This window comes from Hypomesus transpacificus, chromosome 9, assembly GCF_021917145.1.
Source record: "Hypomesus transpacificus isolate Combined female chromosome 9, fHypTra1, whole genome shotgun sequence".
NCBI classification, from domain to species: domain Eukaryota; kingdom Metazoa; phylum Chordata; class Actinopteri; order Osmeriformes; family Osmeridae; genus Hypomesus; species Hypomesus transpacificus.
Window position 1 is genome coordinate 13,040,124 of NC_061068.1, and position 144,179 is coordinate 13,184,302.

Genomic DNA, 144,179 nt, shown 5'->3' on the forward strand with positions numbered 1-144,179 from the left:
CATGCACCCTCCTGTAACTGGTGTTCCAGCAAATCTTTTTCAAGATTAGCCTTTATTCTTCTACCTTAAGTAGGCCTACACCATCTCTTGGTCAATTGTGTCACTTTCTTCATGAGATGCAGTTTGTACAACCCATTTACTTGTAACTGGGAATACATGAGATTTAATTAAATTCCACAGTTCCACATGCATAATTCACCTGCCTTTAAATGAATCACTGTATAAGGCATCCATGCTCTGTTAAAAAAAATATGCCTGACCTGTTAGTAGTATATTTCTGTAGACAATATAACATTGAACATGCAAATTTATTAACTCCACTACTTTTTCACCTCTAATATTAATGGACAGTGGGGTTAAATGTTCAATGTATGGGCTGGCATTGAAATGTATGCATTGACTCGGCCAGCATTTGTCTCCCACGCCAATTTTCTCTACACTGCTACAGCCGTGTTGCTTTTATCCGCAATACGTGCTCAGATTGAACATAAACACGTTATAAAATTATATCTGAAGGGTGGTGAAGTAGGATGTTTTTTGTCTCCGGGTGCCATGGTGGCTCACTCTGGGAATTCAGGAAACCATCCTGGAGAGCCTTGTTGTTCGATCCGCTTTCCACAGTCAGCGTCCAAAACTCAATGGCAGAGGGACAGGAGCCGTTAATCTGCCGGGTTTTATTCCCTCATAGCTACACACACTGTCAACAACAGGAGTGGAGAGCTCAACAGAGGAGAGGAAATATGAAGTCATAGAGAAAAGGAGCACTAAACTGACAGATATCATTAATCATCACTTATCTTTGATTTTGTTCATAATCAGTTTGCGAATGGGTTTTTATTGCCATGTAAGTTAACACAAACACAGAATTTACTGTGGCAGGAAGGTGCATACAATAAATATTTACGGATCATTTTTTTTTTTTTTGCTGAATATATAAATACAATTTAAAGGTCTAATACTAAAGAGCTACCATGTCCTAGAGAGCTAAACAATATACTAAAGAGCTAAACAATATAGATATTACATAGATATAAATATAAAATATACAATTTGAAATGTTACATGGTGAAATCAGGCAGCATAATGCAAAATTAATTGTGCAAAATGAATTGTGCAAAAAAGTGGTGAATTATAAATATAGATCAAGTGTTCTCAGTGCGAGTCCTTGGCCTTGTAGAAGAGGCCAGCAGCGGATGGGAAGAAACTGTTCTTATGGTGTGAAGGTTTATGATAATATTAATAATACATTTTATTTCTCACGCACCTTTCATCCGAAAACAGATCTCAAAGTGCTGCAGTTAAAACAAGCTAAAACATCAATATAAAATACAATTAGATGATTCAAACTCATAAGATCTGCTAAAAATACATATTTTTAGTCCTTTTTGTTAAAGTCTGAGGGCCTCATGTACTAATGTTTTTGCACCCACTTCAGGCGTATTTGTTTAGCAATTTGCGCGTAAAAAAGCATGGCGAGGTATGTACAAACATGCCACACTGAGGTAAAAGTACAGACTGCATGTCGCGGGAACTGAAAATGGCAAATTGCGCTTTTCCGTTTCATGTATATGCATTCACGGGAGGATCAAGTGGAAAGTGGGAGTTCCCATAAAGAGATGGCAGGAGATGCATAAAGTGTGACTAATTATGCATTCCGCGGTATGTACAGAAACCGCCCGTGAAAGCGTGCTTCCGTTTTGCAGTGAAAATTATCCACTTTTTAAAAGCAGGCGTAAACCAGGATGCGCTTATGCATCCTGGTGAAATGGCAGCCGTAACCCGAGCAAATAATAACCTCTCAAATAATTTTGGCCACAAGGATCACACTTTTTGAGTTGAGTGAACACAAAATCACTACACATTACAGATTAAGCAGCCATGCAATATTACAGTTACTGGAAGAAATCAAAGATAACAACGAACCTCCGACTCAGCGTTCACATTCCATTCCAGCAGTTGTTAAACTCCTTGCTACATTACAAATATTGGCATCAGGATAATTTCATTGCTGATCCATGATAGAAAGAGAGAAGGAGGCCCATTCATTTGCGGGTTTAAATGGTCGCAATGTACGGTATAGTGGGCGGAGAAAGGCGCTGTTTACCCGATGACCTGCAGGTTTCGTAAATACGACGTAAAATGAAGTATCACAGTGTGCGCAATCTGCGCGTTGGCCATGCTGCTAATAACGCTACATTTGCGAATGTACGTACATGAGGCCCTCAGTGGTTTGAGATGCCCTCAGAAGGTCAGGGAGGGTGTTCCAGATCCGGAGAGCGGCCTAACTGAAAGCCCCGTCACCCATGGTTCTGAGTTTAGTTTTGGGGAGATGGAGGCGGTTTGAATTATTTAAGTGGAGGGATCGTGCTGTAGTTGTAGGGGTTAGTAGTTATTTCAGGTAGGGGGGAACATTGCCATGGATGCACTGATGGGTGAGAAGGGAGACCTTGAATTCTATCCTGGCAGAAACGGGAAGCCAATGGAGTGAATGGAGAATGGGTGTGATGTGGTTGTATTTCTGCACTCTCATCTGGATCCTTACTGCACTGTTTTGAACATACTGCAATCTCTGCAGGCTTTTGTTAGGTATCCCAATGAGAATAGCATTACAGTAATCCAGTCTGGAGGAGACAAAGGCGTGGACCCAATTTTCGGCATCAGCTTAGGTGAGAGTGGAACAGAGTTTGGCAATATTTCTGAGATGGTAGGAAAGGAAGAAATCTTGCCAAGGTTTTTGATATGGGCTTCAAAGGTGAGTTGTGGGTCAAATTCTACACCAAGATTGGTGAGAGTTGTGGAGAGGGGAATGTCATGGCCAGAAATGGTTATAACGGTTATGGAGGATGACTGGATTTGATGTGAGGTGAGGTGCCAACAAGAATTGCCTTAGTCTTGGAGCTGTTAAGCTGGAGGAAGTTGTGTTTCATCCACACCTTTATCTCCTCAAGAAAGGTGGTGAGTGAAGACAGAGATTATTTTTTTGAAAAGCAAAGATGTGTGTTTGTGATTTCATGTACAGTTGTGTGTCATCGGCATAGCAGTGAAATGAGACTCCATGGCGGCTAATGACATGGCCGAGAGGGAGGATGTAGATGATGAAGAGGATGGGGCCCAGGACTGACCCCAGGGGGACCCCGTAGGTGACTGTGTGTTGCCGGGACCTTGCACTTCCAAGTGAAATGTACTCTGTTCTGTCAGTGAGGTGTAATTTAAACCAGTTAAGAGCAGTGTCGAGTCCAGTGGTTTGGTGTAGCCGGTTGAGGAGTATACCATGATCCACAGTCTCGAACGCAGCAGGCAGATCAAGGAGTATGAGGAGAGAAGGTGTGCCAGCATCAGATGTTTCTGTGCTGTGGGAAGAGCGGAAACCAGACTGAATTTTTCGAACAGGTTGTTATGTTTAAGATGGTCCTGGAGGTGTACAGCAACAATAATTTCCAGTACTTTGGAGAGGAATGGAAGATTTGTAATAGGCCTGTAATTTACAAATACATCCGGATCAAGGGTGGGTTTTTTGAAAAGTTACTTGATTATGGCAGTTTTTAGAGCAGATGGAACATTTCCAGACTGGAGGGAGTGGTTTATTATAGTGGTAATCAGAGGACTTATAGGTGTTTGCTTTCACAAGAGCTGTAGGAAAGGGGTCGAGGGCACAGGTGGTGGGCACATCCTTTTAATTATCATCTCAGCCTCTTGTTGTGATATTTCTGGAAAGCAGTGTAGGGGCTGGGAGATTGCAAGCTGTAAGTGAACAGTCAGGGCGGGTAGTGTTGAGGAACCAGGAAAGGTAGAATGAATCAAATCTATTTTTGTTTAGAAAAGGGTCAGGAAATTATTACAGTGCTCTTCTGTAGTTTCTTTAAGTGAGGGGGTTTGTGGTAAGATGATTTACGGTGGAAAACAGCTGTTTAGAGTTTCCGGGACTGTTTTCTGATGACGTTGGAGTAGAACTGTGACCGTGCCTCTGAAAGTGTCTTTGAGTAGTCCTGTGGCTTTGTATCTGCTCTCCATGGCACGCCTAGCTGCCTTTATTTTTTATAGCTCACCGATGTACCAGGGGCTGATCGGGAGAAAGTGACCATTCTAGATTTGACCAGGGTGTGAAGATCCAGAATGCTCCTGAGAGTGTTATTGTAATAATCCACTGAGTCCATGGCTGATAAACACTTCACAGAAAAGAGATGCTGGAGGTCAGATGCCATAGTCTCTGGGTTGATGTTTTTCAGATTTCTGAAGCAGATTGAGCGTTTGGGCTTGATGAGGGTGGACGGTGAAGACATTATAATGGAGATGGCCTTGTGGTCGGAGACAACCAGATCATACACCAGAAGATTGCTGAGATGAGCAGAGTTTGTAATGGCAGGTGGAGGAATTTAAATGAATATTCATATCTCCAAGTAAGATGATATTGGCAGACATAGTACAGAAGGTTGAGAGAAGGTTGGACATCTCTTGGGTGAAAGAAGAGTTTGCTTTGGGTGGATGGTAGATAAGAAGTATCGTTGTGGAGAGAGGGGGCTTACATTTAAATGCAAGGCATTCAAATGAAGACAACTCAGGCAGGGTTATAGGGGACAAGATCAGATCACTCCGGTAAATGACAGCCAGACCACTAGGTTTCTGTAAGGCACATCAAATCCAAACACTTATCCAGAATAGGGTCATGTATGAGGCAAGATTTGTTTGTGATGGATTGTGCATTAAAAAGTTCAATCTTGATGCCTGGTGCAGCAGTAAGTCTCTGTATTGGTTGGAGTAGTCTGAAATCCACTCCACGTTTACCAACCCGGTCAGTGCATAGGGTTGTCATGGAGACTCCAGCATTACTAGTTCTAGGAGTGGCAGCGCCCTGATGACGTGTTCGAGATGCGACGGTGCGTACGCCAGACCAGAGGGATGGGATTTTGTGATCAGACTGGGAGAGAACAGACTTTCGACTGCAACTTCTGTGAATGTAACGGGGCCGGCGAACAAATCCAAGTTGTTCAATGACTGTTATACACTATGGAGGGTTGCAGTTGTTGAAAGTCTTCAGTTGGGTGGCGGAATAGTTAAGCATCATTCCAGTTGTGGAGAGCGGTCTGCTAGCCATTTGCCATGCTCGTGATGCACAGAGGAGGGCCGTCGGCTACAGTAGGCAGACAGCAGTGACTTTGGGTGAAAAAGCCTCACGGTAGTAGGCAGCGATGGAAAACTGCTAATTAGACAGCCGCCTGGGTTGGCGGAATCCATGCAGAGCACATATAAATCCGCAATGATTTCTAATGAACAACAACACTAGTATAAGTTATTCAATGTAGTACTGGTCGATAAAGGTTGTATTGTAGGCTATACTATAACAACAGCGGTTGAGCTGCAAAGAAATTCGGATTTTGGTTTTCGATTAGAGAAGTGGCGAACAAGCCACGCCAGCGTCCTCTCTCAAGTTTTGGTCTTGATGGACCGCAGCCTTCTGCCGGAGAGGAGTAGCTGGAACAGAGAGTGTCCAGGGTGGGAGGAGTCGTCCACAATCTTCCTCACTCGCCTCAGGGTCCTCGAGGTGTGCAGGTCCTCGAGGGTAGGCAGATTGCAGCCAATCACCTTCTCAGCTGTGCGGATGATACGCTGCAGTCTGCTCTTGTCCTTGGCAGTGGCAGCAGTGTACCATATGGTGATGGAGGAGGTGAGGATGGACTCAATGATGGCTGTGTAGAAGTGCACCATCATTGTTTTTTGGAAGTTTGAATTTCTTCTGCTGCCATAGGAAGTACATCCTCTGTTGTGCTTTCTTTGTTAAGGAGCTGATGTTCAGTTTCCCACTTGAAGTCCAAGGAGAGGATAGTGCCCAGGAAGCGGAAGGACTCCACAGTGTTGACTGGGGAGTCACACAGGGTGAGGGGGGTGAGTTGGGCTGTATTCTTCCTGATGAATCCCCACCAGAGATGAGCCCAATGAGGGTGGTGTTGTCGGCAAACTTCAGGAGTTTGACGGATGACTGGAGATGTTTGTGTACAGGGAGAAGAGCAGGGGGGAAAGGACGCAGCCCTGAGGGGATACGGTGCTGATGGACCGGGAGTCAGAGGCTTGTGCTACCAGCTTAACGCACAGCTTCCTGTCAGACAGGAAGTCTGTCTTCCACCTGCAGGTGGAGTCAGGGACATTCAGCTGGGAGAGCTTGTCCTGAAGTAGAGTGGGGATGATGGTGTTGAAGGCAGAGCTGAAGTCCACAAACAGGATCCTGGCGCTCAAAAGACTTCATTACCACAGAGGTCGGGCGATGGGTCTTTAGTCATTAAGTCCTGTTGGCCTTGGCTTTTTGGGCACAGGAGTGATGGTGGATGACTTGAGACAGGCTGGCACATGCCATGTCTCCAGAGAGGTGTTAAAGATGTTGGTGAACACCGGAGACAGCTGGTCAGCACAATGCTTGAGAGTGGCTGGAGAGACAGAGTCTGACCCAGCTGCTTTGCATGGGTTCTGCCTCTTGAACAGTCTGTTAACTTCTCCTGCCTGAATGGATAGGGTTGTCTCTGTGGTGGTGGGAGGGGGGGGGGGGGGTGATCTGGGGTGGGTTTCTGTCTGTATGCAGGAATCAGGTGGACCATGGCATGGTCAGTGTCCCAGTGCTGCTCGGCGGACAGCGTGGTAGGCTTTACTGACCGTAGTGTAGCAGTGGTCCAGAGTGTTCCCTTCTCTGGTAAGGCATTTGATGAATTGTCTGTATTTGGGGAGTTTGTGGCTGCGATTACCTTTGTTAAAGTCGCCGAGTACGATAACCAGGGAATCCGGATTTGCTTGCTCCACACTCAGAATCTGGTCAGCGTGTGTTGGGCCTTTTGACGTTGGCCTGTGGACCCGGCGGCAAGTAAACTCCGACCAGAATGAGCAACGCAAATTCGCGAGGCGAATAGAAAGGTTTACAGTTTATAAAAAATGATTCCAGATCCGGAGAACAATGTTGCAGAATCACTGTCATATTTACACACCAGCCACTGTTAGTGTAAAAACAAATACCACTGCCTGTGCTATGTCCCGATCAGCTCTCAGGAGTTGAAAGCCTGTCAGTTGTAACGCGGTGTCCGGGATCAAAACCAAGCCATGTCTCTGTGAAGCACAAAACTGAAAATTAAAGAAAGTCTCAGTATTTCACCATCAGTAGCTGAAGTTTGTCCATTTTGTTGCACAGTGAACGTACGTTGGAGAGGAAAAAACTTGGAAGCACAGTTCGGATCCCGCGTCTGCGTAGCCGCCCTAGCGCACCCACTTGCTTTCCCCTTTGACAGCGTTTCGCTGCATGAGCAAAGCCTAGTGCAGTTTGCACAAGAATGCCCACTAATTCTGCCGCTGGAAGCAGAAAAGTGAAAAGTGTTTATAAGTTCGTCTCTGGTTAGAGAATTTCAAAAATCCTGTCAGAACACTGAATTAACAGACAATACAAGACAGGACACACCGACCGTCTGAGGCTGCCATCATCGGCGCCATTTTGGTGATCTCCTCATACCTTTCCTTTAACTGGCAGATTGAGGTGGGAACTGTTGCCCCGGCAGCCGCTGCCACCCCTCCTCATGCCTCTGAGCCCCCTGAGTATGAAGAGGGGGGAGAGCTGCCCTCTTGGCCCACCACTCCCCCGCCACCCGTCACCCTGGACTTCAGAGGACCGGGTTTGTTTGGCCCTGAGACTGGCTTGGGTAAGTCACTGCACTGTCTGTTTGTGCGTGCATAACCCAGATCTAGTAGATATGAAAATGCATTTATCATGGTATTACTATTACATACTATTACAGATACATCCCACAAAACTCTAAACATTTTAGACAGTCCTATCAGGATAACATGCACACAAAATAACAAAATGCCTTCCCTTCATCCCAATCCTTAGCTTGACTCTTAATATCCTCCGCTGATTCTAAAAGCTTTTGTTATGATGTAGAGCTGACAATAAAAAGATCATATCTACCATATATATCTTAATTCCCAAAGCTTAATGTAGATCATCAGTACATTTGTAAAACATTGGTAAACTGTCAACAGAATATAATTTATATATCTGATGATCTGGTTGATGTTAAGATTAAGTTTAGGGTTTCTGAAAGTTAATGAAGGAATTTTGGTGGCTTATTAAGTTCACATACTCCCCCCTGTTTACCTCAAACAAAGTGTCCCTATGATAAACACAGATGCCAGTTTAGCTCATTAGCTTTGATTGGTCTGTAAACACCCAAGCAGCAAGGTTTCCAATCGGCTTCACATTCTCAGTCAATTGATCCAATAGGCGCATCTTCCAGTTCCAATAAGTTAAGTTTGCACATAACTTTGTGTTTGGAAAACAATATAAACCTTTCATGTTGTCTGTTTTTCTAAATAAGCTTTTAAACCCAGATGTGGAGAACATGCTGACAGTTAACTTTTCTATAGTCAGATATTTCTTTTGCTGAGGAAGTACAAATCCCCCCCCCCCCACTGCGTCTCTAACAGTGTACCGGACTGCCACGTGTTCTGCATGCCACATACGTTCAGTATTTTCCACTCTTATATTCATTTGCCATACATTTATTGGGACAAATGGAAATATGGCTAAATTAAGTTGAATATATATATATTTTTGCCATAATCTATTCTGAATCAGAATCAATGATGGCTGTGTAGACGTGCACCATCATTGTCTTTGGCACGTTGAATTTCTTCAGCTGCAGCAGGAAGTATACTTTGTTGTGTTTTTCTTTGTGAGGGAGCTGATGTTCAGTTCCCCCTTGAGGTCCTGGGAGAGGATAGTGCCCAGGAAGCGGAAGGACTCTATGGTGTTGACTGGGGAGTCGCACAGGGTGATGGAGCTGAGTGGGGCTTAGTTCTTCCTTAAGTCCATAACCATCTCCATTGTATGAAGAGCACTGAGCTCCAAGTTGTTTTTGGTACACCAGGTCACCAGGTTGTCAGCTTCCCAAACTAATAGATTAGGAACATTGGGAATAAGGTGTCGTGTTACTAAATAAATATCTTGAAATGCCCAAAGTTAGTTTTTTGTTTGTAGTTTTTTTGTGATTTGACAAACCTGTGAATAAGATGACTATCTTATTCTCAAATTAAATTTCTGACCAATGTTATTGACCCATATTTCTACTGCAGTACATTTTTCTTGCTTTTAGATAGTGTTGATGGAGACACACTAAGACTACACTGTTATTGCTAACATTACAGTGTTATCCCTCTTTCTGCAGGAATGCCCACGTGTCTGTTGTGTGTGTGTATCGGAGGGAGTGTGTACTGCGACGACATCGACATGGAACAAATCCCTCCTCTTCCTAAAGATACAACACATTTCTATGGCCGCTTCAACCGGATCAGACATGTCAAGAATACTGACTTTGTCAACCTTAGTAAGTATACACACACACAGCACACAATGAATGATGGGAGAGAAGTAGCCTTCAGATACCAGCCCCACACTACCTACCAACCTAACCATCAAGTTGCAATGCTTGTGTTGACACAACTGAAGTGATTTTAACAAGAGTAATATGATTCATTCCTATGTTCTAGACAATCTTAATGCAACTTTTGATTACTTTGATTCCTTCCTCTGTTCTATAAGACATGATGCAATTTTTGATTACTTGTATTCATTCCTTTTTTCCAGACAAACTGAAGCGCATTGATCTCAGAGGGAATCAGATTTCTGGGATGGATGAAGATGTGTTCCTACCCCTGCCCCAGCTCGAGGACCTGCTATTGGCTGACAACAACCTGCACATCCTCCCAGCGCTGCCAGCCACCATGAGACTCATTGATTTCCGCAGTAACCTCCTGACCTCCGCCGGCGTGCAGCAGGAAGCCTTCAAGGTATATGCAGGTGTCGCAGGCAGGTTTTGCCCAGCCCAGACCAAATCAACACACTCATGCTGAAATATGCATTTTCTTTTCAAGGCACGTTATTGTTTCTGTACTTGATGTATGCTGTTCAAACACACACACTTATTGAGGATGAGCTCCTATATCTTTGCATAACATTCCTAAAGTCCTTAGACTCTGACGTGAACTAGACGATGCTCTGCTCAGGCTGTAGGTCTGCTGACTGAGCCGTAACTGGGGAGAGAGCAGCTAGACGTTGTGGAGGCGGGGCTTCACCTAATGGCCGTAATATATGTTGTCCTTTCTACCTGGACAGGATATTAGTCAACTAGAGTTCCTGTATCTCTCCAATAACAAGCTAGACTACATCCCCACGCCTCTGCCAGAAAGTCTGCGAGTGTTACACCTGCAGGTGGGTAAACACGACACACACACACTGACACACACACTCTTCTCTTTCTCACTCCTTCCTGCTTCTCTTTTGTACCTGTAGAACAACAACATCCAGAGTTTGAGCGAGGACACGTTCTGTAATCGTCACAACCGCAGCTACGTCCGGCGCCTCCTGGAGGACATCCGGCTGGACGGGAACCCTCTGCACCTACGCTGGTGGAGCCGGGCCTACACCTGCCTGCCACGCCTCCCCATCGGGGGGTTCTGAGGGGGGAAGGGGGAAACTCTCTCTGTAGGGGAGGGGCACTCTCTCTGTAGGGGAGGGGGCACTCTCTGTAGGGGAGGGAGGAGGGAGGGGGTACTCTCTCTGTAGGGGAGGGGGGAGGGAGGGGGCACTCTCTCTGTAGGGGAGGGGGTGAAGCTCAGTAGGGATGAAACTTGTATGGATTCTTAATTAAAGGCGCTGGACAAAAAAAGTTGTAATGTACAGTGGGCTTTATAATTTACCAATTTAATTCTTACACGGTTCAAATAAGTTTCCCACCATTAGCAGAACAACCATTAGCATGTTGTAACCAAACACTGCCAAATAACTTAGTAAGTAGCTTGCATTCTTTTTCCAATGAATTAAACTGTTGTGTTTAAGGTGTTGTTTTTTAATAACATGATTTGTATTTGTTGACTGAATTGATGTTAAGATGTTTCGAAAATTAAAGCTGTTACTACTGGAAACTAAACTTGATTCAATGGTTGTAACCTGAGTGCAGTTCTGTCAACTTCCCACATGATGGCATCTTTTACATTCTATTGAGGCGGGAAACATTTTCATGACACATAAATACCTTAGTTTATGAATAATCAGAAATAATTCATGTTTTTTCCACACATACTTTTTACCCTCACATACTTGCTTTCCAGATCTATAAACTGTTTATATAAGTGATGAAGGCCTTAATCTCATGTTTGTGTATTAATGCAGTACATTAATTGTATTTGTGATTGTTAAGATGAGTAATGTTAATTTGAGCATAGTAATTTGAATATATAATCAATATAATCAATACATTGTGAAATAGTTTGAACAAAATAATAGTACAGAAGGAAACTACTCAAACCAATGTTTTTTTCTTCCTGTCTGTCTTCTGTGTTTATTTCCCTCTTGCTACAGTTATGTATTGTATACTTTCACTTTCTACCTACTCAGATCTACAAAGATCCACTTCTAATTTTAAATGAACGTTTGTGTGCTGCAGGTGGTTGCTTAGGTTACATGATGACGTCTGCAGTTACACACCTATCCTAATGTGTTATTAATTCACCTTCTTTTAGCTTTTCCATTTATCTAAACCACTGATTAATGACAACTATTTTACAATCTGGTTCATGAAATACGTAAAGCAATGCTAGTAGCTTCAGGAGAAAGAAAATATAAGAAAATGATTAACCATCCTTTTACATTTTGAAGAAATGATCAGCTTTTTCTGGCCAGGTCTAAAGTTTCAGATTGAGTATGTATGTGTGTTTGGTGTCAGGGGCGCAGATGGAATTTTTGAACTGGGGGGGACCAAGCTGTCAGCAAATGATTCCAACTCCATTTGTTATTTTGTGTAATATATACAGTGCCCTCCAAAAGTATTGGAACAGTGAGGCAAATTCCTTTATTTTTGCTGTAGACTGAAAACATTTGGGCTTGACATCAAATAATGAACGTGAGACCAGAGATCAACGTTTCAGCTTTTATTTCCAGGTATTTACATCAGGATCTGATGCACAACTAAGAAAATATCACATTTTGTTTGAATCCACCCATTTGTCATGTGAGCAAAAGTATTGGAACAGATATACTTAAAACATATTTAAGTGAATAAGACTTAATATTTAGTTGCAAATCCTTTGCTTTCAATAACTGCAGCAAGTCTGTGACCCATTGACGTCACCAAACTTTTACATTCTTCCTTTTTGATGCTTTCCCAGGCTTTCACTGCAGCCTCTTTCAGTTGTTGTTTGTTTTGTGGGGTTCCTCCCTTCAGTCTCCTCTTAAGCAGGTAAAATGCATGCTCTATAGGGTTTAAGTCTGGAGATTGACTTGGCCAGTCTAATACCTTCCATTTCTTGCCCCTGATGAACTCCTTTGTTGTTTTGGCAGTGTGTTTTGGGTCGTTATCTTGCTGCATGATGAAGGCTCTGCCAATCAGTTTGGTTGCATCTTTCCTTAAATTGGCAGACAAAATGTTTCTGTAGACTTCCGAGGTCATTTTGCTGCTGCCATCATGTGTTACATCCTCAATGAAGATTAATGAGCCCGTCCCAGAAGAAGCCATGCAAGTCCAAGCCATGACATTACCTCCACCGTGTTTCACAGATGAGCTTGTGTGTTTGGGATCATGAGCAGTTCCTTTCTTTCTCCAAACTTTAGCCTTTCCATCACTTTGGTAAAAGTTAATCTTTGTCTCATCAGTCCATAAAACTTTGTCCCAGAATTTTTGAGGTTCATCTCTGTACTTTTTGGCAATTTCCAGCCTGGCCTTCCTATTCTTCTTGCTAATGAGTGGTTTGCATCTTCTGGTGTAGCCCTTGTACTTTTGTTCATGAAGTCTTCTGCGAACAGTAGATAGTGATACCTTCACTCCTGCCATCTGGAGGTTGTTGCTGATCTCACTAACAGTTGTTTTAGGGTCTTTCTTTACAGCTCTCACAATGTTTCTGTCATCAACTGCTGATGTTTTCCTTGGTCTACCTGTTCGACGTCTGTTACTTAGTACACCAGTAGTTTTCTTCTTCTTCAGGACATTCCAAATGGTTGTACTGGCTATGGCCAATGTTTCTGCAATGGCTCTGATTGATTTTCCATCTTCTCTAAGACTCACAATTGCTTGTTTTTCACCCAAAGACAGCGCTCTGGTTTTCATGTTGTTTTCACCTCTGAATACAGTCTGCATAGACAAAACCTATCTTACCCAATCTGAACCTGAGTGTAGACATTCAGTGGTATTTATTGATTGAATAATGTATGTAATAGGACACACCTGGGCAACAAAACACACCTGTCAGTCACATGTTCCAATACTTTTGCTCACGTGACAAATGGGTGGGTTCGAACAAAAAGGTGATATTTTCTAATTTGTGCATCAGATCCTGATGTAAATACCTGGAAATAAAAGCTGAAACGTTGATCTCTAGTTTCACATTCATCGTTTGATGTCAAGCCCAAATGTTTTCAGTCTACAGCAAAAATAAAGGAATTGGCCTCACTGTTCCAATACTTTTGGAGGGCACTGTATGTTCATATATGCAATGTTTATTGCAGCTTCAGTATATATAGGCCTACTGAAGTGATGTAGAATCTGTGCTCTTCTAAACAATATCATGTTATTTTAACCAGCCCCTGATTGGCTGTGAGGTTTAGGCATTAGGTGAGGAGTTTGCATGCATGAAACATATTATTGATATATAGTAGCTTATAGCAATAGTCCATATTTCATTTCAATTTCGCAAAACAAAGAAGACATTCAATTTAAAAATGAAATATAATGTAACTCATTTGCACCAGACCAGCAATATTTACCTTCATAAAGTCTTCTTCACGTCCTCTGCCTCGGTAGAGCTAGTCGCTTGGCTAGAGCTAGTCGCTTGGCTAGAACTAGCTGTTGCTAGTGCCATATTTTCTGATTCTAAATCTGCATATAGTACGTCTCGTAGTAGCCTATAATTTAATTTAACGTCTTTAATGGTAAGAGACCGCGGCGCACAGGGATGGGTAATGAGCGTTGTTTAAGATCAAAATTATAATGCAACATACGGCAGACACCTTAGATATGAGAGGCCTACTAACGTCATCTCCATGACAACCAGGAAGACGCCAAGCCTTAAAGCACAAACGCTGGCTCCAAAAATACTTTAAAATAAGCATAACACACTTTTTCTTTTCAAGTGTTGCAGTACTTTTGTGTGGCCAACGTAACACACACTAACATCGCCGAATCAGCTGTGCAGTTATAACTGATGCTTGTCGCCTTACGTAAGGAGAGTGGTGGGGACGGATCAGGGTTGCTAAGAATCTGGGGGGGGGACATGTCCCCCCCGTCCCCAGTGCCATCTGCGCGCATGTTTGGTGTACTGTATGCAAAAGTGGGATACTATTTGTGTCAAATTCCCTGTGTTGTTGGGCACCAGGGAGGACCACTGTCCTGTAGGGTTGAGACACTACATACTGTAGTAACATTGTGCAAGACAGCAGCTAGTGTCTCTCAGGGTGATACACATCTGTTTCACTGAGATCATGTGTGTGTCTGACTGTAAGTGTATATTGAGGTGAGATTTATGATGTCATGTACTGTAAATCAGAAAAACTCTGTGACTGTTTATAATTGTTGCTGTCTTGATTGCCGTGGATAAGACAGCTAAGCAGGGATTTGTGGCTTATGTGCCTATGATGCTAAACCTGATCTCAGACCTGACATGACCACTGGCTATGCCAATGTTAATGTTGCTCAGTCAGTACAAGCTGATCTCAGACCTGCAATGTTTGGATCAAGAAAATGCGAGTAATGATCTGACTGTGACGGCCCACGGGGTTGTTTGTTTTCTGGTTGGTTCTTTCTTCTGTGTTACGTTAATTCTCCACACAGGAGCAGTCGAAGGCTATCCCAGTGCTTTATAACTGACTGGCTACAACGATGCGCTGGCGTGGTCCGGAAATCTACAAGTGCAGCTCCCATTCCATTTGCCAAAAGAAGTTCAGACCTCATGACATGCTTTTCCAGACGCATGCAACACAACACATTTGACACACCACTTTTCATCTTTCAACACAAAAGAGTACCCTTGACACCTGAGTATTTGAAATTCCAATGGCTTTATTTTGTGTATATAGATTTGTATATATTTATATATTTAAATAATAACTTTCACCTCAATTGTTGGATGAGAATGTTTTGTTCTGTTAAATTCAAACGACGGGACATAAAAGACCTAGGCATTCCACATGATCATATATTACAAAAGAGTAAAGAAAACAGTTGTGAGTGTGTGCAGCTCGCGCACACACAACTACATACACACACATACACGCATACATACATACATACATACATACATACATACATACATACATAGTACATGTTGTTGGTGTTAGTAGACAGATCAGTAAATGTCAAACAATTGCATTCACCAAGACAGAGACTACACAAACAGAGGGGGTGTGTTGTGAAGAATTTTGAAGAACGTAAATAAAACGATATAATCTAGTTGGAGAATTCTGTTGCATAGTTTGAAGCAAACAGTAGTGACATGTTGGCATGATAATGTTTCATATTTACATAAAAAAGGGCGGCCAGGGCAAGGACGGTGAGTGAATGAGTGATGTGAGTGTGTGAATGTGTGTGTGTGCGCAAAGTGAGACACACACTGATAGGGAACACCTCTTGAAAAAATATCAACACAGCATTCAAGGAACAAAACAAGTCATAAAACACATACACGGAAGCACATAAATGTTTATTCAGCTACCCAGCAATTACAGCAAACTATTTAACTTTTCGCTTTGATGTGGCTCTTCTTGGCCCAATCAAATCAGCCAATCAAATCAGTCTCAATGGTGACTTCTGCACTGCTTCTGCAGTGCTGTGGGTGGGTTGGGGTGAATCATCAGTCACTTCTCATTTCCACACAATGCTGAGTACTTGCCTATCAATATTAGTCATTGCCAAGTCAACAGTTCTGCAAGCTGACAAAACGACCCCTCAAATCTCCAATTAGGACAAAACAATGTTGAAAAGCTCAGTCCCACAACATATCTTTAATAATAACATTATTTTAATGGTTTCTTCTTTAATAACTAACGGCTAACAAAACCTTTGTCTAAGAACTTTTTGGGAAACAAGTGACAGAAATGCTAACTGCTTGGCAAGCTATGGTACAACATTGGATTAAGAGTTTTTATCTTTGAAGGGCTCTAGCTGAACAGATGTTGCTGTGGTTGAAATAATGATCAAAATAAAAACCCTCATTTCAACAGAGGTGGTACAATGAGGCACAGCTGATGCTGAAATCACAGTGTGTGACGTAAATAAGTCACAGAGAATAAGGCTAGAAGAAACCCCAGCCAGTGGGCCTCAGTTGAATTCTAAGATTCTAAGGGGAAATATGTCCTGTGTGACTAGTGGTGTTTGTTGAATGTTTGCTGAAGAACTTACATCCTCTACTCCATAGCCCTTGATGAGCACACATGCACACACACATATGTGCGTGCAAACACACACACACACACTCACACACTGAACCAAAGATCTGAACTCCCACAATCCTCCGGCACATGTTTACAACCTCTTTGTCCTACACACACACACACACAGTTCTTGGTAATCAAAGAGAAATCCAGGGCAGATGGTGCTGGACTGTAAACATGGACAAGTGGAGTGCCAAGGCAAAATGAAGCATACACACCAGTCATGACCCGGGCAGGAGTCTCCTCCCTTCAGAGGAGGAGAAACACAACATGTCTCGTTCCCTCCGTTGGACCAACACGGGGATACCTTCTCCCTAAGTCCACATTGCTGGAGAAGAGTCAGAGAGAAACAGCAGCAGCACATTCTAGATCAGGACCATTAAGTCTAAATCAGGACCCGTTTGTCTAGAACAGGATCGGTTAGTCCATATCAGGACCGGTTAGTCTTGGTCAGGAGTCGGCAACATGCGGTTCTTTTGACCATCGCATGTGAATATGGAAAATGATTATATGGAGATGAACAATGGTTATTTTATAACTTTCACTCTGTAATTTTTTAAAATATATATACCGTATTGTTTCCTGTTTTGTTATTTTCCCATAATATAGTAATTGAGAAACTCTGAAAGTCTCGACACAAGAAACCAAGTTCAGTCTATTAGTCTATTAAATGGGAAATACACTGTAGTAACCATAAAGGAGAAGAAAGCGGGAGTGGGTCTGATGAAAGTGCAATCGATGCTTATGATACTGGAGCTGTGAAATGACTATCATCAGGAGGATGGAGGCCAACCCTTTTCAATGCTCTAGTCTGGTTTGGCAGAACATTTTGGCTTAATCACTTCTCATCTGTGTGAAAATAAATCAGGTGGAGCCAATACTTTCAGGCCATATTTGAGACTTTGAATTAATGACAAGATGAAATGTGCCAGGCATTGTGAGATGGGAATGGGTGGGTGTTTTGGGACTGCACACAAACCAAAACCTGTGACTCACTTTGAGCTGTTTTAGTTTTTGATCAGAAGTGTATTACATAATGAGTTACATAAGAACTTATCAAGACCAATACCCTATTCTATCCTTGTCGATCCACTCATCCATCCATGATTGTAGCCTACCATCATTCATCCATCCAGACCCCATCTTCAAGCAGGAATCCTGTCAGTGTGTGTTTCACCTGAACATTATTATATGTTTGTGCATGTGTGTGTGGAGGGGTTGGTGGTGGTGGTGGTGGGGAGGTCATTGGAAGTAAGTTAACATTTGGGAAGTCTCATTCCATACCTAAACATGCATAACATTGAACACGTATATTGAACAGTTAGCTTTTTTAACCAATGCATTTTTTTTCCTCTCTTTTCGTACACGGTGGTTTAGGCTACACAAAACACGACAGAACCAATCGCACCAGGTTTGACATATTGCTTATAAACCACCATATTTGTTTATATTTCATGCATGCCACACAGATGATATTATGTTTATACAAAAATAACACTAGTGCTCATTACTGTGTATCATACGGTATCAATTACAGAAAATCTACTTTCTGCATTTTTTTGCGAATGAATACAGTTTTCCTATGTATTAAAACACAATATCTGGCTTGGGTAATATATCTGCAGATATAAAATAGGTGATTATGAATTCCATAATTGTAATTTTTAATTTTTCTCTGAACTTTTAAACTTATTTTTAAATGATTTACAACTGTGTTCATGTAAATGTTTTTTCCCAAACCTAATGTAGGACTTTAAGAAAGGCAATGCTTTTAGAGAAAGCAATGCAGTAAAATTCCAACAATTATTGCACAACAACTTTTCCATCTCATACATTAGTTGTAATTAAAACCTGTGCAATTCAAGGTCCCATAGATTACTATAGAGCCATGCTAGGCTTTTCTAATGTAGCATCTGCAATTTGAACGAATTCACACATTCCTTTGACAACTTCACTTGTTGCCTTTGCTTCTATGGTACAGTTGTGCCCAGGTTAAAAGTTTAACAAAGTACTGAAAGTGTGAAGTGCCGCAGGAGTTCTTTTACACCTGGTGATGAGGACGTGAGGAGGAGTACAATGGCACAACTGAAGCCATGGCAATAGAGAAGAGACAACAATAGCAAACCTTAACCCTAACCCAACAGTATCTAACCCTAACCCAACAATAGCTAACCCTAACCCAACAGTAGCTAACCGTAACCCAACAGTAGCTAACCTTAAACCCTGTAAGACCCCTTGTTGTAAAATTACAACATCACCTTTAGCTCTTTAATTGCTAATTTCTTTTTTTTTTGAAAGATCAAATTTATCCAATAGCATTGCAAGGCAAGACAATAGGACCCAATGGTTACGTAAATGTAGTCGTTCCAAGACATTTTTATTAGCAAATTTGTTTTTTGGAGAGCTAAACGTGATGTTGAAATTATAGGGTCGGGTCTTACAGGGTTCGTTTTTGCAGCTCGAGCATTTCCTGTTAACATTTAAATGCAACACAGGCTAATTAGGGGAGACATTGGGTTACACAGTGAAATTTGTTATGTAATTTAAACAAATGAGTGGGCACACGGGTATAGTCAAAGAAAGAAAAGAATACAAAAACCAAACTTTGGCAGAAACATTCTTAAAGCTTTGCTGGGTTATCATCGACTGATAGCCCCCCACTTGTTACGAATGGTAGTTAATAGTCATGTTCAAATGATTATTCACCAATATTTACAGTATACTAAAGCATGGGTGCAGTATTCCGAAAGAAAGTTGTCAGAAAAATTAAAAGGATTACCTTTGAAAGTGTTTCTCCCTTCAAAATGAGGCCACAATGAGACACCACAACCAAGGCATTTTGTTAGTGTTTACAGATACATAAACAGGAAGAGGAAGTGATGTCACTTCCTACTATATAACAGTTATGCTCTCTATAAACAGTTTCCTCAGCCATTTGTAAAATAAGGTGATGCTTAATTTGGACATCAAAAACCATTCAAGTTCAAACAACTTGACTTCCATACTATCGCTGTCATTAAAAAGCACCAATCCCATATAAAATGAAATACAAATTATCATAGTAGTCTGGGAGAACAAAAACAAACCTAGATATTGAATTTGAAAATGATTAATACCCCCAATTGGTTTATCATTACATTAATATGTTAATATAAATACTGTTATTTTTTCTTTGTTGAGCTCAATTAAAAGTAATTCAAGGACATATCTTTTGAGCGGCTATATATTTTGAAATATGTTGCCAAATAAGACTTCCAATGAGTCAGATTACTTAAAATTGTCTGTGAGACTACAGTAGATTGCTGAGAGAGTAGTGTCCAATCACAACGCCGACAGTAAGTAAACAGGTAATTTAATGTTTAGGAGCCCTAACATCAGACAACAAAATGTAGGTTTAGAAATGTGGCAAGAATATTTGTAGAACTGGAAAACGACATACTCCACTGAAGATTCCTCTCACTCATGTAATGTACTGTCACCATACTCTTTAGCCTATATATGTATATATATATACACACATATACATATATATTCATATATTTCAAAAATATTAAAAAGTACTAAATATAAAAATACAGAATAATTGTAAAAAAATTAACAGAATATTGAGTTTTATATGAAATCCATGCAAATAAGCTTCCCTATTAGTTTAAGACTCATGAAAGGGACTCATCAAGGAAGAACAGCAGGCAGGTCTGCTGGCTCAGCTCTGTAAACATCGTAGTGGTCCTTTAACTAGATTTCTCGGCAGTGGCAACTTTAGTTTTGTCTTCCTATTTGGTCATGGGGGAATTAGGGTTGGGGCCACAGTTGGAAAGGGGGAGGGTCAAAGGTAAAAAATAAACCTCATAAACAATGGGGTACAAACCAACAACCTATAAAATATGGCTCTGATTTAAGTAGAAGAGGTTTGTTAGAGGAGGCTTGTGTAGAGACACAACCTAGTTATGACAAAAGAGGGTTGAATTATGGCAGTTGTATTACTTTACTGGGTCTGACAGCATGATCTAAATGAGCTCCTCCAGCTGCACTACACACCACTGGTGGGCAGGACAGCGTTTTTCTACTAGATACCCCTAGCTTTAGGACTCCTCCAGAACAGCTCTTGTTTCTTTGTATGGCAGTTATCTGAGGCTGTGGTGCTAGAGGCCAGGTGTGCTGGAGATGTGCTATGTCCCTGCACTAGCAGAGAGGAGGGACAAATAGGAAAAGAGGGAGGGGTGATATTGGATTTAGACCTGGGATGCTGATTGTTATCCTTGAGGCACAGGAGAGATCAATAGTCTCCCGTGTCACTCGCCAAGGCTAACACAGTGAGGTTCGATAATGACACTCAGACGTAGAGGCGTCCGGCGGGTTAGATAGCCAGCACCGATGGCTACAAAGTATCTTTGTACCGGTGGCACGTACAGATTTTTCTCTCATCTAAACGAATGACAACCTAAAGCAAAATGACTACCTTTTTCCATAACTGTCCCCGCCTAAAGTGAGTTCCTTGATAACTGTTCCTAAAATCCCGATCAACAATCCCATGCCAATCAACTGGGATACAACATGCATTCTACAATGGGGGAGGGGTATCTGTGGAAAAAATTTCAATATCGCTCAATTCACTTAGATGGTAGTTTTCGTACTCAATATTGAGGCAGTATAGTGCACTGTCAGGCTTACTGGCAAGGAGCTATAGAGAACCAGAAGTCTGCCTGAATGAGATGAGGGCAGATGAATGTTCCTTTTATGCCCGTTGCCTGTAATGGCAGACAGGAGCCTAACTAGATGAGTTGATTCCTTGGCACTGTCCTTCCTAAACACAGTAAATCTCGAGGGGCCCTAAAGAAGAACACGTGTCTTCAGACATTCTGAAGGCGAAAATATGGCGAGACAATGACCTCAAGCCTGTAGTGTCTCTGACTCATAAGGAAGTACTCTTATTATTGAGCTAAATTCTCCATTAATACACATTACAAAAATATCATGAAATAAAATAAATTCACAATGTACTCTTACAATAACAATAAATGAAAGGAAAGGCATGGCTAAGTAACTGAGAACTCTTAAAATGACATTCGCCCAATAAACTTTAAAGCTGTATTGAAGAATCAAAGCATATTTACATACAGGAAGATAAACAACACCTTAAAAGTCATTAAGCGTATACACGATAGAGGCAAGTACAGAACGATAGATAACATGCTGCAGTTCAGTTCTCGGGAGAGTTTCAAATCAAAACAGAAAACATCAAGGATTACAGGAGAAACCTAGATTAGAAAGGAAACATGAAGAACAAGCTGTCAAACCAAGACAAATTGGTGGAGGGGTGGTGGACCCAGTCATTTGTGAGTTTAAAGTGATGTGATTGGATGCCCTGCATGTCAGTCTGCTGCACACATTTACAGGAACACTAGAACCAGTCAGTGCAAGCCACCCAGGTAGGCTGTGGCTGTTGGTGGCAGGGGGGGTGGACCGGGGGTAAAGGTGTTTGTGTGGAGGGGGAGGGGGAGGGGGGGTTCTAGGCGATACATGGGACCCACCGTTGAGTGTATGTGTAAAGGTGTGTGGGAGGGTCAGTATTTATGGAATGATTCTGTGATTGTGATGTGACACGCTGTGGCTGACCACCACAGCTGGAGGTGCAAGTGGGTGGGGTAGATGTCTGATGTCAGCCAGCAGGGCTGATGGGGGGAAGAGGTTAGACGGAGGTCTCGTGGTTGCGGAGGGAGGCGTCGGGGGCCTGGCCGCCCCCTGAAGAGGAGGAACTGGGGACGGCCTCCATTTCCGTGCTGACCTCCTCAATGGGGGGCGCGCGGGCCTCCTCCTCCGACAGGGGAACAAATTCGGGGTGGGCCATGAAGTTATGGATGGAACTGCGGGATTCTGGGTTCTCTATTCCCTCGTACAGGGAGCTGCGGAACGCGTTCACCACCTTAATCTGGAGGAGGGGAAAGGAGAGAGTCAGTACACAGACACAGGAGGCAGCTGTCAGCACATGGGAGTGTGATGAGGAGGAGGAGGCAGGCAGTGGCGTATGGGGAGGTAACTCTGTCAGGGGGACAAAAGGTGATCAGTGGTTTCATGTTGAGAAGTGAAGGATTCTGGGTGTTTCCGTAACTCACTCCGTACCTCAAACCATACACCAGGTAAAACACACACACACAAAATACCACACACATGGGGACCGACGGAGGAGAGTTGAGGATGCTGCTAGGAGAAGGCAAAAACAAAAACAAGTCAACATAAAACACTGGGCTCATTGCAGATGGGAGGTGGGGGTGCATGGATGATGCAGTAACTAAGACAGACAAAACTCCATAGTACATTAAATGCACACAAGATCTTGAGTTGAGTGAATGTGAAACAATGATTACTGTCAACAACAAAATAAGTAAGATAAGAGAAAACTCAATATGAATCAGTACCGTAAAAAAGCATAGTGAGAGGGTTCTAATATGAAGTGGGAACACAATCACAGATCACAACAAATTCCACAGCACATACACACACACAGGGAAACAGACACAAACAACACACAGAGACGCAAATGAACACACAAAAAAATCTAACACAAACACACCCGTCTAATGCTACTGGCAGTAGGCAACATTTCTTCACTAGAACGGTAGGAAGCACACCAACACTGTGAGCCCACACACAGGCACAGCAAGATAGCTGGCAGCATACAAACACACTGAATACAGAGAAGGACGGCAGCAGTTGTAGGTGTTTGGCAACTACAGGGATGCCAGGTTGGTGGACATTTGGTGGAAATAAGAGGGGACTGTCATGAACGAATGAGGGAGGCTGAGAGGAAGTAGGGAAGAAGGATGATATGCACTTTGGTAAATGCTTATGTAGAGACAAACACATGGCAAAACCCACAATGCACAGGCACACTAACAAAAACTCTTAAGACACACAATCATAACTACGCGCACACACACACTTACCCACACATAGCGGTACACACACACACTGTATCTCAAACTCCCCGTGCTCCCCAGCATTCTCTCAAAAAGACTTAGGCCAAAACCCAATACTTCCCCTTACCCCTAGCCTTCGAAACTGAGGGGTAAAGGCTACATATCCCTAAGAAATGGGACGCCACTTGGTTACGGGTACGTCATCTAGCACGTATCGATATCTCCAAAGCAAGTAGTGTTATGCACCAATATCAAACGAAATTCGCTACTAATTGAGTTTACTTAAAACTGAAGACATGCTAGTCAGAAATGCGGGACTGTTGTGCAAATCAGCACTGCAACATTAGCGTACCAAACTAGCGAAACTGTTTTAGAAAGGTTTCAATTAGGAAAACGGTTGCAAATATATATGTACAGGACTGTGTATACCACAAAACAAGACTGTCATAATATTTTTATAAATTCATTAAGCCGGAAATATTACATTTATCGGACTCTCTGGATGATTTGGCCGCCATCGTTGCCGGTCGCGCAGTATTCACATAGCCCTAGTTTTCAAGTAAGCTCCCGATCTTACTTGGTTTTAAGGGGTGTATACCCCTTCGTCTTAGCCCTACCCCTAGCTCCAAAAGAGTATTGGGACAAACCCAGATCCCTACGGTATGGCCTCTGCCTACGTGTTACAAGATCTTCACCAGGACTGAACAGGAGAAAGCTGGAACGTTTTAGCTGACATGATAGGTGTGAGGACGTGCCTGGGCACGTCAAGTCCTCATGTCCTGTCTTCTCAGACTTAGCTGTGTCGTGAAACCAAAACCCAAAACATCAATTTGCTCTCCAACACGAGGAACCTTCTAACAATCTCTATACAGCTGGGGCGTCATGCTCGGGATCTTCTGTCCGTCTGTCGCCCTCATTTCATTTGAGACCTAAGCCCCAGTCACGTTCACTAAGCCTTCACAGAAAGACTTGTCGAAGAAAAGAAAAAAGCTTGTGTTTTCTTTTATCTTTTCTCGTTATCATCCCTTTGGGTTAAAAACTGAGTACGATGCAAAAGCTGTCATGGAGATAGCGCTGCTAGCCTTGTCTGCCAAGATGTGAGCAATATAATCAAATAAATAAAAACACACTCTCCGGCACACTCACACACACAGTGAGTCATAGGTCCTTCTTGAATAATAAGAATGAGGGAGATAGAGGAGCAAAGCAGATGACACTGTTGATGAAAATGGAGAGAAAAGGCCAGAAGGAGGGAAAAAGGGGTAGTGGATGCATGTGGAGGGGTGAGAAAGTTTTTGAATTCTTTATGAAAAAGAAAGAGAGAAGGAGAAAAAGAGAGGTAGAGAGGGAGAGGAAGAGAAGGAAAGACAAAAAAAAAGAAAAGAGAGGGAAAGAGAGAAACAGAGGTATAGAGGGAAAGACAGAAACAGAGGGTGATACGTAGATAGGGTGTGAGAGAGGGGCTTGCAGCATCTGTCTTTGGTCTGTGTGTGTATCTATACATGCAGCTGTGTGTGTTTCTGAGAGACACTGTTGCTGGGCAGATGCTGCTTGTCTGTGTGACTGACTGTGTATGTGCGTGACTGTGTGTGTGTGACTCATACCCCCTTTTCCACCAAAGGGAAACGGGAGTTAGTTTGGAGCTTGTGCTAGAGCCGGTTCGGAACTGGTTCAATTTGCGAGCCTTCTAAGAACCGGTTTGCTTTTCCACGGGCTAAAGAGCCACCACAGAGCCACGTCATTACGTCACTGTATACGTCTCATCTTTCCCAGCCACGCTTGCGCGGCAGCGCCAAACACCAAGCAGAGCCTGTCTACAGGCTGTTTATCAATCCGAAGAACGCTCAAAATGCGAGGTTGGAATGAGTGTTTTCTTGGCTATTGCGCATACCCTGGACTCACAGCAATATGACAACACAGGCATTATCGGGGCAACATTTTATAAACTTTTGATGTATAGTGCTTTTGTATTACATTTGTGTTAAATATAGGCTCAATAGCTCATAACATTTGTGTTTGTCATTTCACTCATTTGATAGGATGTATGATAAAATGCAGCAACTAGTGTCTGCACTGTGATGCTAGCTAGGTTATCGAAAAGTCGGGGCAAATTTACAAATTAGCAGTTTCATCAATAAAATAAGCACATTTTCAGCAACTACACTGCCCACTTTTCGTTACATTTTTGTTCAGATGCTGATTTACAAGTACCGTTTAGCTGAAATATGAAAAACTTAAAGCAATGGCTGTCAAAGGATTCTGTTCGTCTTGTTGGTCATGTTAACCCTGCCCCAAGCGGCTCTTACTTGAAAGAGCCACACTACTGTGTGACTGTGTTGGATTGTTGAAGCCACTCCCCTCTCTCCTTCCCTTTAGCGCATAGCAAGGTCATTATCCTGCCCTCCTCTCAGGAAGCGCTACAGAACGAGAGGCTGAGGAACGGATGAATGTTTAGTCAGCACATCAGTTTCAGTTTTATGAGTACAGTTGATCCAGTTGATCTTCATAAACCATGACTAACAGATTCTCTCAGGACACTAGTTAAACAAATGACTCCATTACTACTGTGATAACCATGCTTCCCCAGGTCGTTCACACTCTCTCTGTCCCTCTGTTACTCTCTCGCACTCTCTCTTTTGCACTCTCTCTCACAAACACAGACACACAGAGTAACTCTCTAGTGACTTCTTTCATCATAGACACACACGCGACCCACACAAGTAAGCAAGCATACGCATGAAGAACCCAGACACACTTCACAGACTACATTAAGCCATAATGGATCCACTGTGTGGTAGGGAGGTGGAGATGATTGACTACGGCCCAGAGGACTGTGAAGGTAATGAGTACATTATGAAGTACTGCGTGTGTCCTTAGTGTGGGCTTGGCGGTGAGCGGGGTAATATCCTGCTTCCTGGTGGCCAGGTCAGAGGATGACAGCCATATAAGAGTTACAAAACACACACAGATAGGATCACAGATACACCCCCCTTCCACACACACACACACACACACACACAGATAGGATCACAGATACACTCCCCCTGCACACACACATACAGATAGGATCACAGATACACTCCCCCTCCACACACACACACACACACACGCACACACACACACCCCCTACCATCATCCACACGCACGTGCACACATGCAGGCACGCACACACTGATATAGTTCAGGCAGCTCAGGTAATGGGAAAGAATGACGTTGTGGTTATTTGAGACAGAGTTAACCCTTTGCCGTTAACCGTCGTGAGGAACCCCAGGTCCTGGAAGATAGATCCTGTCCCCTCACCCCGCTCAAACTACAGATTAGAATCCCAAAGAGATTAACCCAGTCCAATTACCGCCCTACCCAGTCTGTTGACTGTCAGGGTCAATGAGCATGGGGAAGAATTATTCCAGATTAATGGAGAGGAATAGGAATGATGTTTCTCATCCCTGTTACATCCGTACATTTGACATTTTTATCTGAGATCTCACGAGGGTTAGGTCATGCAGACAGCTGGAGAGAAGCACACTTCCAGAAGAACTCAAACCCCCACAATGCACTGGGAAACGGTGTTTAGGAGAGATGCAGAGTGGATCTGGGATGCATAAGGAATGTCTGTCTCTGAAGGCAGGGGTGAGAAAACAAGTGCAAAATAGAGAGAGAAAACGAATTCAGGACAGTTGAGTCGAGAGAAAAAATCACAGAGAGATGCATAGTGGGGAAGAAGGAGAAGCAAAAGAGAAACATAAGAGGTGAGAAAAAAGGAAACCAGAGAGAAATTATGGGAGAAAGAGAAGGCAGGAAGAGTTGAGACAAAGACACACAGAGAGAAGGATAAGAGTGGCTAACAGAGCGTCCGTCATCATCACACTAGGTCGGTAGTACCCAGTCATGCAGCATTCCCATCGCAAAAAAACAAACAAAAAACCTTCAAAGCGTTTGTTAATGGGGGTCGCTGTGGCGACCGCACTCACTGCCTGCCATGGTGGAGGAGGAAGCGACGGCGGAAGAGGCGGGGAGGGGCGGGGCCCCAGCAGAGTTGGTGGCGGACAGGGAGGAGGAGCTAAGCCCTACGTGGGTGGGGCTAGAGACAGTTTTGGCGGTGTCGTTGTGCTGGCTGACCACTGAGGGCTGGCGACGCAGAGCTCCAGGCACGGGAGCCTGGCCTGTCTGAAACGTGTAGACCACGTCCATCTGCATAGACACACACAGGGGCACAGTTAGAGAGACAAGAGAAACTGAACACAGGGGTGGGAGGGAGAGAGAGACAGGAGAGGATGAACATGGGGGGGAGAGGGAGAAAGGGAGGGATAAAGACAGGGAGAGAGGCAGGGAGAGAGAATGATGGAAGGGGAGAGAAAGAAAGAGAGAGGGGGAGGTGGAAAGAGACAGAAAGAGAGAAGAAAAGAGAAAGATAAAGGGCAAGATAGCGAAGATGAGTGAGAGCAGAGATGGGGAGAGAGGAGGAGGTGAGTGAGAGATAAAAAGGGAGGAGTGAGGGACAAAGAGAGAATATAAGAGAGACAGAAGCTGCTGTGGGCAGAACAGAAACAGCCAATATTAAATATAATTTTAAAAGGCAAGATCCCCATAAAGTCTGAAGAGGGGTGGGGGTGTAGTAGGGAGAGGGAGGAAGAGAGGTCAATCCACTGAAAGAGAGGAAACATTAGTACTAGTATAGAAGGGAGAGAGAATGAAAAGAGAGAGAATGAAAAGAGGCTTGTCCCTTAGCTGCTGATAATCTCGGAGGTGTGAAGAAGTTCTTGTGGCAATTATTTCCTCAATGTTTGACTAACCAGGCGTGTTTCGACACAAATACCAAAAGAATCACACAAAAAAACACTGGGATTAGAAAAGGGGGAGGGGAGAGGGCGAGGAGGAGGAGAGGGAAGGAAGGGATAAGGACCTAATTAGGTTGCCCCTTTCTACATCTCTTCCTCTCCCTTTATCCTCATTCCGTCATCCTTCCTTCCCTTCCCTGGAGAGTGTTAGAGAGAGAGCAAGAGAAAGACAGAGAGAGAGATAGAATGTGCTCCAGTGCCTCTCCTCAATGCACTTCCTTCCTCGGGGAGGGGGAAGGAGGGAGGGGTAGTGTGGGATAAGGAAGTGGAGCATCGAGGCAGGGAGGCAATTCAGGGAGCAAAGAAGCGACACAGAAACACATTTCAAAGAGAAGAAATCATCTGTGGGCCTTTGCGGTCCCTCATGACTGACTGAGAAAAACGTCATCGACAGTAGAAGAAAAGTTTGAAATTAGTTCAAGGGCTTTACAGGACAAACACAGGTCAGAAAGGAAATACACACACTACGGTCTAGACCTACCACCTCATCAAGACAATAAAAACTGGAAATATACAGTAGATAAAATTTGTTGAAATAGGAATATGTTGACCCTGAAGTGGTGAATTACACCCAATAAATCATGTGTTCATTCCATCATCAAGACCAGTGATATAAGACAGAGATTTGCATTAGAAGAATCCACACAGTCAACATTCAAATGAGAAACACAAAGTGACAAAGATTAGTTAAAGAAAACACAGCTAGACAACGTTTTTCTGGGACAGAGAGAAGGTTCTGACATTCATATCTCATGTGAAAACTTGCATTCAGTATGTCCCAATTTCAGTTAATTAACATACATGCAAGGGGTTTTATCAATAGTTGACACTATCCGATGTGCACACAAATGAATTAACAGATCTAGAGACACAGAAGACTTAAAGCACTGCAGTGGGCTTTGAAGAAAGCAGACTTATTATCTTGAGAAGAATGATCTTAAAAAATGTACAGTACACCCCCTATGGACAGGATGGAGAGAAAATACACAGAGGCATAGAGAGAGAGAGAGAGAGAGAGAGAGAATGAGAGAGAGGGGGAGAAAATGAGAGAGAGGAAGAGAAAGGGATTGCGCAGAGAAATAACCTGAACTCCTCCTGACCCGAGGGGGTTCCTGAAACGTTTACATGAAAATAACAACACACTTAAAAAACCCGTCGCTGCCGACGCTTTGGGGTTCCAGGGTAGACGATGCCTTGTTAGGACGTTGAATAAACAGGGAGATGGCTAATGAAGCCTACAGGGAGATAATGGATATAGCCTCAGGACTAATCCTCACGCTGAACACACTCAACCCTGTTAGGGTGATAGGCGAGGGCGGCATGCACACATAAACATAGCCACACACACAGACAACTCACACACTCACAACCAGGCAGTGCATACAGACAGAAACTAACATGTAGAGAAATGCTTGCTTCCGGAAAGATCTCTACAGGGCAGCGGAGTCACAAGCCACAATCCCACACACCCACCACTCCGAGAACTGTACAGCTGTCTCTTAACGGGCCAAAAACACAACCCTCCCACACACACATACACGCACACAGTGGGTCTAGCTCTCTTCACAAAAAAACACGGTGCAACGAGTCATACTTTTTTTGGGGAAAATGGGCCTTTCTGACAAACGTGAAGAGCGAAAGAGAAAGATAAAGGTATTCCATGGAAACTCCCACAACTACTAATTAGATAGGTAGGCTCACACTGAATAGAGACGTACATCATGTTTGTTTTATCATGTCAACCAGTGAATGCTAGTGTGAAATCTAGAGAGAGAGTGGATCTCAGCTCACGTGTGTGTGCGTGTGCTAGTGTGTGTAAGAATGACCATGTGTGACATTCTGGGCCTCATGTCATGTACTAACACTTTTGCGCCCACTTCAGGCGAATTTTTTTCGCAATTTGCAAGAAAGCATGGCGAGGTATGTACAAACATGCCGGACTGAGGTAAAAGCCCAGACTGCCTGTTGCAGGAACTGAAAATTGGCTTTTCCGTGTCATGCATATAAATCCACGGGTGGGTCAAGGGGGAAGTTTCCTATAAAGAGATGGGAGGGGATGCGTAAAGTGCGCCTAATTATGTATTCCGCGTTACGTACAAAAAACGCCTTTGAAAGTGCACCTCTATTTTGCTGTGAAAATTCACCGCCTGTTAAAAGCAGGCGTTAACCTGGATGCGCATATGCCTACTGGTGAAATGGCAGCCGTAACCCGAGCAAGACAAAGACAAGGATCACACTTTTTGAGTTGAGTGAACACAAAATCATTACGCGTTACAGATTATGCCATGCAATATTACAGTTACTGGAAGAAATCAAAGATTACATCGAATCTCCGACTTAGCGTTCAAATTCCATTCCAGCAGTTGTTAAACTCCTTGCTACATTACAAATATTGGCATCAGGATCATATCAAACAGTCATCGCTGTTTTGACTTTGGTGGCTGATCCATGATAGAAAGAGAGAAGGAGGCCCATTCAATTACGCGTTTAAATGCACGCAATGTACGGTATAGTGGGCGGAGAAAGGAGCTGATTACGAGTAGCATGTACCTGCAGAGCCGGAGAGCTGCAGTTTCAGGACCGCAGTTCTAGGAACCTCGTTTTATCTGACATAACCATGGACCGGAACAAGATTATCAATATTTTCCTGCAGTAGTGAATGTAGGTTACGGCTCGACATTAAATTATAACAAGAGGAAGAGGAGGAAGTGTAAGTAACTAATCTAAATCACGTGTGTTTATGTATAAAACAATTCTGGTGTCTTGAATTGGACAATAAAGTTAACGTTAGCTAGCTAACTTCAACTTTGCACGACACCGGAGTGGTTTTATACGTCATAGGCCTATTCACACGTGATTCACATTAGCTGCTTTTACCTATGAGTGATTGCCAAACATACAACTAACAACCAAGTTGAAGACAGAAAGTACTGTTTGTGGGGAATGCTGCTTTGGTCGCACTCTTTTTGGTCTTTTGGTGGTCTCGAAAATCTAGAAATCATTCAAAATGTTGCTCTCAAGAGTGGTTGATGGGGCGGAGGGAATGATTAGTTGGATGGAGCGATGTATTTGGTGGAGGGGTGGGTGGATGTGATACTGCGATTGTTATTGTTTATTATTGTGTATATATATTATATCCATGTCTGAAAGATCAAATTCCCCAGTTTTCCTTGTTTCTTGTCTCTCCCAAACCATTTAAATAGCCTATCTTGTTGCAATCTAGTGACACGTCATAACTAGGGTCCTACAACTGCGGTCCTGAAACTGCAGTTTTCTGGGTCTGCGGCTCTGCAGGTTCATACTATTGCTGATTACCCGATGACCTGCATGTTTCGTAAATACGACGTAAACTGAAGTATAACAGTGTGCGCAATCTGCGGGTTGGCCATGGCGCAAATAACGCTACGTTTGCAAATGTATGTACATGATACTCTGTGTGCTGGCGTCATTTGCACTTCTGGAGAATGGAATCAAGCCCTGCGTGTTCCCTTCAGGCTTTCCTTTAGGTGTGTGTGTTTGTTGTTTGCCAGGATATTAAAGGTAGTAAGTGTGCATGCTTAGTGTGTGGATATTTCCTTTATCACACTGTTAGTAGGTAAGAAAATACACAGTTTACAATTGGTTCTCTACCTGCGGCCGTCATGCATGGAAGAGAAGCCAGCAATGCGCCCACATTTAAATACCAAACTTTCAGTTTTCCTTTTAGTTTTTTAATGAATTAAAATGTATGAAACGCATATGTTTATACTGTAGCGTTTTTTAGTCTTATAAAAGTTACGGATCAAAATGGACACATTTGTTATTAGAGGAGAAAAACGAGAAAAACTTTTTTTGCATATTTAGCTACAATAAGTGCTACAGGTAAAAAAGAAAGCACGCAATTAGTGACCGTTTTCCACTCCGTCGACTTCTTTTGACGCTAATACCTGATGACAGGCCGCCAAACAGGACACATTTTCTCGCTTCCACCTCTGTTGTCAGAACCTCAATCCCACAGTCTGTGAATGTTTTCTTTTTGGCGTGTTTAGCCATTTTACCGTATTTCTTCGAATAAACGCTGCGGCGTTTATTAAATAACGTAAATTTTTTGGAGCTGCGTTTATTCAAGGGAAATACGGTAATTCAGACACATTAATGACCTCAGGAGCGCATTTATAGTCAATCTGCATATTCATTTATGGGAGGAGGCAATGCGGGGTCAGTGACATGGGTGAGTGGGGGAAAGGCTGAGAACCACTGCTGTATTCAGTAAGTATACTTAATTGTAAAATGTGTTTTATGTGTATGTGTGAAGCAGGCCTAGAATAACCTGCAGACGATCAGCACTCTTTCAAAGAATTAAACCTCTCCGGCACAATGTGTCTCTGAACTGGGACTCCCAATGTTATGGACCCAATGTTATGTTTAGGTTCTTCAATATCCTAAACATAATTAGATGAACTGTGAACATCTCAAACAGAGTTCAATAGAAGAGGAGGGACAATAGGACACGTTTTAAAAGTTAAAAACACAAACAATTCAGTAAGCTTGATTATGAGGTTGGTTCAAGTGAATTGCTAATAGTTTTTTAAATACAAATCTAATGTCCATACCAAAGCTACATCTATTGCTAATCAACTTGAATAATGTGTTATTACCTCGTATGGATTTAGAAACCCAAACCATGTAGTCATGTTTCAGTTGGGTAAAAGCAAGAACAAATGATGGTTTAACAGGTATTGTTGTCATGTCAATGTCATGTCAATGTGTTATTTTGTCACCGTTGCAAGCTCTGCTAACTAGCTAACAAGCTAGTCTTCAGGCTGTTGAACCCTTGGCAACAACAGCCTCATGTCCTTCCAGGTGGCACATGGTGATCCTGGCATGTCAGTCCTTTTAGCTGACAGTCTTCATACCTGGAAACATTCATCAAGTGCACTATATTCACACACGTGCACAGTCAGTTAGCAATGACAGTTAGCTTTGAGGGAGAGAGAGAGTGGGTGGATGAGGAGGAGGGGAGAGAGGAACTCGTCCAGCGGACTCTTCTGTTGACAAGAACTAAAGGGAGAACAGAGGGGAGGAAGATAACATTTTAATCTCTCCAAGCCTTGGACTGCGTCTCAGCCACTGTGCAGATCCGATATGTACCGACAGGGCCAAACTAGCCTGGAGAGGACACCCCAGCACCTCCACACGATCATCACAATCCCCCATACACACGCCCGGCCAAGGTTCAGGACCATACCTGAGTCTGAATGCGGTTGAGTCCTCGGAACCAGAGGATCTGGCCCCTGCGGAGCTCCATCTCAGCGTGGTCGATTTCGTCGGCTCCCTCCGTCATCTCCTCCTCTTTGATCTCCTCCTTGGTAGTGCCGTGACCTGCCTCCTTTAGGAACTTCAGGTGGTGGGTGGGGATGGCCGAGATAAGCTGGGGAGGAAAGGAAACGGGCGCAGGAACACATAAGGACACACCAACGCACAAACGGACACAAACATATACAAGAATGGACACAAAGACAGGACACACATCCATATGGACACACAGACAAGAACAAGTTTGACTATTAAATCAATATACCGGTACACACGTACATACTGCAGCTCTCTCTCCCCCTCTTTAACGCCCTCGCCCTCTAACTCTCTGCATTTTTCTCTAACTCTCTCTCCCCCTCTTTCTCTAACTCTCTCTCCCTCTTCTCTAACCCCTCTCCCCCTCTTTCTCTAACTCTCTCTCCCTCTTTCTCTAACTCTCTCCTCCTCTTTCTCTAACTCTCTCCCCCTCTTTCTCTAACTCTCTCCCCCCCTTTCTCTAACTCTCTCCCCCTCGTTCTCTAACTTTCTCCCCCTCTTTCTCTATCTCTCTCTCCCTCTTTCTCTAACCCTCTCTCCCCCTATTTCTCTAACTCTCTCTCCCTCTTTCTCTAACTCTCTCCTCCTCTTTCTCTAACTCTCTCCCCCTCTTTCTCTAACTCTCTCTCCCTCTTTCTCTAACCCTCTCTCCCCCTCTTTCTCTAACTCTCTCTCCCTCTTTCTCTAACCCTCTCTCCCCCTCTTTTTCTAACTTTCTCCCCCTCTTTCTCTAACTCTCTCCCCCTCTTTCTCTAACTCTCTCTCCCTCTTTCTCTAACCCTCTCTCCCCCTCTTTCTCTAACTCTCTCTCCCTCTTTCTCTAACCCTCTCTCCCCCTCTTTCTCTAACTCTCTCTCCTTCTTTCTTTTACTCTCTCTCCCTCACCCTCCACCGTTCCCTTCCCTGTGTCTTCTAGACGAGGAAACAGTGTGTGTGGGCACAGAGGTATGAGGGTGCTGGGTTCGTCAGCCCTCAGGGGTGAGGGTAGTGTGGGACACAGTGCTTTCATGTATGCTAATTGCCATGGATATGGTTGTGACAGAAACAACTGCATACAAATGATTTGATTGTATTTATTATTATAGGCCTCGTCCTCACCTGGACCTGCCATAGGTCTCCACACACACAATCTGTCCTCCCTAAACACTAACTGCATATGAGTTCTAGGGGTAATGTACAGATATTAAACATGTATTGTTTTGTATATGTATGTGTGTGTGTGTGTGTGCTTGTGCATGTAGGAGGTGTAATACGTGTCACCGTTTAATATGGGAGTCAGATGGCTGAGCGGTGAGGGATTCGGGCTAGTAATCAGAACGTTGCTGGATCGATTCCCCACCGACGTTGTGACGTTGTGTCCTTGGGCAAGACACTTCACCCTATTTGCTTCGGGGGAATGTCCCTGTACTTACTGTAAGTAGCTCTGGATAAGAGCGTGTGCTAAAATGACTAAATGTAAATATGCAAAGGGAAAATGTGTCCAAACTTTTGACTGGTACAGCCTAACTGTTTGATAGATATCTCTGTGTTTGCGCAGGCAGGTGACGTGTGCTTTGCACACTGACAGCAACATCTGCGCACACATACTTGAGCTTAGGCATGGGTTAGAATAGGTTAGGCTACATCAAGGGATTTTTGTTTCCAAATGTGTTCTTTGCCAAGATGAACATCCACAAAAAGCGCAGTCAGTTTTCCCTACTCGTTGTCCGAAAATGTACTTGCTTTGGGTCAATATGTCATCCATGTTCGTGTTGTTAGTAGGTGATTATTGCCTTTTACAATTGTAACATAGTGGATGGAAGTCCAGCCATGGATTGTTTGTTTAAGACTGTGAGCGACTGGAAACCAACTAACTAACAAACTTGCTACAAATCACCAGAGTAGCTTCCCCCGTATCAGGTATGTGGCGAATGCTCTGTGTGCAGTTACGCTGACACTGATTACACCCCATAAAGTGTGTGTATGTGTACGTTTGTGTGAACTTGCGTGTGTACGTGTGTGTGCGTGTGTGTGTATACGTGTCCTACCTGTCCCCAGAGCAGCTCTCCCACACCAATAAACACACACCAGAGCCACTGGTCAATTGTCAAGGACGTGCAGGAGAAGGGCTTCCCACCAAACTGGACAATGATGATCTGAAACACATGTTTATCCCCAACATCAAAGTCAGAACTTGGCCAAAACAGTGAAGGACAAAAGATGAGATGAGTGTTTGAGTGTGGCATGTGTGTGTTTGCAAGTGTGTGTGCAACATGCATGTTTTTTGGTATCTTTCCTATGTGTTCTAGGGGTGTAACAATACACGTATTTGTATTTATTTTATTGTATTTATGTTGTTACTAGGCTTTTGGTTTGGTACACTTGCAAATTGAATGATTTGTTGGACAAATCCTATTCTATTTAAGTATATTAGTGCTGTCAGTTTAACGCGTTATTAACGGCGTTAACGCAAACCCAAATTAACGGCGTAAATTTTTTTATCGCGCGATTAACGCTCTTTTTGACCTAGCAAACTTTGTAGTTTTTTTCACATTCTGTTGCAACAACCACTGACGTTAGAAAAACTACAATACCACACCAGATCTAGCTAGACCGGAAACAAAACAACAGGCACGCCACAACCACTTGTTTGGGCTTGCGAGCCGGCTAAACAGTCGTAGCAGAGCCCGTTTACGGATATTAGACATTCTCTGGTAGTAGGCTAACGTTATGTTTTGAGTTGATTGCCAGCGCCAGACGCCAAAATGGATGCCAATAAGATTCTGAATGGAAAGTTTACTTTTAAAAGGTTGCCAAATGGTTCCATTGACAAGACCAAAGTGATCAGTGTGTTCTGTCGTTGTGAACTGAGCCGGAGGGAATGAGCTATCATCGGAGCACGTCGTGGAGTCGAAAATATAATTTTGATGGCACACAGCCAAGCACACAGCTGATGCGAATTCTCCGCCTGCTCGTCAAAGCCAGGCGATTGCAATGTTGTTTTCAATTAAAAAAAAACATTTGCACGAAGCAATCCGAAACACTTTTCCATGTCGATAAGAGCATTACAATTTGAAAAAAGAATGGATGAAAAAGAAATCAAGGGACATTTAAAATAGATACAAATGTGCGATTAATTGAGATTAATCGCGAGTTAACTATGACATTAATGCGATTAATCGCGATTAAATATTTTAATTGTTTGACAGCTCTAAAGTATATATATTAAGTAAACAGCTTGAATTGTGTTAAATATAATGTTCTCACTGCGCTCACCCAGGGTTAGGGTTAGCCTAACCCAGGCAGCCCACTGTTCTGTCTTCCCCTCCCACTTCACAGAAGAACTCTGAGACCGTAGAGGTGTGTGGGACACCACATGACACGCTGGGAGACACGCTCCACTGCATGACACTGCATGACACGCTGGGAGACACTCTCCACTGCATGACACGCTGGGAGACACTCTCCACTGCATGACACGCTGGGAGACACTCTCCACTGTATGACACGCTGGGACACACTCTCCACTGCATGACACGCTGGGACACACTCTCCACTGCATGACACGCTGGGACACACTCTTTACTGCATGACACGCTGGGAGACACTCTCCACTGCATGACACGCTGGGAGACACGCTCCACTGCATGACACGCTGGGAGACACGCTCCACTGCATGACACTGCATGACACGCTGGGAGACACGCTCCACTGCATGACATGCTGGGAGACATGTTGCGCTAAGCTAGCTGGTTAGCAATATGGCTAGAATCCTCCGATAACCAACAGGTCTGCCGTTTGGAGACACTGTTGTGTGTGTGTGTTGACTGGTTCACCTGCAGAACGAAGGTTCCCAGGACCACGCTGCAGAAGATCGGGTTTCGATAGATTCCCTCGAAGACATTCCTCTCCCCGTGGATCTTCCTGGCGTTGATCTCGTTGAAGAGCTGCATCATGACGAACACGTTGAACACGATGGTGTAGTGCTCCGAGGGCGGCGCGTGGAGGGGTGTGTTACGACCACTGTCAATATCAAAAATCTTTTCTCCTGATGGGGTTGAAGAACCAACAGGCGTCTTTAACTTGGGTTGAAGTCAACACAACTAAATTATCTACTGGAAAGTCTGACATAGGGAAGGCACATATCCACCAGGGACATTGATTATTTGGATGTCAAAAGCTTTGATATGGATTGTTTTCCACGGCTTCAATCTACAAAATGTGTTTATAAAATGGATTACATCTACAGGAAACATGTTTTATATCAAGACCTCTCTACAGATTCTCAATGTCCAGTAAACTCCTGTAACTGGGACAGCTAGCTGTTCTATCAACCACATGTCTATGGCCCATCTGAACCATGGTATCCACTCACCAGCGAAGAGCAGAGTGAAGATGATGGTGAGCTGGTAGATGGCGTGGCCCAGGATGTTCTTCATCATAGTGCGGGATATGAGAGGCTTGTTGCGGCCGTAGGGCCTCCTCAGGAGCAGTGACTCTGTGGGGGGCTCGGTGGCCAGGGCTAGGGAAGCCAGCGTGTCCATGATCAGGTTCACCCACAGCATCTGTACCGCTTTGAGGGGGGAGTCCTGCAGGGGGGGAGACAAGGAGGGCGGTGGGGGAGAGATAGAGAAGAAGGGGTGGGATGGGGAAGAGGAGTCATAAGATGGATCGATCAGTGAGTTGGCTGTTGATTAAGTCAACATACCAATTTCACCAAGAAGTAATGAGTAGGTACAGTAGCAGACTGTTGACAACAGCAGTAGCTGTTGATTGGTGATCAGAGGTAGTGAGGGTTAGGGTGATGGTTAGGGTTAGCTGGTGAGGCTCTTACCTGTGTGATGCAGGCCCCTGTAAAGGCCACTATAACAGCCACCACATTGACAGTGAGCTGGAACTGCAGGAACTTGGAGATGCTGTCGTACACGTTCCTCCCCCACATCACAGCCTTCACGATGCTGGTGAAGTTGTCATCCGTCAAGATGATGTCTGAAGCCTCCTTGGCTACGTCGGTACCAGCTATACCCTGTAAGGGGAGACAGCAGACCAGGGGTCAAATGTATCAAACTAAATGAATCCGTAAAAGTATGCATATGGAGAAAACTGCAAAACTCTGTATGCAACTTTTTTCTCAGAATTATGAACATTGTGTACACGACCGATGTCACACGTCTGTATTCATAGATTCCACTTAAATTGTGATTGTGCACACGAGACAATCTCGCTGTCCACACCCCATCAACTCTAATATTTTACCTTACATGGTTATATGAGAAATAGCTAAGGCAACTAAAAAAAAGACTGAAAAATATAAACTTTATTGAATGTGAAATGGAGATCTAAATTAGTAAAATAGGAGGAGCCGCTTGTTTGGTGGCCTTAGGCTGCTAGTCATTTGAACACTGAAAGAATAAGACCTTTTTTGATTTACCAAAAATATATTAATGATTAATATATATTAATCAACCCATTGTGGCCTTTTCGGGAAATCGTTTGTTGCTGCAAATTATGTATTAATGTTGGCCTGAGGTAAGAGAATCTAATGTACCTAAGGGACAGGTGGATCGTGTCATCCCACACCTCGGGCATCACACGACTGAGGCTGGATTGGCTTATCCCTGACATGTCTGCCAGCTCCCACTGAAAAGTCCCAGTTGCAGAACACTTTTACAATCGATGTGCTTGACTTTAGCTTGACTATTGTTGGGCATTCCAACACAGGACCCAGCTCACTCAGTACAGAGATACAAAAGAATGGCTCTTAGATATTTATATTGATTTATCAACCAGTCATCATTGTGGGCCAAGAAGTCTACAAGATCCCTGAACTCCCACTCGCTTTTATCTCCCATTGGCAATGGCCGATAGTATTTGACAAATATATATATAACTTTTGGCATAACTCGTTTGTAGCCCAAATTCACAAGTTCTTTTTGGCTAAATAGGCTAAAGCAAGATAATTGGCATAATTTGTAGATAGCCTATACAATTTACTCCCATTGTAGATCTAGTAAAACTGTCATTTGTAATACATGCAGTTTCTCTCTGTCTTTCGGCAACTCACATCGCCGTATCACATCTCAAAACACAATGTAGCATGAGTTCTAAAGTGCCTGAAGGTACACAAATTTTCACGCCACATGTGTACTCATAAATCTGAAACTCTGTGTAAAAACACATTTACACATGTTTCTGAGCCCCTTGTCATGCATACGTGCCTTCGTACATTTGGCCCCAGGGGTCCGTTCTTCATACGTCGCTAACTCAGTTAGCTGGATTTGATTATTGACGTTTTGTCATGATCTTGGATTGTTAGGTTCTTTGACGCTCATCCTGGACTTGCTGTCATAGCAACAGGTTCATAAACTTAAAACTGCTCAGGAGCAGGCTTATTTTAAGTAAACACGATTTGATTGTGGCTTTATAAGCAGACGTGATACAGGAAGTCTGTCACAACCATGTTTTGTCCGTTTTTCGACAGCAACCTGTTGGATGGTGCAAGTCAAATTTGCTTTTTGACTTAAATCGCGTATTGCGTGATAGACAGGACCCTTTGGCGCAGCACAATAGGCTACTATACTTTTTGAGATAAATCAGTTCTCGTAAGGGTGTCAATTACATCATTAATTTGTTGGAAGCACAATTAAATTACATTAAAGATGATAAACAAAGTAATTATTAAATTATTAAAATAAAATAGTCAGTCAAATAAATGTATAAAGCGCATTTAAAAATACCAGCTGTTAGCCAAAGTGCTGTAATGAGTGATAAAACATCTAACATTGTCACTGCTTACACATTTGTCTGCAAATTTTTGTCTGGCGTTATGATAAAATCTTCAAATTTGGAGTATCCTTTGAGCAATAGTTTTTGCTCTGTTTTTCTCTGTTGCAGAAAAAACTGGGTGCTCTTTTTGGCCATAGTGAGCAGCAAATACAGAGTTGCTGATCAAGGTTTCCACTATTGATACATATCCCCTTTTAAAACAATGCAAGAACGCACAATTATCCTAGACACCTCAATCCAGCAATACTAATCATAAACAACAGGGGTGTTTGAAGAACCTAGTTAGCCAGATCATGATTAGAAACACTGATGTCATCTTGGATTTGTCATTTGATCTCGGATGTAATAAGCAACATATGAAGAACGGACCCCAGGTGTGCGAAGGTTGTTCAGGTGACGAACATTGTGTCTCCGAAAAGTCGACTGATTTCAGAAATAGATTTTCAGGTTAAATCTGTATCCTGTTGCTTTAGCTCATCCTCCACCATTAAATATACCCATTACCAATGTACAACAGCCATTTTGTGTCAGAAACTAACCTCATTTGCTGGGAATATTAAAATAAATCAATAACATTTTGGTGGGATTTGGTGGAGGATGCATCATTAGAGATATTTTGCCTCGGGGGAATGTCCCTGTATTTACCGTAAGTCGCTCTGGATAAGAGCGTCTGCTAAACGATTTAATGTAAATGTATGGTGAAAGGACCGACCGGTGTGTATTTGGTGAAATTACTTGTGTGTACATTGTGAAAGGACTAACTGCAGGTGGATTTACCATTGCAAATCCGACATCTGCTTTCTTGAGGGCGGGGCCATCGTTGGTCCCATCCCCCGTCACAGCGACCACCTGTCGTGTTTCCAAGACAGTGCTGTCAATGATCCCTGTGAGACAGGGAGAAGACTGTGTTTGAAGGACAGAACTCCAAAGAGGTTACGCAAAGACATAATTGACATAAATAAAGCAGCAACGTTCGGACATATAGTTAACTTCCCTTAATCCTGTTCATACTCGATAAAAAGGCCTTTCCTATAGATTTTCCCTCATCACAATAACTAGGTTGAACCAATTTTTGCTTGAGGTTAAGCTTGCTGGATCATAATAATAACTTAAACTTATTTGCACTTAGAAGGCAGAGAACCATGAACTAGGAGTCAGGACAAACCACAGATACAAAACCACTTCATATCCTTCATATGCTCCACCCATCAATGCTACCCCCAGAAGAGATCAAACAAACTACTCTTTGAAGAGTGCTGGAGCGGGTTTGTGTTGACGTAATAAAGCCTGGTATGTATGTGTGTGCTATTTGTGTTATTGTCACAAAATGATTGATTTATCATACATTATGGGACTTTTGACATTATTGATCATACAGGGGGCGTAATTAGATAACTAGATACAATCAGATAATTATTGTGCATCTGGCAATACTGGTTAATGCTAAGCTGAGTAAGGGAAGGAGACACAAACGCTACCTAGCAGTAACCCGCTTTATCGTTAAGGGGTTGCGTCCTTTCAACAGTCAAATCTCCATCTTTTAGGTAGGTTTGCAACACATTAGGAAAATAAATGTTCTGTGTATATGATAATCTGATATTTATGAAAATGCCTTCAAATTAAAGCTATTTGTTTCATTACTTATAGATAAGTAATAGACCAATAATCCTATAAGGTTACTATAATATAACGTATCGAAAAAAGAATTGTATTGAATTAAAGGTATCATCATTGAAACATTTCAAGCAATACCCAACCCCAGACAGACTGTAAGATGAATACACTTGTATTCTTGTTCTATTGACACCTTTACAGCGTCCCAACCTATGGTGTTGAACAAGTCACCTACCTTTGACCAGAGTGTGTTTGTCAGTGGGGGAAGAGCGAGCCAGCACACGCAGTTTGGGCCACACCTTGTCCAGGCGCTCTTGCTCCACCTACAGTCCAAGCGGACATGGTGTCATCCTGTTATAGGTAACCTTCCCAGCTGAAACTCACATTTTTAAGGTGATCCTTTCCACTTATTACCTCACTGAGCAGCAAAAATCCCCCCATAGTATGTTGTTTAATTTGGTCTTACAATATATCCTACCATCAAACTGTTCTCTTGAACTGAATCTCAATAATACTTTCTATTGAATTCTCCATGCAGACTTCTCCCTTTTTTTTAATCTCTCCCTCAAAAAAAAGGAAATTGTCTAAAGCCTTTCGCTTTTCAAAATAAACCTATTTGAGTCAGCGTCACCTCTCCCTGGTCGTTGCGGATCTGTTGGTTGAACTCTTTGCCCTCCAAACACAGGAAGTCCTCTCCAGGAAGCAAGATGCCACACTTGGTTGCAATGGCGCGAGCAGTGTTGATGTTGTCCCCGGTAACCATGCGGACGGTGATCCCGGCCCTCTGGCATTTGGTGATGGCTGCTGGTACCTGATTGGACGACAGACAGGAAATGTGTTATGACAGGAAGGGTGAAATATTACATCTAATGATGGCACTTCAACAAGTACACATTTGGGCTCCACTCATTCCTTCCAGAATGGTCGGATAATATATTGTAAAAGATGTTCTATATATGAATCCCCACCCCTCCCTCTGTGTCTTCTATGCCACTGACGATCTCAGCCGAGATAGTGTTATTCTTGTCTCTCTGCCAGTGTGTCAGCGGTAGGTCCTGAGAGCCTCTGCTCACTCGGGCACAACCTCTCAACCCGCTGAGCGAGTGTGTATGTGTGTGTGTCCTGTGATTGTGTGTGTGTGTGCATGCGTGCTTGTCCTGTGCAGTCCTCAGTAATTATCCACCCTCAGCTATGTGATGAATCACTGCTCATTAGACCAATCAAATCACTTATTTATAGATCATTAGGACGCCCCTATACAAGTATGCCTGTCAATCCACACACACACACACACACACATAGACACACGTGCACAATGGAATCCTCTCTCTTACCAGACAACATCACACACAGATCGACACCACACTCAGATTGACAAAGGCCACATCATCTTTCCTGACAAGTCTCTCAAACTCACCACACACATTCCCCACCACACACACTCCCCACCACACACACTCCCCACCACACAGACTCCCCACCACACACACTCCCCACCACACACACTCCCCACCACACAGACTCCCCACCACACACACTCCCCACCACACAGACTCCCCACCACACACACTCCCCACCACACAGACTCCCCACCACACACACTCCCCACCACACACACTCCCCATCACACACACTCCCCATCACACACACTCCCCATCACACACACTCCCCACCACACACACTCCCCATCACACACACTCCCCATCACACACACTCCCCACCACACACACTCCCCATCACACAAACTCCCCATCACACAAACTCCCCATCACACACACTCCCCACAAAATACACTCCCCAGTGGCCCGCGGACCAGATATCATGATAGCATCACAGCCACTTTGCATAATGATGCATTTGTTGCATCGAAGTAGTCTAACTACAAGAGGTCGATTTTTCAATTTCTTTCAAAAGATTACATAGTCAGATTGTCCTCTAATTATTGACAAAAAGGATCAGGGATAAAATATTTATATCTTAAGCGCCTGATAATTTGATGGCTGCTACCATACATAAAGACGACAGCTATCTGTCTTTCAGCTGCCCTTTCCATCCTACTGGGAGCTAACTGGTGGAGACGTCCCCTGGCCAGGGGGCTGTTTCCATCCACTGTTATCTACTGCCTGACATTCAAATCTCTAGTGATTTGTCAGTGTGTCATGGACAGGAACAGGTGATGGAGCTGGGGACTGGATGATTAATCAGTGTCTCATCATGGCTAAATTAACTGTTATAGCAACCGAAGGAATGGAAAATAAAATAAATATAGCTAGTATAGAGTTGAACTAAGTTTATGGGAGTGGGTGTTTTTGTGCCTTTGTGTGTGCCCACTCTATCCGTGTGTTTTAGTTTGTTTTGTTCTGTGGACGGAGACATGTCACAGGAGAGTGTACTAAGCTGCTCTTGAGATGAGCTGTTGTGACCCCCCCAACACTCCCTGTAGCTATCGGATGCTAGCAGTTGTTGTGGGCTATCAAGGCAGAGCTAGCCGTATCCATGGTGTTGCATACCATGGGGCTATTTGAAAGCTTGATTGGAAATGCAGCCATTTTACAGCCATCCATCAAATAGCAAAGGTTAGGGTTGGGGTTAAGTGACATTTTAACTGAACCTTGGTTTAATTTGCTGTACCTTCAATGAAACTGTATTCTTCATGAAATTGGATTTGTTTATTGTATATTCAACATAAAACAGTTAATTTTCTTGCCTCTTGCACAAATGTCTAGACAAGAGAGACCTCAATTGAAACTCTGACTGGCTTATAAAGCAGATGTGATATCATATGACACTGACTAACAAGGGCTGTCCTCAGTATTGGGCAAATTCAATTCATGCAATTTGAATCACACTGTTAATGGCATTTCATGTAATGGACTCTCCAATGTGCCATGAAGGATGACCTAAGAGTTGTTCATCCCAATGTGATTTCTTAAGCGGATTACAAGACATTGACTGAAAAAGCTAAGTGCTGAGGTCTCAAACAACTTGCTTTGGGTGCATCTCTGAGGAGCCAACAACCCACTAACTGCAACGTAGGTTAGTTTGAGTGACAGCTGCTTATAAGGTTTGTGGCACCAATAATTAACTAATTTACAGAAAATGTAGTTCACTTGATCGAACATTTCTGAACAATACTGTAATAATATTTTTACAGGTAATGTAATTTCTTATTACATTGTTAGGAATGTATTACATTTTCAGGTGGGATTCCCCAAAACAGATTATTATTTTGATGGGTAATGTAATAAAAAAGAGTATGCATTTTTTCTCTGATATTTTATGTGTGCAAGGATACAAAATACTGTTATTGTCATCTTAGCCTTTGGAAAACACTAACATTTGAACATTAACATCTGATTTCATGTTTGTAAATGTAAACTCTAGGATTTATTATATTTTTTTTTTACATATATTTAATAATATAGAGAGTAACTATAGAAATTAACAGAAAAACTGTATGGATATCAGGTAAAGATGCATTAAAATAATATCCTTTTCAATGGTAAATGAACCTGCCCATATCCATGCAAGGATCGTTCATTAGACCACAGTGGATCTTAGATTAGACACCATCAGAAAATGACTAGATGACAGTGGGTCTTAGATTAGACACCATCAGAAGATGACTAAAGCTGTAGAAGCTACATTACAAAAAGTCTATTCAATCTCCATGAAATGTTCTTTTACATCAAAGTCTACAGCGATTCTTATTGAATTAAGTGTCTCCTCGCCTGATCTTATGACATTTATGCATTCAAAAAGGGTTTTATATTTATCTTTATATTTATAGAGGATGTGTTGATGTAAAACGGTATTCTGTCACCAACAAGCTGTATAAAGAGGACATGTTGATGTAATAACTGTATTCTGTAGCCATCAAGCTGTATATATAGGATGTGTTAATGTAATAACTGTATTTGGTAGCAATGTTGATCTGGTCATTATTCTTGTCTGGTGTTCCTCCTCTTAACTGACTGAGACTAATATGTATCTCAGAACCATAAGATGTCACACCACTGGTGGAGCAGACTATTTCTTCTTCTTATTTTCTATTTTCTTAACACAACTCTGCCACAATTTTCTAACAAAGTGATTACAATGATCAGTGCTAGTGGTGCTAAGGGCCCCATGTTCAGAGATGTAGAAGCCCAGATGGTCCAGCCCAGGAGAACACCCAGCTCACCTCCGGCCTGACTGGGTCCTCGATGCCCACCACGCAGATGCAGGTGAGATTGTTGAGGATGTCGTTCTCCGCGTCCCAGTTAGGCTCGCCGCCCTCAGCCGGGAAGTCTCTGTACGCAACGCAGATGGTCCGCAGGCCGTCGCATGCCATGGGCTCGATCACCTTGCTCACCATCTCATCACGGTCCTTGGGCTTGAATATGCGTGCCTCACCCTGAGTATCCAGAACACGGGAGCACCTGAAGAGGAGAGGAGGAGGTGGGGGAGAGGGGAGGAGAGAGGGAGGAGGAGAAGAAAATAAAGGTGTTGGGCAGTGAGCTTGAGGATAGGAAGAAAAGAGGATCAAGCATTTGGAGGTACATACAATCCACTACATGCTCAAAACAATCCTGAAGTATCCATCCATCATCCATCCTCAATTCCCACATCCATGTTCTCCCTCACATCCATCAACCATCCTCTCCTCATCCATCCATCATCCATTCTCTTAATCCTTCACCCTCTCTTCATCCATCATCCATCCTCTCTTCATCCATCCATCATCCATCCTCTCTTCATCCATCCTCTTTGTCCATCACCCTCTCTTCATCCATCCTCTCTTCATCAATCAATCATCCATCCTCTCTTCATCCTTCACCCTCTCTTCATCGATCATCCATCCTTTCTTCCATCCATTCATCCTCAATCCCCCACATCCATCATCTCCATTACATCCGTCATCCATCCTTTCTTCATCCATCCATCATCCTTCACCCTCTCTTCATCCATCCCCCGTACTTGCGCAGGACGATCTCAGAGGCTCCTTTGCTGTACATGCGGAAGCTGCCATCTGCGTTCTTTAGCACGGTGCTCATGGACTTCCTGGAGGAGTTGAAGGTGTACACCTTGTAGAGTTTCTCCTCTGGGATCTCCTCTCTGATTGGCTGGTAGTCCCTCTTCAGCGCCAGCACCAGGCCCAATAGGGAGCACTCTGTCTTGTTGCCGACGTGGCGAGGCAGACCACCCTCCTTCTCTGGAGACTGGAGAGGTCAAAGGGTCAAAGGTCAGGGCCTTGTTAGGAAGGGGGGTGGCAAAGATGTTACAGGTACAGAACTTTAAAATTAACCTTTGATTTGCATATGATCCAGTAAGTATGTGAATTAAGTCTTATAACGACATGGCTTAAATACAATATATACTATAACCCTTCATATAGAAAACAGTTTTCTTAAAAACACACACACACTCACAGACATATACTGGTTCTCAGGGCTATTTAAGGTCTGGGGTCTTTAGCCTGATGTGATTGTGTGGAGTGGTATTGATGTGCTGATGAGGGGATCAAGTTGCACATCCAGCATCATGTTCCACGTCCACCTATTAGGGAGATGCCCTCTGCTGAAGAGAGTAAACCTGAGTGTGTGTCTCAGGGGCTTCGCTTAAGGGTGTGTGTGTGTGTGTGTGTGCGTGCGTGTGTGTGTGTGTGTGCATGAGTGTGTGTGAGTCAGAGAGAGATAGATAGAGATAGAGACCAGTTGTTGATACATTAAGAATATGTTTATGTTTCTGCTGTACTGTATTAGTCACTATTGTGACTAATACTTTATTATAAGACTGTAGTTGAGCAATATAATTGTTAGTTTTGCACTGTAGTATTTTAATTCTGTTAACTTTAAGTTACAGGTACCGGAATCAAGATGATATCCTTTTTTTTGTTCACCGTGCCTGCGATCTGAGATGCGATTACTTTGCAAAGTGGTTGGTAAATACAGACTGTTCCTGGACCACCAAAATACTGTTGATGTTCTGCTGCACTTTCTATATGCATTTGTGTATCGCTTTGGATAAAAATGTGTGCTAAACAAAAAAAATGTCAAATGTATTAAAAGAGCAAATGTTCATTTGAGAGCCCAATCAATATTCATCACTTCAACAATCATCACAATGGAATTAAATCAATATGAATCACTTTCCTGTAAAGAACCCCCCGCCAAAAATTGTTGGCTTCTGGTGAAAATGTGTGGATTTTTCATGAATATAATTTTTGACCCCGACCATGTGCCATGCTAGCCTGGCTGCCAGCCCAACTTCTCCCCGCCCAAAAAAAAATTTGGTCGGGAAGTTGGGTCTGGAGGGTCTCGTATTGGGGACCAACTACAGAAAACCAGAATCTGGGCGAACCAATGAAATTGCCAGGGCGGGCTTTATACGATGATGGACAGATGATCAACAGTAACGTAATCACCCACGACACAAAAGAGCGCTTAAGTTGAATTTGTTTTGAACAAACATGGCTACCGCTGGAGATCTGGGATGTTATAATTCTGCCATCGAGTCTGTTTTAGAAGACATCGACAGCGCATTAATTTTGAAAGAGGAACAGAGAGACGCATCAAGGCATTTGTCGATGGAAAATATGTTTTTGCCGTCCTTCCTACGGGAATCGGTAAAAGTTTAATTTCTGTTTAAACTCTGTTGCTCTGATTGGTTGTAGATCTATCCAATTGAGCGAAGAGGCATTTGTTTTCCAGGCTCGTTTGAAACACGCCTCGTAGTCAAAGCCCAACGGAGAGTTCTCAGACTCATATTCTGACTAGAATTATGAGTATGACAACGTCAGGCTAGTGCCATGCATGAGCCCTATTTATGATACGTCAGAGTATCTAAAAAAAGTAATCTTTTTTTATAAATTTTTATTAAAAGTTTTTAATCACAGGGGGCAAAATGTGCTGGTATTTACTACCAAATAATACAAAAAAACACTTCTGCAATTACTTGAGGTTTTGGTGTTTATTTACTCTTTATGTGTGTGTGTCGAGTCTCACCAGGATCTTGGTGGTGTAGGCTGAGTTGATGGAGATGCTGTTGACCATCAGCTCCAGAATACTTGGCGGGATGGCATCAGGCTCTGGAACGTTCTTGTAGTGCATGTCTCCTATGTAGGCCTGCACCACCGTCATGCGGTTCATGGTCAGTGTGCCCGTCTTGTCGGAGCAGATAGCCGTGGCATTGCCCATCGTCTCACACGCATCCAGATGGCGCACCAAGTTGTTGTCCTTCATCATTTTCTGGAGGGATGGAAGAGGTGGAGGAGAGAAGGAAGGGGGAGAGAGACTTTCTATTACATGATTTGGTTGCGTAACCACGTACATTTCAAAGACAACATTCCTCTCAAAGATAGCGCTAGCTGCCTTCAACACATCAGGCTAATCACACGCTTATGCCTGATCTCTTCTTCCACACAGCGAGGGGCCTTCAGGATGCTTTCCACAGACAAATAATAACAGCACAAACAGATAAGGAGGCAGTTCAGAAATAAAACACCCAGGGCCTTATTTACTAACATTGCAACCGCAGCTTAATCTGCGCCTTTGCCCAACCGCAAATAGCGCACGGTGTATTTCCGCATTTTGCGTGGTATTTATCAAACCAAAGCCTCGTCGGGAAATCAGCGCCTTACTCCGCCCTTTAGTGTTAATTAGCGCACCGTTAAAAGACGGGAGAAATTGCCTGCATGTTACTGCCACCATGGGTGACTCGAGGAAAAGAAAAAGAAGGTTCAGCGAACAGGAATATGTTACAAGTAAGAAATACACCTCTCCTCCCATCTATTTGCAGCACACACCCATTTTCCCTCATACCCTCCCATCAGCGGTAATCTGCGTTTTTACTCAGTAAAAAAAGTAAATACGGTTTTATGTCTTTAACTGCTATTTTACGCCTGAAATGGGCGCAATCCTGTTAGTAAATGAGGCCCCCGGTGTGACCACTGTAAAATATGAGCAATCATGCAAGAGTAGTTCATACCACACACAAAAAGCCTACACCAGCGTAGCTGTGTTTCTGTCTGTATGAGTGTGGTCGAATCTTTTTGTATCTGTACTGTATCTGTGTATCTGTTGTTTGCGGCGAGTGGTAGCTCACCTTCACAGAGTAAGCCAGAGATATGGTGACAGCCAGGGGCAGGCCTTCAGGTACAGCCACGACCAGCACCGTCACCCCAATGATGAAGAACTTGACAAAGTACTGGATGTAGATGGGTGTGCACTCCTTGAGCCAGGGGCGGCCCTGGACGCCGAAGGTGTCCACCACGAAGTAGAGGATGAGGATGATGACCGTCACAGCCGACATGATCAGACCTGGAGGGGCGGCCCGGACATAAACCAGCAAAGGTTGGTGGACTATTTTCCTTTTTTGAAAGACTATAGAATTTGTATGGTGTTTGTGTGAGTGTGTGTTTTTGTGTGCATTTGTCTTTGTGTGTGTGTGAGAGAGAGTGTGTGTGTGTGAGCCTCCATGTCTCGTACCAGCCTTCCCAATCTGCACGGCCAGCCTAGTCAGTTTGCCCTGCAGCACGGACTTCTCCTTCTTGGTGACCCGGACTTTCTTCACCTGCTTGACCTCCTCCTTCTCCTCCTTCTCCTCCGATTCGGCCGCCTCCTCGCTCTTCAGGGGCTGGATCTCCAGGGCGATGCCATCCTGGGTCTTAGCTGCGAGGAGGGGGGAAAAGGGGTACGGTGGGGGGGGGGGGGGGCAATGGGATGATTAGAGATGTGAGGGAGAGATGAGCAGGGAGGAGGTGGGGATGGACAAATGTCAATGAATGAGTAAATAAAGTTGTTGTTTTTCGGGAGAGGGAGGAGGAGGCATGAAGGAGTTTGGTGGGGGAAAGGTGGAGAAGGGGGTTATGTCCAGGTTTCAGGACGTTAAAGTTTCAGTGTGGGATCGAGTCATTCCAAGAAAAGGGGGAAGAGGTTCAAGTTTGGGATGAAGGGGTAGAAAAGTAGAACAGAGATGGCAAAGGTTCAGTTATGGTCAAAAAGACAGAAACCTCCAGACCAGAGCGGCTCCAGAAGCACCACAGGGTGAAACATCTAAACACATCCTGATCTGGTGATCCACAATCACAGCAGTAATCATCAACATGAAGCATATTTGGGTATTTGAACTTTCATAGCTAAAACCTAATCTGGTGACATGGAAAAAAAAAGGGTATAAATGAATGAGATTTGAGTTGAGTTTGTGGTTGTTGTTTTTTTTAGGACAAGCAGTTAGTTATGAAAAAAATACTATTGCAAAAAATAAGCACATACAAAGACTTCACCAGAAAAGGCATAGAAAATAACAGCTTTCAATTGTAAACTAACCCCTCAAGTAAAGAGACATTTTGTCATTCAAAATTGAATTCACCACAGCGCAATCCAAAATAAATATTTGAGATAGTAATATAGTGTATGTGTACTATTGGATGTAATCAGTGTCAGAGTAACTGCACACAGAACATTCACCACATACCTGATATGGGGGAAGCTACTCTGGCGAGTTGTAGCAAGCGCGGAATGAATACTGCACCTTATAGTTTGATAGATAATTAGGTGTGCGTATAAACAGGCAAAATGTGTGCATATTTCATTTGATAAGGCATGCACACATGCAGGTGTTATGTGTGCCCCACCTGCCTGTGCGCATGCCTATATATCTACCAAACAGTTAGACGTAGTGTTCATGTAGGCGTAGGTCTTATGTATTTGAGGCATATGTCAGGTGAAGTGTACACGACATGCACACGCTGTGGACACATAGTAAAAATATGTGTGCACATTGCCAGCGCAACGCCTTGTGATGTCTGTGTGTCCATTGTAAGTCTATGTAAAGTGCTTGTGTGCATTCAGAGGTTTGATATCATCGCGCAGGCGCTACTGAGCAATTTGCATATTAACCGGTGTCACGTATTACACCTCAGTGTACCTGTGTGTGTATGTGGCAGAGGGGGGCAGGGCTGTGTCGTTGTTTTTCGTACAGAAACATCCCATCAGCATCTCAGACTAGCTCTGTCTGTAGTTGCAGTGCTGTTGTGTTCCATCTGAGCATGCAGCATGATACCTGGCTAGCTAGCCATCACACCTGGTCATACGATGAGTAACACTTCAGACAGTGTCAACAGTGTTTTGTGACACTGTGATATCAATCAGTGATATAGATGAAAATGTGTAGGAATGCTTTTGTACCTTATGTTCTACGTCACAGCAACAACGTTTTGTGTGAGGACTAGAAAATGCTACCAAAAAACATTTACATGTGTCTTGTATAAATGGCTACATAGTACAGACATTATTTGTGTATACAAACAGTTCATGATCCTATGTAGAATTTCCAAAGTTTGAATAACATAAGCACACTTATGTACAGTATAGGCTATACACTGTAATGTCTGGCAATATAATGAAACTTAACAGTGTCCTGAGTCAGCTAGGAGGGTTAGTGTTACGATGTGGACAGTTTCATTCAGTATTTTGTTTATTTTGTTGTGAGCTCTGCTACTGTAACAGTGGAAATTCCCTCGGAGATCAGTGAAGGTTTACTCAACATCAGCTTAAAGAACTACATAAAGGACCTGCAACACTGGAACAATCCACCAATCAGGACACAGAAACCCAGCAGAACAAGAACCAAAGGCACATAGCAGCGGCACACTGACTGGGAGATTGGACTGACTGACGGACCACTGACGGACAGCATTCAACAGACCAGCACCAAGAAACCACGACAAAGAAGAGGGGTGGGGGGGCGAGTGTGTCACAAAAAAATCAACCATCCAACAGACAAATTAAAAACCAGCAACACAAAGCAAACAGAACAAAACAAATTGAAATACGACCACTACATAAAGAGGGGGCGGGTGAGAGCTAAAAGGAGGTAGAAAAACTCTGGAAAATCTCTCCAGAAATTTTTTTATAAAGTGAAAGAGAGAGAAGGAAAGAAGAAAGAGAGAGAAAGAGGGTCAAACAGTGATTGTGAGGTAAAGATTTACAAGACAGCATGAAGTCCTGAGCAACACCCTAGAAAGAGGCAACACCAGTCAGAGAAACAAGGGACAGAAAGAAAACGGTTTAAAGGAAGAGATAAAACAGTAGATGAAACAGAACAACAGTTAACAGCCCACTGATGCTACAAGGGTGCAACTTCCACTTAAAGCCACATCCCAGACACTTAAAATAACATACAACTCAACAATAACTGACATTACTGTTAATTAAATAAAATCTTTCTAAAAAAACACGAACAAATTTACATGGCTTATCCCTGGTACTTTCTAGTCTTACTTTGGAGACTTGATGAAGCGGTCTGACTGAACTCCTTTGTGTTTGGAACGCACTGCGAGCGTGTGATGGGGTAGTCTCACTTAATGGCAGCTTTGACATCCAACAATGTTACACAGAGTAACATTTGCTACATAACATGGATAACGTTTCCATTTTTGTTTCTGGTGCCAAAGTTTAGCATACAAATGAAAACCTAATTCCACTTTAGGACTATGAAGAACCCTGAAGTATAGAACTTCTACTCATACAATGAAGTTTTTGACACAACCAAACCCAGACCACCCATTTGTATGTTGTCTGTAGAGAATATGTTCTGGAGAACCTTTCTCCTGTGTCTGGAATAACATACTTATTCACAGCTACGGCTGTATCTGGAGAACAACAGAAGAAACCCCTGTTTAGCACTTGGCTAACACTGAGGGAGGAAAGGGGGGAGGACAAAGTGGATGAAGGGAGAGGGGAGGAGGGGACAAGAGAAGAGGAGAGACCAGGGGAGAGGAGAGGACAACAGGGGAGAGGAGGACAGCAGAAGACACCAGAGGAGGGGAGAGAGAGGAGGAGAGAGTTAGACGGAGCAAGAGAGCAGGGGAGTTTGGGAGAGAAGGAGAAACCAGGGTAGGAGAGCAGGGGAGAGCAGAGATCATGAGACGTTCTGTTTGTGGCAGATGCTCTGGCCCGCCAGGCTGGGGGGAGGTGTGTGTGTGTACATGTGTGTGTGCCTGTGGGGGGATAGACAGCTTGTGGAGGAGGTCAGGTAAGCCCCATAACACACACTGCATGGATGTTCACAAATCACACCGCCCTTCAAAGTCAGACTAGTGCGGGTCATCGTCTCTTGCTAAAGCTAACCCAGAGTGTCCCTGGGAACTCCCGGACTAGTGCTGCTGTCCCCCAACTGAACACTGAAGCTGCTCGGTGGGCTGGTCACAGGCTAGGTGAGAGTTGCACCCTTTTCACAGGTAAAGCGAGAGAGCCTCCCCTTTTCAGCAGGCGGAGGGAAGAAGCGAGAGAGAGTGAAACAGAGAGAGAGAGCGGGTGAGACTGACACGAGACTCCCAGACTGCTGCTGAATGGTGGGGAGGGAGGGAGGGAACGAGAGAGGGAGGGAGGGAGGGAAGGGTTACCTTTGTTGCGATTTTCGGGGGTTCCTTGTTTTTTACCTGTTCAGACAGAGAAAAAGTGCGGAATGCTGATAACATGGCTTAAATTAAATGTAAAAAAAAAAAAATCATAGATAAACCAAAAGAACACAAAAAACGAAAACAAAACAAACATACATGTGCGTGTGGGGGTAAGAACAGGCCATCTGAGGACAGAGCTGGCTAACACCGTTTCTTTTCGCAAAGCACCCATCATTAGTTTACTGTGGTACCGGTAGTAGAGTATGTGAGGGACTAGGTGAGGGTGGTAGGAGGAGTAGACACCCTTAGACAAGCTAGCTCAGACACACTCCTGAAGCCTGTCTCTCTGTGATTGCCAAACACCACCAGCAGGTGTTTCTCTCATGTCTGCCTGAGTGCAATGTGTTTGTGTGAAAGCAGGAGGTGTGTGCCTGGCAATGGATTTGTGTACAAGTGCAGGGCACATGCACGTGTATGTGTTACCAGCAGTTGTCAGATAAGTGGAAGATCGCCCTGCAGCCTTAGGCCTCAGACAGTTCATCTCTACTATGTGTGTGTGTGTGTGTGTGTTTTTCTGTAAGTGTAGGACATCCCCGTCAGTGTGCTGGGCTTCATAAGACAGCAGAATCTGTTTTGTGTCTGTGTGCTTTGAGCTGGCATATATCCTTGCTTCAGCCGACACCCAGTCTAAACACATCATGTTCATTGCTGCCATCAGTTCTGGGCAGGATAGGCTTGTTTAAAAATGTTCTTACAAGGTTACATTTTTACAGTAGTAAACTAATATAACTATTTGTGATATAAATGTAAGTGTGATGGTGCTCCATAATTTCACTGACATACAACCATGATATTTAGTTTCATAGTTGCAGATAGAGAGAAACCAATTACAATGGACAGTTCATTTAAATTTGCCTCTCCTACCTCTGAGTTGGCTCATTCAACCCCCTTAGAATGAATGCCTGGAGAACTGAAATTGTAGCTGAAAAACGCTTAACAAACAGAAAAAAAAATATATATATATACGGTTAAGGGTTAGTACGGCCCGAAAACAATAATAAAAGTAACATAGGTCTTTAGGCAACCAGAAACCCTCTAAGTTGGCCTGAGACATACAGCATGCTGTATCATGTCTACGGATGTCTACGGCTTGTATAAACCTTAATCCAACATGAACCACAGTGCCCCAAGAAGTTCAGAAATTTAAAAGATGCCATCTCCTGTTACTGTGCATCTTCACGCAATCTATGATTTCATGGATTTGATATCAAAGAGTTTTAATATGTGTGCTACAGATCTGATGAGGTAGAGAGACATAAAAAGTGAAAAATGAGAATAGTAGCGGTTTTTGACAATGGGGCATAGTTGAGACAAACTACTACTGCTTCCTCAATGACGATTAGAGAGAAATGCTCCTAAGAAGGAGAGCTTGTTTAAACCCTCTTGTTCAAGGTACAAAATAAAAATAGGATAAAGCAAAGAAAGATTAGATCTTTTTTAAGATGCATAGAGACGTCTCAGGAGCTGGAGGTATTGGAACCATGTTTAAACAGTTCTACATTGTAGGGAAAAATATAAATAAACTTTTTCTCCAATGATGATGACTTTTTCTCATGCTTCTTCATCTTCTCTTAGTCCAAACCTAGCTGGGGGGTACATCCCCCCCCCAACAGAACCTTAGAGAACCAAAACCATTCTCATGCTGCACACAAGACCTTGTCAGTGACAGACAGAAACCCATGAAAAGTTGACCAAGCTTTGCTCGACAATGTTACAACCTCAGTTTAACCAAGGTAAGACCATGGTACAACCATGGTACGACCACGGTTAACTGGTGTTTTGGGTTGGTGTTTCGTTTGCCTCTTACTTTTCTTGACCTTCTTCTCCTCGTCACTCTCGCCGGCGCCCAGCAGAGTGAAGATGATCCCCGTCTGGGAGTTGAGACCCACCGCCGACACCAACATCCTGCCCGAGCCCTCCATCACATGGGTGCCTGAGAAAGAGAGACCAGGGACAAGGGATGAATAAGAGGAGAAAACACAAGAAAGGTCATCCTACACTACACAATGCCCTCCGAAGTTCTACAGTTGTTGCAAACTGACATTGGGAGTAACCTAACTGTAACAGTGAGACAAAATAAAACTGAACAGGGAATCTCACCAGACAGCAGCATCGGGTCTTTCTCCAGGGACTTCCTGACTTGATCTGATTCGCCAGTCAGAGAGCTCTCATCAATCTTCAGGTCGTTGCCTTGTATCAGGATACCATCCGCCGGCAGCAAGTCACCTGACAATCAACAATATTGAGTATCAGTTACTTATGTTCTAAACACCTCCAACCTTTTCCTGTACTTCTAAAACCTATTGACTGGATTAAAAAACTTGATGTTGGGATCTTGATATATTGGGTTTCTAGCTAAATGATTAATCTGGTATCTCTCTCTGTGGACAATACCAGGTTGTGTTCCATCTCGTTTTGGACCTGATATCGCTAACTGTACATGACTGACCTAGGTATGTAGGTCCTCCCTCTACCCTGGTTGTGGGGGAACTGATCACTTCCTGCCCCCCTCCAGGGCTGTGTTCATGCAAGGAACGTCTCTGGCTGCTCTTTAAACACCATTTCCACCCATATCCTGTATATGTATCAGTGTTGGAGCGTCTCATCTCACCATATTTGATCTGGGCGATATCCCCCACCACGATCTCAGCCACGGGGATCTGGATGACCTGGCCTTTGCGGATGACGGTGAACTTCTGCTCCTGCTCGATGCGGCTCTGCAGCCCCCGGAACTGCTTCTCCTTGGACCAGTCGTTGAAGGCAGTCACCAGCACCACAATGATAACCGAGAAGAGGATGGCGGCGCCCTCAATCCAGCCCGCCTGTGCTTCGCCCTCGTCCTCAGCGCCCGCTGCCGCCTGGCCGCACACTGTACACACACACCAGACCAGCAGGTGAGTAGCCCCACCACCACGCATAACTCCCCCCCCCCCCCTTATGTAACCACTGCCCTAGACACTTACCCTAAATCTTAAAGCATATATTAGTGGTGACAGATGGTGGGGCTGTAGACAGGCAACGTAAATATTAAGATGTTTTTGTAACCAAACCCAAATTCCTTGTGATTTCATATAAGATTGTCTGTTGTCTGTTCTGTTATACAGCCTATGTAGGACTGTCCAGAGGCAAAAAAAAACATATCCCACTGCTGGAAACCTTTACTCCATGCTTAAATAAACTTGGAACAATGTTATAATTGCAGCCAACAATGTTTGGCCCATTCTTAAAGCAGAGGCCAGGACTCACGCTCGCTGTCGCCCCCGGGGGGATGGTAGAAGGACAGGCCCAGGGAGATGATGGCAGCGATCTCCAGGATGATGAGGGTGACATCCTGAAGAGCCTCCCACACCAGCTGAAGGAACGTCTTGGCCTTCTTTGGGGGGATGAAGTTCCTCCCAAAAGATGTGTGGCGCTTCTCCAGGTCCACAGGGTTTCCAGAGAGACCTGAGGGAGGGAGGAGATTCCCATGTGACAATGGTGGTGTTGGTCTGTTATTGAACATTATAATTCTCTACCTTATACATTCAGACCGCAACTGTATGATACTGGAAATATTTTTAAACTCTTTGTCTGTCTCACAGCTTCCACAAAATCATCCTGAAGATGCTGCTTCTAAATCCATTCCTGATTAAAGGGGTCTTTTTGGCAGATTTTTCTGTCCCACTGAAGGTCAGCCAATCTAAACCCAGCCTGGCTTGACACCAGGAGGGCTGGCGGCTCCAATATCCCCAGTGTCAGGCTCCTGTTGTGGCCACAATCTGCCACTTCATCCAAGGCCAGTGTTGGACTACAGCTTGACTAAAAAAACATTGACCCGAACCAGAAATGTCCGTTCATACTCATAATTTTTTTATTTATTTTGTTATTTAGTCTATTTTGACACTCTAATCACCCTTTGATGTCACTAAATGTGTCATCCTGAGACAGGAAAGCAAATGAATCCTTAAAGGGGTGATTGACTGTTTTTTGGGGGTATTTCACACTGTTCCTTACTGTTCCCTCTCCGAATAGGGTATGTAACATTGGTTAGGCTGAAAATGGCCCGGGTGCTGTTCTATGAGCCCTGATGCATCTAGTGAAATAGCCCCAAAATAAAACGCAAGGTTTTCTCCTTTAATGGTATGCTTATTAATATATAGATGAGCTGCGCGCTGATTGGTTGGTTTACAACGAGTGAAGCTGCATTGTCATTTCTACAAACGTACAAATAAATCTATTGTGTCTACACAATGTTTTCAACAGATTAGATATCAGTTGACATTATTATGTTATGCTGGCTAGTTGTTTCTAGCCTGGCTCTGCCCTCCTAAGTACTTGCGCTCAATTTGGATTTTGCTCTGTACTCGGTCAGGCCATTCGGTACGTAAGTCAGATTTTGCAGGTTGATTTTCTACCGGCAAATCAGCGAACAGGGGGAGTGGCTGAGAACGATGACGTTGTTGTTGTGCGTTAGTTTGTGTTGTAGTTCCGTAATGGCGGCGGAGAAAGATGCAAGCAAAGCCATTCAGTCCGTTGTGGCAACACTGCCGAATATCTATAAACTAAAGCCGGAGCAAGAACAAGTAATGCTGAGTTTTGTTGGTGGCCATGATGTTGTGGCCCTCCTCCCCAAGGGGGTTCGGGAACAGTTTGATTTTCCAGCTATGGCAGCTAGCTTTGTTACAGTAGTGGTGAAGGAATTGGCTAAGGCGAACGCTAGCGATTGGTTATGGCAGATCAGAGTGGCTCTGGTCAGATCTAATCGTTTTAAACTTTAACAGAGTTCCTGCCTACAAGGAAGTCAACGCTTGTCAATGGAGCGAGGCCAGACTCTATGTACAAATGAAATGTACGAGAGTCTGGTTAGGACCAGGCTAAGTTGTTTCCACTTCTCTTGTCAAAGCAAACAGGATCGACTTAGGTGGGTAACGTTAGTACTACAGTTTAGCAAACAAACTATCGTGATTCAACTCAGCTTCAGTTAGCTCTAGCTATCTTGCTGAAAAATAGATCTGGACAAACATGCATCTTGAATTGTAGATTTACATGACAACACAGGTTATTTTTTTGAATGAAACACAGCCAGGAACATGAAATAACGTCATCCCCATTGCCAAAAACACATCAAAACACATTCTACCATTGCTGGATACAGGCAGGATACGTTAGCATTGCTAATAACTCTTAGCGACAACATCATACTAGTCTACAGCTTGCAGTTGTAGGGCTGCCAACTTTCTCAATCCCTGGGGACACTTTCTTCCAGGTGCGTACACGCACATGCGCGCGCACCAACAGTTGACCAACAATAACGGAAATCGCAAGCTTTCATTAGCCATAAACCTAGTAATTTCTGTGTCATTTTGGCAAACCATAGCTACTCCCTTGGATGTTTTGTTCATACTAATAGTCAAGACAATTATTACACAGTCATGAAAATCCCTCACCTTTCGGCAAAATTCTCTGTTTTGAAACCAAAATAGGTGACCTACGTAAAGCAAAGAGGGGGGGGGGGGGGTATTCATATTCAGTGAACTGCGAACAGGTGCGCATGTCAGAAGGGAGCGCGAGTGCATGGAAATATTAACGCGAAGGGCCTTGCATCACCAGTGCAGACCACCATCAGACGCTGAAAGCACTCCTGGCCTCGGCGATTTCCCTGACTGAATTTGGTGAATGATGGTTTCAATCATTTTTATATTTTCTGGTATATCTAAGTTAAGTTACCCAGGAGCTCTGTTGACATAGACTTAACTAACGTTAGCTAGCGTTACAGCTTGATGAATTGAGTCATTGAACACAGCAGGAGAGAACCCAACGTTAGCCAGCTAGCTAAAGCTCCGGTGGAAAATTCCAAATGAACGTATGCAGCCCTTAGTGCCACTTACACACAACAGTGACACTGACAGATCAAAAGCTTATTTGAGACAATGTAAAGATGGAAAACCAGGCTAAGAAACGTAAACGTAATTACCTTCACTAGACAACATTTTACCAATTGGACAAACGGCTATGTTTGTTTGTTTCAAGCTCCAAAAACTATTTTTCGCTCAAATCATCCCAAAAAGTTTGTGGGCCTTCATAATTTTTGACTCATGGCTTAAGTTACGTTTCTCCAGCTCTCCCCAGGTTGGCAAAAAAAGTAGTTCAAAATGCATCAGATTGATGCTTTAAAATATGGAATATTTAAATTGTTCTCATGGGGGAGCATGCACCCGGACCCCCTTAGAGGGGTAATATCCTTCTCACCTTTTTCACCCCTGACCCGTTTTCATGCCTGATTACAAGTTTCTCCTTTTGACACACAATAACGCTCACCTCACCAGTGGCCAGTTCACACACACAACCTCTCACCAGAGTTTTTGCGCGTTTACAGTAGTACTTAGCCTATTGTCCGGTGAGGCTGTGATTGGAATACGGGACTGGAGCTGTCCCTAACGGGACAAATCTAAATCACCCATAATTCGGGATGTCCTGGACAATTCGGGACGGTTGGCAACCCTATGCGGTTGTGATGAACATAAGGTCGGAACAACACCTCTTTTCAGCAACAGCTTCATTGCAAATCCTGCTTTGCATTGTCCCAGGTTTTCAAAACTGTCCTCTGTGAAATGGTTTGAGCAAATGTGTAATTGAGGGTCGAACCGCACAGGGATCTTCTCATAGTCAACATCACAGCCCGAGTGTTTGGTTCCTTGGGAAGACTCTGAAAAGTGTCAGCATTCCCTGTACAGGCTGGAACACTGCATTTACGACCGTAGTTCATTTTCAATATCCTTGAAAAAAGTTCATCTTTGTAATTCCGTGGAAGTACACAGAGCAGCACGCAGCAAAGTTTGGGGTGTGACAAAGGTACAGACCAGAGCCCAAAAATTGGCCTAAACCTACTGTTTTACATTTTTTTATTGTGAGATTTGCATAGGAAAGAGGTGTCAATGGACTTAGGGGTTCACTGTATGTCCATTTTACCCACTGTATTCAACTGTGACAAGGTAAATTCGGTTCTGCAATCAATGACCCCTTTAAAGATATTATGCTGCAGCTGGGTCAGATGTTACAACCTTGAGAAACATCTTTTAATTGCCTTTAAACAAGTTGTTATTATTGAAATAAATCTATTTTTCAAAAGAGATCTGTTCAATTACAGCTGGGGGAACAATGTCCCACTCTATACAGTTTCCCTACATTAACACGAACTTGAAGGAGATACACGTATTTACACAATACATAAGTACATGAAGAAACATTACATTTTGTGATTCATACTCATAAGTTGGCGGGTGGGGGACAGGGGATGGCTACTGTTGAACTTATTTATTTCAGATTGAACCTCTCTAAGGGTGTTTACTATAAGCAGGATTAAACTGCTAATCAATGTTGCGCTTGTTTAGCACTGGGCGAGGATTTGTGCCCAATCCCCTCATTCATTCCCTATCTCCCTGGCCTTGTTATATCTCTCTCCACTATTGATCTTGTTCACGGTAACCCTCAGAGTCATTGAAAGAGACTGGATACTGATAGACTGAGGCCAGCTTGCTGCTGCTCTGTTACACACTGGGATGGATCCAGAACCGAGACAGCTCGCTAGGCTAATAGTAAAACTACAAGCTGGCACTCTGAAGGTTTAGTGAAGGACAGAGTGGTTTAAATGAGGAGGGAAGGGAATATTAAGTCAAGAGAGACTGTATAAGGGAAGAAAATTAAGTTGGGAGGGGGATGAGCGGAAATTCTATCAGATAAAAAGTGGTGGAGGTCATGAGAGACGGTATATAGGAGGAGAGGATGTAAGTTAGTGAGGGAGAGAGAGAATATCTTCACAGCATTCCCCTGGCATGTACTAGGCTACCCTGTCAGATGTGATACCCAGCCTTAATTAACACTAGCCTCCCCTTTGGCTTGCTCAAAGCACCCTTCAACCAGTCACATCAACTTCCGGATGCTCCCACAACCCTCCTAACTCACCGCCACTCAATGTCACTTCTTTAAAACAAACACAACATAAGGCTTGGCAAAAGCTAACCAAGTAAAAGGGTCTCGCTGGCTCCTTGAAAGAGGAGGGAAGGAGAGACAAACAGATAGGAAGGGAGGGGGGAAACACGTCCAAAACAAAGCTTCTCTGCCAGACAGCCTCTCGTGGAGTATCTGTCCGGAGCAAGGAGGCGTCGCCTTGGAGCAGCGAGTGATGGAAAGTGACAGGGTTCTCTCTGGAGAGCGCGGGGGAAGTCCGCAGAGGGCGGCGTTATGCTGGACAGCCAGTGATGAATGCCAACAGGGAGCGCTCACTCTTTCCTGGTGTCATTTCTTTCGTTTTCATTCCTCTGTTGTCTGAGTGGAGGGTGAGATAGCAGGGCAGGTACCGAACAAAGAGAGGAAGATGGATGTGGAAGGGAGGGAGGGAGGGAGGGAGGGAGGGAGGGAGGGAGGGAGGGAGGGAGGGAGGGAGGGAGGGAGGGAGGGAGGGAGGGAGGGAGGGAGGGAGGGAGGGAGGGAGGGAGGGAGGGAGGGAGGGAGAAGAAAAATGGACACCGAGAGGGAGAGAGATATCTAGATAGACAGACAGATAGATACAGTGAATAGATAGATCTTCCCTGCGCCAAACTAAAGCTTGATCAAAGCTTGAGCACAGTACCTCTGTCTTCAGAAAGATCCTCTAGTAAATACTTGCTGTTTGCCGATTCACTACAAAGCCAAGAGATTTGCAGCAATTTGTTTGTAAACTCTGCAAATGTTTTTCTCATGGTCATTTCTTGCTCTCTACCACAATGTCCATCCCTCTCTTTCTGACCCTGCTCTCTCACCTCCATCCCTCCTCCATGTACACAGACTGACTTCATAAATGTGCTGCTCCATATGGCAGCTCATCAGGTTACATTGCAAACCTATTGTCTCTCTCTCTTTCCCCTCTTTCTCCTCTTCGTAACCTTCCACTCACTTTGCTCCATCGCAATCTGTCCGTTTCTCACCGAGCCACCCAGTTACTTCTCTACATCATAGGTAATTACTGTCTTTCACTCTGGTCATTACTAAACAGTTTAATTCTGTCAATTTTTATCTCTCTCCCTCACTTGTTCCATCAGGGAGAAGGACTTTGGAAGGCACGGTTTATAAGCTATCACAGAATACTGGGGACTGAGATTGCCCCTCTGTCTCTGCTCAGTGACCTATGAAGCCAGATATATTGTAGATAAATCAACCCCTCCCTCTTTCCCTCCACACCACTATTCCACCCACCCCCCACACCAGTCTTCCACCATTTTGCTGTTAATGATCTGTGCCACATTTTTTGTGCAGGAGAGTCGAATGATTGGTGTGTTGTGACACTTTTAAAATGGGCAGGGAATTACACCAAGGATATCAGAAGCTTCCTAGTAGAAAAACTGAGGGGTTAAATCAGAAGGTTTTTGGCCGTGACACAAAAGCACACGTCTCTTAGCTGTCAGTGAGACATGATCTACTGATCTTAGTTCCACTGTACAGATTGCCACTCCACGGTGCAGACTACCACAGCTACAAGTACCCTTTCAGAAGACTTAAATGCACAGGTCACACTCATGTACTGCACTCATTTACATGCTGGTAGAATAGATTATTCTGGGAGCATAGCATCACAGGCAGGAAGCATCACAGGAGCATCACAGGCAATAGTCTGTGACGTTATGGGGAGTGTGTGTTATCTCCTTGACTTTTGACTGGAAAACAAATAAACCAACTAATGAACCAAATGTTGATGAAATACAGAGAATCGGTGTGGTTGCAGAACGTAAGACAAACACCAGGCCCTGAAGTTAAGTTTTATCAAACTGCAGGACACAAAAATACTGACAATATTTGAGAAAACATTTAACAGTCTATTTCTACATCATGTTGGCACCCGAAAGTCCAGGCATCAGCATGCAATCAAGTACACGCCTGCCATCACCAAAACTGTTTGAGCTAAAAGGGAGGACAGGTTTGCCAAAGTCTGTTGATCTGTGACTGCCAGCGAGTGGCAGTAAGCCAGTGGGGAAAAACCCGATGGAGAAGCACCACGGGAACCCTCAGCCCTGGGAGAACATTCATCCTGCTTCTGGAATCCCCTCAGACATGCCAGAGGCTCTGCTGCCCTGGGAGGGGAGTCAAGGTGACTGATGGTGTGAGGTTAGGGATGGGAACAATACAAACTTGTTTGTGAGGAGCAGTGGCGACTGGTCATTAGGTGCAGGTGGGGCAGTGCCCCCTGTTGTCAACAGAAAGAACTGCATAGGCTAATCGTGAAGGTGGGGGTTCTGGTGGGGCTAGCCCCTCTCTCACAATGCAATGTACATTGGACATGGGAAAGTATTAATACGCATGCTCAGAATGTAATGTAATGTGGATCACATGAATTTGATGCCGGTAGCCCCACTCCAGCGTCATTTCGTACTTGAGACCTGATTGGCTGTCTGTCTGTCTGGCGGGAACATTAGTCGGCAAGAAGTGCGAGGAGGGTAGATTGTCTTAGCTAGCTTGTTAGCTTTACAAACACCAGATAACTTGAGAAAATGAATCGAGTGGATTTCATACTTGAGCACCGGTTATATACCCTTATATATACCCTATAAACCCTTAATTTGGAGGAGAAAGTTTAAGTAAAGCGACTTGGTGGTGCCCATCAGCCACGATATTGCCATCGCTCAAACTGCACTGCTGGTAAAAGTAACCGCAGGTTTAATGTGGAGTGGTTTTTGAAGAAAAAAACGGATAGCATACAAAAGAAGGCACCTTTTTCTTCAAGTGAGCTCTCAGCCTTAGTGAGTGAAAGCATATTTTATCATCCTGCCTTTGTGGTGCTGGTCCGTGCATTGGTCATAATTTTGGTCTGGATCGATAGATATAGATGGTGATGAGTGTCAGTGTGTCCACACTTATCTATTAAGGTTGTTGTCATAGAACGGATCTGTATCCCTAAAAAGTCTTTCCGCTACGTTGTGGCCTTTAGCGGTGTTGAGCTCATTGCTGTTCGCGTACTGCCCTGTAGGCACATTGGTTTTGAGCTTGGTTGCATTTCAAATTTCGGTTTGTAAATATGACAGGGGTCATTTTTCATGTGTGTGAGAGAGCAATTACGTTGTACAAAAGAAGGTCTCTCTCTCTCCAGTTTGTGTACTTCAACACCTGGAAGAAGCAAGCCACTCTGTTGTTAAAAGTGTTGTGTGGAGCCACGCTGTTTGTTGATGTGTTAAATAAACACATCAGTAGCAAGAGGGAGTTTTGTAGCTGTACTGGTATGTATCCTCTATTTTGAAACAGTTTTTTCCCACCATTTTTTTACATATAAAAACGCCACTGGTGAGGAGAGTTACAAAACAACGGTGTATTCATGGGTGGAAATAAAAATGCTGAGGTTTAGAGTGAAGCTTTTTGAATCCTTATTGCTGCTGCCAATGACACGATTTATAGAAGTCTAGGACTACACACAGACACACATGCACAAACACACATGCACACATTCAGAAGAATTCTCATAGGTCCACCTTAAACTGAACACCCATTTGTTTTTGGTGGAGTCACCTTTCCCATCATGCCTTTTTCTCTCTCACACACACGTCTCATGGTTTGGGAACACATGGGTGACAGCAGGGCACAGGCTGGCATGGAGAGAGGCCTCCCTGTCTCCTTTGCTTTATCTATTTATTCTTTATTTCCCTTTCCCAATGTCCTTCTCTATCTATCCTTCTCTCTCTCTCCTTCTCTCCATCCTCTCTATATCTCTATCCTTTTTTCATCTCTTCTCTGTCCTGTCTCTAGCCTTCTATCCTTCTCTCTCTCTCCACTCTCTCCACTATCATTTGTTCTTTCCTTCTGTTTATCGATTTACATCCTTCACTCTCGACATCTTTCTCTCTCTATCCTCTCTCTTCGCCTCTCTCTCTGATTTGTATTCCTTCTTCCTGTTCTCTTCATCCTCTTGTCCATCCCCATCCTTCCATCTCCTCTAACATGTTCCTTATCTCTTTCTCCTTCCTTCCTGTCATCTCATGACCAAACCCTGTGTTCATCACCAGGCTGTAGGACAGTAAGATTCAGACTGCTGGCGTTCTCACAAGGATGCTGCACGAGGATGCATCCACACAAAAATGGATGAACATACGTGATCACACTACCGCACGCACGCACACACATCACATTACCGCACACACACACACACATTATGGTATTGCACTATGACACACAGCCAGGAACTGCTGGTGCACTTTTGAAGCAAGCACAGGAGCGGGGGAAGGACTCCTTTTACTAAGAGTTAACATCAACATTAAGGAACTGAGTTACGTGGACCAGGATAGTTGTTTGGCTATCGATTTTTACGTTACACACGCAATTTATACTTTTGCATAAGTAGCCTACTACTTGCTATATGCTTCGATAGCCAAACAAATGTCCTGGTGCACGTAACTCTGTCAGGCTATTGCATTTTGTACTTCTGTCGATCAATTTCTTATTTCTTGTTAGTTACTGCATCCATTCAGCGACAAAGTGTAGTGCCAACCCTTACAGTTTTGAGTTAATGTAATGTGTTTTTGAGTTAATGTAATGTCGTTTCCCATTTGGGGGAGCGTGTCTTTGTATTGGGGGGAGGTGAGAAAGTAATCCTATTTTGGGGGAGTTGACTCGTATTTGGGGGGAGTGTTTTCATTTGGGGGATGCACTCATATCAGTCGGTGTGTTTTGCACTTTAGGGCCACCGTACACGCCACACCTTGCAATTCTCACACTGAAAAGTAAGTGATAACTTGCCTCGCTATATAAAATGAATGGATGAGGCGCAGGCATACAGAGGGAAGTTTTTGTCTGTGTGGATAGCTGTCTCGAGTTATACACAGTTAAATGAAACCTACCAGCCATTCTGAAACACCAGTTATTGGATGTGTCATACTATTAGTTACTACTGGTGCACAATGCCCATGATGCAGTCGGTCATTAAGATGTATTAAGACAAATACAGATTTCTTGAATTATAGATAGGGTATAGTGCCCGCGATGATGTCAGTGACACACACAGATTTCTGGAATTATAGATAGATGCACCTGGTGATGACACTCCTTCACAGTGGTTTTGGTACCTGTGTTTGTGATGCAGCTGGTGATGACAGTTCTTTACTCTACAACCTCTACATCTATTCTAGTCAAATTGCCAATCCTCCTACATTCATGCAAATGATAATGGCGCCTTAATTTGTCTGCTGTTTCCTACGTTATTTACATTTAGTCATTTTAGCAGACGCTCTTATCCAGAGTGACTTACAGTAAGTACAGGGACATTCCCCGACGCAAGTAGGGGTGAAGTGCCTTTCCCAAGGACACAACGTCATTTTGCATGGCCGGGAATCGAACTGGCAACCTTCTGATTAATAGCCCGATTCCCTAACCGCTCAGCCACCTGACTCCCCTACTAGATACCCATAATGTTAGTTATTAGCATTTGCTGAATTTCATTACTACAAGGCTAACAAGTTCATTTGAGAGCCAGATGAGGCCACTTTGAGTTGTTAGCTTAGAAAGAGTGTGTGGGGGGCGGGGGGAAAGGAAACACGGATTTTGGGAGCAACCTGGTTGGCTTTAGAAGGCTATGGCCAGGGCATGGAAGCTACTATTGGGTCAAATGAGGGGTCAATCAAAAGATAGTGAGTAGAGTGTAGTGGCCATCTTGATTTCCTCTGATGGTAAATATTCCAATGGCATTCCTGTGATGAGCGAGAGTGCGTGAGTGACTGCCCAATCAGAATTCAGAATCAGAATGATGCAACAAGAGGTCAAGGCTATTTATGGAGGTAATACATTGTTTTGGACTAAATACTTTACATGGTTATCGAGGTTGGAGCTTTGGGAATGTAACCAGACCATTTTTGTTGGGATGTTTTGCATATCTGGACAGCTCTGAGCCGTATTAGGTAAGTAGTAGGGTTGTCCCCACTCAGTCGACTAGTCGATTTTCTGGTCGATATGCTCTTGGTCGACTAAGATTTTTTTAGTCGAGCTGCTGTATGGCAGTGTGAGATCTGATTCCCACTTGTTCAAGTTCAAGTTTTGTATTTGTCAGGTACACAGAACAACACAAGGTTAGACTGGGCACTGAAATTCTTAAGACAAGACAAAGCAAGCACCTGGCATAACATAACATATAAGTACACAGAACATAATTTACATCTATTGCTGAGCTTAAATAAGTGAAACTGCCTAAATATACAGATAGCAATAAATAATCAACTATACTAACCCTAATACTAAAACTTCCTAAATTACAGATAACAATAAATAGTACACTATACTAACCCTAAATGCACATAAAACCTGTTTCAACCCTATAACCTATTCTAACCTAAGTGGAGTACAGTACAATAGTGCAAATTTGCAGATCAGTGACTAAGTCAATGACCATACAGGAGCCTGGTGGCGAGGTACAGTAGTGCAATGTACAGCATACAATTGACACAAAGTATCAAGGTCAGAATTGCTCGGAATTGTCAACACAAGATTAACAAGAGATTTACAAGACAGGAGTGAAGGGTGTGACTGGCCTAAGTACACTTGAGTACCGGAGCAGGGGAGTGGACTGATTACTCTAACAGTGTGCAGGTGCATGAGAGGGAGTGCCCCTCGCAGTACTCCAGTGACTGTGTTCTGTGGTTGGAAGGCCTGATTGTCACAGGCAACATTGGGAGCAATCCCAAGACTAAGAAGGCAGCAGATTGTCAAATGAATGCAACACACGCTGGCGTCTCCACTTGACAAAGTGACGTCAGAGATATTGAAAACACTGAGAACTCCCTGCTGATGTGATAGGTCCTCTGCCAAGTAAGGATCTGAGTGTGAATGTGGCTGTGAGGTAGTGAAAGAGACAGCTAGAGAGAAAGAAAGAGGAAGAGAGAAACACAGAGAGGTAGTGAAAGACAAAGAGGAAAAGAAAATTGTCAACCAAAAAAAAACAGTTCTAAATGACTAAAGGCTTAATGGTGCACACAAACACACCTTCACCAAAAAACCTAGACCACACTTCGGTCCACAAATGACCATGACACACAATTAAGTCCGGTCGCTGAAGCCGGATCTTCTTTGGAGGCATTGAAGCATCATCCTGATTGTCTGTGTCTCTCTCTGTCACACTTTCATGTTCCTCGTCTCCTCCTTCGCCCTCCCACTCATGCTACTGAAAACATAATTATGTTTTCTTCATTAAAATGATTCATTTCTTGAGCGGAGAATGAGTCCACAGCTGTCCCTTGATTACTTAATGGAATAGAGAACAGTGATCTATGGAGTCATTAGAGGAATGGTGTGGAAATACTTTCAATCTGGGAATGGACCTGCTGCGACTAGCGGCCCACGTGCTTACGCAACAACAGACGCAGGAGAGGGAGGGAGAAAAGAAGTGGGGGAGGGTAGGTAAGGAGAGTAAGGAGAGAGGGAAGACTTGGAGGGCAGGCTGTCAGCCATTTTCCCCTGCCCTCCATGAGGACAAGGTGTTGATGAGCTTTCAGACAGCCCATCATTAATTTCCTGAGGGTGATTCCACCTTCATCGTGTATGCATGTGAGTGTGCTGGGTGTGTCAAGTGTTTGTGTCACTGCTTACAAGTACATGCCTGTGCATGTGACTACAGTGTGTGTGTTTACGGAAATGCATTAAAAGTGCAGGTGTGTGGGTCTGTGCCTAATATTCTTGGCCCGTTTTACAGTTTTAGTTTCAAATTGAGAGATTTGCAAAGGAAAGAGGTGTCTCTGAGGTTCACTGTATGTCCATTTTACCCACGAACTGTCATTATTCAACTATGACCAGGTAAACTTGGTTTGCAGTCAATGACCCCTTTACCCCAGGATTGGGATTGATAGGCCTGGAACTATAAAGTGGTGCATTAGCAGTAGCTGCACTTCCATAACGAAAATGTGCACAGTAGACAGCTAGTCAGTAGCTAGTATTAGCCTGCAAAGCTACCATGCTTTTTTTTCCATTGTAATTTAACACAAAAAAAATAATTGAATTAATTTATTAGAGAATTGTTTAATCTTTCCCCTCAACAACTTAACTCAAATACCAATGAGAAAGATCTAAGTTCAACCCACTTAAGTTTGTTAAAACCAACTAACCCTAACCCCAAACAGCTCAAGAGGCTTATAATGTAAGTGATTAACCACAGCCATTCTCAGTGTGAAAACACTGGACAAACACTGCCCCACAGGACAAAATGTGCGTTTGTATGTATGTGAACGTTCAGCGGTCACCTTAGCCACCAGATATCCCTGGCCTCAAACTAGTTTATAGATGTCATGGTTGTTGAAGTGATTTGAAGAGGTGTGATAGCGTATGCATGTGTGCGTGTTTTTCAGATGAGATCTTACCCTCGATGGGCGAGGTCTTGAGCCTGCGACAGAGCCCCTGCACGTCCCCGTAGGAGTCTCCGATCTTCGTGACGGCCTCTGTGCTCCTCAGTTCCATCAGGTCCCTCAGGTCCATCACCGTACAGCCAAAGTCCCCTTCGTGGTTCCCCTCGGCAACTGAGTTCCCCGGAGGGTGATCCGTCGTGTTGTTAGCCATTTTGGTTGCTTTGTTTTCTGTTTGTTTACTTGCTTGCTTGCGTCCTAAGTAGCCTGTGTTGGGTGCCCCTGTCTGAAAGCACTGGTATAACTAAGAGTTGCAGCTGAAGCTGTTCCTGTGCTGCTGACACGGGGGGAAAGGAGCCGGGAGTTGTGGTTCCTCTGAAGGTGATCAACCCAGGACCAGGAAGTGCATGCTAGTTGCCACAGAAACAGAGCACGGGTAAGACTTGATCCATCGACGGCCTTCCCTGTTCCAGGACACTGTGGAGGAAAAGAGACACATGACTGAGTCTGCAGCAGTGACAGACAGCTACAAAATCAGGTTGAACCACTGAGAGCAGCCAACATTAGCAGGAGCAGCTACATTAATGTGAGGTCAGTGTTGCCTCACGTGAGACACAATCTCCTCAGTACTTATTTTCTTATTTCCAACTCTCTGTTTACACATTTGTCAAAAGGACTAAAGGACTTAAACAACCCTTATTAAGGAGCGTGGTCACAACGTTTATGAGTTTGTCCACATTAGGTGAACGTCATCCATGAGCAGCACAGAAAGGTCTGACGGACATTGTGGAAGAACCAAGCACAAGCTCAAACCTGGAAAGGGGCCAGCTTAGCATGTTCTAAAGGCCATGCAGAGGAACAAGGGTAACAAGATACACCCTTCATACACAGCTTCCCTTTGTTTTCCTAAGATAAAAGTATATCCTAGTGTCAGACTAAAAATGACATTTCTGTCACACATTTTATATTACGTTCCTTTCAGTATGTTGGCAGTGAATGAAGATACCATGGGAATTACCATAGCAACTATGGTTCTATGGCAACCAGGCTTTGTTTAGACACACTATAGAGTCCTAGTCTGTGTGTGTCTGGAATGCAGTTATTCTTGTGGTGGTATTGTCTTGGTAGTATTACCAGTTTCATGAAGAGGTTTGTATTGGAGCTGACTGGAGTCAAAAAGAGGACAATATGCTAATGTAAGATAACACTCTGGTTTGCTCCCGCTGTGTTTTATGTGTGTGAGTGTCACACTCCTCTGGGGTTTCCATGAAAGACCAAACACTGAAGAATGGAGGTCAGCCTTTGATGTGCGCTTAAATGATTAGGGCTTGATGCACTGGAATGTGACTCTCTGGGTTCACACACACACACACACAATCCATACTGTATATCAGACAGTAGCCAGGATTGGCTCATCTGTACACAGGCGTGTGGCACAGCAGCGTTTGTGATGCAGTGGTTTAGCCTCCAGGCAGGGTTATAACCCAGATTGTGTTTTATAATACACCCTCTCCTAGAATTCCTCCCAGGGGTCAGACCTTGGCCAGCTCTCCCCCCGCAGGACGGGGGACGGGGGACGGGTCCTGGTGGAAGTGTATTGAGGCATATATGTGTCAAATGTGCATTGTCCCAACAGGCTGGGCACTTAAGGACTCAAGCTCCCTGTAAACTCACTCTCAAACACTCACCTAGATTGATATTCAACCAAGATGTAAAAGGCAAAATGTTGTTGCATTTCATTCTCAAATTCTCACCTCAGACAAGTATTCTTTTAGCTGCTCCAGATTGTCAGCTGTTCTGTAACTGTCATTTTGGGACCCATGAATGAGGACGAGGTTTCATTTGGGATTCGATCAGGGATCGGGCAGTGCTGAGTGCTCAGAGAAAACAAGAGGAAGTGACCTCATCATTGGAGTTTCCATGGCAGGGCCTATCGTGTACGCCACAGGCCAAACAGAGGATCGCTAATCGAGTTTATAGAATCCATTAAAGCCCACTGCAGCCTGTTTGTGTGTGTGTATGTGTACAGCTGGGGATCACTGATCAGATTTAGTGCCTTTATTACCCTGATGCAATAAATGTGAGTGTATGGTTACATGTGTGTGTGTGCGTTTGAATGTGTGTATAAGTGTCAGTGTGTAAATGCCACCAGAGCATGCATCAGTAGTCTTTCCAAACAAAATCTATTGATGTTGGGAAATGTCACCAGCAGCCAAAGGGGACAGATGAGGGTTAGGGTTTCTAAATGGGCCCCCAGATTAGCAGTGTCTGGAAACCCAGTCCCACAGCTTTCATACACTGAAGCCTCCTCAAAGCAGTGGAAAGAGTGTGAGATTGGGAGAGGAAGATAGATAAAGAGGGAGTACAAGAGACAGAGAGGAAGAAAGAGATTGAGCGTCACCCACCCAGGAGCTAACCCTTACAGCCGGTCACCGGCCACCTGCAGTCAGAGGACATCCAGCGGACAGACTGACGGACAGACGATGCGCTGTCTCTCAGAGAACAAGACCATGGAACAGACAAGATGGATGAGCCATCAGGTTCCTAGCACCAAGCTAATTAGCTCACTAGCTCATTTACCAGTAAGTCATTCATTATTAAGATGAGCCCCCTTACAGAGCAAACAGACGAGAGAGCTTGGGACACTCCTCATGCAGATCCACTGTGATGTGATGATCAGTGTTAACTATGGAATTATAACACAACTGGGAAGGAACATAGAGAGGTAGGGTGGAGAGTTACTGAGGTTGGCCAGGAAGAGCGATACCTTTAAAACCACTCCCCCAAAACACATTAACGCACTGGCAGAGTGCATGCAGGTAGGAAGACAAGTAGCTCTTCCAATCATTGCATTCGATCCGAACACAATGATTGTTCTTGTTTATTATAGTCCTGCGATGGCCACAGGTATCAGATTAATTTTATTTTACAGTCAGAGCATTTATTGATTGCTATCAGGAAAAAATCTAAACATTAAAAAATTGTAGCTGTAAAACGGTTGGTTTAAAAAAATCCACGAGTTGACGTCAACTGGCTGGTCGGTGGCTCCACCCTATTTGGCTCTGGTCTGTACTTTTGTCACGCCCCAAAATGTTGATCTCAGACACTCGTTTAGCTGTGCGCTGCTCTGTGTACTTCCACGGGAATTACAAAGAAGAAAGTTCTGAAGTTTTTCAAGGATATCGAAAATGGACCACGGTCGCAAATGCCGTAGAACAACATTTTGCCTCCCATTAATTTTCAATGGAAGTCACCTGACAGGGCCCGCGAGATACCTGGTAGCGCACACAGGTAGCCTAGAGATCAGGTGTAAATAACAAGGGCAACGTTCTCAAATGAATTGATGTAAATAACAAGGGCAACTTTCTCAAATGAATTGAACAGTTTTGAGAAAACGAGCACGAAGCAAAGATGGTGTGAAAAAAGCTTCATCTCGCGGGTCAGATTATATGACAAAATATTTTGGAGGGGAGAAACAATGGTAGGGGAAAACACTGATGTGTGCATTTATTTTTGACAGTTTTATCCAAAGCAATATACAGAGGTGAACTGAGTGATCTGAACCTGCTTCCTGGGTTGTATTTTGTTTTTGTGGTTTTGTTGATGTTTCCTTAATTTGGGAATTGAGAATCATTTGAGAATTAATCAACCCTGGTTATCTGTGGACAAGATGTGGCCAGTATCCTAGTCCATGGTTAGAACTGATGTATACGTAAACTGCTATTTATATAACAAGACACATTTTTGTTTACATTCAGAAAAAAAGGACTCTGTTGTCGAACCTAGGTTGAATACTTTCAAGACATTGCATTCACTGTCACACACATTGATGGGCACACACAATTCCCAAGTCCAAAGGTGAAGGCTTTGTCACAATGCATTTGGTTCCATTCACATACCGCAACCTTCTACACACACACACCCACACACCTCTGTGTCTAAAGAGGTTACGTTTTAACAGACTACATGTTTGTTTAACACACACGAGAGGGGAGTGAAAAACACTTCTACACCCAATGCTCCTTAATAACTATGACAACCATGTCAGGGTAATGGAGGCAGGGTATGTAAGCGTGGGCATGTCTTTGTGTGTGTTATAACCCAGGTGGTAAACACTGGAAAGAAGTTACTATTTCCTAAAGATTTTATGAGAGAGATAGAAAAAGAGAGAGAGAGGAGGGAGATGGAGAAAGAGGAGAGGGGCAAGAGAGAGCGAGAGTGTCGAAAGGGATGAAGAGAGTGAAATCAAACGAGGGAAAAGACAGCCAGATGTGAATTATTGATTGATTCAGGTGTGAACTATATAATATTGTTAATGTTCACACTGTAGGAAGACAGATGTGGAATGAAGAAGATAGAGAGAAGAGATTTTATGGGAGGAGAGAGGAGGTAGAGAGAAGGATTGGAAGGTATAAAGAGAGAGGGATTGGAAGGTATAAAGAGAGAGGGATTGGGAGGTAGAGAGAGGGATTAGGTAGCACTATGTCCTAGCACAATGTTCTGCTTTCTGCTGCTTCACTCACTCTTATGTCTTTCTCCTTCTGTCTCTCCTTCTTTGCCATTCTCCATCTCTCTCAATATTGGGTGGCACTTAGATACCTCTCTCTCTCTCTCTCTCTCTCTCTCTCTCTCTCTCTCTCTCTCGAAACACTTTCGACCTCATACCCAGCTGGACCAAACAGTGACTGGCGCACTGGGTAACACACTCCCCATTGATCGTCACTTTCCACCGCAATGTGCAACAGACGACTCAATACGACCTTGTCCTTGACTGAACTATGAAGGCCTCATGCCCGGTCTTCATAAACACAATCCTTGCATTGTGTAGCAGGCCTGCATGTCAGCCCTAATGTATAGGGTCTTATGTACAGTACATGTCTTTGGCCCCACAGTCTCAGAGTTTGGCTGTTACCTCAATGGTGTGTAACCAAAAACTGTAAGCAAGAACAAATGGTGCACTAGGGAGGGACTAGAGGGAGAGGGGGACTTTCTCACTAAATGAGGGACAGACGGAGAGACAGAGAGGGAAACGGAGATAAAGAGAGAGAGAGAGAGAGGGACAGAGGGAGAGACAGAGAGGGAGATGGAGAGAGAGGGAGGGAGAGAGGGAGGGACAGAAAGACAGATAGAGAGGACTGGATAGTGCGAAGAGCAGCAGAGAAGAGTGAGTGTAGCTTGTACCAACTGCTCTACACAATGCTTCTAATCCCTCCCACTTCCTTTCATCATCACCTCTCTCTCTCTTTCTCTCTCTCTCTCTCTCTCTCTCTCTCTCTCTCTCTCTCTCTCACGACAGCATCTTTCTTTCTTTCTCTACCTCTCTCTTTCTCACAACAGCATCTTTCTCTCTTCTCTACCTCTCTCTTTCTCACGCCAGCATCTTTCTCCCTCCCTCTCGGTCCCTCCCTCCCTCTCTGTTGTTGCCTTCTCTGCCTCTGCAGACACACCTGCCTTGCATACTAAAGCTGCACATTGCGCCGCCCGCCCACCCTCAGTCATGCATACCTGCATATCACACACACTTTAATACTAACATACATTAAGTAACTCAACTCCCTAAACATTCACGCACACGTAGGCACACACATAAATAGGGACAAACACACACATTGCAACAAGTGCCCGAGTATAAATAAATTACTTTCTTTCAAGACTGCATTGTGCTTCAGACCAACATGGTTTCTATCTCAGTGATTCTTTCATAAACAAATGTAGGAGTACAAGCATCATTCAGTCTGTGTGTGTGTGTTTGATACAGCACTGCTGCATGTGGCGTGTTCTGGAGAACGTGTGTGTGTGTGCGTCTCTTTACGGATGAACAGCCAGGCTAGAGAGGGCACCACCCTAGAGTGGAGAGCTGTGCTTCTTTCTGCTCACTGACTCACTGGGATGGGTGTGTCCCCTTTCGGTGTGAGTGACTGTGTAAGTGTATGTGTGGGTGTGTGTGAGTGACTGTGTAAGTGTATGTGTGGGTGTGTGTGAGTGACTGTGTAAGTGTATGTGTGCGCTTGTGTATGAAAGTGAGTTTTGAGTGTGTGAGTAAGTATGGTTTTGTGTGTGTGAGTTGCAGTGGCAGAAGGAGAAGCCAGGAATGCAGGAGACCTCACCCTATCTGCAGTCACGTGACCGGACTGGATGAGGAAATCCCCTGCCCCTGCTGCAGAGAGGGAGAGAGATATGGGAGAGAGATAGTGATGAGGGAGACACAGAGAAAGAGTGGGAGAGAGGAAGACAAGTAGGGACAGTGGTGAGGGAGGGGAGATGGAGGAGGGGTAGTGTGGAGGAGTGGACAGAGAGAGAGAGATGAGAATAAAGTGTGGGTGATAGAGAGCAGATGAATGGAAGATATAAAAAAGAAATGGTCACATTTGAGAAAGATAAAAGGAAACTGAAAGTGTGAGGTAAGAGAGGTGGTCTCCACCCCCCCCCCCCCTCCCCACACCCACCACCCCCCATCTAAACACATGCTGAACTCACATATGTTTCTAAACATTAAGCAGGCACACTCCACATCAGTGTAAACACACACTGACATAGAACAGAGAAATATCCACATCTCTGTCTCTGTATTTATATTCAAACACTAACGCTAATTTTAATACAGACACACAAAGAGCTGTCCTCTCCATCTCTAACCAGCATGAGAACTGTGGCCTTCTCTGGGCTCCTCCCTCCAGCTCCCCCTCTTCTCCCTCCAGCTCCCCCTCTCCTACCTCCAGCTCCCCCTCTTCTCCCTCCAGCTCCCCCTCTTCTCCCTCCAGCTCCCCCACTCCTCCCTCCAGCTCCCCCACTCCTCCCTCCAGCTCCCCCTCTCCTCCCTCCAGCTCCCCCACTCCTCCCTCCAGCTCCCCCACTCCTCCCTCCAGCCCCCCCACTCCTCCCTCTAGCTCCCCCTCTTCTCCCTCCAGCTCCCCCACTCCTCCCTCCAGCTCTCCCTCTCCTCCCTCCAGCTCCCCCACTCCTCCCTCACTCCTCCCTCCAGCTCCCCCACTCCTCCCTCCAGCTCTCCCTCTTCTCCCTCCAGCTCCCCCACTCCTCCCTCCAGCTCTCCCTCTCCTCCCTCCAGCTCCCCCACTCCTCCCTCCAGCTCTCCCTCTTCTCCCTCCAGCTCCCCCACTCCTCCCTCCAGCTCTCCCTCTCCTCCCTCCAGCTCTCCCTCTCCTCCTTCCAGCTCTCCCTCTCCTCCCTCCAGCTCCCCCACTCCTCCCTCCAGCTCTCCCTCTCTCCGTCTGGCAGATCCAGTTGGTACTTGGTAGTAGGCTCTGTCCCAGGGTTTGATGAACACCATACACTCACCATGAGGGTACCATACACACACACACACACTTGCAGACTATATAAGGACTACAGAACAGTGGAAGACTACAGACAGAGACACACCTCTTTATAAGGAGTCCTGTACAACACCAGAAAGACACAAACACACACACATCAGTGCTATATAAGGAGAGAACTACTGTATAGTCTGAACACACACACAGTCCGCCCATCATGTCTGGTGTCATATCTGAGGTAAAATCGCACGACTAACTGTCAGGGAACAACACTCCTCCAGGTTACACAGAGACATAGTGTGTGTAAGTATGTGTGTGTGTCTGGACAGGGGGTCAGACTGAGCCCAGAACAAGTTTCACATCAGTCCTAAGGGTTCCCTATCTCTTCACGCACAGCAGGGAGGACGAGTGTGTGTGCGCACACACACACACACAACGAACACGAGCAATTAAAACAAATCAAATCAATACAGAGACATGAATCCATTTTACACATCTGTCCTCGTATCAGTTAAATATCTAATAGATTTTAGTTTCTCTGATCACACTGACAGTAGCACCTCCCAGCCTGCACTAACTACAGCCTAGATTTACAAACCATGCCGAGTATTATAGGGTCAGTAATCCAGTTCTCAAAAGTTCCGATTTTATGGTTTGTATGGGTCCGTGTGCCCAATCAGAGCACAGATGTAGTAAAGCTCAGTAGCCTATCAACATGTGAAACCAAAGTGGGTGACCTTCCCGGTGTGGTGGGAATGGTGGCGCACCCATGAACGCAGCTCCAATCCTTACACTCCTTACACTCTAACCTCCACCCTCAAACTCAGAGTCCAGACACACCTTCCTCGGTAACCTATATGTCGCCTGTTTACAAGGTAACCTCTATGTTTCTATATGTCGCCTGTTTACAAGGTAACCTCTATGTTTTCTATATGTGGCCTGTTTACAAGGTAACCTCTATGTTTCTATATGTGTCCTGTTTACAAGGTAACCTCTATGTTTTTATATGTGGCCTGTTTACAAGGTAACCTCTATGTTTTTATATGTGACCTGTTTACAAGGCAAACACATGAAGATTTTAGGCAGCACCAGAGCTGCCACAACCTGCCCCTCCTGATGCAACACAGGAACACGCCTCCATGTTGGGTGTATGTTGTCCTTTCAAGCCCTGGCTTATTCTCCGTCTGCATACTGTTACCCAACCGTCACGCCTGATGGAAAATGTCAGAGTGGTTTGTATGCACTTCCTCAAATGAAACAAAGGTCGTTACGGAGTCGCAGTGGAGAAGGAACAAGGAAGTGAAGTACTGTCTGGTGTGTCAACGAGCACAGTTGTGGAATTCATCAGTATTCTGGTATTTCGGGGTGTTCTTTCAGCACGAGACGGTCTGGAACTATGAATCCTGTGTGTGTGTTCTGGAATGTTGCGGCACAAGTTTTGGAAGGCGGGTATAAAGGAGGGGCGCTCACACACACACACACACACAACAAGGTTATAATGGAGAATTCTCATTCCTGGCATTCCTCGCTGTGGTGCTTTTTTCTCAACTCATTCTGATTGGATGGAGGCCAATGCATTTCTTGTAGTAACTATTAGTGCGTTATGAGGATGTAAATTCTACTGAAGTGTGTCACGCGCATCTACATGCTTGTACGAGATGGCTACGGTGAAAATGTTTTGCTGGATTCTCTCTTACCAAACGCTCCACCTTCCCTCTCTCCCTTCCACTCCAAACTCTTTAGGTCCTTGTTTGTTTAGTCCCTCCCTCCCTCCTTCTTTCGCTTCCTCGCTCACTCCCTATCTTGGAGTAGAAAAGACAGGCCTGTATGTGTGTGTTTTCAACACTACCCTATCAGACCATCCCAGGGGTATGTAGGCCCTGCCTCCATTCAGTAATCGTTCCATGCTGTCTAATGCTGCACTAAATGATACTCACAAAGAGAAGGAACGAGGGGGGGGGGGCAGGAGTAGTAGGATTCAGAAGGGGGCACATGGAAAGAGACAGAAACAGAAACGGTGCAGGGGGAGAGAGAGAAGGAAACTACACACTTTTTATGGAAATTTAAACAACTCCTGAGTGATCTATATAATGTCATTTTTGTTGAATACATTTAACATAAGTACTATGGGAAGCATTATCTTTCATCAAATGAGTAACTCCCAAGGTAGTCTGGAATGATTAACGACTAATGGACATTACATCCATTCCGGTGTGTGTGTCCACCCTTAGCTTTCTAAGCCATCTAAAGCAGAGGTGTCAAACTCATTTTAGGTAAGGGGCCACATACTGCCCACTTTGATCTCAAGTGGGCCAGACCAGTAAACTCGTAGCATAATAGCGCATACATAACAACAATATTTCTTGATGTTTAAAATAAGGTTTATCATCAAAAACCTTCACCAATGATTTAAACATCAAAAAGTCTTTCTACAATAAACTAGAAACATAAAGACTTAAAACTCAAGACATCAGCCCACTGTTTATCTGCCTGATTCCCTCGCTTTGTGACGCATCTGACGTCAAACGCGTCACAAAGCGAGCAGCGAGCGCTGCTGCCTGTGGCAATGAGCGCTGCTGCCTGTGGCAATAAGCGCTGCTGCCTCCGGAGCAGACATCGCATTTACACAGTTTTTGAAGCAATTACTGGATCGATTAAAAAAATTACTAAATGTTTCTAATCATAAACCTGCATATTCTTAATAGACATTTGGATTTGGAATAGCAGTTACTTTTATAGAAATGCAATTTATGTCTTCCTGTAATTTTCTAACTTATCAAAGACATCCGACAGGCCGAGCTGGACGCCCTGGTGGGCCGGATCCGGCCAGCGGGCCGTATGTTTGACACCCCTGAATCTAAAGATTCTTTCATTTTTACCTTAAGTGCAACTGGTCGTGACCCCGGTTGTGACTTAATGACCAAGGACAAAAGTGGGTCGTGAGGTTAGACCAATTGAGAAACACTGGTCTAGAGGGCCTACCAGAGGGCCTACCAGAGGGCCTACCAGAGGGCCTACCAGAGGGCCTACCAGAGGGCCTACCAGAGGGCCTACCACAGTCTATATTATGAAGAAGTACTTCAAATGTACTATTGATTCATTAGTACTGTTGTACTATACGGGATTTTAACCTTTTCTCTTTGTTATACATACGACATGCAATGTATACAATATTTTAGGGATGGGCATTCGATTAAATTGTCTTAATCGATCGTCAGGAGAATTAATGATCGATTTAAGATGAATATTAAAATATTTATATTAAAATTCACTATTTATAGGCTATTTTAAAATGCAGTGAAAAAAGAAAAACATAACGTGTTTCCGCATTGAAATCTGTATTACAAGAAGAACAACTATTTCTGTGCTCCTAGCAGAAGCCGGTGCTCAAACACAACTGACCCTCGTTGTTTTTCCGGCTAATTAACAAAGCTTCATAAAAACCTTCGCCCTCAACAATACTTGAGGGTAGCATATCCATCTCGATGGACTTGCAGATCCGTTGGGTAATTTTCTCTGCTCGTTGTGCATCGCAGCTCCTCCGTGCTAACACCGAGAACAGGATGCACCGCCACCAACCAGGGTCGGATGTACGTTCTTCAAGTGGTACATCATTTGAGTTGTGGAGGAGTTGTATTTATACTCAGCTTTGCAGCGTTGGCAGTGACCAAAGTCATTTTAAGTCAAAATGGTCACACGCTACATTTCGCTGTGACCTCTTCATGTTTACTTTTGAAATGCATGGAAACTCGCCGGTAACTGAGTACGCCTGTGGCGTATTTCTCCAAACATTGCCTTTGTGTGGTAAAATGTTTAATTGCTGCCACATAGCAAAATCCAATTGCATTCCTTCAAGACTCACACTACGCAACAGGACACGCATTAGTTTCATCTATGATTTTTATTTATTTATGATCAATTAATCGATCGTCGATTAATTATGCATCCCTGCTAAATAAAGTCACTTCATATCCTCAGAGTTAGTCAGTAAAGATGGGGATCAATATTACCACCATCTAAAAACTTCTCTATATCCATTGGTCTCAAAACTAAGCCAACTCCTCCACCTGTCTAGATCAGTATGCCGAGCTCCGCGAAAAGGTTTATTTCAAAAAATGATTGTGATTTCATTTGGCAATTTCATTTTAAGTATCGATGCACTACCCTTGGAAGAATTTTCTTTATTTAAAATAGCCATGCCTAAACGTTTTTTATGTTCTTTGTGGGAGTCAGGTGGCTGAGGCGGGAGTCAGGTGGCTGAGCGGTTAGGGAATCGGGCTAGTAATCTTAAGGTTGCCAGTTTGATTCCCGGCCGTGCAAAATGACGTTGTGTCCTTGGGCAAGGCACTTCACCCTACTTGCCTCGGGGGAATGTCCCTGTACTCCCTGTACGTCGCTCTGGATAAGAGCGTCTGCTAAATGACTAAATGTAAATGCATCTTGGGTGGCATTTAAGAACCAAGGACTTAAACTAACTACTTTTAGAATGGTTTGCACTAAAGAAAGTCAGTACTTTAAGCTTTTTATTTGTTTAAGTCTCTGCAGCTAGTGTACTTGAATTTTATTCATCTACAACATTATGTTGTATAATTACAGTTTTGCACAATAAATGTTCTCATAACTACATATGTTTCTTTCTTAAAAAAATTAATACATTTAGCAGTTTGGCTTTCCTTAAGGTCTATGTAACCTGTTCTGAAATTGTTCTATTATAATTTATATATTGTGATATATATCGTTATCGCAAGAGGCTGCAATGTATATTGCAACATGGATTTTAGGCCATATCGCCCATCCCTAGCTGGCACCAGAGGGTCGACCACCAAAGGGTCAACCCAGTCGACCAGAGGGTCTGGAGCAGCGGTTCTCAACTGGTCTAACCTCAGGACCCACATTTGTACTGGGTCATTAAGTCACAACCCAAAAATATTACGGGTTTAACAATATATCGTGGAACAAAATATCGCAATTTTTTTTTTTTTACAATATGTATCGTAGAGTTATGGCCATATTTGTACAATATGACGTCCATTTGATCCTATTGGTTGAGCTACCTGCGTGTGACCTCTGCACATGTGTGCATTCATTGTATTCACAGAAATCGCTTGAACTGAGTGAACTAAATTGTATGTACAACAAAGAAAATGTATGTGTAATGTTTGGGGAAAAATCTGTTAATTGAATTTGTTTCATAAAAAATTGTGTTCAAAATATTGTAATACATATTGTATTGTACACCCAGTATTGTGATAAGTATTAAATCGTGAGCTGAGTGTATCGTTACACCCCGAAAAATATATCTATTTCTTTCCAAACTGTTATAATTTATTTCACAAAACAATTTGTGCAGTAATCATTTGTGTTCTAGAATGTAGGTGGCACGGTGTGAGCCTTTGCACCTTTTAAAATAAAAGGGTACCATCGGAAGTTTGGTAACTTGGACTTTTTGACGGAGCTGAATAACATGTCCGCAACCCTCTTTCCGGGACCCACCAGTTGAGGAAACACAGGTCTAGGGTTTACAAGAGAGGTCTACCAAAGAGTTTACTACAGTAAAAAAAAAAAAACAGTTTACTACCGTTTAACATGGTCTCCTATCAGCGAGGAAGTGGATAAACGTCCTCTAGAGTCACATTCAAAATAACTGTATTTGTATTGATGAATCGTCTCTGGTTCTGTACTTATTAAGGTCACCATCCAGGCAGCCTCACCTGTGGCCCCTTTGAAGGGAAGTTCCTTTGAAGACCACAGGCATCTGTGCTCTATAGGACCCTCCCAATTAGCAGCTGCTAATGAGAACCAGAGGGCTCAAAGGGGAAGGGCAGACAAGCTTTGATTCAGCCCTGAGTAGAGGGGCCCCTGGCTGGGGGGGTGCCAGCTGACCTCCCCCAGGCTGGACCTAGACAGGTGGAGGAGTTTGCTTAGTTTTGAGACCAACGGATATCAGGATTTCCCGCCGAAAAGGTGTTAGTTAAGGTGGTAGGGTGGGGTTTGTCGTACCGGGGACCGGGGGGGGGGCTAGTTTGTGCGATAGACTGATGCGTTCTGCAGAGAAGGGAAACTGGCGTTATAAAGGTTTTAGATGGTGGTAATATTGATCCCCATCTTTACTGACTAACTCTGAGGATATGGAGTGACTTTATTTAGCAGGGATGCATAAAATATTGTAAACATTGCATGCTGTATGCATAACAAAGAGAAAAAGGTTAAAATAAATGGCCAAATAGTACAACAGTACTAATGAATCAATAGTAAATTTGTAGTACTATTGAGCGTATGCTAAAATGACTAAATGCTAAAATGACTAAATGTAGTACTTCTTCATAATATAGACTTCAGGTAACTTAGGTCTACTTACACTAAGATGCAACCTCAGGTAGCTCTAGACCGTGCTGGGAGTAAGACTGATGCTACGCTAACTAGTGAACAGTGTAACACTTTCTGACCTATGCTATGCTAGTTGGTGCCAACATTATAATAGTAAGCAACCAACGCTACCCTATGACTAATGCTATAGATTGTAGCCATGGCTTGGCTATGCTAACATAGCCGTGCTATGCTAACATAGCCGTGCTATGCTAACATAGCCGTGCTATGTGGAGCTTGTGGAGATGGCTGCAGTAGACAGCACTGGGGGCTCCTTGTTCTTCCTAATTGTGACATGAATTGGCCATATACGTAAATGCTCTAGGCCAGCTGGGAGGATATGCTAATCTTTTAATTAGACCTGCTCAGCAGAACTTTCAAGGGCCTCTCTCGCTCTTCTTTTCTTCCTCTCAACCCCCTTGCTATATACCACCTTAGTTACAGTCTCATTTCACTCTTAAAAGCAACGGAACAAAACCAGATAGTATAACAGGTTGCACTTCTGCTGAAGAGTGAGGGATGCTGGGTAAAACCCTGACACCTGAGAACACAGTGCAACCTGAGAGTCATTCCTCTCCTTTGGTTCCTGATTTTCAATTTCCAGGCCCTCACTTCCTTAGCTACAATCTGTTCCTCGTGCCCTGCATCCCAATTTATCATCATCGCATGGAGTAATAGTTTGAGAGGGCCATGATGTAAATACACACAGATCTTCTTCGCTCATTAGTGTCATCGATTAGCGGTGAGTCAACACACCTGGGAATCGACACTGAGCCTGAATCCATGATTGTGTGAAAGGCACGGATGACACTGTTGTAAAGGGAGCCAGGCAGAGGCAGTTACAGTGTGAACAGCTCACAGTTATCTTGTCTACAGTCCAGCTCAAGACAGAACATCAGTTACAGAGAGAGCCGGGAAAGAAGTCAAGCTGTGATAGACAGCAACAGAAAGAAAACCTAGTTTTCAAGTTCTTCATATGCTTGATTCAGCATCTGTGGCCCAACCCTGACGTTACAAAATGTAACATTTTAAATCACTGACATGATTAGAAAACACAGAGCCTCCAGAACAGGAAAGTCACATTCCCGCTGTGTCAGCCCTCTCACAAATCTTCTTTCTATAGCTCACCGACACACTAAAACGCAAAAAAAGACAAATGAGTTCCATTATGGAGAGCATTGAGAGATAACATTTAGTCATTTAGCAGACGCTCTTATCCAGATAAGCCGTGATGGCGACTTCTTTTTAACCATAACTGAATTAGCAACACCTAAAGAAGGACAGCTTGCTGTATTCGTATTACCTTTAGGATGTAGCATCACATTTCTGAATTTGAACTGAAATAAATTACATAGAGTTTAACATAAACAGTTATACTACTGTTATACCTGACATCCAGTTTTCCAACAGGGGACAAGTGTGTCTATGTGTATGGGTGGGGTGAAAATGAATCAGTAGCCAGGGTAGTTAGAAAGGTGCTTATGGAGCTTCAACAGGAGAGACAATTCTCCTGACAGCCTGTATTTCTTTCCCCGGAGCACACAGATTGAGCAGTAATGTGTGTGTGTGTCTATGCACAGTTCCCCAGCTGTGACCATATTATGACTGCTGGACTCAGCTATACAGAAAGTTAATCCCAAATATGACCCTTAAGCAGGTCAAAGTTCACCATGATGGCAGCCAACCCCAGCAAGTCAACCTCCGGTTCCTTCCTCGCTGACAGGAGGTGCTCTGCACTTCTGTCTGCTGTCACAGACTCTCTATCTAGCTCACAGACATACAATACTAACATAACACCAGCCAGATATGGACCACAACATACAATACTAACATAAATGTAACATAACACCAGCCAGATATTGTGATGTTGACCACTCACGCTGCTCATTGTTATTCTTATTTTTATATGTATTTTATTTTATATTTAAATTCTTGTATTTTTAGATTGTTTAGTTGTTAGTAATAGTTAAACTTTTATACTTTCACTTAATTTAAGATTTGTATATGTTTAGTGTTTTGCACCTCCCTTCCACAGTAAATTCCGTGTTTGTATAACATACATGGCGAATAAACCAAATTCTGATTCTGATATGGACCACAACAGACAATACTAACACAACACCAGCCAGAGATGGACCACAACACCAGCCAGATATGGACCACAATATACAATACAACATAACACCAACCAGATATGGACCACAACATTTAACACCAGAAAAACCCCTGAAAGAAAACCCCCTGTGATCTCTGTCATAGTGACATGGTGTTGATGCCAACCCAGTCCATAAGGTGGAGGTGTAATTGGGAAGTAGAGAAAACCCCCATCACCGAGTGTTGTTTAACTGACGGCTTGGGAGACTGCAGTAGATTTCTAATCGCAACAGGATGCTGACTGACAAAGTTGCTCGGTTAAATGCCGCTTAAACTCGTAATGAGTGAAAACAAACACCTTTTTGGACTGCATTTAGATTAAAATACCAAATACAGCTGAAGATGACTTATTCCAAGTTATCCAAGTTATGGACAGAGGAAACACACACTGACAGAAAAGAACAACCCTTCAGCATAAAATTGTATTCAGACTCGGGTTCTGGTTTTCCTGTCCTCTCGGTCACAAGACACTGACACACAGACAAGAACCGGTCTGTCTATCCATGCCTTGTTGAGGAGTGGAGAACCTCTCCCCTGTTCTTGGGACATACTAAATGGGCTAACACTAAATGGAATTTGCTCTAACTTGGTTGGATTTGAACACAAGACCGGCTGTCCCAGCCTGAGTGGCCCTGGCAGTCCTGCCACACTCAGCCTGGGACACAGGTGTTACTCAGCAGAACGACACCAGAGGTATGGAAACCATCAGCTGTCTGGGGAACCAGAAGAAGAATGTGAGCTCACACAATGTGGTCCTGTCTGTCTGATAGGCTTGTGGTGTTACGCAAGCAGACACACATACAGAAGTTTCCATGCAGCATTTCAATCAGAAAAAGTAAAACAAGTTCTTTGTGTGTTAAAATACACACACAGCTCATGTGCTTTTCCGTTCCCCTCCCTCCCTCCTTACTTCTCGTGACTGCAACATGGGCGTTTGTGTGAAGGCCTTGTGTGTTTCTGAACTTTGTAACCAAAGTTATGATCTGAACACTGGCATTGGACGGTTGAGGTCATTGTGATTTTGTGTAAGGAGAGAGAGAAAGAGACAGATGCTCAAAATGATTATCTATAAGCTTATGCTTCTTTCATAAGATGGTTGGACAAAAACTGTTTGTGTTTAAGGTTGGTTTTGAGTCACGAAAAATATAGAAATGGCAATGTAATGGGTGACTGAGGCTTAAGGTTTGGCAAAGAGAAAGTCTGTCCGTGTAACACTTGGTCTAGCACCTTTGGGAAAAACAAGCTTGGTGTGTCTAGTTGAAGTGCTCATAGCCGCAGATGGCATGTTAGGACCGTCTTATCTACTGTTCTAGCAGGGTTGGGTCAGTCGTTGTTCTAGACCTTGTGGAAAAAGTTAAGCAACTGTCCCCCACGCCACACCCCCGCCACACACACACACAATCAGGCTTGTGACATGTGGTGTGTGTATGACACTGACATTCTGCTTATTCACCAGAACTGATGATATGCAGAACGCTGTACGGCGGTGTGTAGCTTGTTTTTTGTGTGTTTTTCTTTATTGTGTGTGTGTGTATGTCCAGTAAACAGAGGGAATTCTGAATCGCTCTGCCAAACTGTGTTCTATAACCATGCTCAGACTGCCCCACCCGGTTTCTCAACTCAAATTCAACATTACAGCTGCTCAACGCTATGTAACTATGCCTGTGTGTTTGTACATTACATACATAGACACTAAGAGAGAGAATAAGGGGTGTGGTACAAAAACACTGTAAGAGAGACAAAGAGAGTGGAAAAAAGGAGGGAGACAGAGAGAGAACAAGGGAGAGACTGAGAGTCAGAGAGAGAGAGATTAAGATGGGTAAAACAATAGGTTGAGAGAGAGACTGAGAGATCGAGAGCGAGAGAGGAAGTGTGCAGGGAGGCCGGCAGGGAGACAGAGAGTTCCCTCTTGGCCCAGGGACGGTGTTTTGATCCTCCACCCCATGCTCCCAACAAATCACACACACAACCATGGAAACACACAAACAAAGCAGACCCCAGGATCCCACCCAGCCAGAGGTGTGAATCATGTGACAGGAAGGAGAAAGCCTCAGTCTAAAGGGTTGGGGAACAGGGAGGGGACAGCATGGTAGACATGTTTGTCAGTGACTCCCTGGTAACTGTAAGTGTTGACCACTGTTATTGGTCCCTCCCTCCCCCCCTCCCCCACCCCAGTGTTTTCCTGATCTGCAGTTTGCAGAGACACCAAGCTGAATCTGGTCTCTATCACTCTCTTCCTCTTACATTGGCAGAAAACCACAAACTGCACATCACTGTTCTGTAACCATGGTGAGGCTAATATCATCTCACATAGGAAATGTAACCATGGTGAGGCTAGTATCATCTCACATAGGAGATGTTACCTTGGTGAGGTTAGTATCATCTCACATAGGACATGTTACCTTGGTGAGGCTAGTATCATCTCACATAGGAGATGTTACCTTGGTGAGGCTAGTATCATCTCACATAGGAGATGTAGATGGAGTTGTAACACTATTACCATCATAGGATATCAGTAACATCACAATAATAATAATACTGAATTGTAAAAACTGAATTGTGCCAAGACAGAGTAGTATCCCTACTGCATTTTTCTTTTCTCTTTAAAATGCACACACGTGCAAGCACACACACACACACACACACTAATATGCCTCCCTGCTTAGTTCCAAGTCACATGACTATTTGGTACTATAGATGACCTCATCATTGTGTGTAGGTGTATAGCTACAGTGTGTGTGTATGTATGTGTGTGTGTGAGTGAGAGAGGACTGTACTTACTGTATTTCAATTCATGAGGTAAATGTGTGTGTGTGAGAGAGAGAGACTGTCAACACTTGTGATGTGTGTGCTAACAAGCTGGAGCTTAATGTGATTAGTCTGCACACACACGCACAGACACATGCACGCACACAGATACACACACATATGCACAGTATATTGTCACCATCAGATCTTGTCAACACTCCACCATCCCACAATGCCACACTCAACCTCTCAGGGGAGTCTTCACTTCCTCTCTCCAGTAATAACTTCACAACAAATCCAGCACAGCCTCACACTGCTACACACACACAAAGAGCTGTCATCAGCTTACTATGACGCATTACTCACAGCTGCACTCTCCAAAACCTCACAAAGGCACCAAAACTTAAAATGATAAACACACTCTCTCTTCATCACACAAGCTTGCGCGCATGCACACACACACACGCAAAGACTGAGAGGGATGCCACAGCTGCTGAAAGACTATCCTCTCCCTGCCTCACTAACTTTTACAGATGCACTATAGAGAGCATTCTGACTGGTTGTATCACAGTGTGGTATGGGAGCTGCACAGACCGGGACCGCAAGGCCCTGCGAAGTGTGGTCCGTTCTGCTGAGTTCATCATCGGCAGGAAGCTCCCAGCCCTACAGGACACCTACCACACACGTTGCCTAAGGAAAGCCAGCAGGATTCTAAGAGTCTGTTCCCACCCATCCTTCAGTCTCTTTACCCCGTTGCCTTCTGGCAGGCGTTACCGCAGCATCCGGTCGCGCACACGCAGACTGGACAACAGTTTCTACCCAAGGGTCATCAGGCTTCTCAATGGACACTGAAATGGATTTTTTTTTACTGCACACTAGTCACTTATACACTGTCACTTTCAGCTACTGGTTGCTCTTTCAGTAACATTGTACTACTGTACCTCGCCACCAGGCTCCTGTTTGGTCATTGACATAGTCACTGATCTGCAAATTTGCACTATTGCACTGTACTCCACTTAGGTTAAAATAGGTTATAGGGTTGAAACAGGTTTTTTGTGCATTATGGTTAGTATAGCGTACTATTTATTGTTATCTGTAATTTAGGAAGTTTTAGTGACTTAAAGACTTGAACTTAAAGCTCTTCTTCTCCAGGGGCAGTAGATCCTCTCCAGGGGCAGTAGATCCTGTCCTTCCCAACTCCAGAGGCTGCTATCGGCTCTCAAGTTCAGCACAGCTCAAAGCAAACTCATTCGGCCATGCAAGATTAAAGCTGCATTTGTGTGTGTGTGTGCGTGTATTGAACCCTCTCAGAAACAAAGGTGTGGATGGGGTGCTAAAAGGCCACTTGGTTTTAAGGGAGGGGGGTAAGCCTTAGTGGGTTAAGGAGGAGAGGAGAAAGCAGATGAGAGGAGGGGAGGAGAGAGTATGTTGAGTAATCCTGCTGTGAGGATTCCCTACTTCACTCTGTCTCTCTCTTTCTTTCTGGCACACTCTGTTACACTCTCTTTCTCTGTCTCTCGATCTCTTTGCATCTCTCTTTGATCATTCAAGCACACCTGGTCTTGAAGCCTCACCCAGTCCGACCCTGCCCTGTCTACAGATTAGAGCTGCAACTAGAATTATTTTATTAAATGATTAATCTAATGTTAATCTAATGTTTTTTCTTTTCGATTAATAGGATAAAAATTGGGCTCAAGCCTTTGGCGAGCACAACCATTGTTCTCTCTCATATATATTTATTATGATTATTTTCCCACCACAAATACAGGAGCACACCTTACAATTTCCCCAGAAATTGTACCCTATCTAGTTTAGTGTGAAATGCTCCCACACCTTGGAGGATTTAGGTCGTACTGATTTCCCTGCCTCCGCCATGTGTTTCAGAACAAAATTACTGGTCTCTCTGATGGTCTTTCCTTTACCTCTGCTCTGCGCTCAACTCAAAGTTTTTAATACTCAAACATCTCTGCGACTTATTGAGTGGAGTAATAGTCGTGCGACACAACAAATCGATAATGAAATCCGTTGCCAACTCTTTTAATAATCAAATCCGATCAATTCGTTGTTGCAGCCCTACTGCAGCTGAGTACTGAGACCGAAGAGCAACGACAGGAGAGGCACTCATAAAGTGAAATGTGGAGACTGGAGATTCTTCAGGAATTGAGTGATGACTAGAAATTAATGTTGGTATTAGTGTGAGTGTGTATGTTGATATGTGGGCAGACAGCAGAGCCTGCAAGAGCAGCAAGACAATGAGTCAGAGACAGACAGCTCAGGTGGCAAAATCCAGATGCAATTCCCAAGAAGAAGATCAGTCCCAGATCGACCCCTGGCTGAATCCAAACGCTATAGTTGATGCCAACAGCAAGTCATCTTTTTTAAGTACTTTTCAAAATACAAACATGCACACATTCATGAGAACTACTATTTAGCTGCACATGGCAACGGTATATTTGGGTCGCCAATACGTGTTGCTACCTCCCCATCTTGCCCACACTGTGAGGTATGAAAGCAATGGCCACCTTACATAAACACCTCATTGGCGTTGGTTATGTCGATTCTATGGTCTTCCAAGACAACACCGTGCAGACAGCTGAACCCCGGGGATCACCAGAGGTCGTCCAGATGAACCCTGGTCCCACCACACTGAGACAGCTGAACCCCGAGGATCACCAGAGGTCATCCAGATGAACCCTGGTCCCACCACACTGAGACAGCTGTAGCTCAACAGTACTGCTTCCCCATCTTGCCCAGTCCAGGGTTCAAACTTGAGTCCTCTGACCTACGAACACGACGACCACATCTGTTAACACTGCTTTAACCTGTTACACTCTTCAGAATCAACTCCAACTTGCTTCAACTGCGAGGGTGGGGGGTATTTATACTGAAGAGTGAGTTTAACCAGGTCAACTCAGTTATACCTTCATAAGAACTCCTTTCTAACTGCCGACAGACATTCTAGTGTTTCCGCTATGTAGATTTTTCTGCCGCCACGGTATCAGAAATAGGGCTGTACACAATTTTAGGCCGTCTATCAGCCGTGATTGTTAGAGTGCATGTCGGAGAATAGCACAGACACGCGCTTCGCAGCGCAGTTGAGATTGCGTGTGTGCGTCCTTGAGAACTAAAAGTCGCATAACTTATGTTGTCAGTTCATTTAAGCCTGTTATTGTATTAGTCTATAGCTCTTGCAAATTTAATTTAAGTTAACTGGTGATTTTTCGTTGTTTGTATTCTTCCCCTGCTAGCGAAATTGCACGTCTGTTGATTCGATAGCGATTGCTGCCCTTGCTCACGTTTGTATTTTAGGTGCAGTATTATGCTGAACTAGTTTTAATGAATAAATAGTGGGTAGATTATTATTATTTGCTACAGAATGCTTAGCCTATCAAGATTGAATAAAGCAGACAGTGTCCATGCTTCCAAGTGGCCTACCTTAAATCGATATGCTATAGCCTACAGGCCACTGACCATTTACAATAAGTTGTTAAGTCAATTATTAATTGGCAGCATTATGCCATTTAGAACATACTGTAAGGTGTCTTTTAAGTATGCTAACTTAATTTATTTAGGGGAAATAGGACAAAAATATGTGCAATATTACATTAGCTATTAGACTATTACATTAACCTGCTCCGAAATATAGGGTTAGGGTTAGCACCTTGTTTTGGCCGGTGGGGGACAGACCTGCCCCCACTGCAAAAAACAATCCTAGAGGAAACACTGCATTCCACTAGTTATCATTCAGTCAGATACACAGGCTCGCACAGAGACAAACACACACAGACAGGGAGAGTCTCTTAATTAGAGGGAGCAGATGCTGGCAGGCTAAACAGAGTAAACACAGCTTGATTTGCACTATAAACTCCCACAGCCCACTGGAGCAATGCACAGACTGAGACCGTAGACCCACCCTCAGATCTCTCTTTCACACACACACACACACACACACACACACACACACACACACACGCCCAACACACTAACCCCCAACACACACACACATACACAACAAGGCAAACGCACTCACCAACACTAGCACACACAGGAAAAGACAGTCAGGCACAAGAGAGGGATCGAAAGAGAGAGAGAGAGAAGTATTGAGAGAGAGAGAGAGGTAGGGGCAGAGAGAGACATGTGACATGGTTTATGTATCAAGCAGCCACAGCAGTGGAATGGCCGACAGGGCACTTAAACCAGCAAACCTACAATTACCAGGCAGACACACCATACCCTTGCCATGAGTCTGTTTCAGTGTTGGACATGGACACTAGCTGACTCCACAGAGGTCCCTGGCCATACAAGGTCTATTGTTGTTCATGTGAAGAACGGGGAAACACACATCTGTGCTGGTGAGGTGCTGACTGGTAGCATCCAAACTAAATACCAGAAGTTTGTGTGCAGAAAATCATCTTTGTGGGCTCTAGATACAAAACCAGAACATTCTGAGCTGTGTCCGCCACCTCTAAAGCAGGGAGCAGTGGAACTGGTGACATGTACATGGTAGAGATAGCAGGTGTGGCTTTTAGGAGCACAAGATACGGAGCATGCTACAAAGTGTTACTACATGTATTTATCTATTTATAAAATATGCTTCCACAACTAAATCAATAACGCAGGACAGTAGCAAGTCATGCCCTCACAGTTCTGAATGCAGACCAGCTGGTCTGCATTCAGAACACTACGGCCACCCAAGATTCATGAAAAGGTAGATAATGCTGATTTTGGGAAACTATTGCGTTTCCACTCTCTGTTGCTCTTCAGGTGGGTAGCAACTGGGTGTTCAGAAGTATAGTATTTTTTGTGTCCTGCAGATCTGGAATGGTTTTGTCGACAGGATGCTTTAATAAAAGCCATTATGTTAGCACGGTGCAGATTCTGCGCCCAGAGTGATCCAAGTTCTAGATAATATCAGAGCTTTGGCCCATGACGCTTGGTTATGAAGGCAAGAAAGATTGTGAAACGATGCCCTCGTTTGGAGGTCACCGAATCTGAAAAATCGTCATGAGCAAATATTGCGGGGTCTCCCTTCCCCGACGCAACGCAATAGCGCGAGGACACACCTAGAAAAAGGAGGGGGAGGAGGGGGCAGAACAGCGAGCTTATTACGCCCATCCTTGGAGATGACGTAAGAAGGATTGACTTTTCGCATCGAGAAACAAGCGCTTCTTAATTAAATCTAGTGAATCTCTTATCGTTCCGCTCTACACAATCTAATGCACTGCTCTGCAGTTTGGCACCATCGTTGTTTGAAATAGTGGACTAAGTAAGAGAGGCGATTCTTTCATGAGGTGTGGACATGAATCTAAATTGCTAGGAACCTCTCGGTCAAAGTAAAAAAGCAACGTCCGACACTAAAGTCTACGGTCGCGCACAGACGATACTGTATAATAGTATCACCTTGCAGTTACTCAATGGTGCGCAATATGTTTACTTTTACGCAGACATATTTGCTCAAGTCGTTCCACTCGACTTGTACATCGAATCAGCACGGTTCCTTCAGAAAATAAATATCTTAATTAAACTAGAAGCAAAGTGTTTTGACAGACAGTATGTTTATAGACTGTAAGGTTCGCCCACAGGTTTCAAAATGATTCCCGGTCTTGCCATTAGCCATGGGGAAATAGGAAAAGCACACTGCTACACCCGACAGTGCTTCCTACATCTTAACATTTCCTTGGTGATTAAAATAAAAAACTTGTTCGTTGACTGAAATATATGATCTTAAAGACTCTTTACCATACAGCAACAATGCGGCGTTCATAAAACGGACCTAAAATGCCCGCGCGCAGGAGAACATTCATTCACACACCTGTGGAAAAGATTGTATGGTCTCATGCTCCAAGTGGAATATGACAAAAATAAACATTCGACCTTACCCGAAGTCTACTCACGCAGCTCCGCTGATAATGTATGACTGTAAGCGTAGGACCGTGTTTACCCCTGTCAACGGATCACCAAACTGTGTCCTTCAGCGCTTAAAATCCACTTTCCCCCTCCGACAGAAATGTAGCTCTCTTCTTCCGCTTGGTTCACAGCTGGACTATGAAAATGGACTTCAGAGACGAGAAACCCAAAATAAATTTCCAATAAAATCTCAGAGGGGTATGCTGTTGTCCCACTGAAATAAAATGCTCTCAGTCACAAATGATTTAACCCTTTCTTGAAAGAGTGCAAACTGGATTTGAAGAAGTGCAAGCTGAACGGACTGGTTTCTGCCCCATTCAGACTCAAACTTGACAACTGTGGCAAGGATAACAAATCAGTTCAAAATGATTACCGCGACACTAGAAAGCTTTTCCTTCGGTTTTGATCACAGTTTCTGGAAATCAAGTTATTAAACAACTCTCTCGGTATATTACAGGCCAGAAAAGTAGGCTGCACCAAACCTTAAGATTTCACTCCAAAACGATTGTTAACCCCCCCCCCCTCTCAAACGGAAGAGGAAATTATCACCGGAGGTAACGATTCCAGTTTGTCTAACCGCGCAGCAGTTCTTGTTGATTTAACCGGAGGGGTTGTTTGTATTCTTGTTTAAAATTGTGTGTGGGTTTCCAGTCCACGTACATCCGCGTGAAAGTGCAAATAAACGCGACCTGGACCGGACTACAGAAAGAGAGCGCGTCGCTCCGCCAATTTCAGTGGCTGGAAAACCGAAAGAGGGACACAGCGCCAGTCTGTTGCTGGAAAGCTGCCGCGGAGAGAGAGAGAGGAGGGGCCAACCCGGGATTATTCAGTTAAGGTGGATCGTTGTGAAAAATGTGAAGATGACAAGAAACATGATGCAGTTCTGTAAACCATTATCGACCACCTGAATAAGCCTGTATTTATTTATATTATAGATATGGTACTGTATGTGCAGTTATACATAAATAATGATACACAATATATCTCTATGTGTATAAATACACATGTAAAACATGCATGACTTAATTCAAACCCAGTATCCTGATACACAAGTTATAAAGTAATAGTGGATGTTTGGTTACCCTCCCAGCCATATGTGACGCATGGGACGCCGTCTCCAAGGTAGCAAATGGAAACCTAAGGCTTCCAGCTAAGCAAATAAGATCATAACAGTCATTTGATACACAAAACAGAACCTTCCAACAACTGGTAATTATAATACTTATGTGCTTGACTGATGTAAAATTTGGTGTTATCGGTCCATACACTCATACCCACTAATAAACAGTTGTGTTAAAGTGATAGTACACTTTTTGTTTAACTATAATAGAGGGTGAGTACAACCATTCAGTTTGTTTGCATAATTCTATTCCGTTTAAGAAGACACTTAAGCTAAGCTTCGCTCATTACAGCTCATCTACCACACAGAGCTGATATGCCTTACCTCTCATGCAAAAGGCTTTCTAAGTAACTATGGTTACTGTACCATGCATTCAAACAGACAGGAGAGTTTGTTGAGGGGAATTCCAGAACAGATTATTCAATTACAAGGTGTTTTAAGAGGAGTACTTATTCAGACAATGTTAAAACCATGTCACACTTCCAGTGCTGTCAGTTGGGATTTGTTTGACATCTCCCATCTTACTGTTTCTCATACATTTGGAATGTGATTCTTGGACACGGGTTCTGGGGAGTTAAAGTGTGAATCACTGAGAGAGGAGAGAATGTTATTGAGAGGGAGCTGTCCTGTACAGAGGGTTGTCCTTAGGGGGTGCTACACCAGCTGAGTGCTGGTGACTGGATGTCAGGTCTGCTACAGTACTAGATGTGTTGTGTTCTGGTTGTGGGAGGCAGAGAAGACGACATATTCTGTCATACTACACAGGTTGGAAAGGGTGATGGGTATGAAGTTGGAGAGGTGAATTTTTCAAAACAGCACAAAACCAACCATTAGGATATGAGCAAATATATTGTGTGTGTGCTTGATTTTGCCATTAAATCAACACCTACACTATGCTAATACTTGATAGAGAGGCAACAATGTCCATGCACATAAACACACAGACACGCACACAAACAAACACACACAAACACTGGTTAGGTTTGAGCTTTGGGTTAAGCGCCCCCCCCCCCCCTCCAACACACACACACCTCCCATCCCATGTCCCTCTCCCATGTCCCTCTCCCTGTGAGTCTATCCAGGGCAGTATTGACATTAGATACAAGGGGCTGTTATGGCAACAAGATTATGAGGGGAGGAGGGCCCAGAGGATCCAGTGTTGTCTGCACTGGCCAATCAGACGTCCCCTCACACAACTCAGGGTGATGTATAGATGGAGAGGGACGGGGGAAGGGTGTGTGTGTGAGACAGAGAAGCAGAGATAGAGAAGGCTGAACCAGTATTATAGGATATGGTCCTGCACGCGTGTGCATCTGAAAAGGCACTTTACTGTGTGTGAGCAGGTGGGAGAAAGAGAGAGATGGATAGAGACATTGAGACAAACACAGATGGAAAGAGAGAGAGACAGGGGGGAAACAGAAAGAGAAATGGAGAGGCTATGAGATGGAGGGAGAAACCGAGGGAGAAGGAGATAGAGACAGAGGGAGGGAGAGACATAGGGAGAGAGAAAAATGCAAGAAAGTTACAAGCAGGGGTCAAAAAGCCCCCAACCCATTACCCCAGGGCACCTTACACCTGATTGGATGGTTCCAACCAGCAACATGAGTCATGACGGTCTCCTGGTCAAGGCCTTCAGGTGACCAGGATAGATGTGTGACCAACCCCCTCTCATGCCCCCATTCTTCCTTCCGCCTTTCATTGCACCATTCGTCCCTACCCCTCTCATCCCCGATTCCTCCCTCCTCCTTTCTTACCCCCCTCCCTCCCCTTCTTCCTCTCCCCCTCCTCCCTCACCCTTCCAAGCCTCTCCCGACTACCACCCACACCACCAGTGCTGCTAGTTTCTGTGTCTGCTTGGTGGTGTGTGTGTGTGTGTGTCCAGCTAAGCTCTCGCGGAGGCCTTTGATGTCAGCCGTCTTACAGCACTCAGGAGAGAGGGGTAGATGAAACCAAATCAAGGAACTGGCAGTGTCACAGGCATCTGCATTGGCGGCAGGAAGCACCCTCACAGTACAGTCGACAGGCACTGTCACTAAAAGGTATAGAGGATTAATATGGACACGCTTATGTAATAAAATGTTCCCGTGAATGTATGTATACACACACACACAGGCAGTGCGGTGATATAGACAGAACTAGAAGGAAGGGTTCGTGGAGCTGGTTGTTGGTGAGATCAGCCTTACCTGTGGGTATTACTGCTCAGCTGGATTTGGAGGGTTGAAAAAGGAAGGGGAAACTGACAGAGGAAAAGAGGGAGGGAGAGAGTGCATGAGTGTGTGTGAGAGAGAGGGAGAGAGAGAAGAAAGGGAGAGAGAGAGTGACAAATAGAGAGGAAACATTTAAAGTTGATGGGAGGGGAAGAGCTATCCTAGGCGTCTTAGCATTTTTCATTGGGGGAATTAACCAACAAAAACAGACACACCCTTCTTTTCTCTCCCTGTTTTATCGCCAGAAGGGGTGTGAGGAGCTGGCTGTCATCAGCAGAGAGCCTTCTGGCCCACATATAAATCTTTGAAAACAATCAGGCATGCACTAATAATATGCGAAGAAAGTTAGGGTTTTCACAAGACACTAAAACCAATCACTAATAAGCCGTTTCCAAGAATACAAAAATGGAAAAAGGTCCATACATAAAAAAGTAATTGTGTTTTTCATCTTGTCTCTCCGGCCTGCTGCCTCAGTCTCCTGCTGCCTCACTACACGCTTAGTCTAACAAGCTTCTGTTTCTACCCTCGGCCTAAGGGGTCCAGACGCCAGCACTTAGCAGATCACAACTTCCTGTCATACCTACTACTTTCCTGGCGCATTGTATTTGTGATCCTGTTCTTACACTACCTGGTATGAAACTGCACTCACGAGTAGTTACATTAAGGATATGTTGTTACTGCTGCACGACTGTAATCGAGATGTCATTGTGAGACTGTAGTTGAGAAAGTAAGATGTTATTATTGTATGTGCTTGCTATCAGAAAAACACAGTACGGTTATCTCACATATTTATTCTTACAGGGTTCATACACATTTTTGACCAATGGATTTCCATGACTTTTCCATGCCTTTTCAATGACTTTAAACCAAATTTCCATGACCAAACTTTTTGTGAAATCTTGGTGTATACGTTAAAAAGTTGTATTACACGGCTGTTCGTAATACTGTAGATTGCCCCATTCACTTAAATGGGGCTTCCCAACGTTCTGCGGTGAACAACTTTTTAATATTTGAATTTGGCTATGCATATTTGGCCGCTGTCAAGGGAAGTAGCCTTTTTGCCTCGGATTCACATCTTTCGTATCACTCCGCAAGCAGTCCGGTAACTTTTCAACCCCAGCGTACTCCGTTGCTTAACGACGTCAGCTGATTTGAAGCCTAAAGAATGTTCAACGTCTAAGAAGTTCAACGTTAGTTTTGGCAAACTATTTTTCTGCTGATCAACACTACGAATGGTAACAAATAAATTGTAAAAAGACACACTGTGCTAAGTAATTTTTTTGTCAAGTAGCCGTGTAATAAGCGGCATAATGTATAGAACGCCGGTCATAGTCGGGAAAATAAGCCCCTTTAGCCCACATTACCTCCGCAGTTAGGACTTCATTTTTTGTCACAGCATCGGTTATCGACCAAGCGTAGCAGTGGACTTCGCTGTGGTGAGAAAGCCAGTGATGGGTGCTGCTGTAGCTTTCGGAGGTTCGCCATTTCCAGCCGTGCTATATTAAAGGTCTGGTCGCGGGCATCCAATTTAATGCCAGATGCCTGGACCCTTTGTTTCCTAGCCTCTTGTCTAATCCCGCTATCAAATTGCTGTTCAAAGGAATAGGCAAAGCGTTTCCCCCTAAAGTGGACGACAGACTCCCGTTCACCCTTTCCGTTCTGCATGCCATGCTTTCGGTGCTCAGACGTGGTTGTTTCTCCCGCTACATCGACACCCTTCCTGATTGTTCGTTCGACTTTCTACGGGTTTCTTCGGTGCGGGGAATTCACCACTCGGGCAAATGCGTTTAATCCCACCTCAGACGTTAGCTTTTCCGATTTGACGTTTCACCCTGAATTCTTCAAACTTTTTCTTAGACACTAAAACCGGAGGCTCTTGCTCCGTAGTCATTGCTCGCACGGGGGGTCCTTTCTCTTCCATGCTTAGGTATGTCAAGATGAGGGCTTCCTCAGATCCGCTCTCCCCTCTCTTCATAACCCCTGCCAATAAACCTATGTCTCAGTCCTGGTTCAGTCACCACTTAGCGCAGGTAGTATCCAAGTGCAACCTTCCCCCTGGACGGTATTCAGGCCATTCGTTTAGGATAGGTGCTGCCACGTACGCTGCCGTCCAAGGGTTGTCCACCTCGACTTAGCAACAGCTGGGGCGTTGGTCTTCTTCGGTGAGTGTTTGCAAATAACTGGTGGTCGGTGGTGATTTGTTTCTCGCATCAACCGTGTGTTCTCAGGTTGACGGCCCTTCGTGCTGGTGGACCCTGATCCGGCCTTCTGTATTGCTATTGAAGACTCGTGGTTGCAGTCACGTGCCATCACAAAGACGTAAGGACGCCTGTCCTCCAGCCTACGAGGCTTCTCCCCGGGGCGTCGGACCGCTAGCCTCTCAGGCTCCATACACACACAAGGACGTCGGTCCACCAGCCGTCACAGGCTGTTCTCATACACCTAGGGCGTCGGCCCTCTAGGCTACATAGGTCACGTACGCGGGGACGTCGGCCCTCCAGCCATCTGCACAGGCTGTTCACATAGACTCAAGGGCGTCGGCCCTATAGCCTACATAGGTAATGTACGCGGGGACGTCGGTCTTCCAGCCATCTGCTCGGGCTGTTCACATAGACTCAAGGGCACCGGCCCTGTAGCCGACAAAGTCGCAAAGGCCATCCCCTGCATACTCGAGGGCGTTGGGCCTCAGCCCCCAAAGGCGATCTCCGATAGCATGAGGGGTGTCGGCCCTATAGCTAAAACATGCTTTCTGACACGAGGGCATCGGTCCTGTGGCCGACGGGCCATGGCAGCTCGGCAGGCTGCAGCCTAACTTACCTTGTCTGGTTTCGACGGTACGGAACAGTTTGACTGATCTGTCCTTGTCTTGCCTTCTCCCGCTGGATGTGGCCCAGGTTTTGTATGTTTAGTACCTCATGTTGATTTCTTAAATGTGTTTTGTGTTGCTTATTCCTCAGAGGGTCGTTGGTGAGTACGTTTTATGGTTTCTACTTCTTACCCTCTTCTCTTTTGGGGATTTTTCTCGGATGTCGGGCAGGCGCCCTCTGAGCTATGATTCCCCACGGGGTCTAAACTCCAAAACATTGTTGTACATTTACCATTCTGCAATAAACATCACTCTTCTTATACCTGGTCTCTCCTGATTGAACTATCCAATTGAGCGAAGAGGCATTTGTTTTACGAGTTCGGTTGAAACACGCCCCATACTCACATACTGAATTATCAGTATGACAACGTCAGGCTACAGCACAACACACTAGCAGTAACAAATAAATTAATATCTGTCAGGCTTTCATATCCCTGTCCTTTGAACTTTGACATTGTTTAAACTTAAGGAAAATCATTGAACTACTCCTCAATAAGCCTTCTTACTTAATTACTTCGTTTTATATATATTCCAGACCATGTTACTATCGTTAATTCGCAGGCACCATGCATTCTGGCAACATAAATTTCAGAAACTATTATATCTAGAGATGTGTTCAGCCATTGTACTCGAATCAGTATGTGGAGGTAACCAGCATTGAGCTAGGATCTTCTTAGCAGCATATAAATAAATGTGGTGTTCGGAAATATGTGACGTTAGGAAATAAAGGTTTAAAGAGCAATTCTGTGTCTTTACAGTATTCCCAATTTTTATAATTTTCTTACACTTATCTTTCTGTACAAAATATGTGGTTAAAGGACCTTAATCAAAAGGATGACTATGCTGTATTTTTTTCCAATACAACATGCAAACGAGAGGGGCGTGGTTATCTTCAGAACAACGCAGTTGCATACAAGATCGAAGACATTAGTTGTGTCAGAGATTGCATGCTGGCCTTAGTAGATCAAATTGATTAGCATTGCTTTGGCACATTTTGTAGATTTTGTAGTGGTACTTGAGCGGACAAGTGCTATACAGAACATAGACATTGAAGTCTTGAATAGTTTGAGACTTATTGAGCAACAGTGTTCGTGTGCAAGTGGTGCAGGTAGTATGGGGGTCATTAGGGCCAGGTAATGCTAGCTAACAAAGTTAGCAACCGTCGCTACGCCTTACAAAGAAGACAATCACTGCCGCCGCTATGTCACTCTGCCATTATTTGGTCCATAGCTAGGTCAATAAGAAGGCAGCTAGCTATAACAATCTAGCCTCACCATTATGCCGGTATAACCATTCAGTGAGACGAGACCTGAAGTGAAGCCAGACCATTCAAGACATAACCCATACCTTTGGATTAACTGCTTCAAATTGAAGTCAAGTTTCTTAGCGCGTTGTCGATATTGGCATTGAAAAGTTGCAACTAACCAAAACATGTCCAAACCAAGACCCATTCAACACGGTACACAATACCCAAACCCTGATATTATAATTTATGTAATTGTTCAATAGTAAATCAAACCACTACCACTCGACTCATTTTAATGACCAGTCAGTGACAAAACGGGTTTGGCTGTTCAGGTCTGTGCCAATACAGCCCAACACTAGCTAGCTGAAATGACCACACTGGGGTCGTCTTTTATTATTTATCCCATTGATAGCTAGCCGGCCACTTAGCCTACAGTTATAGCTAACCTAGGAAAACATAGTGATGGCAGTGATTGTTAACGTTGCAGACGAGTTACATGATACACAAGCTAATAAAGCAATGTTTACAAAGGTAATTTCAGCGCTACGTCTCAGCTATCAAAGACAAAGTCCCCACACGTACTACTCCCACGATCACCCTGAGATCTGTGACGGTGACCCATTCATCCTCTGCCGGGAATCTCGGGGTGACCATAGATGACGAGCTCTCCCTCACAGTCCACATTGCTGCGGTCTCCCGGTCGTGTAGATTCACCCTCTAACATCCGGAAAATCAGGAGGTACCTGTCTGAACATTCCACCCAGCTGCTAGTCCAAGCACTCTCTCAAAGTTAGACTACTGTAACTCGCTGCTCGCCGGTCTCCCAGCATGCGCAACCCGCCCTCTCCAGAGGATTCTGAACGCGGTGGTCCGTCTGGTCTACAATCTACCCAGACTCTCCCATGTTACCCCACTCCTCATCTCCCTCCACTGGCTTCCCATCACAGCCCGTATCAGATTCAAGAGTCTGGTACTGACCTTCCGAGCGGTGAACCGGACTGCACCCAACTACATAAAGTCTCTCCTCCAGCCTTACACCCCCACCCGCCACCTACGGCCTTCTTCTGACAACTGTCTGGTGGTCGCACCGCTCAAGAGAGCCCAGTCCCAACACAAGCTCTTCTCCTGCCTGGCCCCCCAATGGTGGAATCAACTCCCCACCTCTATCAGGGACACTGACTGTCTCCCCACCTTCAAGAAAAAGCTTAAGACGCACTTGTTCCGGGAGTACAACGGCACTTAGAAATGCTTGGCTGGACCTGATGTTAGTTTCCTCAAGGATCACAATGACTCTTATTGAGAGACTTGTTGCTCTTGTTAGTCAGTTGTAACGGATTTAAATTATTGTGCTCGCTGTGAAATATTTTTACTGTTACTCGCTGTGAAATATTTTTACTGTTGATTGTTTTTGTACAGGTACACTTGCACTTTTTGAGTTTCATGTTGTGTAATTGTAACTTGTTTAACTGCATGCTCTTATGGTCCTTCCCTTTAGCACTTATTTGGTTTTTACAAGGTATGCTTCATGGTTTGGCTGCTCAAAATGTGTGGGCTATCTTATTGTTATGATCAGTGACCTATGCACTTTTGTAAAGCTCTCTCTTGGAAGTCACTTTGGATAAAAGCGTCTGCTATATGCTTAAATGTAAATGTAATGTACTAGGTCGCAGCCATCACTCCCATTGGGAACCAATGATAAAAAGGCAGAGAAAACACAGAAATTTTGGGCAAAGATTGTGTATATATTATGCTTATCGGCCGTGCAATGGCACTTGTCACCCCCCATACAGTTAGCCCCCTGTAGCACAGGTGCTGGACGCCCAGTGTTATCACCATGGTTTCCAGACTACCTGGTTTGCGTAAGCGTGTGAGCTGTGTGTTCACTTAACAGCAGCAGCTGCCGTTTAAGCTGTTAGATTAGTTTCATAATTCACAAATGAATGTAACGCAATTCACAAATGTATTTCATGATTCACAAATAAATGTAAGCGATTCACAAATGTATTTTGTGATTCACCCCCCAAAAATGACCCCATTACATTTGTTTGCAATCTAACGAACACAAGTTACAAATCGGACAAACGCGAATTACAAATCCCTGCATTTGTGTGTGAATTTTTTTAACTTTCCTGACGCACTTAGATTCACAAATGCATTTTTCTAAAAGATATTCTCCGCAGTCTATCAGATCATCTCTTGCAATTTTAGCCAATCACATTAACGTGTCTATGTGGAATCCAACAACCTGCCATATTAACGGACATTGTCTCCTTCAGACTATTAACTAGAAAAATGTTCTACTACTAACTTACAAATATCTGCATGGATTGGCACCACTGTACCTCTCCAGTCTCTTTGCATCCTATTGCCCCGCAAGGACACTTAGATCTCAAGATGCCGGCTATCTGGTGATTCCCAAAATTAAGAAAAAAACAGCTGGAGCTAAGGCGTTCTCATATAGAGCACCTCTTCTCTGGAACAAATTACCTGTCTCAATTAAGGAGGCTGATACTGTTTCGACATTTACAATTTTGTAAAAAAAAATATTGTTTAGTCAATTCTATGATGTTAAAGGTAAGCATGTGTGTATGTAGCCTGGTCCTAACCAGACCCTCGTACATTTCATTTGTACAGAGAGTCTGGGATCTCTTCATTGACAAACGTTAACTTCCTTGAAGGCAGGTCCTTTGTTGAAGTTTAAAACTATTGGATCCGCCCAGAGCCACTCTGATTTGCCATAACCAATCGCAAGTGTTCGCCTTAGCCAACTCCTTCACCACTACTGTAACGGAGATAGCTGCTGTAGCTGGAAAATCAAACTTTTCCCGAACCCCGTGGGGAGGAGGGCCACAACATCATGGCCACTAACAAAACTCAGCAAGGGATGTTCTTGCTCCGGCTTTAACCTATGTTCGGCAGGGTTGCCACAATCGCAGAATAGTTTTGCTTGCATCTTTCTCCGCCGCCATTACTGAACAACTACTCAAACAAGTCCACGACATTAACGTCATCGTTCTCAGCCACTCCCTCTGTTCGCTGATTGGACTTACAAGAAATGTGTTTCTGGAAACCGACTTCAGAGCCGAGCTCCCAGACCTAGTACAGAAGCAAAATCCAAATTGAGCGGAAGTACATAGGAGGGCAGAGCCAGGCTAGTGTGTATGTACTTTATATGTAAACCTTGGGTGTGTGTTTGCCTATGTGTGTATCATGTAATTTTTAAATTGTAATTATAGCTTATATGTTGACATTGCCCCATCTAGATGTTACAAATAAAGTAAACTTGTTACTGTATATTGTTACTGTTATAGTTTCCGTTGCTGTTTATTGAACTGTTTTAGTTTCTGTTATTAATTGCACTGACCCCTGGGGGACCCCACAAGCAATGTCCAAACAAGCTGACACGTATTCACCCATCTTCACAAACTGTTGCCTGTTCTGTAGATAGCTCCTCAGCCAGTTTAATACAACCCCCCTGATACCATACCGTTCTAATTTATTAATTAATGTATCATGATTTATGGTATCAAATGCTTTTTTAAGATCAATAAAAACACCAGCTGCATATTTCTTTTGGTCCAGGGAATTTGTAATCTTTTCAATTAGCTCAATGACTGCTAATGAAGTGGATCGGTTGGGTCTGAATCCGTATTGGCTGTCAGTTAGTAAATTGTGTTTATTGATGAATTTATTAAGTCTAGCAGCAAATACTTTTTCTAAGATTTTTGAGAATTGAGGAAGCAGTGAAATAGGCCTGTAGTTTGTGAAGTGGTGTTTGTCTCCAGTTTTGTACAGCGGTATGACTTTTGCAATTTTCATTTTTCTTGGGAATTTACCAGTTTTAAATGATAAATTACAGATGTGCGTCAATGGCTTCGAAATTCCGTGAATTACCTCTTTGACTATTCTCGTATCAATGTCACCATAGTCAGTAGAAGTTTAATTTTTGCATTTATTGACAATCTCTATAATTTCACTCTCTTCCACTGCTGTTAGAAACATTGATTTTGGATTAATGTCTATGAAATCATTAATCCTGTCATCAGATCTCACAGGAACAGGTATTTTTTCAGCCAGTACTGGTCCAACATTTACAAAATATTGGTTGAAGCCATTTACTGCATTATCAATAGTCATATCATCTTCAATAAACTCATGCGGATAATTAACTTGTCTAGAACCATTTCCAATAACATTATTCAGTATCTTCCATAGACCTTTAATATTGTTTTTATTATTATCTATTAATTTTCTATAATATTCTTTCTTACTAATTCTCATAATGTTAGTTAGTTTATTTTTATATTTCTTATATTTATGTTCAGCATCTTTGGTTCTAAGCTTTATAAACTCTTTATATAGTGTATTTTTCTTTTTGCAGGCATTTTGTAATCCCTTGGTTATCCATGGACTATCTGAATATTTTAATTTCATTTTAATTTGTTTTATTGGGCAATACTCATCATACAACAATTTAAATATCCCCAAGAATATTTCATAACCTTTATCAATATTTTCTTCTTTAAATAATGGTTCCCAATTTTGATTTAATAATTCATTTTTTAAAGTGTTTATTGCCTCTTCTGTTTGTACTCTTCTGTACTTGAATGTACTCTCCCGTTTTTCCCTTTTTTCCCTCTTGTAGTTGTTATTTTACACAAGAAATACTGGCAGATGGTCACTTATGTCATTGATCAACACGCCACTCTTGGTTTTACTCTCTAAAATATTTGTAAAGATATGGTCGATCAATGTCGAACATGTTGATGTTATCCGAGTTGGCTTGGTGATCAATGGGTACAACCCTCTACTGTATAGCATCTCCAAATAGTCACTAGCTGGTACTTGTCTATGCAGACTCAACAAATCAATGTTTATGTCCCCACACAAAATATACATTTTCTTTTCGTTAAGCTGACACAACACTTTTTCTAGATGTTCATTAAATGTTTTTATTTTTGACCCAGGTGTTCTGTAAATACATGTAACAACAGCATTCCTCTTATTTTCCATATCAATCTCCACTGTAACACATTCAAATAAATCAGTAATGGCTGTTGTCATACATTCTACAATTCTGCATTTAAAATCAGTGGTCACAAATAAGGCAACACCGCCTCCCCTCTTATCTCTTCTACTGCAATGATGCAGTTCATAACCTTCCATACAGAAATCTACACGTCGATCTTCATCAAGCCATGTTTCTGACAGCGCTATTACTGAAAATGTATGTTTAAAAGACCTTATGTATTCCTGGATCTTGGCAAAATTTGCATACAAGCTCCTACAATTAAAATGTATGACTGAAAAATTGTTATCCAGGTTAACTGTGTCATTAAACTTTTCTTCTGTATAGTAATCACACATGGAATCAATTGAGTTGAAACAGTTGTTTTCTGGATCAATATTACATTCAAAATCATATAACTTGTAGTCTGTGTATTCAGATCTTAACAGTATATGGCCCCCTGTAGGCACGGGCAAATCCGTCTCAGTCATCATTTTCTATTATCGGTTAGATAACATGCCCATGCCAATAAGACTGCGGGTGCAGGCCATTCCCTCAAACCAGAATCTTTTCGGTATAACTGTTGCATCCACGGCGCAAATAGGCACTCCTGCCCGCATCCATCCACACAGTCCCATAAAGAAACTATAAAATATAGGCCTACATCAAGCAGCAAGTGCAACCAGGTTGAGAACAAAATAAATAATTTAGTCCCCAATAAGTCCAAAGTGAAAATAAAAAATAGGCTCAGCTGCAATCCTAAGAAAAAAAAGATCTGGGGGAAGTCCCCGCGGCAGAAAACGAAAGTAGGGCTATATAGGCCTATGAAAAAGCAGCGGTAGCAGAGGCAGTGTGGTTTTAACAGTTTATAGAGCTTGAGCCTATGTCTCCATGGAAGCATTATAGATCCAGATCAATTAACAGAGAATATAGGCCTACTATATACAGTCATAATGAAGGTTGAAAAGTGCTTCATACCTTGTTCCAATAGGTGCGCAGAACTCCATTCAAAACTTAAAAGACATAGAACTATGAGGATAGAGGCTTTTCGAATGCCCTTCAAAAGAAGTAGAAAATAGAATGAATATCCAGCCAAAAACGTGGCTAATCTTCTGGTCTTCACCTGGCACGGAATTCCTATATTACCCAAAAGCATATTTGGCATCATCTTCATTTGTAGCGGTCCAGGTCTTTCAGCTCCCTAATCATCAACACTTTCTCCCCTTCAGGCGAGGGGCCATTCAACTTTATCAACACCTTGCAATTTCTAGTCCAGGTTGCCTTTATTTTGTGTTCCTTCCATAGCTGCCGTGCTACTCTAGCAATCTCAGCATTTTTAGATGTTAGGTGTTCGTTGACGTACACTGCCGTGCCTTTGAGCTTTTTCCCCTGCATCAATAGCTCTGTTTTGTGTTTACGACTCACAAAACGCATTATGATTCTGGGCTTGATCGCCCGGTCCTTACTTGGTAGAATGTGACAAGCTGCGATGTTGCTCTTGTCCAGGTGGATGTTTCTACTTTGGAGAAAGGATATTACCAGCGATTCGACCGATTCTTGATCTTGCGAGCTTAAACTTTCCTCGCCGTCTCTCTTGGTTGCCGCGGCAGCATACGTCCTCGGTTTAACACCAAGGCCGCTTATTATTACATCTTCTTTGCGGGTGAACAGTTCCATGTCTTGGATTTTACGTTCCAGTTCATCCATCTTCAACACTTTGTTTTCAAGTACAGCAATCCTGCGATCTTTTGCAGCCATACTTTCTCTGAGTTCTTTGACTTCTGCCAAAATGTTTGTGATCTCAGTTTGCTTTGCTGCAACGTCTTTTATATCTAGCGTCAATTTCTTCAGTGTTTCATTCATTTCTCTTATTGTTTCTTCCATTCTTTTGGCGGCGGCCATTTTGATGACCCTTCCCATGAGGTCACATCCCACACACCAATTAAGTTAAATCTCAAAGTGTTGTCTATTGTCACTAATACCTGATGACAGGCCGCCAAACAGGACACATTTTCTCGCCTCCACCTCTGTTGTCAGAACCTTGATCTCAGTCACCGTATTTCTTCAAATAAACGCTGCAGCTGTGAACGTTCATTTTGGGTGCGGCGTTTATTCGAATAAATACGGTAATTCAGACAACGAAATGACCTCAGGAGCGCATTTATAGACCATCTGCATATTAATTTATGGGAGGAGGCAAGGCGGGGCCAGTGGCTCGTTCACGTGCGGTCAATCTCACGTTGATTGTGATTTATAAAGGAAAGGTGCGCAGGACCTGGCGTACGACCGGTTTTATACATGTGAATATTTCTGTGGCCGTACGCCATCTTCTGATATGAAAGCTGCGCAATCCTGTATACATGAGGCCCCAGGAGACTATGGGTAGCTGGGGCAGCCGCAAGCACACCCTCACAATTTCCCCAGAAATTGTACCCTCTCTAGTTATTTATGCTATTGGTAGCTAGCCGGCCACTTAGCCTAAAGTTGTAGTGGTGGCAGTGATTGTTAACTTTGCAGACGAGTTACACGTTACACAAGCTAATAAAGCAATGTTTACAAAGGTAACTTCAGCGCTACGTCGCAGCTATCAATGACAAAATCCCCACACGTACTACTCCCACGATCTGTCAAGCACCCTGGGATCTGCGACGGTGACCATTCATCCTCTGCCAGGAATCTCGGGGTGACCATGGATGACGAACTCTCCCTCACAGTCCACATTGCTGCGGTCTCCCGGTCGTGTAGATTCACCTACAACATCCGGAAAATCAGGAGGTACCCCCCCATGAAATGAATGACTCAAAAAAAGATTTGTTCATTTTACTGAACGAGATTCAAAGAACCGAATCAGTAAAATGATCCGAACTTCCCATAACTATGACAGTTGGAAGCTGGCATGAAATGGGATTCGATCACACTAGAGCAAAAACACATGATTGTTGGTCCGTTACTATACAATGCGAGCTATTCATGCTCATGGATAAAAAGAGCTTTTAGTCACAAATTTATTGGCATTCCGGCAGCTTTGCCAACTTAGCGACTTTCTCGCTAGATCTGGCGACTTTACAAACTCCTGGCGACTTTTAGTGTCAAAAGCGACGAGCGACATATCTAGCGACTTTTCTCGGTGTTGTTGGAGACTAGCTGGTGTTCTGGAGACTGACGTGAAAGGGGCAATTGACTGCAAAACCGATTTTACCTTGTCATTGTTGAAAAACTACAGTTCGGAGGGTAAACTGAACATACCAAGTCCATTGACACCTCTTTCCTATTCAAATCTCAAAAAGAAAAAATTTGGCTGTAAAACGCTAGCTTTTCAACAAAGCCACAGGACCGGTGATCGCCCTCTTATTGGCTCTGGTCTGTATCTTTGTCACGCCCCAGAATTTACATCCAGACCAGCCCGAGGTAGCGTCTATCTCCGATACTAGTTTAGCTGCGCGCTGCTTTGTGTAGGCTACTTATAAGGAATTACAAAGAAGAACGTTTTGAATATAACAAGGATATTGAAAATAGACCACGGTCGTAAATGCTGTGTTCCAGGCTGTACAGGGAAGGCTAACACTCACAGTCTTCCCAAGGAGCCAAACATTCAACAGGCATGGCTGATGTTGTCTATGAGAAGATCCCGGCGAAGTTCGACACTCAATCATTCATTTGCTCTGAACATTTCACCCAAGACAGTTTTGACAACCTTGGACAATTTCAAGCAGGATATGCTAGGAAGCTGAACCTCACTGCTCATTGCAACCGCAAGCTATAAGGACACTATGATGTTGTGCTAACAGTTATTAGCAATGCTAACGTTTCCTGTATATAGCATACCAGGTAGAATGCTAAATACGTTTCTACACACATCAAATGACTCTAGCTAGACTAGCTGTAGTCGGCATTAGAAGGGAAGCTTCCGAAAAATAGCCAGAAAACGAACTGCAGTCTGGCTTATTGCTAACGCCTGTCTAGATAATCTATTTGAAATAACTGGAGAAAGGAGGGTTCTAGATACAGGATACGTTAGCATTGCTAGTAACTGTTACTAGTAACACCTAGACTGTAGGCATGATGTAAACAAGTTTAGCTTGCTAGTTAACGCAAGAGCATAGGTAGAATGTGTGATAATTTAGCCTAGTTTATTGGCAATGGGGCTAACGTTGATTCATGTTCCTGACTGTTTCATTCAAATAAATAACCTGTGTAATGAAAATCTACAATTCACGATGCATGTTTGTCCAGATCTTTGTCATGTTATTTTACAGCAAGATATCTAGAGCTAGCCTAGCTAGCTAACTGAAGCCGAGTAGAATCACGATATGGTTTGGTTGCTAAGCTGTAGCCTAACGTTCTACCCACCTAAGTCAATCCAGTTTGCTTCAACAACAGAAGTGGAAACAAGTAATGTTATCATTTCAAATGATATATAGTCAATCTGTTGAAAACAGTGTTGTGTAGACACAATAGATTTATTTGCTTGTTTTTATTTCAAGTCTCCAACTTCGGTGTTTCAGCGAGTGCTGCTGTTGGCCGTGTTGCGTTTTTGCTCCCAGCTTCACTCGTTGATAACCAACCAATCAGCGCGCAGCTTATCTAAATATTAATGAGCATACCATAAAAGGAGAAAAGCTAGTGGTTTTTCCCGGGAACATTTCAGAGGATCTGTCAGAGGGCATAGAACAGGGATTCAGATGGCTGACAGGCGAGGGAGTCGGGCTAGTAATCAGAAGGTTGCCGGATCGATTCCCCGCCGTGTCAAATGACGTTGTGTCCTTGGGCAAGGCACTTCACCCTACTTGCCTCAGGGGGAATGTCCCTGTACTTACTGTAAGTCGCTCTGGATAAGAGCGTCTGCTAAATGACTAAGTGTAAGTGTAAGTGTAGAACAGCACCCGGGCCATTTTCAACCCAACCAATGTTACATACCCTATTCGGAGACCTTAAGGAACAGTGTGAAATACCCAAAAAACCCAGTCAATTGCCCCTTGAAAACACAGATAGTTTTTCAGTATTGCCCTCAACGAGCAGCGGGTGCTGCCGTGAGCTCCTCCGCCATCCCTAAGCACTCACAGTCTGCAAATCTCACAATAGAGGTCCGGGAGTTTACGTCACGCAATCCCGGTATGCACCGGTCATCGCCATTTTGGCAGGAAAGTGGAGAACCAAGTGGAGCGCCAGTGTATATAGATATATACTTACATACATTTTATTCATAGTTTAATTTGCTGCCTATTTCAATGAACGTCGATTTAACATGGTAGATACCTGCTGTGCGCCGGGATGCCTGAACCATCGGGAAAATCCTATCCTAAAATCCAGAGAGAAGAACCACATAATTCCTGACAACCATCTATGGCTTCAATTGAGGATTATTCAATCTCTTGGAATGACTTAATTGTAATAAATAGTCAGATGGCTGAGCGGGCAAGTAATCAGAAGGTTGCAGGATCGATTCCCCGCCCCGCCAAAATAATGTTGTCCTTGGGCAAGGCACTTCACCCTACTTGCCTCGGGGGGAATGACCCTGTACTAACTGTAAGTTACTCAGGATAAGAGCGTCTGCTAAATGACTAAATGTAAATATGTAATGGCATTTTTGTGATGAAAATTACACTGATGTAATGTACGTTAGCCAACGTTCGTAGCTAACCGTTGACGAACGGTACAGTACAGACTGACGCTGGCTAGCTATACAAGTTATAAAGCTAACTGCATTAACCTTTTCTGGGAGACTGTTAATGTGCCTAAAAACGTCTAAACAGCATACCCAAAGTAAATTGACTGCTGTTCTTGAACCATTTGGAGTACATGCATGTAAATGGACTCTTGAAAGCTGACACTCTGAAGTTATGTTCCTTGTTGTCAGAACCCCTGTCAGTCCTACTGGTGTTGAGTAATAGAAGCTTGAACAGAAGGAAAGTGAAAGTTTCTATTTCCGCCTAGATTTTGTTTTAAAAACAGAGGCCTGAAGAGGCCTAGAGGTGGTAGGTATTAGCTGGAAGACAGAATTGGACCACAGGTTGAAGCCTTACCCAATTCAGATCAAAAGTCAAACATAATACCACAATATATTCATATTTGACACGTGTTTTTATAAGAGTACATCCAGGCGTTTTCTAAAAGGGCCTTTTGGAGACTCCAAAATGACCCTTCTAACCAAGGTCAAATTCTTAGGATAAAAAGGTATAATTGTTATCTCTAATGAAAGGTGGTACTTAGAACTATCATATATAACATCTAAATCCCTCATTAGTATTACTGAAACAAAAACTGAAGCATGAACACATTGGAGTGATTTATCTGATTCCCAGGATTGGCACACAAAGAACACTGACATATTGCGCAATCGACTTTTATTTTGAAGGCTCCACAAAACCTGGCATATGGGGTATCGCCATTTACAGCTAGCGCTAAGCTACAAGGATAACTAGCTCTTTTCAGAGCCAGTCCAAGCCAGTTAGAAAAAATTGTGTAGAGGGGGCGGGGGGCGGGCTGGACGCACAGACCTAGTTGGCTTTAGAGGACTGTCACCGGGGCATGGAAGCACCTATTGGCTAAACCAAGGTGTCTATCAACAGGTCAGAGTGTAGCGGCCATTTTAAGACTATCCCCGTGTTTCTACTTGACCCAGATCTCATGCTATGAGCTAAAGTGCGTTGAGAGACAGAATTTTTTTTTTTTTTACGAAGTAACAATGAAGCAACAAGATCGTGGCTATGTGTGGATATAATTCTTTGTTTGGACAACTACTCGACATGGTTTGATACTTTGGACCCTTGGGAATGTAAGCAGATGAGGTTTTGATGAGTTGTGTGCATACCTGGACATTCCTAAGTAATCGAAGGTAAGTACAACTTTTTTCTATGGCATTGTTGAATGAACGGTCACCGGACAAAGACGTTGACGGTACTTTCTGTTGCAAGTTGAGCTTGAATTGGTTTATTTCAATGGAAGCACAAGAATCGTAGCTTTCCAACGATGTATAATATGTCTACTAGTCGAAAAAAATTATTTATGATTTTTAATGCGTAATAACTGGGGGAGGAGGGGGCAGTGTTTCGGGCCCGCGGGAAACAGGTTAACGTAGCAATTTGTAGCCGGTGGACTTAAAGCTGAATATTCATCACTAATCCAGCTGATTGCGTCCATTTATATCCCTCCAGGGTTTTGTAGGCTTTCAAAGACTCCAGAGAAGGACAAAGGAAAGTCGGGAGAAGAAATATCTGGTCTGGATACAGAAAGTCAGGGAAGCTTTCCGATTCACTTGTAAAGGTCGTAAAAAATAACTCCGGGAGCATTGTATGGATCACTGATGTTTAATCGATCAAGTTTTGCTTTACAGCTGGTTATGTCTTTTGAATTAAAATGGGCAGTGAACTCGGACAGGTTGGAATCCGTGCTAGAGCTGTCAGAGCAGTTCATTTTTGCCACTGCCAAATGGCTTCGTAAACAGTAGTCATGTGACGTCCGGAGCTCTATAGCCTCGCGCAGCAGACCCACACACTCCGCATTCAGACTGCAAATGAATCAAGCATGCGCTAGTGTTTTTTTAGTCACTTTGCCGGTCCCAAGCCCGGACAAAAGAGGATGTTTGAAAGTAAAGCTAGCAATTCCACCCCACATAGCAGTCTTTTGTTTAAAAGGGGTTACATTAATTGTGTAATGTGGGTATAGACAAAGCATTAAAGTCATTTCGAAATTTGATGGCCATTGTCAATACCTAAACAGTCTAAAAACCTCAACAATCAACAGGAGAAAATTCATTTAGTTTTTTCATATTTAGGGTGTTTTTACATAGTCTGGCTCTGTCCTCCTACGTACTTCCGCTCAATTTTGATTTAGCTTCTGTACTAGGTCTGGCCATTAGTTACAGGGTCCCCGGGTTCTTAAGTCCTAAAAAGTCTTAAATTCGGAACTTAAAATTTAAGGCCTTTAAACATCCATATTTTCATCCGAGGTCTTAAATTTCATTTAGTTTGGTCTTAAAAAGGTTTTACCCTCGTTAATTTCCAGAAACGCAGGCTGCAGAAAGTTATTACAAGGTAGCAAAAAAGTATTGTCGTAGCCTACGAAGCGAGTCTTTGCAACAAACAAAACCAGCAGAACGCTGCCCTCAGAACATTGGTTTAGTGTGTTGTATTTCTTTCTGGAGGATAGATAGCCTATTAGTGTTGGTACGTACGCGGTGATAAAACTACAAATCCCTTGATAACTGCAGTACCTGCATGCGAATTACGTCTGCGCTTCCTCAGAGTTTGTTAAAATCCGGCTACGTGTGAAAAATGGGAAAGTGTAGGTTACTTTCAACGAGACATGAGTTGCGTTCGACATGGACTGACTGCCATGGGGAGCTGCTTATCTTCCTACCTATCCACAAAATGTCAGACGCTTGGCGTAGCGGCGTCCGTGATTGTCAGGCGTAGCGATGGCACTTGTCACCCCCCATACCCATAGACTTCATGCAGTGCCACAGCCGGCTGCAGACGACGCTGCATGAAGTCGAACACACCTATGGCTAGATCACAGCGATTTCCGCTGTTGGTTACAAGCACTACCCTGCTCCAGGCTCGCTGCAAACTTTGTCCCAAAAATATTAAATTTGGTTACTAAAGTGATTGCTTTAACTGTAAATTAAATGTATGCTTTTTTTTTTTTTTATGAATTCCATTTATAGAAACTGTTTTTTCCAGAATGTCTTTTGATTTAAATATTTTTGGGGTAATGCGTTGTGTAGGTCTTAAATTTAAATCTTTATGGTCTTAAAATGTCTTAAAAAGCTCTTAAATTTGACTTACTGAAACCTGCGAGAAGCCTGTAGTTACCCAAGTCAGATTTTTTAGGTTGATTTTTATCCGGCCAATCAGCGAACAGAGGGAGTAGCTGAGAACGATGAAGTTGATGGTGAGCTAGTTTGTGTTGTAGTTCCGTAATGGCGGCGGAGAAATATGCGAGCAAAGCCACATTCGGTCCGTTTCGGCAACGCTGCTGAATATCCCCCCCCGGTATTTGGGAACAGTTAGATCACAGGTCGCCAACCTGTCGATCGCGATCGACGTGTCGATCTCTGAGACTTTCCCTGTCGATCTCCAAAATAATTTCAGAAATACTGATCTCCGACTAATTCATGAACGCGGAGGATTCTTAAACTGAACGCGCGTTCTCTTGTACCTGGATTTGCATATTGGCCTGTGCGTGTTGCAAAGCAATTCACCGACAGAATGGGCGTTTTTTTCCGAAGACGACCTTTGAGAGACCTGCTATCCCAGGATACCTGTGGTCGTGGTTGCCGTTGGTTTGTTTATTTACCCGGCCGTGTTGAGAACGAGAGGTGAGGATATTTACAATGTTTTTAAAAGCTATGTCCGTGAAAAGAACATCCTCATTCAGAAACTGGTGGCAATCACTACCGATGGGGCACCGGCAATGTGCGGTGTGCACGCTGGTTTTATAGCACTGTGCCGTAATGATCCGGATTTCCCCGACTTCATGAAGTATCACTGTGTGATTCATCAGCAAGCCTTGGCTGGGAAAGTTGTGGACTTTTCTCATGTCATGTCACTGGTGGTCAAAGTGGTAAACTCGATTCGAGCAAAAGCGCTTCAGCATCGCTTATTCAAGGCGTTATTGGATGAGCTCGATTCGGCGTATGGAGACCTGCTTCTGCATGCTGATGTCAGGTGGTTGAGTCGCGGAAAAGTGCTGCAGCGATTTGTTGACTTGCTGCCTGAGATTAAGACGTTTCTGTCGAAAAGGAACGAGGAGCACGAGGAACTTTCAACGGATGCGTGGCTACTGGACCTGGGGTTTCTGACGGACCTAACCGGAAAACTGAACTCGCTCAACCACGAACTCCAGGGAAAAGACCGGCACCTCCTCCGCATGATCAGCGCAGTGAATGCGTTCAAGGCCAAACTCTGTGTCTGGACCACGAATCTGAGGAAAGGGACGCTGACACACTTTACAAACCTGGAAAAAATGTCACAGTCCATCAAAGACTCTTCTGACTTTCACCCTGAGCAGTACTGTGTGCACCTGGACAAACTGGCAGCGGAGTTCAGTCGACGTTTTGGTGAGTTAGAAATCATGAAGGATATTGCTGCATTTCTTTCAAACCCATTCCTGCCTATTAATACAGAGGAGGTTGCAGACCAATTCGAGAAAGCATTTGCTTTGCCAAGTGGAGTGGACATGGAGATGCTTGATTTGCAAAATGACATTGAGCTGAAAGCCAGGTCAAGGGACAGTGACTTTTGGGGACTTGTCAGCCGAGAGAAGTTTCCTCTCCTCAGTGCATGTGCACTAAAAGTGAGTGCCTACTTTGGATCGACCTACCTCTGTGAAATGGCATTTTCACAGATGAAAATCACCAAATCCAAGTACAGGAGCCGGCTTACTGACAGACACCTCACAGACTGCCTCAGACTGGCTGTCTCTGCTTATGAGCCAAACTACAAGGCACTCACAGACAGTGTTCAGTCACAGCCATCACACTGACTTGTCACATGAGAAATTTGTCAGTGTTGTGTTGTAACTTCAGTTTATAAATAAAACCGTTCATATCCAGCCTGCTCATTGCAAAAGTGTTTTTTCTTGTTCATATTGTTCACAAAGTGTTTGATTTCATTCAATTACAATAAGGCCAAATATAAAGTTAAGTTGTAAGTTCAGTCTGGAGTCTGTTCTGTCTCTCAACGCCTCAATAGGTAGATCTTCGGGTCACCAAGGCAAAGGTCGGTGATCTTTGGCCTAAAAAGGTTGGTGACCACTGAGTTAGATATTCCAACGATGGCAGCTAGCTCTGTTGCAGTAGTGGTGAAGGAATTGGCTAAGGCGAACGCTAGCAATTGGTTATGGCATATCACATGTGGTAGAGGAGCATTATGTTTCTCTCCAGGAGTGGCTACCATGCCACAAGATGGCTGACAGGAGAACTACGTCTCCCAGAATGCACCACGCAGACAGGTGCAAATAGGTGCGTTCAACTGCGGCTGCATGAAATGACCGGCGAGAGTTGCCGCTTGCAGTCGGGAAGGAGTTAAAAACTCCTTAAAGCCGGACATTCCTGCTTCTAGTGGTTTGTCGAAAGACTACGTCTCCTTTTGATTGACAGTAATGTTGCACCAGGGCCGGCCCAAGGCATAAGCGGCGCCAATGGCCACCAGAGAGCCCCCAAGAGCACATTAAATTACAGTTTGTTTCTTTCGTTCATTCATTAATTCATTCAGTAAGTTAGGCTAGTGTCGTAGGGATGAACTAGCCAGTGAACTAGCCAAATAAATGGAAAGTTTTTATGATGTAGGCCGAAAATGAGCTTCCCCTCTTTGAAAGACCAGCAACTGCCACTGGCATGCCTAAAAAGTGCCTAATATTTTTATGCTGAAATAATATCTGCATTTTAATTATTATGACTTTGGTGATTTTTGGTGCCCCCTCGGCACTTGGTGCCTTATGCTCAGCGCGTAATGCGCATGTTGGGAGCGGGGGCACTTAGAACTCAATTCACAACCTTGCCATGACCAGCCCCAGCAACACTGTTTTTGCATCGAGCAACCCTACTTCCAAAAGACTACTCTTCCATGTTGCCCGCTTGGCCTGCCGAAATAAAAAGTTCACGAGGCATGCTCGTCTTCTCCGGAACTGTGTACCTGGTAGGGCTGAAACTAACGATTATTTTAATAATCGATGAATCTGCCGATTCTTTTTCCGATTAATCGGATAAAAAGCTTTACTTTCCAACTCTTTATTCAGAAACGGAACTGACTTTACAATTCACAGTGCAAAAAATAATTCACAGTGCAAACAGGCTTCTCCTTGAACATACCTGAGCTGTTAAAGTTATAATAAAATATTAAAAAAACTAATGGACTAACACTAAAAACATAAACATGTATGCTTTACATCTGCCAAATATATAGTTTTTTTGTGTTTAAAGGGACCTGAGCTGTCAGAACAGTAAAACATTTATTTTATTTAAAAAATAATAATAATCAGACCGTTTTTGAACTTTTTGAAATTTGTTTGAACGTCAGAACGTCTCTACACGACACTCCCAGACACACACACTCTCACTCCCAGACACACACACTCAAACTCAGTCACACACACTCACTCTCTCTCACTCCCTTTGTTCAGACACTTTGCATTGCAATAATGTGAGCATGTCCACATGCTCCTGGCTCAGGCTCGCTCGTTTCTTGGAGGTTATGTTTCCTGCTGCAGAAAACAACCTCTCAGATGGTGTTGAGGTAGCAGGGATACATAGGTAAGACTTGGCTAGCCTGGCCAACATGGGAAATCTGTCATTGTTAGCCTTCCACCACAGTAATGGGTTTTCTAACTTGGCAAGGCTTTTTTCTCCAAAGTATGTGAAGACTTCGTTCCATTCTCAGCTTCACCTGCTCTATCCTCTTCACCATCAGAACCAAGGAGTGAGTCAAGTAGAGTGGCTTGAGGTGGTGATTCAGTAGCTGTAGTAACAGTGGAGGTAACACTGCCATGCTGCCGCACATCCATCTTCCTTCTCTCTTCAAGTGCCATTGTTTGAACATGTAGGACTTCGTCAGGTGAAAGAAACTTCAGTTTCCTAAACCTTGGGTCCATTGCAAGAATTACTGTGTTTGGTGCTCCATCTGAGAAAGCAGTCTCCCTTTTCCATCTCTCCTGCAATTGCTGCACAGCAGTGAGTTGGAAAGCCCACAGAGTACCTCAGAGTACCACAGAGCCCACGGCTGACTCAAAGGTAGCACTCTCTGTGGACTTCAACAGCCCCTTCACAAGTGGAGGTATTGCAGATATTGTTGCATATTTCTGTCCACTCATGAACACAGTGACACAATCAAAAGGCTTGAGGGCTGTTGAAAGCTCTTCCAGCAGGCTCCACTGGTCTGGTTTCAGATCCAGGTACCTTTTGCCTCTCTGTGACAGACCTGTCGGACAGTGTTGCTGTTACAGGCCATCTTTGCTCAAGCAATCGGCTTATCATATAGAATGTGCTATTCCACCTTGTGCTTATGTCTTGAACAAGGCTGTGCTCAGGTGTGGCCATTTGTTGTTGTTTCTCTCTGAGCTTACTGCAGGCTAGCTCGCTTTTCTTAAAATGTTCTACCAGACATCTTGCAGCCCCAACAGCTTTTTCAATGCTTGGATGCTTCAAAGCAGCATTGACCACAAGTTGCAAAGTATGGCCAGTGCAACGGACATAGGACCACCCATGCTTCTCCAGGATTTTTGCCGCAGCCACAATATTAGCACCATTGTCATGGACTGTGGAAATTATTTTGCTAGAAGGAATTTCAAATCTTGCCACTACCTGCTCCAACCACTCTGCAATGTTAGATGCAGTATGTCTGTCCTGCAGTGGCATGGTGGTGAGGCAGATTGATTGCATGTCCCAGTCATCTGTGATGTAGTGGCATGTAACGTCAAGGTAGGGTTCAGTGGCTACACTTGTCCATGCATCAGTGGTGAGAGCCAGTTTGCTGTTGTTGGCGTTTATTGCAGTCTTCACTTCCCTGAATGTCTCTTCATATTTTCTCTCCATGAGCTTTGTGAAGTGGGTCCTGGAGGGCAGAGTGTAACCAGGGTTCACTATCATTTTAGTGAAGCCGTCATCTTCAACCATCGACAGAGGCCTCATGTCAGTGACGAGCATGTTGAGGATACTATCCGTCAAGATAGCGGCTTGCAGTGGTGTACATGATGCATTTCCCGTCAAGAAGCCTCTCATGGTTTGTAGTTTTTTTCTGGAAGCAAAAAGATAGTATGAGTATGTAATAGCACAATTTACATCAACTCTATACATACAGGCTACTATTTGTGTAAAGGTAAGGAACCCACAGAGCAAATACAGACAAGAAACACACACCCAAGTTTACTTGACGCTTATTCATTAAATTATGACCATCATTGTAGTAAGTGAAAGTTAGGTTAACTTATACACCACATTTAAACAAAGCTTAAAATGAGTGCTATAATAACTTAAAATTTAATTAAAAAGTACAACACAGACAACTATATTTGTCAACAGATTGAAAAATTAATGTGCCAAAAAAAGCGAGTGAATACACACGTGTTTTTAGTCTTGCAAACTAGCGTTTAACCACCCCTGTGTTACTACTGTTATTATAATGAGCTAACGCTAACTTGTCAAGCTGGATAATGAGTAAACACCATCACCACAAGAGCTACTGGAGAGCTACGTTTCTCACTTCAAAAAAGAACAAAAGTAGGATTCTGTAGTGACTTACCCTGCTGTTGAACTCCCTTCCTCCTCATCAAGGACTCCAACATGTTTTCATTTTAGGTGCTGAATCATCGCCATGGTGCTCCCGTACCATGCCATGTCGTTTTTGCAGATGTTGCAATTGACAGACTTTTTCACTTTATCAAGCGTGAAATGTTCCCACACCTTGGAGGACTTTGGTCGAACAGTTTTTTCGGCCTCCGCCATGTTTCAGAACGACGTTACGTTTTTTTTTGCCCCGCTCTGCACTGCGTTCAACAATTTCTTTGTATTTATGCTCGAAACTTCTCGTGCAAGTTATTGAGTGACGTAATAATCACGCGAAACAACAAATCGATAATGTAATTCGTTGCCAACGCTTTTTAATCGATTCGTTGTTGCAGCCCTAGTACCTGGGTCCCCCTATAAACAGCGACACCAACAACTCTCACCCGAGCCTTCTACACCATTCCTGCAGCACCTGAAACAGTGCTTGTAACCTGGAACACTGGCAGATGCCAAACATCCTCATCCTGATGACAAAAAAGACATTCCCTCCCCACTGTCCGATCCAGGTGTGCCACGTGTCTGTTTGTAGCGATGGCCCCTTGAATAATCCTCCACTGCAGATCAGCTGTGCGCTTCTCTGTGGAAGGCTTATACAGGGTGTGCCAGCATCCTATAAGGCAGGGGTGTGAAATCCTGGTCCTCAGGAGCCGCTGTCCTGTATGTGTAGGTCCCTGACAACCAGGATTTCACACCCCTGCTATAAGGGGTGAGTTGGTTGCTGAAACTACAGTCCACTTAGATGGCCTAACCTCCTACAGCTACCTCTGATGCCACACTTTGACCGATATAACGTAGAAGGCTTTCCTGTTCATTTTCTCCAGGGCCCCACACCTGGCCACCCCGAAAGACAGGATAGATTTTCCCGGCTCCTGTACAGCAGCCACAGTTTTGAGCAATCATCCTCCACCGGTCCCTGATCAAGCTGTGCTGGGTCTTGTAGCAAATGTATGTACAATCCCGGTAGGGCCCACCGAACCAGAACGTTCTGTAACAGCCGGAGAGACTTGATGCCTGTGGCTGCCGCTAAATCCTCCACTGACCTCCACCCGGCCACCGAGACAAGCTCGCCCAGCTATGTAATTCCCGCAGCCTGCCAGTAGACTCCTGGACTGAAACAGCCCTATCCTCAATACTGGGTTGTGAAAAAGTGGCTCCTGCCACACCCATGCCTCCGGTGACTACAGATCTCTGATTATTGTCAGAGTCTTCTGCCATGCCAGCATCAGAGACTGGTAAAAAGGAGTTAATCCACTTTTCCAGGGTGGGTGAGGAACAACTATCTCTCATAGTTGAGCCCCCTAGACCTCTTTAAAAGAGCCCAAGCAACACCCCTCCCCTCATACTGCTCTAACTCTTTGTCCTGGCTCCTAACGAGCACACACACATCATCAGCATATGCAGACAGTAATATCACTCCCCCATCTCCTTCCTATCCCTGGGTAAGCCACACCCTGCAATCTTCTCCACAACCTGCATAGTATTGGCTCTATGGCCAGAGCATTTAACTGGCCTGACAGCGGACACCCCTGCCTAATCCCTCTCCTAATTGGGACTGGCCGACTCACCCCCCCGTCAACGACAACAAATGCATCACTTCAAATAGATATGAATGATGATGTCAAATGGTTTTTCTTGATCAACTGCCAGAAGACTGACAGGGAGAGGGAGAGAAGTAGAGAGGCGAGGGGGAGAGGGAGAGACAGAGACACTGTGTGGAATGCATCAAGTAAAATAAAATCAATATTTCATTTAAGCTCAGGGGGTACTGTAGCCTGACATTGATCTTTTTCTCAAGCTAATGCTCTGGTTACAGGGTGTGCTGGGTGTTTATTTGTTTGCATAAGTGTGAGAAAGCATCAGTCTGAGTGTGTGTGCGTGTGTCTGACTCCTGGTGTGTATGTGTATCAAGGTGTGTGCGTATGTTTATATACAAGTGTATATGTGGCTGTGTGCATGGGAGAGTGTGACAGAGACATGGAGACTAAGCATAAGAGTCATGAGTCAAACAAGCTCCACTCTAATCTGTTTAAATATGTATTCTGTGTGTACTTGTGTGTTTGCATGGTGGGTTTGTGTGTGGAGAGAAAAGGAAAATCACCATGGAAACATTTATCCTTAATGGAAGTAGCAGCATTGTCTTTTATCAAATGTTGTCATGGACAGGAAACAAAAGCCATATTACTGCTTAGTTACATCTTTGCTGTCTCCAGGCAAGAGAAAAGAAAAAACAGCTACACAAATAGTAGATTTGTTTTTAATCTAGAAGGATTGACATGAGAGTATTTATCATTTTGTCAAAGCTTTTCAGAACCTTGAAAAGCCTACCTAGCAACAAGCATACCTATGTACACACTCACAAACACACACACAGTGCATTGTACACAACTCAAATACAGGCTTGACTTTCTTATCTGAAATGGGCCTGTGAATTAATTAAAAGAGGCATTATTTGAAACGCACGTAGCAATTAATATTACATTAACTTCCCCTCCCATCTCCCCTTTTTATTTCTCTCTCCTTTCTCTCCTCACCATTTTTCTTCCTCCAATCATCTGATTAACTTCTGTAATTAAAAACTGGTATGCAAATGTTTTTGCTGGTCCTGTGCAGTTGTGTGTCTGTGCGTGTTCGGTCATTAGGTATGAGTCGTTAACCCCCATTACTTAAAACTGTGATGGATGGCTAACCAGTTCTAATGTCTCAGGTAAGGGATTCTGGGTAAGGTTGACCCTTAGTATTCAGGTCTGATTAATGGGTGAGAGAGTGATATGACCGGTTCGCTGAACTTATTAGGTGCATTCGACATCGACTGCGGCTGCATGAAACAACCAGCGAGAGTTGCCGCTTGCAGTCAGGGAGGAGTTAAAAACAGCTCTGTAAAGTCGGACATGATGGGCTTTTCCACCCATTACTGTGGCTGCTGTACAGGAGCCGGGAAAATCTATCCTGTCTTTCGGGATGGCCAGGTGTGGGCCCCTGGAGAAAATGAACAGGAAAGCCTTCTACATAATATCGGTCAAAGTGCAGCATCAGAGGTAACTGTAGAGGTGAGGCCATTTAAGTGGACTGTAGTTTCAGCAACCAACTCACCCCTTATAGCAGGGGTGTGAAATCCTGGTCCTCAGGGACCTACATACATTTGTCTCAAGTCGGACTAAAAGTCTAAGCAAAATTCACTGCTTCAAGTCAGTCCACTGCACCTGGATCCCCGTTATGTCTGGCACCTCCTACCGCCCCCGGCATGTGTTAGTCAAGGTGGTAGGGTGAGATGCGCTGGGGGGGGGGAGGGATGGTGGTTCTCCTGAAAAAACGAAGTTCTCTAGAGAAGGGAGACTGCCGTTGGAATGAAAGGGAGAATTTTTTTTATGTGTGTTAAGGCGCCGTCTTAACTGCAAAGGGCTGCGGGAAACCCTGGGGTAGACCCATCGTGTCCGACTGCGGTAGTGAAACCTATGGCATGTCAGAGTACATCGACTCTTTCCTCAACCCAGTGTTCCCCACCGAACCCGCTGTATCCACCTCCAGACCCACATGCCTCCCACCACATCCCGCCAGGCTTTCACATTCCGTGAGATGGACCGGGCCCCTGAGGACCATGACGCCACCACCCCAATGGAGGTAAACTCCACCGCAGCTCCCTCCGCCATGTCTTCCTCTATCACTGCGGCCCCCTGTGAAAGAAGTTTTGGGCCTATATGTACAATGAATGTGTTTCAGGAAGAAGCTTGATACAATGTATGTTAATTCAACTCCATTTGGTAGAGATGCCACCTGTAGTTTTATAAACACCTAACTAGGAGACATGAAGTCTAAGAGACGTGAAGTCTGGGTGACCTGATAGGGTTCTTGTCACCTGGGGGGAAGAGACAGTTGGTCTGAAGAAAATGTGGATTCAACTGTATTGTTCTAAGGATTTAACCAATGACAGAAGAGAATTGGTATAGCTTCAGGTCTGTAGGATGGACCAATGGCTTTTGAGAACTGTTGTATCTATAAAATGGTCTGTTGAAGAATGTTCTGGGGGGGTTCAGGGCCATCAGCTGGGTAGTGCTGGTGGGCTGGATTCTCCCGGTTCCATTCTAGAATGCTAGATGGAGCTGTATGGAATTGTCTTTGTGTTATTGTTTAATGTTTGTGTGCTGATGATGTTATGTTGGTAACGTTAATATGCTTAAACCTACGTCAAATAAACATTAACTCTATACTTCACTCAACTTCAGCTTGAACAATTGATTGTCTGAAAAAACTACCACGACACCCCCTCACCGCAACCCCTCCATCAACCCCCTCCCACCTGAGACCATAGCACGGTCTGGGTACGCCCCTGAGCCGTACAGGGATCCACTGCCCTGGCAAGACACTGGCACCCCTAGAGTGGAGGCCTGTTATAGGGGTGCCTCTGATCCATCCCAGGCCCGGAACCTGGTTTTTCTTTTGAGCATACTCCCTACGTTACAGACCACCGTTATGCCCCCACTTGCTAGGGCACGCCGCATTGACCTTTCTCCACCTCGAAGTGCCCCCAGGGCAAGAAGCGAGACTCCTGCCTTCTGGTTCCTGACATGCCCCCAGGGCAACACGCGGGGCCCCCACAGCACACTAGATGGCCCGACGTGCCCCTAGGGCAACATGCAGAACCCCTACTACGGCCCCTCCGACCTATCAGATAACCCGACGTGCCCCTAGGGCAACACACGTGCTCCCTCTCACCAGTCCCGACCCAGACGAGACACGGCACAGCCTGGGCCACTGGACCAGGCCTCCAGTTGGGGTCTAGACCCGCTGCCCCCACTCCCCCTCCAACCATATCTACCCCCCCACAACCACCTTCCTTCTTTGCCCCCACCACTCTATCCGTCCGCGCTGTGGTCTACAGGGTGGAGGATGACTCCGTTAAGGACGTTGGCCTTGCCCGGGAGACCACAGCGACCCCCCTGATCCCACCCAACTCCTGCCCTCCTTCTGTGGTCTCCCCAGTCCTGAGCGACGCTGGCCTTACCTTACAGGGGCCAGTGACGACGCTCTTTTGGCGGACCACCTCACTGCCTTTGAGTTCCAATCCAACACCTTCTCCCTTTCCGAGGAGGCTTAGGATGATGTCATGGGCGATACATCCATGCCTCTCCTGACCGTTGATATCCAGGTCCCCACCACTTCTGCCCCCCTCCTTTGGCCAACACCAGCTCCTCCACTCCACTTCCTGGTCTGGTGTCGGCTGTGCGCCCTCCTGTGGCGCGTCCGCTTCCCCTGTATACCTGACACGGCCCCAGGTCCCAAAAAGACTGGTCTTTGACACCAAACAGGTGAAGGGATTTCTCAGACATACTACCCTAACCCGGCCCCCCCCTCCTCCTGGGAGTATGACCGTAGCACGGTCTGGGGACGCCCCCGCCTCTGGGGTCCCCCTGAGCCGTACAGGGATCCACTGCCCTGGCAAGACAATGGCACCCTTAGAGTGGAGGCCTGTTGTAGGGGTCCCTCTGATCCGTCTCACACCCCAGGGCAGGAACCTGGTTTTTCTTTTGAGCCTAATCCGTACGTTATAGACCACCATTATGCCCCCACTTATACTAGGGCACGCCGCATTGACCTTTCTCCACCTTGATGTGCCCCCAGTGCAACAAGCGAGACTCCTGCCTTCCCGAAGACAAAATCCGTCCAGTTCTCTCTCAGTCCGCGCGGCGGTTGCTACTACGACGCCCGCATCCGGGTCCTCCTTACTGGGGGCCTGGGGACTAGCCCCTCAATGCTGCTCCTTCTACACGGGCAGCTGTCACGACAACCGCCGCGCCACAGCTATAACTCTGAGTTTAGTTATCATAATTCTTACGTGGAATACTCCCAATTTTTCTCAGATACTTTCTCAATAAACTGATGTTTACCACGACCACCTCTGGGCTGGGACTCTTGGCTGCGGCACCTTTGAATCCGCACTGAAGGGCTTTTCTGACTGAGCATGTTTCCACATTGATGGCTATCCATGTGCTTGACCTATACTTATTTATTATGCATTGATTCTTATTGTATATTTATATATGTATTACTAGCCCTCTGAGTGCTCCACACTCACCCTGTGTCGAGTGCTTTAGGGGTAACCCGGACTGGGTTCCCCTTGGGGTTCCTGGCCCCTGTTCGGATGTAGTGGATGACTCAGCATTGGCATAGCGAGTGCCTCAGTCCTGAGCCTAAGTGGGTCAAAGTACTGAACTACTGGGCTCTGGGGATTTTCAGACCTTATACCTAATCCTAACCCTCTCCTTCCTTCAACCTGTCCTTCTCTGATGAGGCTGAGGATGAAATTGTGGGCAATACCTTCATGCCTCTCCTCACTGTCACCACCCCGGTCCGCCCCGCTCCTGCCCCCCTCCCCCCTGCCACTTCTTCTCCAACGACCAGTCGCACCACCCTTCCTCCCCCCTTCCCTATCCAGCACCAGCTCCTCCACCGCACTCCCTGGACGGTGACGGCGGTGCGCCCTTCTGTGGCGCATCCGCTCCCCCTCTATACACGGCACAGCCCAAGGTCTAAGAAGAATTGGTCCCTGACCCCCAATAGGCGGGTTATATTTATGATTAACTCAAACCTGCACTGCCTCCCTCCAGTTCTACTGGCATGACAACCGCCGCGCCACAGTTATCACTCTACACTAGACACGAGCACAACGGTAACAAGAACAACTGGAGCCTGACTACTGGTAGATCGACTATAATAATGGATTCCTCTCATCTCCATCGTCTTCCGGCCATCAACATAGATACAGTACAAGTCGACTGTTACCCGGGGGCCAGACTCTACCACGCGATTAACATCCTCACAAAAATCTCAGCCCCTGCTCTGCATGTGAAGCGTGTAGTTTTGGCTTTCGGCCTCAATAATCGGACCACGGGCATCGACACCTCCACCAAACAAGCGATGACCATGTTCACCAAAACCACTGCTGCTTTTCCTCACGCCTCCATCTCTATCCCATTGATAAATACATCTCCTGAACTGTCGACGCTCGAAAAGGAAACCATCGCTAGTCTCAACCGTTACCTGGCCACACGTGTGCCAATCATCCCACTGCTACCTGTCACGTCCTTTAGCACCGGCAGAGACCACATACACTGGACGACTCCCACGGCTACGGCTATGCACGCGCACTGGCTCAATTATTTAATTGGTCCCTGACCCCTAATAGGCGGGTTATAATTATTGTTGACTCAAACCTGCACTGCCTCCCTCCAGTTCTACTGGCATGACAACCGCCGCGCCACAGCTATCACTCTACACTAGACACAAGCACAACGGTAACAAGAACAACTGGAGCCTGACTCCTGGTAATTTGGTAATGGCTCCTGGACATTTGGTAATGGCTGTATATGCGGTACTGGAACCGCGGCTATATTTAGATGTGTATGCGGAAGACAGACGGATTTGCGGACGGATTTGCGTCTATTCATCCCAATTCACATCTTAAATCATAGGGGTAGATCCTGTATATGCGGTTCCTGTACTGTATCTACAACCATTCACTGTGGACTTCGAAAATATTTTGACTCAATCGTATACTTGTTTCCAGAAACACGTTTAGTAGACATGCTGGTAACACACACACGCGAGTAAATCTGTTCTTAGTGAGACATTTGGTAATGGTTTTAGATGCAGTTCCGGATCTATATTTATTCTAGTGTCACCGTGACGTGGATTATTTACCGTAATCATCCATATATAGAGAGCTGAAAAGGGAACTACGCTATGGTGGGGGGCAAGGGATAAATACTAACAAATAATAACATGTATTTGTTCACTTGAGCCCTCCACATTTTGGAAACACACACAATTGAGTAAACCTGTTAAAAGGAGGACATTTGGTATGGTATTAGACCATAGTCTGGGTGAATACTCGATTCTGATTGGCGTCCGGTATCGGGTGATAACGGACATCCACTACATAATTGCAGCAAAACTGTCTTTTCACCATTCTAAATTATTACGCTGGCTACACAGGAGCCTGTACAAAGTATCTGAAATAAGTAACCATAACAACAGGGACAGAGCCAAAGCCTCCATTTACAATTTTGAAAGACTTTAACAAGCTAACTTGTATTTACAACAATGAGTGACTTCAATATTTATTTTAACCTATTTGAAAAAATGTACTTCTGAATATAGTGTCAGTGTCACGCAACCGCTCATCTCAAATCATTCGCTATTCACTTCGCTAGTCAATCTACTGCAGACAGGCTGTGGCCAACACGACACTAGCAGCAACTCTACACATGGCCGATAGCTAGCTAGTCTTGTTGTTAAACATACTGTCAAATTATAATTACTGTTTAGAGAATATGTCAACTTTGATGCGGTCATCTCACATCCATTTGCTATTCAACTTGCTCCACAGGCTGCAGCTGCACTGTCGCCTAGTAATAGTATATGGCCGATATTGTCCGTGAAAATCTTGATATTGATTTTGGGACAGTGACATGGCTGGGTAGCTAGCTAGCAAATCTTATTGTCAAACATACTGTAAAATTATATTTACTGTTTGTCAACTGTACACAATGTTTTAGTCTCTGAATCTTGCTAGCATAACGTTAGCTTTCGGGCTAATAGCTCAGACCAGGGAAAGCCGGTGTTGGTTCTATGAGCTGAGCGGACTATAAAATATCAGAGTTGGCGAACGTTAAAAAACGTTAGATTTGTTCTGCTTAACGCCTGAAAACATAAATTAATGTTTGTGAGAAAAAATTGTTGGCAAGTGACCATGGTATAAGCGAGATAATGCCCTTCGAGGTGTCCAATATCACGCGTTGGACGGTTCATGCCTCCGTATCGTCCATTATCAGGTGATATTGGACACCTCGTCGGGCATTATCCCTTACATAACTCCCGAACTAAACCTCCGATCAACTTGAAACCTTGTCCCTCTGTTAAGATAATTTATTTATCAAGTAATGCACAGTCATCAGAATCAAAGAAAGTACAATGGTTTTAAGCTTACCAGCAAGGAGACAAAGTCTGATTGCAATACAAAGTGTGTCTGACTCCCCAGTCTTCAGGTAAGACCATTTATTGGTGAGAAGTCCCCTCATCAGCATGTCAGCTGTCAATATGATCGATCCCAGAGACCGAGTGCGCGTGCACATGGAAACCTAAGAGTTCCCTGACCCTAGGTTTGACCATATGATTCACTCAACACAGACAAGGTTAACACATTTATTGCACCTTTAGTATGATAATGGTCAACCTAGGTCAGTTTGTTTACGTAAGCCCAGTGTTATCTATAGGTAATGTGGGGAGAGGGATCTCTACTTGCAAGGAATGCTAGCACCAGTATTTTCTGAATATAATGTTACATCCTAAATTTCTCCGACAGCTCCCCCCTGAATATACTGAAACATACAGGGGATAACATGAAACCATGATTAATACAAAGTAAATCATAAGTAAACAGAATAAAATCATCCGGTGGTCATTTGACGTTTATGCACCTCATGGCAGACATATTCCAGATGTCTTTAACAACACGACTATGCCTGAAGTCAAGCTTTAATCAAAGAAATGACTACAGTAAACCTACCACACACACTTTGTCTCTCTCCCTCTCTCTATCCCGCTTTACCTATCCATCTACATCTCTCTCCACCCACAGATATATATATATATATACACACATGTATATATTTCTCTCTGCCTCACCCCCCATTATAACTATATCTTTTCTCTCCCTCTGTCTAGATTGTTGTTGTATTTATTTATGGCACTCATGTGTGTCTATATTTAACCTCCTCCCACAGCACGTCCCGTACCTCCCGCCGTACCCGGGATTCCTCCCATCACTCATCTCGCCCTCGGATTGCTCCAGTCCTCCCCCCGTCTCTATTCCGCCCGCATCCACTACCAGCAGGACTGGTCCAGGGCCCACCAGAGGCCCCCGCCCCCCACCGCTGAGGGATTTATATGGGTCCTAGTGCCCCCAAATCGTCACATCCGCAGCACGGAGGACCATTAGGAAAAGTTCCCTGCCAGCCGCCACCACTCCTCCCCCTCCCCCGGTCCATGGACTGAAACCCACCCGCTGTACAGGAGAGTCCACTTCCTCTCCCACCCGTCCAGCCCCAGGACGCTCGGGATCCTCTGCCACCACCACGTCCTGTCCACCCACACACTCCTCCCGCACGTCTCTCGCCCCTGCCCATTCCCCTCGGAGACGCCCACGCAGGGGCATGCGGAGGACCCAGGCCCGTCTGCGGCACCAGGCGCGCGTCCAGGCCCCCGACCGCCCCACCCAGACGACCCAGCCCCCCTGCAACACTGCTCCCCGGACGGGGTCTAATAACGACTCTGCGCGACCCGTCCAGGGTGCCCCATCTAAGAGCGGCACCGCTTCTGCCATTCCCACCACCATACCGACAGTGGTTTCATCTCCAGTTCCCCTGCCCCTCACCACTGACCTCCACGCCCTCTCCCGCATTAAGGCACAGGAGTCCGGGCACAGGATGGGCTGGCCCATCACTATGGCGGGCAAACACATTTCCCGCATTGTAAAAACGGTCTTCCACAGGGACCAGGTGACTTCCTTTTTGAAGGACAGCATCGAGCCGCCTGGCCACCAGGCGGCTACTTTTGACGCGTTGTTCAGGCCCTCCTCCCCTACCCACGAGAGCTGGGAGGAGCTCCAGTACAACGTGGCCGGGTGGATCTGTTTAAATTACACTTCCCTCTAAAAACATTAAACCCAAACCCTTGATGCCAGGGTGAGGACCCTCCTCGCCCAGTTTCCCGCATTCACGGGATGGCCTGACGCGTAAGAGCTAGGGGTCCGTTGGGCCACCCAGGACCTTGACACCCCGGTTCCCCAGAGGACATTACAGCAGGTAATGGCCCTCCTGCCCGGCACAGTGTTTCCGCCACCACTTTCCGCCAGCCTCTCCTCGACCTCCCCCCACCCCTCCCCTTCCACCTCTACCACCACACCTCCCGTCATACACCCCGCCATCCCCCCAACCACATTCCCTCCCACCCCTCTCCACCTCCACGGTCGACTCCCTTGTCCGGGATATGGAACAGGAGTCCGACATGGACTGCGGGCCCCCCATCACCGACATGGTGACCCTCCCGGCTGTCCTCTCCAGCAGGGTACAGGTGGACTGCTTCCCCGGGTCTAAACTTAAACACGCTGCTGAGATCATTAATTGCGTTGCGGTCCCCAACACACAGGTCACGTGCGTGATCCTGTCCTTTGGCCTTAATAACCGCAGCTCACCCCCCAACTATTCGCACCCCAAGGCGGAAGTGATGCTGCGACGGGCGCGGGCCAACTTCCCTCAGGCCTCCATTTTTGTCCCCCTCAGAAATCCACGCCATGAGAAGGGACAACATTGTCCTTAGGAACTGGATTCTGGCGGCCAAAAGCACCATTATCCCCTTCTCCCGGTTCCATACGGAACGGGACCATATCCATTGGACGGCCTCCGCGGCCCGCGCCATGCTGGCCCACATGGGCAAGGGGTCCCGCCGAGCCCCCACCAGGGCCCAGTGCTCCGCCATGGCTGCTGGCACGGGCCTCTGGGCCCCCTCCGCCACCATCCCACCCCCGGGGAGGCACGGGCCCTTGGTATACGATGTTGACAGTTAACCCTTTCATGGCTCTCACCCTCATTGTCTTGTCGCCCCCTTTTTTCTTTTTCCTCTCTCCTTTTCACTTCCCATCCACACCAACCCCTCAGATTCAATACACGCACCTGGGTGGCACCACTCCTCCCCTCCATTCTCTTTCCCGCCCGCTCCTGTTACAATCGGCGCCAGGAGCAACCCCAAGCACGCTCCCTCTGGCCCAACAGATGCCCCCACCTCCCTGTTCTGACGGGTCGGTGTGGGTGCCTCCTACCGGGTGAGGTAATCCCCTCAGCCACCTGGGTCCCCCCCGTGTTTGCACCACTTCCCTCCCGTGCGGCTGGACCAGGTGCAAGTGGATTGTTACCCGGAAGCCAAGCTGGTCCACGCCGGGAATATTTAGAACAGCGTTGGGGCCCCCAATGCACTGGTCACCCACTGGCCTAGCCCCTGTCTCTCTAAGTTATGGCCCATGACCCTGATAGATGCCCGTATACTCACTCTGACCCTTGCTTATAGGTTTACTTATCTGCTTGGTCTGCTTCTCAGACTTCCAACCCACACAAATAGAATGCTTTTGTTATTTTTGAACTTTTCTCTCATATTGGTGATTAAAGGCTATATTTAAAGGTAGACAGCAATGTATAAGATAGGATGGAGATACATTTGGAGTGGATTTAGGGGAGGGGCCTCGAGCTCCGACTTTGCGGCGGCAGTGTTGCCAACTCTGGCGACTTTCCAGACCCTCTTGGCGACTTAATTACCAAAAAGCGACTAGTGACAAATCTAGCGACTTTTTTTGTCATTCGGTGGAATATTGTTTTGACAAAGCACTATAAAACATCTCACACATCCCGTCCTGCAGTTCACGTTTTAACCGATCTCACGAGAGTACAGTGAGAGCTGTCGCTGTCTCCTCTCCACTCACACAGCGCCTGCGCAGCCAGTCTGACTAGATAGCAGACCCACAGTCCCAGCCAGACCGCTCTGAGCAAGAACTGCCTACAAAAGAATCACGCGTGTGCAGCTTACCTCCAATCACAGTCGATGATTTTGAGCAGTTGGCAGTTGCTTGGTGGTGACTCGATATTTGTAGATATGTATTTGTTAAAATATTCACGTATTTTCGTCTCACACTCAAATATCCCTCACACTCTGTCCCAGACAGTCAGTCTCAGTCACACACAAGCTGACCCAACGTTTTTGCAGTTTATTGACAAAGTAGTATGGCTCAGTCAAAAGCTTACAGTCAGAAATATAGGATGGAGTGGGAGTCATACCCTGAATTCAAGGGCTGGTTGAAGCCACATGTCGGGGATGATACGCGGGCATACTGCCTGTATTGCAAATCTGACTTTTATGCAATAATAGGTGACGTAAGAAAGCACATGGCAACTAAGCATGCCGAAAAGGCAAAACCCTATAGTGCCACACAAAGCAAGTTGCCTGTTATAAATAAAAACATTCTGCCAAAAGGGCTGAGGCAACCATTGCTATGGCTATTGCTGAGCACTGTTTGATGTTAGCATGCGACCACATTGTGGAAGAATGCTTAAAACCTCTTCTGAAACCTGTTAAATGTGCCTAAAAACGCCTAAACAGCAAACAGCACAGTAAATTGACTGCCGTTCTTGAACTATTTGGAGTACATGCATGTAAATGGTCTCTTTTGAAAGCTGACACTCTGAAGTTATGTTCCTTGTTGTCAGGACCCCTGTCAGTCTTACTGGTGTTGATAAATAGAAGCTTGAACACAAGGAAAGTGAAAGTGTCTATTTCCGCCAAGATTTTGTTTTGAAAACACAGGCCTGAAGAGGCCTAGAGGTGGTAGGTATTAGCTGGAAGACAGAATTGGACCACAGGTTGAAGCCTTACCCAATTCAGATCAAAAGTCAAACATAATACCACAATATATTCATATTTGACACATGTTTTTAAGAGAGTACATCCAGGCGTTTTCTAAAAGGGCCTTTGAGTGTGGTCAAAAACAAACTTTGAAATTGGATGTCCTTGCAGACCCTAAACTCCATCCTGTATGTCCGCTATGGTCTGAGGCTGTCTGGATAGGCTCGTGTAGTATATCGATACTATAACTGTGTAGCTAGACCCTGCTATCTTATTGGTAGTTAAACAGTGCCTTCTAGTTATGTGGTAATCCCCGTATGTTGACCGCGTGTGTTAGTCCAAGAGTGGCAATAAAGAGAAGCAGACGTGTGTAAATTGGTCTCCGTCATCTTAAACTGTTAAGGATATATTAACAGTGTAAGAGCAGTCCAAGAATATTACAGCTTGCTATGAGCACAAGCTGCCAGATAGCGTTTTGCAGCATTTTGGCACATCAGCTTTTCTACTCCTTTTAAAGGAGACGAAGTCTCTTTCCCGAAATTCAGCCATGGTGCAGAATTATAGCCACTACGAGTAGTCCCACAATGAGCTTTCCTCAGAACGCGCTGGTTTGGTGTCTGTAGCTTTAAATGCTAATGAGGAGGAGAGGGGCGCCAACATGCGCTAATGTTTACAACGGATGTGGCTCGTAGCCCCCGTTGCTGTAAGATGCCTCAAATTAAGTCATTCTTATCTGATCACCCTGGTTTGCAGAGGTACACACTCAGTCATTTCAATGAAGAGAAAGGCGGATATCGCGCGCCACAACACCAACAGCAGAACGGTTATCCAAATAACAAAGAAGTGTACAACACTGGCGTTACAGCGTTTGTATTCACACACACACTTGATGCCATCTACCTTTAAATTAGCGACAGTAACTCAGCTAGCTCGTAGATCCGTTGCTGTAATATGCCTCGAATTTGCCCATTCTCATCTGATCACTCTGGTTTGCAGAGGTGCACGCTCGTAAATAATTTCAATGAGGAGAAAGGCGGACATCGCCCGTGCCATAACACCAACAGCATAACGGTTATCCAAATAACAAAGAAGTGGACAACACTGGCAGTACAGCGTTTGTATTCACACACATAGCCTACTTGATGCCATCTATCTTGACATAAGCAACAGTAACTCAGCTGTTAGCTGCAGAGCTAATGTTACAGCCACATTCTAAGGGTAGTAAGCTAGGTAACCATATACAGTAAAGCAACAAAATGATATAGCGTTAGTTAGCTTACTTGTCCAAGGTTTGTAGCTTGACCAAGGAGAGTTGGTAATGATCCCGAATTTTATTTCAGCAAAGCCAGTTTTGTATTGGCTCAAGTTGAGGAAACAGTAGAGGCTGAAATGTTTGGCGCAGACATACAAAACTTTGTGAAGTTGTGTCGGCGCAATTCCAGCGAAAATCAAATTAAGATACTGGTTGTACAGAAGCTTGGATGAAGGAACTAAAAAAATACTTTTGTTTTGCACATCCAAGCAATGAGCAACTGTTATGCTTCGTTTGTTTGCTCGCCATGATGTCTCGCCAGGAAAAACCGATATCGCACTCGCCCTTGCACGGTGGCAGCTCAGTTTCTCATGGGCGGGCCAGATGATCTGAGTGGGCAAAGCAGAGAGAGGGGACGTAACCTTTCTCGTATCTACGTCACTTGGAGGAGATTTTCAAACAGAGCGTTTGAGCCTTCATTTTGTCAAAGGCGGAGAAGAACACGCAGGGCTTGGTTTACACTTAACGAAAATTCTAGCAACTGGGGGACCAAAGTCAGGCTAGGGGAACTCATATTAATGTTAAATAACCTAATAAAATGAAGTTTTCATGTCATGTCTCCTTTAAGGCAGCTCCCTCAGTATCTGAACCTGCCATGGATCTGGATGGAAGTGATGATGACTCAGTCTGTCTGTGAGCCAGTCCAGTTGTGGGTGTACATTCATTAGGCCACTGCATAGGAGGAAAAAGCAAATGTTATAGTTATGGCAACAAAAAAATATGTTTGTAAATACGTTAATAGTTTGTAGGTATACATGCATTAGGCTACTGCTTAAAAAAGTAAAGAAAAAATAGCTAACGTTATATATGGCAACAAAAAAATGTTTGTAAATACGTAAATAGTTTGTAGGTCTACATTCGTTAGGCCACTGCATAAAAAAGAAATAACAAAAAGCATATATTATAGTTATATGGCAACAAAAATATATGTAAATAGTTAGTAGGTCTACATGCATTAGGCCACTGAATAAAAAAGAAAATAACAAAAAGCTAACGTTTTAGATGTATGGCAACAAAAAATATTTTGTAAATACGTAAATAGTTTGTAGGTCTACATTCGTTAGGCCACTGCATAAAAAAAGAAAATAACAAAAAGCATATATCATAAATATATGACAACAAAAAAATAAGTTTGTAAATAATTTGTAGGTCTACATTCATTAGGCAACTGCATAAAAAAGAATAGAAAAAAAAAGGCTAGCCTTATAGAGGGTTTTCACCGACGCGTCATCAGACCGGAAGTCGCCATCTTGGAGGCTCTCCGCATCACAACAAAGTACTGGCACTGAAGTATATCCCGAACGTCGTCAAGTTAAATTGTGAATTATTGCCTTGTTTCAGGTTGTACAAATAGGACATATCGTGAAAAATATTTGGTATATTATCGACATCCAAAAGTTATTAAAAACCAGGGAAAGGAATGCCAGAGATTGTCAGAGGAAAGGAGGCACTTGTGGTTGGCAAAGCTCAACCAAGATCTACAAGGGAAAAATCTGGACAACATACGGATTTGTTCGGCACATTTCTTGTCAGGTATTGTGAAATGTTTATTTCAGCGGCTCAAAACTAATTTTCTATTGTACTGATAATATTTTTTATAGTAAATAGTAAAAACAATTAGGCCTACTGCTTTTACTGTTTTTACTGAGCGCTTATTTTACTGTAAAGCTGACGTTGACATAATATAATTCATATCAAACTACTGCATGTGTATGGGTTCGGCGAGAAAACCAGGTAGTTGACAATATCGAGATATCCAACTGAAGGCAGAATCACCGGGTCGTCACGGATTCAAGTAGATGGAGCTAACTGGTAGGGATCTGCACCGCCAATAAATCGAATTTTCTCAACATATCGACGGTTTTCTTGTGGTCCAAGTCCTTCCCTATATGCCTTTGGATCTTGGACACGTTTTGGTGACCTTTTCGGTCGTTTAGACATGGCTACAGTTGTACCAAAGAGTGTAGAATTTACGTTATTTTCGTTGTACTCTGTTGAGTTGTTTACATCGAGTGCCTCCAAGATGGCCGCGCATCCGGGTTACTGCCCAGAATGTGACGTCCGTGAAAACCCTCTATAGTTATATACTAGCCTGAAAATGTCATACTCATAATTCTAGTCAGAATATGAGTCTGACACTGCTCTATTTGGCTGTGATTATGGGGTGTGTTTCAACCGAACCAGGAAAAAAATGCCTCTTCGCTCAATTGGATATAGCTAGAACTAATCAGAGCACCGTAGTATGACCATAACATAGACCATCGGGACCAGCTGATACATTAAACTTTTAACGGATCCCGTAGGAAGGATGGAAAAAACATATTTTCGATCGACAAATGCCTTGATCGCATTTCTCTGTTTCTCTTTCAAAATGAATGTGCTGTCAATGTCTTCTAAAACAGACTTGAATCTCCATATTTCAGCTCTCCAGTGGCAGCCATGTTTGTTGAAAACAAATTCAACCCAAAAGCTTTGTTGACGAGGTTGATTATGTTACGGTTGATCATCTGTCCATCATCTTATAAAGCTCGCCCTGACAATTTGATTGGTCTATCTATCTCCTCACAGATTTTTGTAAGGAGATAGCTTCTCCCCAACGGAGAAGTTGGCTATTTTCCTATGCGCCAGTTCACCGAATAGCTAGTTTTTATTTTATTTATTATGACCACACACATTTAAACGGACCGCTTTGCCATGATCACACATCACAGTTAAAGTTGTATTAGTATTGATTGATACACATTGATATGAATAGATTACGTGACTAACAAGTGGTGGAAAAATAATGTTAAAGTATTTGTTCGGTGATTTAGTGCGTTCCGTGATTCGGCACCGACCTCCAAATCTGAATGAGTCAGTGCCTCGTCAACAGCCACAAACCTAAAAAGAAAGCTTTTTCAACGGCATAGCATTGTCTACTAAATCTCTTCTGTGGTCATTGGACGTTGATTAAAAACGTGAAAATCGACCATCTAAATGCACACAGACATTTAAAATAGCAAAACACCGCTATGCACCGTGTTGCAGGGTCACACTTAATGTCAATTGAATTGTGTCACATTTTGAGAAAGAAAGTATCAACTTACCGGCACATCCAAGCGAAGTCGGTGAAGGGCTTGGCGTGTCTGCCGATGGTATTGGTGTTTCGGAACGGAAGAGCACCTGCATGGCTGCATTTTTTGTTGGTCCAGTTGGTGAGCTTCGAAAGTTGCTTGACGGTCTCAGAGGTCTGCACTGACGAGCTTTGGGCAGCTTTGATCGCCATGCAATCTTTGACTGTTGGGTAGTTTTTTCCTCCCTGGATGTTCTCTGCAGTGTTGGTCAAGTCTGTCTATCTGTTGGTCAAGTCTGTCTGTCTTGGTCAAGTCCAACCATATCTTGGGTACCTTTTTGAGACAAAGGCAGCTGAGCTCCTTTGCTGGAGCCTGGAGGTGATGCAGCACAGGCAATGACTCGCCACATTGTCATTACTTTCCCGCTAGAACTTTGTATTCGCGGGCAAAAAAATAGAACTTTATATTCGCGAACAAAATATTAGAAACATTCGCGCATGCACAGCTCATTTAGCGATGGCGTCATCTAGCACTTCTGGCGACTTTTGGGAGGGCTAACAGCTACTTTCCTCCAATAGTTGCCAACACTGTGCGGCGGGGCCTCTGCAAAGTCCCGGCCGCCACTGGGTGCTCAGCTGTAACAGATGCTCCTGGCAATGTCGTGGTAAGTTTCAGTGCACGGGCAGCCGTTCTATGACATGATGAGCAAGCACTTTCTTACCGCTGCTGGCATATAGTTAGCCTGGTCTTAACCGCGTTTGCCTTAGCCAATTCCTTCACCACTACTGTAACAGAGCTAGCTGCCGTAGCTGGAAAATCAAACTGTTCCCGAACCCCGTGGGGAGGAGGGCCACAACATCATGGCCACCAACAAAACTCAGCAAAACTAGTTCTTGCGCCGGCTTTAGTTTATAGATATTCGGCAGTGTTGCCACAACGGACCGAATGGCTTCACTCGCATCTTTCTCTGCCGCCATTACGGAACTACAACACAAACTAGCGCACGACATCAACGTCATCGTTCTCAGCCACTCCCTCTGTTCGCTGATTCGCCGGTAAACCTGCAAAATCTGACTTAAGTACCGAATGGCCAGACGTAGTACAGAAGGAAAATCTAAATTGAGCGGAAGTACGTAGGAGGGCAGAGCCAGGCTAGCTTCGAGTAGCTTCCTCGAGTAAAACATGCAGAAACAAGCACCAGGCTCTCTGTTTCTTGCAACAACTGCCAAAACGCTCGCCGTCTCTACCGTCATCTATCCACGCCCAGTGTACGGTGTTCATTTTAGGACATCCCCAGGTCTTAGACCAAAAGTCGTCAGACTCAGGCGAAACAGCTTCAGTCTCAGAAAAACCTCTGTCAATCTCATACAAAACGCTCTCAAACCAAACGCAAAATGACCTCAGATTAAACGCTGTCATTCTCAGACAAAACACTCAAACCAAACGCCGGCATTTTATGACAAAACGCTCAGTCGTCCTGATGTCGTCAGTGCTGTGTCCTTACGGAGGTGATCAGAACTGGCTGTGTTGGCAGTTTGACTCTGCTACACTAAAATTAGTTATTTTCGATTCTTAGATACATTGATCAAAACTAAAACCAAGTTTTCAAAACTTTTCACACATTCAGCAAAACAGAAGTGTATGTGAAAGAAACTGAATCATTTTTCATTGCTTTCACACAAAATGCATTAAATGACCACATTCTCCAAAATACATAAACTCTTTTCTCATTCATACTCCTCCACCTGCAAAACTATGTATTTGCAGAAAATCTTTTCAAATGCTAACACTGGCAAATTTCTGCAGTAACCAGATTGAAATATATATAACACTTTATAATGTATTAGCAGAATACAGTATATGATCATTCCAATTAAAGCTGATTGGAATTTCAGCTATTTTGGGCAGATTTTACTCTCATAACCAAACAGACAAAAGGGGACAGCTTTGGAATGATTTGAAAGTTTGGAAAGATGGATCATGGAAGACAGGTTTGCGGGAAAAGAAGAGATGGAGGGAAAAGGAGAATGCGTGGAGGACAAGCAGTGTTTCCCACAGATTAGAAATCTATTTGTGGCGGGTGGGGCTTCGGGGTTGTTTCATGTCAGCCCCGGGGGGGGGGGGGGGCGTAATAATTCCTTTGTTAATAATTTGTTACACAGAACTTTATTATATTTAATATTAATCCAAAATGATTCACACTTTCACAAAATTAACAATAACAAACATAATTTCTGCATATGAAAGTACCAACGCTAGTGCTAAATAACAATTTACTGTAACGGGTCTGCTCCATGACGCCGGGTAAGTACCTAGCCCCTAAGACTTCTCACCAAAAGAACGAAGGGGAACCTTCGATAAAAGTGGTCATTGTGTTTTTGGGGGGGGTATTGCACACAGTTCCTTAATGTCTCCGAATAGGGTATCATAACATTGGTTGTGCTGAAAATTCCCTGGGTGCTGTTCTATGCCCCCAGATACATCCAGCGAAATCTTCCTGAGAAAAAAGACTAGGCTGTCTCCTTTTATGGTATGCACATGAATATATAGATCAGGTGCACGCTGATTGGTTGGTTTACAACGAGTGATTGGAACTCAGGACTCTCGGAACAAGCGGTCGCTTGGTTCACGAGCTACCTTGAGAATAGGTCTCAGTGCGTCCGATATGAGGGTCTATCCTCTGATATTGCTACCGTCTGTAAAGGTGTGCCACTAGGATCGGTATTAGGTCCACTTTTATTTACTATTTATATAAATAATCTGGGCCAAAATGTGGTGGACGCTAACTGTCACTTCTATGCGGATGTGATATATTGCTGTGCGTCAACTCTCGTGCAGGCAATCGATCTCCTGCAAAATGCTTTTAATGTTGTTCAAGATACCCTTTTTCAACTGAAACTTGTTTTAAATATAGATAAGACTAAACTCATGTTGTTTTCAAACAGTCGGAGTAGGTCACAGAATATCCCTTCGGTGGTCACTCTTGAAGGGAGTGAAATAGAGGTCGTTGACTCTTATAAATATCTGGGTATTCTGATTGATGACTCCCTCACCTTTCAGCCACATGTACAGTACCTGGTGAAAAAGTTTAGGTTAAAACTGGGTTTTTATTTTCGAAATAAGCTGTGCTTTTCCAATAATGTAAAAAAGCGATTAGTTGCTGCTACTTTTTTACCTGTGTTGGACTATGGTGATCTTCTTTATATGCATGCCTCTGCTAACTGTCTTCGTAGGGTGGACGCAGCTTACCATGCTTCACTGCGGTTCATTACAAACTGTAAGGCTCTGACTCACCACTGTGAGTTATACTCTCGGGTAGGATGGCCTGCTTTGGCCACCCGTAGGCTCTCTCATTGGTACACCCTTATTTATAAGGCAATACTTGGTCTGCTCCCTAACTACCTGTGTGTTTGCATCAACCAGAGAAGTGTCGGACAATATTCTTTGTCATCTCTGGACTTTTTTATGCTCACTGTTCCAAATGCCAGAACGGAATTATTGCACTATTGCACTGTACTCCACTTAGGTTAGAATAGGTTACAGGGTTGAAACAGGTTTTTGGGGCATTTAGGGTTAGTATAGTGTACTGTTTATTGTTATCTGTAATTTAGGAAGTTCTAGTATTAGGGTTAGTATAGTGTTATTTATTGCTATCTGTATATTAAAGAATTTATAATACATTACAGTACAATTCTAGAACTATAATCATTAGCTGTATCAGGGGTATGACACTATCTATAATTCCAGTTATTAATATTTGTGGCAACTTAATCACCAAATGCATCACAGGCACTGTGCACTACATAGCAACGGGAACAATGCTCGTAAGACTTTATAAAGGATGCATGTATTAAAGTTATGTATTGTGCTTATTAAATGTACGTCTTATGAACTTAGAACTGTGCTCAGGCTTAAAACATTGTGTCTCACACAGGGTGTGGGAAACAGACTGAATTTTGTGTAGTTATCTCTCCATTTCAGAAGCAACCTTGAATCCGGGCTGAGACAGCACCCGAGCAGGTGGGATGGATGGGGAAGAACAAACTCCCTGATACACGAGAGAACAAGCTCAACCCTTTTTTGATATTTCTGTTTCAATTGCACTGTATAATATATGCTGGGGCAGGGACAGATAGCCAGTTGGACTTCGTGAACCAGCCCAAAACTCTGTTGCAGGTAGGGAAACGTAGACAACCCCAGAACTCTGTACTGTTGATTTCCAACTGCTGCATTAAAGCTGATATTATCGGACCTCTGCGACTCCAGACCACTCTTTCTAGAACACAGACTTGTGTCATTGAATACCATCATTACATATTGGATTAGACACAAAGATTTTGAGTCTTTCAATATTGAGGAAGTTTCACTTATTTAAGCTCAGCATAGATGTAAATTATGTTCCGTGTACTTATGTTATGTTATGCCAGGTGCTTGCGTTGTCTTGTCTGAAGAATTTCAGTGCCCAGTCTAACCTTGTGTTGTTCTCTGTACCTGACAAATAAAAGACTTGAACTTGAAATGGGAAAA

At 44.1% G+C, this 144,179-nt stretch overlaps 2 protein-coding genes across 6 annotated transcripts in view; one reads left to right on the plus strand and one right to left on the minus strand.

Moving 5' to 3' along the window:
- The window catches only part of optc (opticin), a 15,939-nt gene extending 5,453 nt beyond the window's left edge, over positions 1 to 10,486 (plus strand). Inside the window, exons 3-7 of the mRNA XM_047026678.1 lie at positions 7,499 to 7,667; positions 9,195 to 9,353; positions 9,614 to 9,816; positions 10,142 to 10,237; positions 10,319 to 10,486. Of these exons, the coding sequence (XP_046882634.1) occupies positions 7,499 to 7,667; positions 9,195 to 9,353; positions 9,614 to 9,816; positions 10,142 to 10,237; positions 10,319 to 10,486 (795 nt within the window). The remainder of the gene's footprint in view (positions 1 to 7,498; positions 7,668 to 9,194; positions 9,354 to 9,613; positions 9,817 to 10,141; positions 10,238 to 10,318) is intronic.
- Positions 10,487 to 17,865: 7,379 nt separating this feature from the next.
- On the minus strand, positions 17,866 to 96,304 carry LOC124470874 (plasma membrane calcium-transporting ATPase 1-like). Of its 5 annotated transcripts, none has more exons than XM_047025054.1 (22): positions 95,089 to 96,298; positions 70,686 to 71,144; positions 57,601 to 57,798; positions 56,966 to 57,223; positions 56,455 to 56,580; positions 56,162 to 56,287; positions 54,298 to 54,333; positions 50,378 to 50,560; positions 49,995 to 50,209; positions 48,896 to 49,138; positions 46,869 to 47,110; positions 46,093 to 46,330; positions 42,541 to 42,720; positions 42,145 to 42,232; positions 41,073 to 41,179; positions 38,344 to 38,535; positions 37,885 to 38,098; positions 37,346 to 37,557; positions 35,558 to 35,665; positions 33,427 to 33,609; positions 27,451 to 27,552; positions 17,866 to 22,373 (listed from the first exon to the last, which is right to left on the minus strand). In XM_047025054.1, the coding sequence occupies exons 2-22, from the start codon at positions 70,879 to 70,881 to the stop codon at positions 22,134 to 22,136; spliced, it is 3,687 nt and encodes a 1,228-aa protein (XP_046881010.1). In that variant the 5' UTR covers positions 70,882 to 71,144; positions 95,089 to 96,298; the 3' UTR covers positions 17,866 to 22,133. The 5 variants fall into 5 exon arrangements, with proteins under 5 accessions (XP_046881010.1, XP_046881008.1, XP_046881006.1 ...); XM_047025050.1 differs by lacking the exon at positions 17,866 to 22,373 and adding an exon at positions 76,775 to 76,824 and having other exon boundaries at positions 26,501 to 27,552; positions 95,089 to 96,304; XM_047025052.1 differs by lacking the exon at positions 27,451 to 27,552 and having other exon boundaries at positions 95,089 to 96,286.
- Positions 96,305 to 144,179: the final 47,875 nt, after the last annotated feature.

Bases quoted from the DNA above. Each gene is read 5' to 3' on its own strand.
- LOC124470874 (XM_047025054.1), bottom strand. From the start codon at position 70,881: ATGGCTAACAACACGACGGATCACCCTCCGGGGAACTCAGTTGCCGAG. The intron at 54,334-56,161 runs GTAAGAGGCAAA...CTGTCTGAACAG, and splicing joins GGAGAAGAAGGTCAAGAAAA to GTAAAAAACAAGGAACCCCC. The intron at 38,099-38,343 runs GTAAGAGCCTCA...CCCCCCCTGCAG, and splicing joins CAGGGGCCTGCATCACACAG to GACTCCCCCCTCAAAGCGGT.